At 40.7% G+C, this 118,048-nt stretch overlaps 1 protein-coding gene across 1 annotated transcript; it reads left to right on the forward strand.

Annotated features, from left to right (window-relative positions):
- Positions 1–44,826: 44,826 nt before the first annotated feature.
- Positions 44,827–100,938, forward strand: RP2 (RP2 activator of ARL3 GTPase). Its single transcript, XM_004612897.2, has 5 exons — positions 44,827–45,325; positions 71,969–72,634; positions 80,061–80,175; positions 95,651–95,736; positions 97,578–100,938. The coding sequence occupies exons 1-5, from the start codon at positions 45,224–45,226 to the stop codon at positions 97,659–97,661; spliced, it is 1,053 nt and encodes a 350-aa protein (XP_004612954.1). The 5' UTR covers positions 44,827–45,223; the 3' UTR covers positions 97,662–100,938.
- The last annotated feature ends 17,110 nt before the right edge of the window (positions 100,939–118,048 follow it).

Here is a 118,048-nt window from a genome sequence, read left to right on the forward strand (position 1 = left end):
AACTTAAGTAAATTAAATTAAATTAAATTAAGTTAAAGAAAAGAAAGAGTTGTGGTACTTGTATATAGCAGAATACTATTTAGCTGGGAGAAAAGATGAAATTTTACAGTTTACTGCAATTGGATGCGAGGGTGTCATACTAAATAAAAGTGAGTCAGAGAATGAAAGATGAAAAATATATGGTCTTGATGGTCTTGCTTACATCTGGAGTATAAATAAACAAAGAAAAGAGATTAGACAATCTCTGACGCAGAAAAACTCTGAGACATGATCAGTAGAACTAGGAACCGAGGAAGCAGGAAAAGTAGAGAAAAGGGGACCATGGGAATAGCTGGTGGAATCTTGACACACTGATGGAGGGATTTATACAGTAGTTCTATGCATATAAAATAATGACTTTACAGTAGTTCTATGCATATAAAATAATGACTTTAGGGGCTGGAGTGATAGCATAGCGGGTAGGGCGTTTGCCTTGCATGCGGCCGACCCGGGTTCAAATCCCAGCATCCCTTATGGTCCCCTGAGCACCGCCAGGAGTAATTCCTGAGTGCAGAGCCAGGAGTAACCCCTGTGCATCGCCAGGTGTGACCCAAAAGCCAAAAAAAAATAATGACTTTATTTATGTATAGGAAGGCCATGGATTTTTGGGTATTGGTTTTATAGCTTGTGACTTTACGATGGCCACACAATGCCTCTCTTGCAAACCACGACACCCAAAAGGAGAGAGAGAACAAAAGGGAATGAATGCCCTGCCACAGAGTTGGGGTGGGGGGATGGGTTGGGGGGTGGGAGGGATACTGGGATCATCGGTGGTGGAGAATGGGCACTGGTGGAGGGATGGGTACTCGAGCATTGTATGACTGAAACACAAGCACAAAAAGTCGTAAGTCTGTAAAACAAAATAAAATAATTTTAAAAATTTAAAAATTAAAAATAATGACTTTATTACATATTGTAAAGTATGGCACAGCAATGTAAATGAATAAAGTTAAATTAAGAGTTGCTAACTACATTTTACATACTATTAAATATTTCTCTCACTTTGCTCCCAGTTGCGTGCTTTGCCTTCTCAATTCACAATTCGTTTGTATCCAGCACGTGTAAAGGACAAGCAACCATCCTGGAATGACTGGTGTGGTCAGTAGCATGGGAAATAATATGTTTGTGGATGGTGTCAGAGTGGAGAGGAGACATGTGTGTCAAAGTTAATGGCAGAATTTGAGTAGTTTGGGGGAGATAAGCCTTGGGAAAGATAGTTGCTTTCTTGTGTTCATGGAGTAACTTAATTACAGTCTGATTGTAAGAGTACAGAAGGAAATCACCTGAATTCAGTTAGTGATGACTTGAATTATTTAATGAGAAATTTCTATAGTAATCATCTGTAATGAAGAAAGATCTCCTAGGGATCACCTTAGAGCTGCATCTATTTAGAAACTGAGAAAATATAAGAAGTCCGTGTTCTCTCTTTTTTTTTTTTTTTTTGCTTTTTGGGTCACACCTGGCAATGCACAGGGGTTACTCCTGGCTCTGCACTCAGAAATTACTCCTGGCGGTGCTCAGGGGACCATATGGGATGCTGGGAATCGAACCCGGATCGGCTGCGTGCAAGGCAAACGCCCTACCCGCTGTGCTATCACTCCAGCCCCCCGTGTTCTCTCTTGAGCATGTATCTCACTACCTCTTTCCTTCTCTCCCTTTATTTCCCCCCAAAATTGTTTAACTTCAGAAAAGCTGAGAATGTGACAAGCATCATTCAGAAACTGGTGAAGTTGTATCGGGATGTGGTGTAGGTTCAATTCCTCCATTGGTCACAGTATTCTACTCTGGGTAGATGTAGACGTGAAAAATTGGACTCATATCTAGGCAAGGGTCACAGCAAAACATCCCTGAGTGTGAAGAGACCTCTCTTAGCTAGGTTGAACTAAAACAAATAGACAAAAATATTCTTTAAAGAGATTCTCTCTCCTCCCTCTCTCTCTTCTCTCTTCTCTCGCTTTCTCTTTCTATCACACATAGAGCTGTCAAAGTGAGACTGCACTTTACATAAATCATTGTAAGAAAACTGAATCTCTCTCAACTGTTCCAAATGATAGCTTTGCAGCAATTACAGATAAAGAAAAATGCAATCAGAGAAAAGCTCAAAGTCACATACTCTTCTCTTCCTCTTGCCCTAGAACAATGCTAAGCCTACCTTGGCTTGGGGAGTTGTTTAACTTTGAGTTATTTTCAAATGTGTATGAGCTGTATAAAAACTTTATCCTCTGTCTGAGTCATTTAACTTTTAACAATATTCAGTTATCCCAACACAATGCACTAAAATTGCCATTCCAGTATTCAAGCAAAGGGGCAGATTGGAGTAGTCTACCAGTCATTTAAAGAGAAGAAATTATGAATAAAATAATTAATATTTCCACACTCCACACTCGAGTGTGGAAAGGTCGGACTGCAGCTCAATCTCACCAGTTCATGAAAAACTCACCAGTTCATGAAAAACCAACTAGTCACTGACGTTCCACTTGCTCTCAATGGAAAGAACATCTCTGAATGCAGCAGCTATGTGTACCTGGGTCGAGAACTCAACATGAGGAACGACTTGGTGTTCGAACTGAGCAGTAGGAAGAGAGCAGCATGAAACACCTTCAAGAGCGCCAAAGAAGTAGTTAAGAGGACGAAGAACCTCCGGTTCTGGGCACATCTTTTCGACACCACCGTTCTTCCTGCACTAACATTCGCCTCAGATACCTGGGTCCTACGAAAACAAGATGAGAACGCTATTCGGGCATCCCAAAGAGGAATCAAAAGAGCTATGCTTGGAGTATCACGTTTCATTCAAGTGAGAGAAGGAATCCGGAGTTCTGACCTCCATCAAGACTCAGGGACACCGTCTCGTTTGCCAAGGTGTCAAAAATCAGATGGGCTGGACATGTAATGCGATTCAGAGACAAACACTGGACTAGTGCTGTTACCGACTGGATTCCACGGGATGTCAGAAGACCATGTGGCCGCCCACCAACAAGATGGTCAGACTTATTCGTCAAAACCCTGAAGGAACAGTTTGAGGCTCTTCCTGTTCCTGGAGCGAGCAGGTATCATTGGGCTACACTAGCACGGGACAGGGATGAATAAAGGTGTTACTGGCGCCTGCTCGAGCAAATCGAAGATCAATGGGATGACAAGTGATACAAGTGAATAATTGATATTATTTCCCCCCACTAAAAATATTAAGCTGGGAGTGCTCCGAGCTCCACTGGGTATGGTCCCAAAAACAAAAAACAAAAAATTGGGTACACTTATTTAGTCTGTCTGATTATTGTTTGGAATTCTCTTTAACAATGAATCCCTTATTGTCTATACCTTTCCTACTGTCCCTTACCACTTGGTATCCAACAGATATTTTCTTTTCTATTGATTCGCTTTTATTATCTGTTAGTTTCCATTTCTGCTTTTTCTCTTCTATTGCATATTCCATCTATCCATATGCCCACTCCCTTCTTAAGATTTTTTAGATTTTAAAGCGTACTTTTTTCTCTTTACCTTTTGTTTTTGTTATGATGTCTGAAGTCAACACTTGGTTGCGTGCTATTTTAGGCTTGCACTCTTGATTATAGGATTTCCCACGTTCTAGACAAATTGTGCCATCTACCACAAGAGCTGATTCCACTATGATACACACAAGTGGTATCAAAAGTTTGGTGCCATGTTAAGGATAACTACGTAATGTTCCTGTCAATGTGGCAGGCAGAGATGGGGTTGGGGGTGGGGATGGAGTATGGGAACTCTGGCAAAGGGAAGTTGACGGTGGAATTGGTGCTGAAATATTATATTCCTAAAACTGAACTATCAATAACTTTGTAAATCGTGGTTCTTTAATTAAATAAAAAACATTTTTTAAAACATCTTACTCCTCCACCCGTCCACTCTTCTATGTCTGCATAGTATTTAGTCAAATAAATGTAGTACAAAGTGCCAGTGTCACTGTTCCTTTAGATTGCTGAAAGCTCTACTGTTATTACATACTGCCTGATTCCATTTGCATGAAGTTCCAAATACTGCAAACCAATCTATAGTGACAGAAAGCAGACCACTGGTTGCTTGGGGGCTAGAGCTGGAAATAAGGAGATATAACATCTGTCCAAATTAATTAAATCATGCACTTTAATGAATGCAGCTTACTATACTAAATTACACTCCATTTTTACAAATTGGTTGAAATTGCATTTAACAAATCTATTGCTACTATGAGCAATACTGTAATAAATAACCATTACATATTGCGTCTCTTTATCTCCACCTGCTACCTTATTTTTACAATTTCAAAGTGTTTAAGTTTGTCTACTCTTGAAAAGAGCAATTTTTGTACAAAATAAAAAACAGACAGTTGTTTATTTAGTTGTTCATTTGATTTATGTCTGTAGCCCCTTTCTCTTCCTGCCTCCAAAAGAGTAAAAGGGGGCTGGAGTACAGAGGCAAAAGGCAAAAGCGGGTAGAGCATTTGCCTTTTATGCGGATGGCCCAGGTTTGATCCTTGGCATCCCATATGGTTCCCTGAGCGATGCCAGAAGTGATTCCTCAATGCAGAGCCAGGAGTTACCTCTGAGCACTACTGTGTGGTCCCAAAACAAAACAAAACAAAAACAAACAAATATGTCTGTTAAGGAGTCAGGCTGTGGGGTGTGAGGGAACGACAGGAACATCAGGAACATCGGTAAAGGGAAGTTGATATTGGTAGTGTGATATGTTAGAATTTCATATAATTGAAAAATATCATGGCTACGTTTATAAATCACAGTGCATAAATTTAAACATTTTTAAGTTCACAATGTCAGATATCACATTTCTGATTCAGTGTTTCTGTGGTAGCCTCTGGAAATCTGTATATTTTTTATTTTTATTTTTTTAATTGAATCACCATGTGGAAAGTTGCAAAGCATTCAGGCTTAAGTCTCAGTTATACAATGATTGAACATCAGCAGTGCCCATATTCCACCACCAAGAACCCTGGTATACCTCCCCTCCCACCCCACCCCCGCCTGAGTAGCTGATAATTTTCACTTTACTTTCTCTTCACTTTGGTTACATTCAATATTTCCACAAAAAATCTCACTATTATTGTTTGGAGTTTCCCGCCCAAAATCAGACCTGCTGAAAAGGAAGCATTTGATGATTTGTTTTCCATTGCTGAGAATGAAGATATATAAGGTCGTTTTGGATTTCTATGTTTTAGTATTTTAGTAAGTAAGTCCAGGAAAATTTCTGACAGAAATTGCATCATTGCAATCTCGTACCTCTCTTTATTGGTCCTTATGAGATGGTGGTCGCCATGCCTTCCCCCCCAGAAAGAAAAAGCTGAGAGAGAAAAACCTTTCCCCTCCTGGGGCGACATGGGGCCATGGCTTAGTTCACAGTCTGGAGATATTTCTGCAAGAAGCTGCTGGTCCCAAAAGTAGTTTAGCTGGCCTCCTGGATCATGGTCATCCAGCAACGGAGAGGTCGCACATGTGCAGCCACTCGGGTCACATCTCGGCAGAGAGCCTGGGAATCTGTAATTTTTATAAACAGCCCCAGATAAATGTGGAGTCAGTCAGATTAAGAACAATTTTTTTTCACATTGGCAAGCCAACTTCTCACCCAGGCAACTGCAACAACTTTGTTCTTTTCTGTTTTCTACACTCATTCTGAAAATGTCTGTGGTATATTGACACAACAATCTCTTCATTGTGAATGCCTTTGCGATCAATATGACTTTTCTCTTTAAGAAGTGGAAGGGACATCTATGACAATGATAGTTAGAAATAATCACTCTGGATAAGAAGTACATGCAGAAAGTAGGTAAAAGAACAAACATGATAATCTCTCAGTACCTGCATTGCAAACCATAATGCCTAAAGGAAAGAGAGATAAAGAAGAAAGGGGCCTGCCATAGAGGCAGGCTGGTGGGGGCCATTGGTGGGAGGGAAACTGGGGACACTGGTAGAGGGATGGGTGTTGGAACATAGTATGACTGAAACCAAACCATGAACAGCTATGTAACTGTATATCTCATGGTGATTCTGTAGGATATCATTGGGTTGTCCTTTCTCCCTTGCCACAGAGTCTGGGCTTATCTGGTAATAATCTCTAAACAATGCTAGACTACATTGGTATGTACTGCTCCCCTTGCCACTAGGAGCTTAGTTATATCAGTCACACCCATTAAAGTGCTCCCTAGTTACTTCCATTCCTTTGTTTATCTGTAACCACTTCTACCAGTTTATTGAGCTCTTCCCCTAATCAAACTCTGTTAATTTGTAAGGTCAGACCTTGGTAGGACAGTGAACTTGTATTGTAAGTTAATATTGTCTTTGTCCTCTCTTATATCTTTTGAATAGTTTACTTTAAAACAATATCCTTTTTGCACCTTCTCCAGATGGAGCCCTGGCGACACTGAGCAGCAACTAACATGGCTCCGGGATTCGGGACTGGGACACATCCGAGCCGCGGGGGGGGCACTGGAGTGGGGCGGCGCCAGCCCAAAACTCCAAGTGGTCCCGGCCGCTGGAAGTCACGCCCTCGACCCACCCTCGGCGCCATCTTGCCACAATCAACAGAGAAGTGGCAGGCATTCTGGTGAGCAACGCGGCCCGGAAAATGCTCTGGACCTGAATTGGGGCCAACAACACCGGGGAGCCGGAAGGAGGAGGTGCAGCCAGCACACCTTCTCCAGATGGAGCCCTGGTGACACTGAGCAGTAACTAACATGGCTCTGGGATGCGGGACTGGGACACATCCGAGCCACGCAGCCGCTAATGCGGCCGCGCAACCTTTTCTAAAACCTGAAAACATACAATCTTTTAATGGAAAACTAATTATCAAATGCTTCCTTAATAGAGTTAAATTGTTTGGGGGTATAACTCCCACAACAATAGTGAGTTTTGTGTTGAAATATGGAACGTAATCAAGGTGAAGAGAAAATGAAGTGAAAATCATCAGTTATACAGTTGGGGTGGGGGGCGGGGAGTATACCGGGGATCTTGGTGGTGGAATATGGGCACTGGTGAAGGGATGGTGTTTGAATTCGGTATAACTGAGACATAAACCTGAGAACTCTGTAACTTTCCACATGGTGATAAAATAAAAATAAATAAATAAATAAATACGTAAATAAAAATTAAAAAAAAAACAATATCCTTTTTGTATGGACAAAGAAAGACATTTGTTAATATGCTTTGGTAACATGGGATTTAATTGGCTTCAAATATTATTCACTCCCTGGCGTCTGCTTTCTCGACTTAAGCCTCAGCTGCCCTTACTTCCTAGCACCCCCAAAAGCAGGGTCCCGACGAGGGATGGGACGGACCAGGGCAAGTGGTGAGTTGTGTGCTACCCTGGCATCGAGATGGGCCTGGCCAAAGCGCCTAATGCTTAACTATATGTTATGAGATTGGTCATGGACATGTCATGTCATGATCCAAAAGCAACGACCAGACTAGGACCCTGCTAGGGATAGGAAAGACTAATCTGGCCTGAGCACTGTAGTCTGAGATCGAGGTGACCCCAGGAGAGCAATTCTATAAGATTAATGCATTTCTTGCTATGTCCATACAAAATGATTAATAATATGAATATGTTAGTTGGTCAGGGAGAGGAGAAACACACCCATGGGATTCTGCTCTTGGGCGGGTGTCCTGCTGAAAGAGTATCTGTCCTAGAAGGAGCATCCCCTGAGGGATAGAACTTTACCCCTATTGATTGTGACCACACCTATGTGCAAGCCCCAACCCCTCATTCTTGAGGATTTAACTAGGCTGAAAGAGTGGGCTGGGGTTAAGTCCCAGAGCTAGTTCCAGGGCCAGTCCTGGGGCCTGTTCCTGGCCATTCCCAGTGCGAGTCCCAGAGCCAGATCTGGAGAAGCTAGATCCACATCCAGATCCAGAGGAGAAGGAGAATGAAGTAGGATGGGGGAGGAAGAAGCAGGAGGAGAATCAGAGAAGAATGGAGAGGGAATGGAATAAACTGCAACTGAGACGAACCAGCCTGGCTCCATTCCTTCCTTCACCTGCCTCGTCATAGCCATCAATCTCCCCGGTGTGGTTCCTGCTCTTTCTTTTTTGTGTTTTTACACAGATTCAATTCAAAATAATAAAAATTTCTTTTTCAATGTGAAACTATTCCCCAACAAATCCAGACTAAATCTCCCAGAAGATGCATGTCAAGCAGCTAAACCGAATGGAATTGCCACCCTACTGCTGAAAACTCCGGAGAACCCACAAAAGAGAGGCGGGCTGAATACTTGCCAAACCAAGGCTCCTCCAGCCGCACCCATTGCCACCACTACAGCTATGCCAAGGGCTCAACTCCACCACCTCATGAATATTCTCTGCAGAGACACTAATCTGTGAATAATTTCAGGTACCCACACTCGGTTGAGAACTCTGGTGGGCTTTTTTGAAGTCTGAGTGGGTAGCCTCTCTGTCACACCCATACTTCTGGAAGCCCCAGCAGCCCGCCCACCACCCATGTCAGCAGCCTAGTCAACTGTTTGGCCCAGACCGCAGATTTGGAAATGACTGGACCTTGTGGCCACTTACACATACATAGACCTGTGACACCTCCTGGAGCAACAAAAAGCTTAATAATTTTTAAATTTTTTTAAAATTTTATTGAATCACCATGAGATAGTTACAAGCTTTCATGTTTGGGTTGCAATCTCACAATGATCAAACATTCCCCACCTCCAATATCCCAGGTATACCCCCCCTTTCCCACCCTCCCCCTGCCTCTATGGCAGACAATATTCCCCATACTCTCTCTCTACTTTTGGGCAGCTTAATAAATTCTTAGACAAGGACTTAACAGCCCTGCAATCTGATACAACCATGTTCACATAAATTTATTTTATAGACCAATTGATGCTAATAATGCAACTGTATTATCTAGTCCATTTTAATCCTAGAATTGTATCAATAGTTGTCATTTTTTCCACATTAATTGTTTTTAAAAAATAAAGAAGTGGCCTCCATGTTCAAGGTCACTCTCCACACTCTTGGACGACCTCACCAAGAGGGGACGAGCCTCACTGAAGACAAGGATGAACCTCATTGGAGAGCGGACTGGCTGGAAAACCCAGGAACTTGAGAACCCAGGAACTTGAGAACCCGTGACTGAGATATCCACGCCCGCTTGGATAGAGACTGTGCCTTCTCCTCCCAGCTCCCCAGTTTTCCAATAGCTTGGCAGTCACACCCACAAACCGCCCCCAGCGCCATGTAATCTCCTCAACGGTCAAGACTAAAGCTCCCGGAAGAGAGTGCTGCAGAATTTCTGGAACCTCTTATGCTCTTATACTCTACCTCACTTACTTATCAAAAGTATCACACATTTGTTTGGTTTCTAACATACTTGCCTGTATTCTCTTATATTTGGGCTTAAGTGGCTCCAGAATGAAATACAACAACCCTCACACACCTCTTATTGTGGTGGGAAGGTGCTTGGTGGTGGATTGGTGTTTGAATATTATCTGTAATAAACTATTATGAACTACTTTTATGAAAATAAAATATATATATAAAAATAAAGCAGTGGAGCTATTTCTCTCCCTTGGAACTTTGCATGGTCTGTTTTGACCATTAGAACATGATGAAAATGATGCTGTGCCAGTTTAAGATTTAGTCCTCCAGCTGGAGAGAAAATGCAGTGGGTAGAGTGCTTGCCTTGCAGGCAGCCAACCCAAGCTCCATGTCTAGCACCACATATGGTCCCATCCTTAGCTCTACCAGGAGTTATCTCTGAGCACAGAGCAAGGAGTAATCCCTGAGCACTGTTGGATGTAGAACAAAAGCACAGAGAGAGAGTGTGTTTAAGCCTTAAGAAGCTCTGCCATCTCCAGTTTTGCTCTTTGGGAATTTATATGAAGGAGAAGCGAGGCATCCAAGCAAAAGCCTCCAAGTCACCAAGGTCCCAAAGAGACAGACTGAGGTCATTTAGGATCCTTAAGTTTCATGGAGCCACCTCAGCTGATATCACACAGACATGTCCAGTCAAATCCCCAGCCAATGACTTGGGAGAAAGTGAATGGTTCACTTTTAGCCCTTAAATTCTGGGGTATATTACAGTTACAGATAACTATAATCTTGCTTCTAGAGAACTGCAACAAATGTTATTAATATTGTTTCGAGGATAAAGTTCTAAATTCTTAAATAACTTGATAGATTTGTGATGATCTAACCTCTGGTTATCTCTCTAACCTCATCTCCTACGAATGTTCTCCAGTCCAGCAAACCCTAACTACGCCCTTAGGCTTCAGATGCCATTTCACTATGCTCCTGATTTTAGAGTAAGATGACCCTTGGGTTATTCAGATTTCATAATCTTGGTTCAGTTACCAAAACTTCCTCGGTTTTATGTTTCTCATATCTGAAATAGAAATGTTAACAGCATTTATGTCACAAGACCCAGGCTGTTGTGTGAATTCACTAAGATTGTTCATGATAAGTGTTTAGAATAGAACCTAGAATACAAACTATAATAAATAATAATAATAATAGTTACTGGAGCTACTACTTTCTTCTACTACTACTGCTGCTGCTGCTGCTACTACTACAATGTCCTTTAATAGTCTGGTTATAGGGGCTGGAGCGATAACACAGCAGATAAGGTGTTTGCCTTGCACGCGGCTGACCCGTGTTCAATTCCCAGCATCCCATATGGTCCCTAAGCACCGCCAGGAGTAATTCCTGAGTGCAAAACCAGGAGTAACCCCTGTGCATTGCTAGGTGTAACCCAAAAAGCAAAAAAAAAAAAAGAGTTCATACTTCCTCATACTTGTACCTCCTGTCAATAAATAATTGTTTAATTGAATACATGGCTAAATTAATGGACTATTCAGAGTAAACAAAAACACTCATGATATGGTATAAATAAACAGAACTGCTAAACATAGATTAATTTGATTTCTAGTTCCTCAAGAACATAGTTTTAGGTGTTATCTAACACTGTGGTAGTAATCATTTTTGCGATATCTATCAAATCAATGCTTTGTACACATTAAATTTTACACATTAGGTTGTATCAATTATATTTAAGCTGGGTGTGAGAAAAAGAACAGCGCCTTAGGCATTTGTTACATCCACTTATTAAAATGTGGTAATATTTACACCCCAAACGTGATATCTCAAAATCTTGATTAGATAAGATTACAGAGAATATTATACCCGATTACTTGATTATGGGTTCTTTGTCCTAACCTTTTTCTTTCAAGAGACGCTGTAATTGGGATCTCAGTTGGGCCCTAGAATCCCTTATTATTTGCAAGAATTTTGTTTTTAACGTGTAGAATTTATTTATTACAAAATGCATTATTGCAATAGAAAGGATTGTTTGATTTTTGTAGAGAAAAGGCAAATTTCAAGTTGCCATTTCAGCTTTAAGCTTCGACAATGCTTTTCATTTTGTTTTTGGTGACAAGCACGAACAACTGCCGGTAGTCAAGGAGACAGGATCATTACTGCAGTCTGAGAGCTGAAAACATTCAGGTGTGTCACATTATTAATTAATCCACTGCATTATTTTTCCATCTTCTCTTCATACGCAGTCCCTTGCTACCCTACTTATTAACAAGTAGAATAATTTATTCCTCAGAGGCCCTTCAAGTGACATAATTGTATTTTCAAATAACAACTACAAAACAAGACAGGAAAATATAATCTAACAGCAGAGACTACTTGTAAAGTTAAATAACGAAGCATTTAATAACAATGTAATAGCATCTTACAATTTATTGTGTAATATGAAAAAGACCCTATAAGATGGAAATTACTTTATTTTTAAACAAAAAGAACCTAACTTTTTTACAGTACACTCATTATTCACATGTCCCCCTCCTTCAAATCTCTCTTGAACACACTCAAGTCAGGCTTTTGTCCCTATTTCAATTCCCAAACCTCTCTTGTCTAAGACACCCACAAGCTTCATATAACCAAGCATCGTTGTCATTTCATTCTACATGAAAGCCTTTTTTCTATTGGCTTCTGGATTCTTCCACTACCTTGCAGGTTATTCCTTATTCTTCAAGATGCACCAGAAATGGCAAAAATACCACAGAGAAGTTCTGTGTGCACTTCATCCCGCTTTCCCCAAAGATAGCATCTGATATATACATAGTGTATAATCAAAAGCAGAACATAAATGTTGGTACGATGATGCTTCAGATTCTGTTAAAGAAAACAAGCCAAAGCTATTTTAGATACACTAAATACACAAATTTTAAGGGAAGAACAGTATTGTGTAGATTCGTGTAACCTCTTCCACAATTAGAACAAAGAATTATTCCATCACCACAAAGAAACTTCCCCTCCCCCTTTTAGAGTCATTCCCTACCCCTAAACCCTGGCAGCTACAAACCTGTTGTCATTAAATTTGCATAATTTCCAGAGCTCTATATAGGGGCTGAGAAGTAGCTCAAAGGGTTGGAATGCATGCCATTCATGTGAGAGGCCCTAAGTTTGATCCCCCACAACACATAGTCCTTTAAGCACTTCCAGGTGTGGCTCTGATGGCCACTTGCTCCTCGGGGCCTGAGCAGCACCACATCACTAGCTGGATGACAGAAACATCAGGCTAGACTATCCTTGGGAGTAACTCTCAGACCCACAAACACCTCTGGAGAGGCAAAAAACAGTTGTTATATAAATGGAATCTTTTGAGATTAGCCTTTTCCCCCACTCAACATGTAACATGGGGTGGATGGGGTTCAAGCTGTTGTGTGTTAAAGTAGCATTCCTTCTTATCCATTAACTGGATATATCACAGTTTAATCTCTTTGCCTATTAAAGGAAATTTAGCTTGTATAGGAAATCACAAATAAGCTACTGTAAACATTACCTATAGTGAACATATCATTTCTCTCCAGCTGCTTTCAGGATATTTTTATCTTTAGTTTGCAGAAATTTGATTATGATGTGTCAGATTACAGATTCCTTTGGGTTTATCCTATTAGGATTTCTCAGATTTGAATTTTTAAGGTTTATAACTTTTACCAAACTTTGTTATTATTGTATAGTCCTTGAAACTCTGTTCATGTTTTTCAATCTACCATCTCTTTCGTTCATATTGGATAATTTGGAGGTTTGGGCCAAACCCAGAGGTGTCAGGGTCTACTCCTGGCATTGTGCTCAGGAGATAACCCCAGAATGTTCAGTGGACCATGTGGTGCCAGCAGGCCTCAAACTTGGGTTAGCTACTTGCAAAGCAAGCACCTTAACCCCTGTACTATCACTCCAGCCCCATATTGGATCTTTCTTTACATTTTTCTCATATATTTTAACTTTTATCTTATGCACTGCAATTTACAATACTGATAATCATGGGGTTTCATGCATAAAACATTCCAACACTGCACCTTCCATCAGAGTTTCAGTTTCCCTCTATCATTATTGTCCTTGTATCCCGCCCATCCCCACATCAGTAATATGCTTTCTACTAAAAACTAGATCAATCCACGTATCAGAAAATTGCATGATTTCTTTTTTCTCAAATCCAAGTAGTATTCCATCATGTACATGTATCAACATATTGGAGAAATTTAATAAATCTTAAATTCACTAGTTCATTGTGCTATCATATCCATTATACTGCTGACCCAATCTACTGAGTTCTTATGAAACATTAAGGCACCATGATTGAGTATCAGACATACAGTTTTTTTATTCCACCATCAGTGTCAGCTTCCTTTCACCCATATCAGCAAATTTCCTTTACCCACAAGCATGCTTCCTTGACAGGCACATTTTTAATAATATTTTTCAAGTGAGTTTTTTAAATTCAGTTATTGTATCACACAATCCTAAGCTCTCCATTTGGTTCATTCTCATAGTTTTAATTTCTTTGCCAAGATTTTCTGTTTTTTTTAATCTCAAGAATGTTCATGATTACTTGATAGAACAATTTTATGATAACTGCTTTAAAATTGTCAGCTAATTCCAACAGCTGTATTATCTCAATGTTGGCAACTGTTGATGTGTTTTCTTATTCAGGCTGATATATTGTGTTTCTGGTATAATGAGTAATTTTTATTGTATCCCGGACATTTTGAGTACTATTTTATGAGTCTGGTTCCTATTCAAATATTCTATTATAACACAAAGTAAACTTGTTTACATTAAGAATATATTATTGGTCAGTTTTTATGGACTATGGTCCAAACATATATTTAGTTTCAAAACCTTTGCAATACTGTTTTAATCTCTTTTTATGGGTGCTACCCAAAGGTTATTCTGAAACCTAGGTGGTATTCCAGGACGGTGTTCTGAATATTTTGCTGTGCTGTTTTTGGTCAGCTTCATACATGGTCTGTTGAGATTTTATAACTTTAAAAATCATTTTTTCCTAGTACAGAGGAGGAAAGAAATAAAGGAGATAAGAAGGAAAATGGGAAATAATGGGTGAACAGGCACCAGGGCTTCTGTTATACTGGGAACATGGGTGAGGGGTATAACCATATATCCAAAACACAGACTCAAGAACACTGAAAACATGAGATCTAAGCTGCACCCATGAAATTTTGTAATGTGCCTGTCAAGTTTACAGACGGGGATAGGGAGTGGGTTTGGGTGGGGAGGGAATATGGGAACATGGTAGATGGAAGTTGACACTGGTATTGGGACTGGTATTGAAATATATGCCTAAAATGCAACTATCAGTAACTTTGTAAATCACAATTCTTTAATAAAAATATAAATAAATAAAATCATTTTCTCTTATGTATTAGTTGTTAGGGGAATGGATTTGTCCTTACTTGTGGTATTCACTTAGAATAAAAATTCTTTCATTCTGCCGAGTCACCCTTTTCCTGATTCTTTGACAAAAGAGGGATTCAGAAGGCTTTCTTTTGGTACTTTTTGTCTATAACCATTGGCATTGTGGATCTCTTCAGTGTGTAGTCCAAGATATGTGTGTTTCTGTATATGTGTGGAGAGCCTCCACGGGACCATGCTTTGTAGCGTTCTTTGTAATCAACACCTGTGTGCTTCGAAAACAACTCCTAATAAGGAAACAGGATGTCTTGCCACGCCCATAAGCTGTGACTAACCTATCAGCTGCAGACACTTGGGCGTAAGGAGGCAGCGAGGGGAAAAAAAAGGAGGGAAGCTGCCTAGCTAGGTGTGGGATTCCTCCTCGTTCGTCCCTCGTTCCTCTTCTTTCCCGTTTTGCATAAGAAGGTCTCTGAATAAATCGGTGCCAGAAGAATCTCTGGGTTGCGTGTTTTCTTACAGCTGGCGTGCCTGGGTGGGCCCGAACTATCAACTAAAGGTAAGAATAAGCGTTCGGTGCGCCCCACTCTAGAAGGTGAGCGGGAGATCAGGATTTTTTGTGCGTGTGTTGCGGATTAGAATCCGAACAGCAATCCCCCACTAAGATGGGGCAGATTCTGGGCCTTTTCAAAATCTTTAATATCTTCTCGAGCCAGAGTGAAGAGGGCAAGTCATTTATGAATTTGATTCAGTCTCTCTCCCGCAGAATAGGAGACCCGGAACTCTACATTTCCAGAGACCAACTCCGGTCCTGCCTTAAAGTAGTTTATGAGGTTAACCCATGGTTCCCAGATGAAGGAACTCTAGAAAGCAGGATTTGGAGACAAGTTAGGAAAAATGTCTATAAGGCATCTAAGAAAGGGACTAAGATCCCCCGGAAATTCTGGACTACATGGGAGATTGTTAATTCTATTCTTCTGTTTTTGAATAGTGCAATTGATGTGGAGAACATTAGGAATAATACGGCCTCAGGTCCTCCCACACCTAAGCCTCGAAAAGGTTGTCATAGTATAAATATTTCTCAGACTGAGGAATATAGCTCCACGTCCAGTGCATTAGATGGAAGTGATGCGGGTTATGAGTCTATCACTTACTCAGATTCTGAATCCGAGAGTGACTCAGCCAAGCAGCCTCCAGACCGCTCGGGACATGCTCCCAATCGCCCAGTCCAGGCAGAGAAGAAGCAGCAGCCATCTTATCGTAGGTTAAGGATGGATTCTCTCAGTCGTTTCAAACAGGCCTGTGTCTCGTATGGGCCTACATCTCCGTACTGTAGGGAGTATCTTGCATACTGGAGTAAAAAGTCCTACTGGGTACCTCATGATTTTCACATGGTTGCTAAGACATGCTTAAGCCGTTCTCAGTACTTGGAGTGGAGAATGTGGCTCTATAATGAGGCCAAGGCAAAGCTTCAAGGCCTAGACATGCTGGACAAAACTTTTCAGGGATTAAATTGACTTGTGAGATGTTAACTGGTAAAGGGAAATGGCGCGACCCAGAAAGGCAAGTCACCTTGCCTCGTGCTGTTCTTGCTCATGTCCATGACGCAGCCCTGCGTGCATGGGAGAAGGTTGAGGCAGAAGCAGAATTTAAGGGAAGTTTTACAAAGATTTTCCAGAGAGCCTCAGAACCTTATGCAGATTTCATAGGAAGGTTGATGAAAGCTATTGAAATGCAGGTTAAGGATAAGGCAACTCAGGAGCTGTTGACTAAACTATTGGCCTTTGAAAATGCTAATGAGGATTGCCAGGCCATTCTGGGCCCTATTAAGGAGAAGGAAGACATAGTTGGGTACTTGGAAGCATGCTGGAATGTTGGCTCTGCGAAACATAAGGTGCAGGTCTATGCCTTACAGAGACAAGCTCAGAAAAGATGTTTTAATTGTGGAAAACCAGGCCACTTTCGTAGAGATTGCTATGCGCCCCCAACCCGTGCTACGAGAGCACGTCCTGGGCCCTGTCCCCGGTGTAAGAGAGGAAATCATTGGGCCAGAGATTGTCGCTTTAATTTTGGTGCAGCGAGTGATCCCAACTCGGCACACCTGCAAGGCGACCAGCCCCAGGCCCCGCAAAATCAGGGGATGTTCTCAGTTTCAGCACCTTTCCCCAGTGTGGAGTTTCAGAGCTCCAATCAGTATAATCGCTGCAGCCAGGGACGGCAGGAAGCGCAGCCTTTTTCCTGCCCTGATACAGTTACTACAACCCCTTTTCAGTATAGAACACTGCGGCCTTAAGCCCACCACCTCTGCATTTTCAGTAGATATATGGAATGTTAAATCAAATACAAAAAGGAGGTATTTTCTCAACTGAATGTAGCAGGGAAACTCCTCATTCGAGGGAAAGGTTATGCTTTTGTTTCAACAGATGATAACCCCACTAAGAAACTTTGGATCCCTTTACGTCTCATCAGAAGCAGAATTCAACCACCTGATTTGGATCTCAGACCAACAGAGTCTCACAATCCTTCAAATTCCAGCTCTGATTCATCGCCAAACTGATTTCAGCTGGAAGTCACAAGGAAAGGAGAGGAGCCGGCGTCAGAGGACCTAGAGCAAAGGCCTCTAGCTCCTTACACATTTCATGAGGTCACATTAAGACCTTTCCTTATACTCTTATTTTTCGGGTCGTGGATCAGACAATGCCAGGCCTCCATATTTTGAATTAATAATACTTTACTTCTACCCTTTCCTTGAAATTCACAGGTTCCTGAAGAAGAAAGGAATGATTTGGCAGGAGCATCTTCTCGTTTATCTCTGGGATATCCTTTCGTCTTGGAGCTTCTCTCTGACTTTTTCTGTTCACAGACATGGAGATAAAAGCCCCGGCTGCGGAGGCTTCTAGTGACTTTAGAGTATTTTTTCAAGCGTGAGCTGTGTTGTACCTAGGACTGCCGAGGCAACCTTACTAAGATAGTTCAAGGACCCCGTGTTAACCTGGGCCAGGAGTTTTGTTTGTGTTTTTCCGCAGGACAGGGTAAAGCCAGTGTGAATTCCTGAACACCTGACACAAAAGACCGCGCCTCCAGTAGACCAAGATGTACAAACTGGTGCTCCTGCTCAGCCTGGTTCCTGTGTCAGTACGAGCTGAAGAAGCAGCTTTCTGGGCCATTGCTACAACATGGCCTGCTTTAATCCTGTCCTTACCCATCTTGATAAAACCAGAGTAGAAAGTCCCCTCCATTTATCAAAGAGTGGGTGGGGTGGGAGCAGTACTATCCTTATTGCTTCTCGCTGCTTTGGTTTTTGCCTGGTGTCTATTTAAAATGCAGCAAGTACAACTATTTACAAAGGCGTGATATTTGCAGGTATCCCGGCCCTGGAGGCACAGCAATCCCCCAAGCTTTGGCTTGCAATTTTGAAACAATAATCTCGCTTAGAACAATCAGGTCTAGCTGGATGTAGCAAAGGTATTATGCAGCTGAGAGCCCTTAACTGCAGGGGACCTCCTGTAGTTGAGGAGTTTGAAAGGGTGCATTATACCCCACCTGACCCTTGGACCAACCTAAGACAGGGACCTACAAGCGAGAGGGCTCCCAATGACGGGTAAGGCCAAGAGGGCCGAGGTCGCTACGCAGACTTGCTGTTCTAAAGCAAAATGGGGGAACTGTGGAGAGCCTCCACGGGACCATGCTTTGCAGCGTTCTTTGTAATCAACACCTGTGTGCTTCGAAAACAACTCCTAATAAGGAAACAGGATGTCTTGCCACGCCCATAAGCTGTGACTAACCTATCAGCTGCAGACACTTGGGCGTAAGGAGGCAGCGAGGGGAAAAGGAGGGAAGCTGCCTAGCTAGGTGTGGGATTCCTCCTCGTTCGTCCCTCGTTCCTCTTCTTTCCCGAGAAGGTCTCTTAATAAATCGCTACCAGAAGAATCTCCGGGTTGCGTGTTTTCTTACATATATGTGTGTGTGTGAACTTGATCCTTAGCACAACATAGTCCCCCAAGGACCACCAGGGTAACTCTGGCTGCCCCCATAATTTTTGGACCCAAGGAGCATCACATTGCTGTGCTGAACGTTTTTTTTCCTTTTTGAGTCACACCCACGGCAGAGCCTGGCAAGCTACCCGTGGCGTATTCGATATGCCAAGAACAGTAACAAGTGTCACAATGGAGACATTACTGTGTCCGCTCAAGCAAATGGATGAGCAACAGGATGACAGTGACAGTGAGTCACACCCAGTGATGCTCAGGGGTTACTCCTAGCTCTGCACTCAGGAATTATTCCTGGCGGTGCTCACGAGACCATATGGGATGCCGGGGATCGAACTCAGCTGCATCCAGGGCAAATGCCTTACCCGCTGTCCTGCTGCTCTGAACCCCAAGAGCATTGAACCAACATCAGACTTATACTGTAAGGCCCAGTATCATCTACAATGGCCTCTTGACCCTTAAACATAGCCCCTCACAATTTTTTAACATAGACAATTCACTACTAGTGTATTTGTTAAGTCCTGAAGTCCCCAATTAGTATACTTTGTTTCTCCACTTTTCAGTCTTCTAATTCTTTTTTTGCCCTTTTTTAAATAAATAGGTTAAATGGGGTGGATAATGCTTATCTGGAGCAGAAAGTATATTTTCAGTTATTGGTAAAGATCCATCCTCTTGCTCCCCAAGGTTTTCTCTTCACATCTCTTTCCTTCTATGGCAAGATTCATCCTTAAATGATCTCATTAAATATGGAGGCTGTAATTACCATCATGGGCTGGAGCGATAGCACAGCGGTAGGACATTTGCTTTGCATTCTGCCGACCCAGTTTCGATTCCTCCACCCCTCTCGGAGAGCCCGGCAAGCTATCGAGAGTTAGCTAGCAGAGCCGTGCAAGCTTCTGTGGTGTATTTGATATGCCAAAAACAACAGCAACAAGTTTCACAATGGAGACGTTACTGGTGCCCGCTTGAGCAAATCGATGAACAAAGGGCTGACAGTGATACAATGAATTACCATCATAACTAGTTCTCAAATAAATATCCTCAGTCATAAGTACTACCCAAAATCTCAGACTCACATATTCAACTACCTGACATGTCTAACGTAGATCTCAAACTAATCACTTCTGGAACAAAATGCCTGGTTTTTCTGTCCACACTAGCACTTTTTAATTTTCCTCATCTCAGTAAACAGCAACCTTGTTCTTCCAGTGCTCAGATCATCTTTGATTCTTTTCTTTTTCTCTACCCCAGTCCAATAAATCAGTGTATCTTGCTGCCTCAACTGTCTGCAAATGCCCATACATCAGTTCTTTGTTGGCTTTAAGCCACCAAGAGATGAAGTGACCCATTTAAGGCCCCTGAGCAGGGTAGTGTGGGCCTGGGAGGGGCTCACAACCCCTCCTGGCACCCCAACCCCTGACCTTGTCGGGTGCCTTATGAACTGTTCCAGAGAAGACCCCTCCTTGCGCAGTGACAGCCAGTGTCATGGCCTGGCAACACTGATGTGGCTTGGTTAATTCAGAGACTGACCCAAACGGATATCCCAGAAGGGACACACCCCTGAGGTGTCCAGGGGCCTCCAGTGCCCACTCACCAGGAACCCTGAGCTCTCGAGGTCTGCCCTAAGGTCGGGTTTTGGCGACAACCAGAAATGGGCTGACACTCAGGGGAGTGTGCACTCATGGGATTGTGCACTCACGGGACTGTTTGCTCACAGGAGTGTGCTTTCATGGGAGTGTGCACTCATGGGAGTGTTTGCTCATGGGACTATGCACTCACGGGACTGTTTGCTCACGGGAGTGTGCACTCACGGGATTGTGAACTCACGGAAGAGTGCACTCACGGGACTGTGCATTCACGGGAGTGAGCACTCACGGGAGTGTTTATTTACGGGAATATGCACTCATGGGAGTATTTGGTCACGGGAGTGTGCTCTCACGGGAGTGTCCACTCACGGGAGTGTGCACTCACGGGAGTGCCCACTCACGGGAGTGTGCACTCAGGGGAGTGCGCACTCACGGGAGTGTCCACTCACGGGAGTGTCCACTCAGGGGAGTGTGCTCTCACGGGAGTGTCCACTCACGGGAGTGTGCACTCACGGGAGTGCCCACTCAGGGGAGTGTGCACTCAGGGGAGTGCGCACTCACGGGAGTGTCCACTCACGGGAGTGCCCACTCACGGGAGTGTCCACTCACGGGAGTGTCCACTCAGGGAGTGCGCACTCACGGGAGTGTCCACTCACGAGAGTGTCCACTCAGGGGAGTGCGCACTCAGGGGAGTGCGCACTCAGGGGAGTGTCCACTCACGGGAGTGCCCACTCAGTGGAGTGTCCACTCACGGGAGTGCCCACTCAGTGGAGTGTGCACTCAGGGGAGTGCGCACTCACGGGAGTGTCCACTCACGGGAGTGCGCACTCAGGGGAGTGTCCACTCACGGGAGTGTCCACTCAGGGGAGTGCGCACTCACGGGAGTGCCCACTCACGGGAGTGCGCACTCACGGGAGTGTCCACTCATGGGAGTGTCCACTCAGGGGAGTGCGCACTCACGGGAGTGTCCACTCACAGGAGTGTGCACTCACGGGAGTGTGCACTCAGGGGAGTGCGCACTCACGGAAGTGCGCACTCACGGGAGTGTCCACTCACGGGAGTGCGTACTCACGGGACTGCGCACTCACGGGAGTGTGCACTCAGGGGAGTGTCCACTCACGGGAGTGCGCACTCACGGGAGTGTCCACTCAGGGGAGTGCGCACTCAAGGGAGTGTCCACTCACAGGAGTGTGCACTCACGGGAGTGTGCACTCAGGGGAGTGCGCACTCACGGGAGTGTCCACTCACGGGAGTGCGTACTCACGGGACTGCGCACTCACGGGAGTGTGCACTCAGGGGAGTGTCCACTCACGGGAGTGCGCACTCACGGGAGTGTCCACTCACGGGAGTGTCCACTCAGGGGAGTGCGCACTCACGGGAGTGTCCACTCACGGGAGTGCGCACTCAGGGGAGTGCGCACTCACGGGAGTGTCCACTCACGGAAGTGTCCACTCAGGGGAGTGTGCACTCACGGGAGTGTCCACTCACGGGAGTGCGCACTCACGGGAGTGTCCACTCAGGGGAGTGTCCACTCACGGGAGTGTCCACTCAGGGTAGTGCGCACTCAAGGGAGTGTCCACTCACGGGAGTGTCCACTCAGGGGAGTGCGCACTCACGGGAGTGTCCACTCAGGGGAGTGCGCACTCACGGGAGATTTTGTTCACGGAAGTGTGCACTCATGGGAGATTTTGTTCACGGAAGTGTGCACTCACGGGACTGTGCACTCACAGGAGTGTTTGCTCACGGGAGTGTGCTCTCATGGTAGTGTTTCCTCACGGGAATGTCCACTCACAGGAGTGTTCGCTCATGGGAGTGTGCACTCACAGGAGTGTGGACTCACTGCCGAGCTCCTGACTGGCTCCTGCTCCTCACCCCTAGCCTCTCTCCCACTATCTTCCATTTGCTTTTGACCTTCCGCTAAGAGGCTCAGGACTCAGCCCCACCCGATAACCACTTCTGAGGCCCGTCTGGGTCTTTTGCACACAGGGGTGACCTGCGAGACCCTCTTTCTGAGGGTCCCACTGAGAGCTGAGCAGTGACCACACACTGGGCCTGGGAAACAGCCCTTGAGAGATCACTTGCCTTGCCTGTGTGGGGCCCCCTGGGTTCAATTCCTGGTCTTCTCCATCCAGAGAGAGACTTAAAAGCAAGCTCTCAGAAGAGAGTGATGCAGAGTCTCTTGCCCGCACACCTGGCTCTCTTCCCTGTGGCCCCTCGGAGGGGATGGGCTCCAGCTTCCCTCCCCACCCCGAGTAGAGCTCCCAGCGGCCGAAGACTATCGGAACCTAGCTACAGCCATGCTGGAGGCCCCTCTCCACACGTTCGGACAGGCCTCATGCATGAAGGTACCGCAGAGGAACCCAGGTGTGTGTAATTCCATCAACGTCCAATATCCAGAGACTTAAAAGCAAGCTTCCAGAAGATATCTTTAGCCTACTTCTCCCTCTGGGAGAAACTGGCAATATTCTGGGAATTTCCTGCCCATATGGGACAGCCTTGCAAGCTTCCCATGGTGTATTCATATGCAAAATCCAGTAACAAGCTGGATCTCATTCCCCTGACCCTGAAAGAGCCTCCAGTGCGACATCATTGGGAGGGCCAAGTCGAGAGAGACTTCTAAGATCTCAGGGAAAGGATGAAGTGAGATTTTACTGAGCCCACCTGAGAAATCTGTGATTAACAGGATTTCGTGATTCGTGATCGTGATCTTGCTAGCTCTACTTTCAAAATAAAACCAAAATTCAAGTCATAGTTCCACAGTTATTTTCCTGGCTCAACTCAAATCATCTCCTACCTTAGTTATCAACATAGCCTCATAACTTGGTGCCGGAGTGACAGTACAGTGGGTAAGGCATTTGCCTTGCACACAGCCCAAGAGGTTCGATCCCCAGTATTCCATATGGTCCCCCGAGCACCATTAGGAGTAATTTCTGAATGCAGAGCCAAGAGTAACCCCTGAGCACTGCTGGGTGGGACCCACAGCAACTCCTCTCCCCCCTGCAAAAATAGTCTATCTAGTTGCTCTGCTTCCATTCTTATTATTTGAAGAGAACATTTCCCTTAATTATGTTCTCTGCTACAAAGTAACCTTAAATTTTAATTTTTCACTGACTTATCATAGATTTCCAACTTTATGAAATTTCAAAGAGTTAGGTTTACACTTCTGTGTGAGTGTAATTGTTACCACTCCCACCACCAAAGTTTCAGCAACTTGCTATTTCCTCTATCTGGAATGTACTTGGTCCAGATAGCAAATGGTCTGATCCCTCACTTCCCTCAGGTTTCTGTTCTAATGTCTCCTCAAAGATGTTCCTCACACTCTATAAAAAAGTAGCCCTGTTTTTCCATGTTCCTTCACCCTGATTTAGTTTTCATCTAAGCACTCGTCCTAGTTATCTATGTTGTGTTACAAATCACCCCAAAACCTAATGACTTAAATCAATCACTATTTTATGTATCCACTGTTTTATAAGGTAGTCATCCAGACATTCTGGAACTCTAACTGGGAGGGACTAAATAGTTGGTGCTGGCTTCATATGTCAGGGTCTTTGTGCTGTTATTTGGGATTCTCAGCATTCTTCCATGATGGAATCACCATGTGACTATTTCATAGTGAAGTTTTATCAGATAGTTGGATTTCTTACATGGTAGCTGGATTTTCCCTTAGATCAAGTGGAAACCTCCAGGCTTCTAAAAATCTAGGCTCAGAACTGATAAATCAACACTTCATAGCACACTTTTGGTCAATGAAAGAAACAAAGCCAATGTAGGAGAAGGGGAGAGAAATTAGACCACACCATCATAGTGGAAAAGAGCAACGTGTATGTTTTGGGAAGAAAGCAATAACCAGGGTTAACTTTGAAGATTATTTGCTACAGAGTATTTGTCACCAGTCACCACCTAATATTGGTCATATTTGTTCATAACACTGGATGTCAGACCCTTGAGACCAAGAGGTTTCCTGTTCAGTTCACTATTTTATCCCCAGTACCCAGTAGATACACCATAATTATTTTGTCAACAACTTCTGTTTAAGAACTAAAATTATGATTCCTTAGTAAAAAAACTAAATTTTGTCTCTATAATTGTTGAGCTCTGATGATACCTGGTCAAACATTTTATTGTATATTCATACATTTTAAATGTGATAAATATTTATTTTGTTTTCTAAATGTACCCTAGAAGAACAGACATAAAATTCCAAGTTTTATGGTCTGAAAAAGGGGCACATTGTTGCACAGGCCAAGCTAAAATTGTTACATGGCTGCTATGTGAACCTCTTCTTTTACAAAAATCATATCCAGAGCCACTGAGAACTCTTCCTGGTCTAGCAGTAAGCTAGTTACTGTCCCACTCATTCTTTATACACACAAAACACACACACTGATTTGATTTTATTTTAATCAAGTAGTTCACAGTAATTTCCCATATTCAGTATTTAACACCAACCCCACCACCATAACACCTTCTCACCACCTTTAGTTACCCTCCCTACCACCCAAACCTGTCATGTGAAACGGAGTATAAAAACTCGGTCACAAAAGTGACCGCACACTCCAAGGATTCTGAGATTTTGGATAGGGTGATACAACTTGTGGCTCTCTTGCGAGATTTATTTGTCAGTCTCTGGATCATGGCCATTAATGAATTTAAATGGCACCGGGGTGATTCGTGTCGCACTTATTCTTAATCTTTGTTTTGCAGGGGGTGGTTTGGGCCACACCTGGTGATTCTCAGGGGTTACTCCTGACTCTGCACTCAGCAATTACACCTGGAGATGCTCAAAAAACCATATGGGATGCTGGGAATCAAACTTTGGTCAGCCACATGCAAGTTAAGCACCCTGTCTGATATATTATCTCTCCAGTTCCTCATTCTTAGTTGTTTGAGAGATCCCACAACTTCTAACACAATTAATTAAATTCAATGAAAAACACGTATATGAGTTGGAGAGATATTATAAGGTTAATGGCGCTTGCTTTTCATGCAGACAAAACTGACTTCATCCATAGTACTGCGTATGGTCCTTGGCACTGCCATGAATAGCCCCCGAGCAAGCTAGGTGTGGCCTAAAACTCCCAAAATAAAAATGAAATTAAACTTATATATATGCATATATGTATGTATACTGAAAGCAAGTTTTTCATATATATCATATATATTGAAAGTGAGTTTCAGGGGCTGGAGCAATAGCACAGCGGGTAGGGCATTTGCGTTGCACGCAGCCGGCCCAGGTTAGATTCCCAGCATCCCATATGGTCCCCTGAGCACCGCCAGAGGTGATTCCTGAGTGTAGAGCCAGGAGTAACCTCTGTGCATCGCAGGATGTGACCCAAAGAGCAAAAAAAAAATAAAGTGAGTTTCATATATATCATATATACGATATCTTTGTACCAGTTGATAAATCAGTTGAGTGTTGGGAATCATGGGACTTTGTATTCACATGCCAAATATACTGTGGTCTGACCCAAGATTCCAGTCAAAGGGCAGCCCTTGAAATGCACCATTAAGACTTATGATATCCCATTAGGCACGTATGTTCAAACTGACAATTTAGTTACATATATTTAGACTCATCTTACCCAAAGGAACAATTCCATACATAGACCAGCAATCTAGAATATCTTCTGCCAAGAGAAGATTAGCTGGGTCATAATCCACTCTGTGGAATTTAACTAAGAAATAACAAAATAATAGAACAATTGGTAGTTATGATAGATCTGTGTGAGGATAAATTATGAAAACAGGGGCTGGAGAGATAGCACAGCGGGTGGGGTGTTTGCCTTGCACGTGGCCGACCCGGGTTCAAATCCCAGCATCCCATATGGTCCCCTGAGCACGGCCAGGGGTGATTCCTGAGTGCAGAGCCAGGAGTAACCCCTGTGCATCGCCGGGTGTGACCCAAAAAGCAAAAAAAAATTATGAAAACAGAATCTATGAATAAATGAAACCATATGGGGCTAGGAATATAGTACAGAGATAAGGTTCTTGCTTTGCATGCTGCAAATCCTGGTGCATTCTCTAGAGCCACGTAGTGTTCCCTGAGCACTGCCAGGAACAATATCTGAATGATGGTAGTGTGTATTCCCCACAAAAAAAAACTATGAGGTACTGAAAAGGTGTAGAGTGAAGAGGTAAACTGGTAGAAATAAGCAGACATAAAGAAAATATCTTAAGCTGACTGGTTGATGAAACTCTGGTACATCTATACAATGGAATACTATGCAGCTGTTAGAAAAAATGAGGTCATGACGTTTGCATATAAGTGGATCAACATGGAAAGTATCATGCTAAGTGAAATGAGTCAGAAAGAGAGAGACAGACATAGAAAGATTGCACTCATCTGGGGAATATAGAATAATAGACTATAAGACTAACGCCCAAGAATAGTAGAAATAAGTACCAGGAGATTGTTTCCATGGCTTGGAGGCTGGTCTCTCATTCTGGGTAACTCAGGGAAGGGACCACCAAGTAAAATGTGGTTGGAGGTCATGTGGGGGAAGGGTGATGCGGGCCGAATACAGACTAGAGACTGAACACAATGGCCACTCAACACCTTTATTGCAAACCACAACACCTAATCAGAGAGAGAGAACAAAAGGGAATTCCCTGCCATAGTGGCAGGGTGGGGTGGGGGGAGACGGGACTGGGGAGGGGGGGAGGGATGTTGGGTTTACTGGTGGTGGAGAATGGGCACTGGTGAAGGGATGGGTTATCGAACTTTGTATGGGGGAAACATGAGCACAAAGATGTATGGATCTGTAACTGTACCCTCACGATGACTCTCTAATTAAAAATAAACTAAAAAAAAAGAAAATATCTTAAGCATAAGAGCAGATCTTGAGGGTACAGGAAGGGCCACAAACTACTAGTCTCTTCTGCCATCTAACTCTCCTGCAGACCTCCATAGAAGTCTAAGACAAATATCTCAATTTTATATTTGGAAGACATTTTCCCTAAGTTCATTAAAATGGGAAACAACACATGTTGGCAGGGATGTGATGAAAAAGGATCCCATATTCAATGTCAGTGAGAATGACACCTAATGGCAAACAATATCGAGATTTCTCAAAAAAGTAAGAATTAAGCTCCCATTTGGCCCAGCCATTTCCCTTCTAGGTAATTACACCCCAAACAAAAAATGAGTGGAGAAAAGATGAGTGGATAAAAGAGTTGTAGTACATAAACACAGAGGAATATTATGAAATACTAGAAAATTCTAGAAAAAGTAAAGTCTGCAGTAACTTGGATGGGATTGTAGGGTATCATACTCAACGAAATAAGATAGAAGCAGAAGGATAAATACAAGACGATCTCACTTATCTGTGGTATATAGAGAAACAAATCAAGGATATGGAAAATATCAATTGATAATAAACCTCAGATACTAGAATACAGACCTAGAATACACACCTAAGAGTGCTTAGTCAGAGGTAAAGGGATGAAAACAAATAGGCTGCTTGGAAGATAAGTGGAAAGTCTCACATGGGTAGTGCTAAGGCAGGTAACAGTATGCACCAAACCCGTAATTGTCAATAATAATGGAGTCAGAGATGGGAGGGAAGGAATGATGGAACAGAAAGGACATAAAAATAGGGGTATTTCACCGTTCTCTGCCAAGATGTGACCCAGGTGGCTGCACGTGTGAGGCCTCTCCGTTGCTGGATGACCATAATCCAGGAGGCCAGCTAAACTACTTTTGGTACCAGCATCTTCTTGCAGAAATGTCTCTAGACTGTGAACTAAGCCACAGCGCCATGCCACCCTAGGAGGGGAAAGGTTTTTCTCCCTCAGCTTTTCCTTTCCAGGGGGAAAGCCATGGCGACCGCCATCTTATAAGGACCAATAAAGAGAGGTATGAGCTTGCAATGATGCAATTTCTGGCAGAAATTTCCTTGAACTTAGTTACTAAAATACTAAAACACAGAAATCCAAAACCGTGCAGCCATGATAGACCTCATATCTCTTCATTTTCAGCAATGGAAAACAAATGATCAAATTCTTCCTTTTCAACAGGACTGAGTTTGAGGGGTGGGTTTGGGGGGGGGGTGTCTCCAAACAATAATAGTGAGTTTTTTTGTAGAAATATTGAATGTAATCAAAGTGAAGAAAAAGTAAAGTGAAAATTATCAGCTACACAGGCGGGGAGTGGGGGTGGGAGGGAAAGTATACTGGGGTTCTTGGTGGTGGAATATGTGCACTGGTGAAGGGATGGGTGTTCGACCATTGTATAACTGAGACTTAAGCCTGAATGCTTTGTAACTGTCCACATGGTAATTAAATTAAAAAATAGGGGTATTTCAGTGACTGGGGTGATCAGTATCTTTGTACATAAGTGCCAGAAACCTGAACACTACTGTATAACACTTGGACACTTCGTCTATAATTTTTAAATATATCAATAACAATGCACAAATGTAAATTTTGTTATTATGGCTTCAATATTCAATCTAGCGATCTTTTCTGCTTATTTTACATCCCTGCTAAGAACAATGGACTGGAGTGATAGCACAGTGGGCAGGGCATTTGCCCTGCACGCGGCCGACCCGGGTTCAATACCTCCATCCCTCTCGAAGAGCCCGGAAAGCTACCGAGAGTATTCTGCCCGCATGGCAGAGTCTGGCAAGCTACCCATGGCGTATTCTATATGCCAAAAACAGTAACAAGAAGTCTCCCAATGGAGATGTAACTGGTGCCTGCTCCAGCAAATCGATGAACAATGGGACGACAGTGCTACAGTGCTACAGTGCTAAAAACAATAAAGGAGAGTAAAGTTTAGCATCTTGGCAGTTCCCAAGGGTAAGGAAAAGACATAGAACTCAGATGGGACCCTAAAATTTCAAATCAGCAAAGAAATATGGGGAGAAAAATTTGGATTATTGTAATGAAAAGTAACTATATTTAGCTTGTTCAGTTCTTTTTTATTGTTTCTTAAGGTGATGATACTACCCTTAGAACTACAGAGGGAGAAAATATTCTCCTTCCCTATATTTTGTGAAGTGAATTGACATAGCCATGCAAGAAATTCGCCTACTACACTATTGTAACTGTAACTCCCTGGAGACTAAACAAAGACCCTTTTTACATGTTAGGCAAGCAGGTAGATTGGGAAGGGCCTCCATGGCAATGGAATTCCTGGTAAATAATAAAACCCTAAATAATAGTCCTAAGGCTGTCAGGACCCACTTCATGGACTCAGGAACTGAGACCTGGTAAGACCTTGACTTGGCAGCACAGACCTTGAGGAGGCTGGACCCCTTACATAGAGGACCATCAACTTCTCCCAACTCTACCCCCTTGGAAACCAACCTAGCAATGAACTCTTATCTAGGTAGGAAGCCCCACCCCACATGGGACAGCTTGGGAGAGACCCTATAAAAGCCAACTTGAACAAAGGAAGTACACGCAAATGCTGCCTGAGCCCCTGTGTTGCCTGTGCCCATGTGTTGTGGCCAAGCACATGTCACACCTCTTGAGATGTGTCTTTTCATGCTTTCATATCTGATGTTGAGATGTATACTAGAGCTCTCTCCACCTTTGGAGAAGCCCAGGTTCTCTCTTAAGTGTGTTGCTCTCTCTTTTTCTCCTCTCTCCCCTTCCTCAAAAACCTCCAAATAAAACCCTTTTTTACATCAGAATCTTCTCTTGAAATTATTTTCTGTGAGAAAGGTGAAGGACCCAAAAGGCCTGGGTATGGCCTAGGATTAACTTTCCTTTCCTGCAAAGAACAAGTCAGCCTGAGTTCACGGCTTCTGGAGAAATTGATTGATGGAGATTAACTACTGTGCCATGCAGAACAAGTGGAGGTCAGGTGTGGTTTGATGGCTGCCTAGTGGGGGTGGTGAGACTTGAGGTCCATGCTGTGCAGGGGATCATCACAGACTTTATCAGTCCTAGACTTCCCAGCCAGTGCCAGGCTGGCAGAGGTTGATTGGGAGAAAGTGGAAGATCCCCTTTTCCAGGATTCCATCTCCCTCCTCTCTGCTTACAAAAGGCACCTTGGGACCCCACTGGTATACATGGAATACTGATGCACATAAGTGCTGATTCTGGACTGGGCTATGATAACTCAACTCCTCTGCCCTTGAATTTTCATCCTTCAGCAAGTACCTCAGAGGGGTGCCTGTGTGGCAGTGATGAATTCTGGTGTGTGTATGTGTGTGTGTGTGTGTGTGTGTGTGTGTGTGTGTGTTGGGGGAAGGAGGCTGGTTCACCCAAATCTTTGAGTCTTGTCACTCTGAATAACAACACACTCTGCCTTTTGTTGATGCCCAAAAATAAATCTATTAGTATTCTAAGGGCTAATATCATTTTCAAATTTCAACCTAGAAAACTGAGGAGAAATGCTGCAGAGAAGTGAAATAGAAGTGGTTGATCAATAGTGACCAGAACAGAAATTTTTGATCTTCTAGACTTAGGCAGAGGTAGAGTTAAGCTAGCTGGTAACATCAACAAGTTACTACCTTATACATAGCCAGACCCAGACACTCACAAAGTGTGAAAGCACTGTAGGAGAATTTGATGTAGCTGTCACAAAACCTTCCACTGCAATGACTGAGGATAGAGAAGAAGGAAGCTGGGGAACAGTAAGCTTCTGAGGCAACACAGGCATGTGCTTTGCAATGAACTCTCCTTGCTTCTACTCACTCTACCCCTCAGTAGAGCTTGTATTCTGGTTGTGGTATTGTCAGCCATTCTTTTCCTTTGGCATTAATTTGTTCCTACTGCCATAACAAAATACCATAAACTGGGTTACTTGAATAACAGAAACTTGTCCCTCATAGTCATAGGAACTGCAAGTCTGAGATCAAGGTGTTGAGTTCACTCTTATCTCCTTTCTCCTTGACTTACAGATATCAACCTTCTCTTGAGATCCTCATATGATCTTCCTTTTTGTATGCAAACATGTCTGTGTTTGAATTTCCTCTTTTCATAAACACACCAGTCATGGATTCAGGCACTATAATGTGATCTCATGTTACCCAAATTGCTCCTTTAAAGACTATCTATCTCTGAGTCACATTTGGGTTTGGTATGGACATAATTCAGCTAACACTTTACAAGAGTATATATTTTATATAATCATCTCAGCTGTCAGTTATCTTATATTTGACACCTCATTAACTCAAGGTCAACAGCCACCCAATGTTATGCTGACTGGAATAATCTTAGCAGCTATTTCAGCTGAGGGATCCTTTTGACAAAGAACCTTCCTAATACTCCTTGGTGTAAGAATCAAGTTCACACAAAGAACCCTCCTAACACTCCTTGGTGTAAGGATCAAGCTCAAGCTACAATTTATTTATTTATTTATTTGCTTTTTGGATCACAACCTGGGGCTGCTCATTGCTTACTCCTGGCTCTGTACTAAAGAAATACTCCTGGGGTTGCTTGCATGCCAGGGATCAAGCCCTGGGTCGGCCATATGCAAGGCAAGTGCTCTACCTGCTGTACTATGTTTCCAGGCCCCCTGAATAAAGAACTTTAGATCTCTAGATCAGTGCTGGAGGGAAAGGGTGTCAATGGTCCCTAGAAGGATCTTCCTGGGAAGACCCAAGAAATGGAATGAACCCTGAACCCAGCCTTATGGGTTTGTGAGGCTGAAGCTCCTTGTGAATATCATTTTAAGTTTGGGGTGAGCATTACATGAGACTACTGGGCCAACCAGTAGAATGAGGAGAGAGACTACAGAAAGTAAATGAAATCAGAAGGGGGGCATAGTCAGAAATAGATGAAAAGTACTGGTTAAGAGTAAGTTCAGAGACTCAGAAATAAATCTCTCCGAAGAGAGCAACATAAGAAACACAATGCAGAGATGCCTCCAGACTCCACACAAAGATGTCTTATATGCGGTGACCTGGATGGTAGTGAGTCTACCCACCCACCCCAATAGAGCCTCGACAGCCAAAAACCTCCAGAACTCAATCATTGCCATGCTCAAGGCTGACTTCCACAGGCTCATACAACCATCATCTGTGAGGGAATCTGCCGAAAAAGCCAGGTATGCGGGACTTGTGACTGAAATCTCAAGGCTGACACAGAGTCAGGAATTGGCAACCTCCCTCCATCTCCCTGTTCTTCTGGTAGCCTGACAGTCATGCCCACGAACTGCCTTTGGCACCATATAAGCTCATTAACGGCCATGATTTAGAAACTCTGAAATAAATCTCTTGGAAGAGAGCAACACAAGGCCACAGAGATACCCCCATTCCCAAAATCACATCCAGTTAAAAAAATGAAATTAGAGGCTGGGGCAATAGCACAGCAGGTAGGGCGTTTGCCTTGCACGCGGCCAACCTGGGTTCGATTCCCAGCATCCCATATGGTCCCCCAAGCACCGCCAGGAGTAATTCCTGAGTGCATCAGCCAGGAGTAACCCCTGTGCATCGCTGGGTGTGACCCAACCCCCCCCCCCAAAAATGAAATTAACCTCAGCTGTATTACCGTATTTAAAATTTTTGAATTCCTGGAGTAACATCTCATACTCTACACCACTGATGTACCAAGACAAGGGCTTACTATCTCCAGGGTGAAATACAAAGACCTTCACACTTTTCAGTCTAAGAAAACTTTTTGGATCATTTTTAGTGGATTATTCTTAACAAACAATACAAAATAAATTATTTAGCTTCTGCTTTGGGGGCATGCCTTGGGGGTGGGGTGGAAACATTCGAAATATGGTGGTGGGAAGGTGTAATTGTGGTGGAATTGGTGTTGGAATATTAAATGTAATAAATTATTGTCAATGACTTTATACAAATAAAATTAAAAAATTCAAAAGAGAGTAAGTTCAGAGCCATTATGCTTGATTCCACACCCAACTTCACCTCTTACCGGTAACCTTAGGCAAGTTTTCTCTAGATTTCAATTCTCTCAGCTACAAAATTGAGACTAATAAGAGTTTTTCATCAGAGTTCTGGGTCAGTACAGGGGTTAAGGCCCTTTTCTTGCATGTGGCTCACCCTGCTGCATTGCTGACAGCACATTTTATTCCCTGAACATCACCAGGAGTGATCCCTGGGCACAGAGCCAGGAGTAAGGAGTAAACCCTGAGCACAGCTGCATGTGTCCTCCCAAGGACTCCCTCATCAGACAGCCTTTAGGAAGATTCAATGATTTAAGAATTTAGAATTGTGTTCGGCACATATATTCAATAAATAATTCAGAGAGGGGGAGAGAGAGAGAGAGAGAGAGAGAGAGAGAGAGAGAGAGAAGAAAAGTGCCTGACATAGAAGGAGGAACAGGGTGGGAGAGAAACTGGGGACATTGGTGATAGGAAATGTACACTGGTAAAGGGACGGTTGTTGAAACCCCAATCATGAACAACCTTTTAACTGTGTGTCTCATTGTGATCATTAAATAAATCATTAAATAAATTTTAAAAGAAAAAAGATATAAAATTAAAAAATAATTAACCTTATTTCTGCACCAAGTTTCAAAATTGTTATTATTTCTACTCAGGTTTTTGAACAAAGGTCAATGCCTTTGACGAGTAAGCCCTAAGGTTCTTGAAAAGTTAGGAGCTGGAATAGGGAGAATCATTGGAGAAGATAAAGGAGTGTTTATAAAGACAGAAGAAAGTTCACAAGAATAATATGGAAAATGAAAGTTTACGACTACAATGCATGCCCATTTTTATTTGGAAAGTACAAATAATAAAATAATTTCACCACAGAGGCTGGAGCGACCCTACAGTGCATAGGAATTCTGCCTTGCTCACAGATGACCTGTATTCTATCCCACACACCCCATATGGTCCCTCAAGCTGACCAGGAGTGGTCCCTGAGTGCAGAGCCAGGAGTAATCCCTGAGCAGTGCTGGGTGTGGCCCCAATATATACACAACAACAAAATAATATCACCACATTCCTACCATTTACAAGCAAGCAATTAATATTTTAACATTGTTCTTTTATAGGCAGATAGGTATGAAGGTTCCAGTAACATGCTTTTGGGGAAAAAATAATAACAAAAACTTAACAGATTTTCTAGCTTTGAAGTAGCCCAAAGGCATGAAGACCATGCAAATCCTAAGAAGAAAACCTGAGGCACCACCCACATGAAGAAATCCAACGCCTTACTGGAGAAGGGTGAACCCTCAAAACGGGAGAAACTACAGAAAAACCTAAGATTACAAAGTGATCATCAGCAGTGCAACACCCAGATTAACTTTATGCATGCAAAACTCCAGGAAAAAACCATTTGGAAGAATTCTATAAAAGCTCCTCTCTAAAGACATTTCTGGGCTTGCATTTCAAACCAATGTTTTCCTTTGAACAGGTATCTTACTTGCTTGTCTCTAAGTTTCTTTGCTTATTTATTTCCACTGAGGAGAATACTGTGTTCTAACACACTTATTTCAATCCTTCTCCTACACCTTTATAAATAAGATCTTTTGTTCTTTTTCATTTTAAATGAGTTTCAACAAAAATATCTTGCTTCATCATTCAGCCTCATCCTGAAATTCTTTTCTGTGAGAGAAATGGAATGGAACCCACAACACCTGTGCTTAAGTTGGAACTGACCTGATCAGGACCAGCAATGCTCAGGGTTAATTCCTGGCTCTGCAGTCAGGTAGAGGGATAGAAGAGATGTTTTTTGAGCTTATAAACTTGCAGCGAGTAGTAAATTCTGGAGACTAATGCATAGCATAGAAAGTATAGACAACAAATATGGTATTATAATCATCAAATTAGGACTTAGTTGTTCTAACCACTAAAAGGAAAGGATAAACATGTAATATGATAAAGGTACCAATAAAAACTACAGTGACAATCATATAACAATATATGCATCATGCTAACATGCACATCTTTAAAATTTATACAATGTGATATGTTCAATACATTTCCATATAAAAAGAACTTGTAACAGTCTGCCAAGCTAAGGTCTCCCAGGAGAGACTGGGAGGTGAGTGGAAAAATGACTTCAAAACAGGTCTTCTGAGAGATAAAGAAGCAATTGCCTGACATAGAGTCTGGCTGAGAGGGTGGGGAATGGTGGGAGGGAAACTGGGGATATTGGTGCTGGAAAAGGTACACTGGTGTGGATGTTGGGACATTTTATGGCTAAAACCCAATCATGAACAGCTTTGTAACTGTGTGCCTCATGGTGATTCAATTAAAAAATATTTTTAAAAACATCTTTTTCCAAGTCTCTCATGTTATCATGCTCCTGAATTAAAGGCATCATCCTACAACTTACATTCAGAGGTGATCTTATCCTTGTTGATGTAACCTATGTGGACAAATTCATGGTTACCAGAGCACCATGGTAGATCCACACTTCTATAATATGAAGGTAAGGAATATTGAAATTCTATCTTGATCTTTTTCCAACTTCAAGAATACTGAAAGAGGCCATCATATTCATTACATACAAGAGCACTGAAAAATTGCACTAAGAGCAGTTATTCTGTTGCTGGAAATAATCTAAGTGTTGGAGATCTGCTGACATTGATTAATACTATGTTTTCTCAGTTATTTCTGTGGCTTTAAGCCACAACATAGTCTAGAGAACAAATGTGTGGAGTTAGACCAAGATTTCCATAGTATTTTTAAATTTATCTACCTTGAAATTACAAACTTATTCATGATTGGGTTTTAGGCAGACAGTGATTCATCATGGATACCAGTGCCTACTTCCTTTCAACAATGCTTTCCCACCCCCCCCCCCCATCTGCCTCTCACCTACCCTTATGCTTTCTATAGTATTCTTTGGCCTCACAAAACTTCTGACATTCTCAGTAATATTACAGTTTTAGTGTGCATTGGGAATGTTAGTGTTTATCTTAAGGGAGGTACACATATAGCTAGCATGGTTAATAAACTAACTGCTGCATTTTCTCTCTCTATGTTATGAAACAAGACGTCAGAAGCTGAAGTTACCAGGCATGTTTTTGCAGTACTTTTTCTTCAGAGCTAAAAGCCAGTGTTAAATATGCTACTTGTCCCTTGGGAAGCTCTCTAAACCCTGAAGGTTAGTCAAAAAAGTCTCTTGGCTCCTCTGTTGATGACTGTGTACTAAACTTCTCATTCAGGAAAATGTTGCATTATGATCAAATGTCTTAAAACCAAATAATTTCATATGAGAAAGGAAACTGACATTCATCCTGTATTAATTTGCTAAGGTTTCTGGAACAAAATATCATACACTGTGAAGCTGACACACTGAAATGTATTGTCTCACAGTTATGCCTGTAAATCTTAGACCAAGGATCTGCAGGATTGGTTCCTTCTAAGGTTTGTGAGGAAGGGTCTGTCTGAGGCTTTTCTCCTTGGCTTGGGGATGGCTATCTTTTCCCTGTATGTTTTTGCATGATTTTCTGTGTGTGTATGACTGTGCTCCAATTTCCCCCTCTTATAAAGGCATTAGACTACTAGATTAGCCTCCAACCCACCAATGACTTCACTTTAACTCTATTACCTCTATAAAAACCCTATTCCCAAATAAGGTCACACTTTGAGGTACTGGAAGCAAGGCTTCAATAATAAGTTCGAGGGAAGCAATTTAACCTATAACAGTAACATTTTTCTGATTCTGTCACCATTTGACTAATTTCATAGCATACTGAGACTATGAGCCACAGTGAACCACATCTACTCAAGGATCTCACCATTCTACAAGGAAGTGATCATTGACATAAAGAGAGGGGTTCAGCAGGGTGATACCATTTCACCGAAACTCTTCCATGCCACCCTGGAGAACATCATGCGATGACTGGAATGGGAAGGAATGGGAGTGAAGATAGACGGTCAGCAACTACACCACCTCCGTTTCACTGATGACATCGTTCTCATAACGCCAAACATTAGCCAAGTGGCACAAATGCTGGCCAACTTCGACTGCAAGTGTGGAAAGGTCGGACTTCAGATGAATCTCAATAAAACGATGTTTATGAAAAACGAACTAGTCGCTGACGTTCCATTTGCTCTCAATGGAATGAACACTTCCGAATGCAGCAGCTATGTGTACCTGGGTTGATAACTCAACATGAGGAACGACTTAGCACCAGCACTGTGCAGGAGGAAGAGAGCAGCATGGAATGCCTTCAAGAGTGTCAAAGAAGTGGTTAAGAGGACGAAGAACCTCCAGCTCCGGGCACATCATTTTGACTCCACCATTCTTCCTGCACTAACATACGCCTCAGAGACCTGAACCCTAAGAAAACAGGATGAGAACGCTATTTGGATATCCCAAAGAGGAATCGAAAGAGCCACTCTAGGATTATCACGTTTCACTCAAATGAGAGAAGGAATCCGGAGTTCTGACCTCCGTCGACGATCAAGAATCAGGGACGATCACTGTATGAGTAAAATGCAAATACAAAAGTTCATAAGTTTGTAACTGTACAAATCACTGTACAGTGATTCTCTAATAAAAATTAAAAAAAAAGAATCAGGGATGCTGTCTCATTTGCCAAGGCATTGAAAATCAGATGGGCGTAATGCGATTCAGAGATGACCGCTGGACTAGAGCTATTACTGACTGAATTCCATGGGACGTCAAAAGACCACGTGGCCGCACACCAATGAGATGGTCAGACTTCTTCATCAAAACCCTGAATGAACGGTTTGAGGCTCTTCCTGTTCCTGGAGCAAGCAGATGTCACTGGGCTACACCCACACGTGACAAGGACAAATGGAGACGTTACTGGCGCCCGCAAATCGAAGATCAACGGGATGACAAGTGAGTGATAGAAGTGATACAGAGACTATAGAGGTTAGAGGCAAATCATGAAGAAAAACATCTTTTTGGGGAGGGACCAATCTCCAAGGATAGAACCAACAAACTCTAGGCCAAAATTCTTGAGGATCACATTAATGTCAAACTTTGAATCTAGAGATTAATGACAAAGAGAAGCAATCAGAATGTTCTTCAGTAATGTTGCACAAATCAGACAAAATGTAGAAATGAGCAAGATGATTTCATGCCTTCTCCTTTTTCCCATACTATGGATCAAACCCAGATCTCATACATGAAAGCCATGCACTTTTCCAAAACCCCATTTAATGCTGTTCTGGAGCACTGCCTGTAAAACCTGACTGAAGTTCAGCTGACAGACGCTAAGGGAATGTAACTTGTTACTTTGACATACAAGTTGATTTGGATTCAGGTATACATTTTTGAATTTAAAAGTCGTTTAGTTGGGGGCTGGAGTGATAGCACAGCGGGTAGAGCGTTTGCCTTGCACACGGCCAACCCGGGTTCGATTCCCAGCATTCCATATGGTCCCCTGAGCACCACCAGAAGTAATTCCTGAGTGCAGAGCCAGGAGTAACCCCTGTGCATCACCGGGTGTGACCCGAAAATCAAAAAAATTAAAAAGTTGTTTAGTTGGGTTGGTCTTGGGTTGGTCATACCCGGCTATGCTCAGGGTTTACTCCTGGCTCTCTGTTGAAGGAGCACTCCTGGCAGTGCTTGGATGACCATATGAGGTGCTAGGATTGAATCAGAGTTGGCTGTATGCAAGGTAAGCACCTAAATCTCTCCAGGCCCAGGATTCAGATTTTTTATATAATTGTCAAATCACAAGTTACCCAATAGAAAATTGATAAAGCACAATTTTCCTTTGTGCTCAGTAGAAAAGATACCCAAAGCTTATGCTCTTTCACCCCAATGACATTAACTAGTTTTATACCCATGATAATGATTTCCCTTTTCTTTCTGACCACATAGAGCCCTACTCTCATATCCTCTTTGAGACAGCTACTGACCTTTGGGCTTCCTCATTATTTGCTACTGGTACACCACCACTTTGTATCAGAATTCTGTTTTAAATATTTTGAAAATTATCCTTTACCAATACTATTTTCTAGCAGAAGTTTATCACCTAAATACAAGGCAACAGGTCAACTAGAAAATATCAATCTCTCACTGTTAAAATAAAACACTGGGCAAGAAATGTAGGGATTGACTTTATTTCTGATAATAAGGAAGAACAATCTGACTAGCTTAATAAGCCTGTCTCGATGGGAAGTAAAGCCCCAGTTTCACAAACAGTTTGAGGAAAGAAAAATCTGTAATCATGTTTAGTTTAGGATTGAATTACTGGGCCCCGTATACAAATTTCAGTGTTCTAACATATCTTTCTCATCAAATTATTTCTAGGAATCTGACAAAATACCTCCCATCATCAGAGTATCTGCTTCTCTAGTTGCCTCTGGACCGTGAGCAGGGTATTCTGGCTTTCATGAGGAACCGTGTTCTTTACATCTCCGATTCCAGTAGCTGATTTCCTATTGGCTCTCTTCACCCTGCACCTGTTGGTCACTGAGGTTTTGCATAACTTGTGGCAGAGCTACAGCACCACTGTGTAAATATGATCTCAGTACTTTGTCTCTAAAATTTGCTGCCCTGTCTACATTCTGAAGCCAACAGTATATGACAAATATGTAGCATGTATGAAATTAGATGTTGATGTCCCAAGAAAAACAATCCCTAATGCCTTAGGTCAAGTAATGTATAGTCTAGTCAATACCATGGAAACTCAAGGATCTTTCATTTGCATGGGTGCTGCACACACCCTTTGAGATCCCCTCGCAATTTAGTATTTATAATTTTGTATTCTTTTTCCTAGAAGGGACTTAACCTGAATTTATAGACTTCAAGGCCTTTATCCTTGATATTCTCATGTCTTTTAAGGAATTATTTCTTATCAGATGCCATCCTTCACACCATGAGAATTAGTCAATGCATACAATAAATGCTAAAGAGATGTTATGCTCCTTGATTCATTTTCTTTTCCTGCAATTATGATGTGCTAGATAGATGGCTGGTTGTGGTGGACAGGTCAAGAGGTATGAATTATAGAAAATCTGGAAAGAGGCTTGGAGAGGAGATTTCCATCTAGAATAAACCCTGGTTTGTATCAATATTACAAACTACAATGCTCAAAAGGGGAGAGAGAGAAACAGAGAGAGAGAGAGAGAGAGAGAGAGAGAGAGAGAGAGAGAGAGAGCGAAGAAAAGTGCCTGCCATAGATGCAGGCAGGGAGTGGGGGGCATGATGGGAGGGAACATGGGGACAATAGTGCTGAGAAATGTGCACTGGTGGAGGGATCGGGTTGGAAAACTGCATGACTGAAATCTAATCATGAACAGCTTTGTAGGGTTCTAGCTCACAGTGATTCAATAAAAAAGTAAAAAAAGAATAATCCCTGACTTTTGTTCACTTTGATCAGGAACTAAAGGAGGGGAACAAAGGTGAATAAAAAAGTATTATTCTATAAGTTCCCAGGGACTATCAGATTGGCCTAGGTGTCGATGATCATCAATATGAAAATAAGTATTTTCTTGTGTATGATTTATGAAGTCATTAAAATCTCTTATTAAAATGCTTGCCCTGTGACCTCCATTTTCTTGCCCAAATCTTTCTTTTACACTGTTTAAAATTATCTGTATACTACACCAATGGGGCTGGAGCAATAGCACAGTGGGTAGGGCGTTTGCCTTGCACGCAGCCAACCGGAGTTCAATTGCTCTGTCCCTCTCAGAGAGCCCGGCAAGCTACAGAGAATATCCTTGCCCCCATCGCATGGCAGAGCCTGACAAGCTATATGTGGAGTATTCGATGTGCCAAAAACAGTAACAACAAGTCTCACAATGGAGACGTTACTGGTGCCCGCTCGAGCAAATCGATGAACAATGGGATGACAGTGCTATAGTGCTACTATACCAATGCCGATGACTAGTAATTATGTGGGTTGTGCTCTAGATGTCAAACTGAGAGCTTATTTTGGTCTACATGGTCAGAAGGAATCAAGAAATATAATCTCTCAGTAACCTCAGTAAAATGCTTTTGCTACTAAAGTCCGGTAGCACTGTAGCACTGTTGTCCTGTTGTTCACCGATTTGCTCGAGCGGGCACCAGTAACATCTCCATTGTGAGGCTTGTTTATACAGCTTTTGGCATATTGAATACGCCATAGGTAGCTTGCCAGGCTCTGCCATGTGGCGAGGTAGATTGTCGGGCTCTCCAAGAGGGACGGAGGAATGGAACTCAGGTCAGCCACGTGCAAGGCAAATGCTAAAATCCTAAGTATAAAATCCTAAGTATAAAAAATAATTTATCTAAATTCTACTAAAATCCTATCTATAAAAAATAATTTATCTGGGTTGGGGGGTGGCTTGAAAGGATAAGAGGGAAACTTGAGATGCTGGTGCTGGAAAATTACACTGGTGGAGTGATGGGTGTTGGAATATTACAGGAATGAAATGCAATCATGAACAAGTTTCTAATGCTCTATCTCACAGTGATTCAATAAAAAAGGAAAGAAACTTCAGAGGCCAACCCTGAAAATTAAAATCCCAACTTATCCCAAATATGCTAATTAACTGTGTTGGTGTTAGTTTTATCAGAGTTTGTCCCTTTTCTAAATAGTACTGAATATTTAGAAAATTGAAATTCCACAAGAAATCTTTTAGTCCCAGGAGCAACACTAGGAGTGATACCTGAGCACAGAGCCAGCAGTAAGCCCTGAGCACCGCCAAATGTGGCCCCAAACCACAAAATTCAAAACCAAAAGCAAAAAAAACCCAAAATATAAAAGAAGTCAGAAGCATATAAGTAGCAGGAAAGGTACAAATCGAAAAAGCAACCCATTTTGGCTTAAACTCTGAGAAGTTTGGAATGTCACATGTTCCTTTTTCCAGACTTGTCACATCTGTTTGTAATAGGGAACAAACACATCTTTGAAGCTACTGACGGTGCCCCCTTGACCAAAGGTCACCATTTAATTATTGAGAAGCCAGAAATTATTTGGGGGGAGGGTTAGCTCCTTGGAAAATCTGAACTAAGTTAAAGAAAATTTTAGCATCAGGGAGGAAACTAAGGTAATTCTCAAGCCACAAGTTCTATGCTGGTGAATAAAGAAGAATAAAGATACAAAATCTGACAAGAATCTATTGGTGGAGGAGGAACAAAAGGGAAGTGAAAGAGAAAGAAAGAGCTTGAGAGTGCTGTAGCTTTAGCTCTGCTAAGTGCTAGATTTGTTTTTGTTTTCAGTTTGCTTTTCTTTGCAAAAAGTTCTCAGAAAAGATCAGATATGGATTTCGTGTTAAGTTGGGGTTCCTCATTATTAAATCCTTTTAAATTATGAAAAGTTCAAGGATTATTTCTTTAAAATTAGTTCTGCTGTTTACTTATTAAACAGTTGGAGCGATAGCACAGCGGGTAGGGCGTTTGCCTTGCATGCGGCCGACATGAGTTCAATTCCTCCATCCCTCTCGGAGAACCCGGCAAGCTACAGAGAGTATCCTGCCTGCACAGCAGAGCCTGGCAAGCTACCCGTGGCATATTCGATATGCCAGAAATAATAACAAGTCTCACAATGGAGATGTTACTGGTGCCCGCTTGAGCAAATCGATGAACAACGGGATGACAGTTCTACAGTGCTACAGTTTACTTATTAAGAGACTGTCTCTGTGGGACAAAACTCCCTTAAGCCTCAAGAAGCCTAAGCCCTTCTATGACTGAGACTTAATCCTGAAAGCTTTGTAACTGTTCTCATGGTGATTCAATAAAAAAAAAAGAAGCCTAAGTCTTTACTTCTCTATTTTTTTTTTTTTGCTTTTTGGGTCTCACCCAGCGATGCTCAGGGGTTACTCCTGGCTCTGCACTCAGGAATTACTCCTGGCAGTGCTTGGGGGACCATATGGGATGCCGGGGATCGAACCTGGGTCGGCCGCGTGCAAGGCAAATGCCCTACCCGCTGTGCTATCGCTCCGGCCCCCCTACTTCTCTATTTTTGATGAATCAGAGAGGGATACATTTTGGGTAGACAGGAGCACTGGCAAGCCCAGTCTCTGCATTTTTATAGTTCCTGCTCAACCGCCCTCATTGTGACCACAAATTAGTCATTTCACCTCTGTGGGCCTGTGCTTCTTCTACTGTGCTCTATGTGGTCACAATTTAACATTCTTCAACTATAAAATATTTCTCAGGGTCTTGTTCAACCTCTCCTCACAGAAACCTTTACTCCCACTCTGAACAAGGAATTTGTGCACTGGGTAAAGATTATTACCTACGATCTGGAGCTTATTAAGTTCACGGTCATTTCTATAGTTAAGCACATACATTTTTCTGCCTGATTGTGTGGTAAAGGACAGAAAATGAAAGGGGGACATTTTGAATGCTCAATTATATCAAAGATGCATGCAGTAGATGTGAATAAATGTGGGGAATTATAAAGATAGTCAAATTTGAACCTGAACCAAACAGGCATTTTCATGTCCTCCCCAAATGTCAAAATAGTGGAATCAAAGAATGGCAGTACCTTATCTTTTCTATTGCATATGCAAGAGAGCTGTAGTAAAGTCTGACTCAGGTATAACAAGTGTGAATAATGTTTTTGTTTTTTTTTCTTTGAATAGTTGTTTTTAATATCATCAAACCCTGTGCATTTGCTTAGAGCAGAGCTGGTGCTTGCATGAGAATGCTTATGTCCCCAAGTAATCTCCATGGAACACCCTTATCATAATCTGTCCTTCCTCACTCCACCTGCATACCTTTGCTGGGTTATTTTGTTTAGGAAGAACTGTGGAGAAAGTCATCAGTGTGTTCTTCTGCACTTTGCAAGCATTTACTCAAGCATTCACTGGGCTAATGTTTTATGGAGTACATATTATGAGGTTATGCCAGGCCCAGGGATGCAAACATGCATGCCTCTTAAGATAGGTCTTTGGGTCTGGAGAGTATCATGCTGAGCGAAATGAGTCAGAGGGAGAGGGACAGACAGACATAGAATTACTGGACTCATTTGTGGGGTGGGGAGGAGGAGAAGGTGGAGGAGGAGGAGGAGGTGGAGGAGGAGGAAGAGGAGGAGGAGAAGGAAGAAGAAGAAAGAAGAAGAAGAAGAAGAAGAAGAAGAAGAAGAAGAAGAAGAAGAAGAAGAAGAAGAAGAAGAAGAAGAAGAAGAAAAGGAGGAGGAGGAGGAGGAGGAGGAGGAGGGGGAGGAGGGGGAGAGGAGGGGAAGGAGACACGGGAGGGAAACTAGGGGCATTGGTGATGGGAAATGTACAAGGGTGAAGGGACAGGTGATGGAACATCATATGACTGATACCCCATCATGAACAATTTTGTACTGTATATCTCACCGCGATTCAAAATAATAATAGTAATAAAACATGGGTCTTTGGGCCTCAAAAACGTACAGTTCCAATGAAAAGGCAGCACATGAGTAACTACTCTGCCACATAATTGTGCATTTTTAGAATGCTGTGTGTGGACGTTCTAAATATTAAGGACAGAGAGGACAAGGAGGGAGGAGGAAATTTTCCGCCACTTAGAGGCCAGAGGATGTGGGGCCCGAAGTTGGGTGGTGGATGGGGAGGAGTGACACATCCGAATTTCAAGGCTCTTCCTGTGTCAGCAGGAATTATAGTTGCCATAACGCTTACATCATAAAACTGAAGCCTGCGATCCGATTGCAGAGCCTCCGTTCCGGCTCTAGAACTTAGTCGCTGAGCGCCAAGAGCCAAAGTACTCGGCCGCTTTGCGCTCCCGCCCCTCGCAGCAGCTGGGAAACTCCACCAAGTCCCGGCTAGGGCGCGGCTGGCCGGAGCGGCCGGGGGCGGGGCGGCGGGGCGGGCACCAGAGCCGGCCGGTGACGGACGCGGGAGCAGGCGCCGATTGGTTCCGTCAGTAAATCAACCCCTTTTCATAGGCCGCGCGGGGTTGCTCCCGGGGCTTTGATTGGCTCCGCGGGCGCCGAAGCGCTCATTGGCTGCCATGCGTAGTCAGGGTGACTGAGAGGAAAAGGAGAAGGGTGCCTGGGCCTGGCGGGCTGGCGAACCGGGGCTGAGGGCTTTTGGCGGTTCCGGAGAGCTGGTGGGGGCTGCGGCGGCCGGTTGCACTCGCCGAGCGGGGACTGCGCAGGCGCGCGGGCCAGAAGCGGTGGCCGGCGAGCCCCGCGGGCCGGGACCATGGGCTGCTTCTTTTCCAAGAGGCAGAAGAATGAGAGGGTCCCGCCGCCCGAAAGAGAGAACGAGCGGCCAAAGCAGTACAGCTGGGATCAGCGCGAGAAGGTAACCACGGCGCCTGGCCACGGAGCTCAGCCTGCCCGCGCCCCCCGCCCAGTCCCCGGCGGCCCCGGAGCACACGCAGCGGGAGGGGGCGACCCCCAGCCCGCCTTCCTCCCCCTCCTCCCTCCCCCACTTCTTGTCTGTCTCTCGCTAGAAAAGTTCAAGTCAGGAAGAAAGACTTTGGGGGAGCCGTGAAATCGGCACTAGAGGGGGCTCCACGGACGGCTACTGCCCAGGAGCCCTGTGGAGCGGCCTTAGACTCATTGTCCACGGAGATGGATCCCGGGCCGGCTCCCTAAGTCCTCCCCCTGACTTGAAGTGACCTCTAATCTCAGGATGAACTTAGGAGAGAGAAGGAAGAGCCCAGAACGGTCCGAAATCTTCCAAATCTGCTTATTTCAGCAACAGCTTGAGTTTTGGTCCGGTCGTTGAGTTACAGATGGGACAGATCGTGATCTAATTTTGTGGCTTAGGTCCTTTCTGTGACGTTTTTCTTTTCACTCTCCTAGTCGGTAACATCTCTCCGGTGACCCCTGATAAGTTCTGCTGCTAAGTTCCTCGTAGACTCTTTAACGTACACTTTTGCTTTTCCTCCTTTTTCCAGGTGCCCTAAAGGAATAATGAAAATCAAACCAATCTCAGACTGTGTGTTAAGAGAGTAAGGTTGAAAATAACCAGTATAAACCAGACAAAGTTTACTGTTGCTTTACACTGAATGAAAATACCCTTATCTTCACTTTTACATATAGCTCCAAACTAAAAAGTTCTGAAAATGTCCTCCAGTCTTGCACAAAACACACTTAGTCATACATTTCACAATGCTTCCTCTTTCCGCACAGTTCTCCGTTTGTGTTTAGGACAATACATTCACAGACTTATTTTTCTCTTCCAAACAGTGAGATTTTGCTTTTTAATGTGTAGTGCTAACAGTTAAATGCCTTCATGTAGTTTAGGTACCCCAGTTGTACAGGTGTAAGAGATACTACTGGATTTGTAGAGTAAGCCTTTACTTTTGGGTATATGTATACAGTAAAACTTAAAATCTTGGGCTGGAGCGATAGTACAGCGGGTAGGGTGTTTGCCTTGCATGCGGACAACCCGGGTTCGATCCCCGGTATCCCATATGATCCCTCAAGCTCTGCCAGGAGTAATTCCTGAGTGCAAAGCCAGGAGTAACCCCTGAACATCCCTGGGTGTGACCCAAAATGAAAAAAAAAATCTTGACCAACTCAACTAATCAAAAATTTCCTAACTTAATGAGCATTGGAGTTGGAAAGCAACTGTCACTGTCACTGTCATCCCGTTGCTCACCGATTTGTTTGAGCAGGCACCAGTAACGTCTCTCATTGAGAGACTTACTGTTACTGTTTTTGGCATAATCAATACGCCACGGGTAGCTTGCCAGGCTCTGCCGTGCGGGCGCGATACTCTCGGTAGCTTGCCTGGCTCTCCGAGAGGGGCGGAGGAATCGAACACGGGTCGACTATGCTATCACTCCAGCCCTGGAAAGCAACACATTTTAAAAATCTTTTTTACTATTGGAGGCTGGTGAGATAATACAGCGTTTAAGTTGCTGGCCCGGATTTGGTCCCTGGCATCCAGTGTGGTCCCCTGTGCCAGCCAGGAGTGATCCCTGAGCACAGAACCAGGAATAAGCCCCAAACACTGTCAGGTGTGCCTCAAAAACACCCTTCTGTACTATTATCTGCTTTGGGTGGAGAAATAGTTACAGGGCTAAGGTATGCTGCAGATCCCATTTAGATCCTGGACAATGCCAGGTATGAACCCTGAGCACAGAGCCGTGAGTAAACCCTGAGCACCATTTGGTGTGCCCCGCCCAAAGAATACTTGCTTACTTTTTCTTTCTTTGGTCTCACCCTCCCATGCCACTAGAGCAGGGTCCTTTATGGTCCTGATTTCACACCACTGTTTTTCAGTTTTGGAATTTCCGTTTTTCTTTTAGAATTACCAGGAATTTGCTCTAGGGGGTGCCTCATTTATGATAACCTGATAAATTGGAGATTATTTTTTTCTACTTCCTTGACTATCAAGACAGGTTTGGGTAAATGTACAAATAATCTGTTAGTCTAATGTCACTCTTACTCAACATTGAATTTAGCATGTTCTTTCTTATGTCCATAATAATTTAATTATACCTTGAAATGAATCGAATGCAAATCAGTCCAGGGAACATAAAAGATATATGTTGCATATACATTAACACAATTAAAAGTTTAGGCTTCTATGATGTGGTCATGGAGTATATCATATAGAGCTTTAAAGCTTTAAATTAGATGGTTATGAATCCATGCATAAGAAGACCTCTACTATAAAACAAAATGCTTGAAAACTTTTCTTGCAACTTGGAAAAATGCCGTATATTTTTTTTCCTTAGAGTGGATAGTCAGAATATATTGAGAGACATCCTCAGGGTTTTGGATATTGAGTTTTATAATTGGGTCAGTCTTAAGGGACTAAGCAGCTCAGAGAAACTGTCTCAATTAGAAAGAATGTTTGGCTACTGAGTGTTGCCATGGCAACTGATGTGCTGTAATCAACAGTGTAAGAACCTCTCATTTTCTATTGCTGCTGACTTTGAAAAAGAAAAAAAGCTTGTTGTATAACTACTGCATTAACACGATGAGAAAGATTTTTCAGATTATAATATATGTATTTAAATAATTTGGAAAGAAATCCTTTTATCCTTGTTATCTGTATGTTGCCTCCAATAGCTAACAAAAGTAGTCAATATGTATGTACTCAAATGCCAAGGAAGACTCAAAATTATGAATAGTACCCCTGTCCTCAAAGAGCTGACTGGTTTACTGGATTAAAACAGAAGATAATTAAAGTATGGGACCAGTGCAATAGTATAGCAGGTAGGGTGTTTGCCTAGCACACGCCTGACTCAGATTCAATTCCAAGCATCCTGTATGATCCATTGAGCACTGCCAAAAGTGATCCATGAGTGCAGAGCCAGGAGTAAGCCTGAGCACCGAGGGGTGTGACCCAAAAACCAAAGTTTTTTTCCAATGAAAAGAAAAAAATTAAGTACAGACAAGGGGAAGATAATTGGTACAGAAAAGTAATTTTCATTTTTTCTTTCCAACTCCTAGATGACAGAACAAGATTCACTTTCTAAACTGGAGCTTTCCAAGTTTGTTTGGCCTCCCACCTCCTTTTCAAAAATGAGTCAGAAAGAGAGGGACAGACATAGAATGACTGCACTCATTTGTGGAATATAAAATAACATAGTACGAGACTAACACTCAACGACAGTAAAGACAAGAGCCAGGAGCATTGGATCATGGTTGGAAGCCTGCCTCAAGTGCTGGAGGAGAAGGCAGCTGGGATAGAGAAGGGACCACTAAATCAATGATGGTTGGAGGGATCGCTCAGGATGGGAGATGTGTGCTGAAAGTAGACAAAAGACCAAACATGATGGCCTCTCAGTATCTGTATTGTAAACCATAATGCCCCAAAGTAGAAAGAGAGTGAGAAGGAAACTGCCTGCCAGAGAGGCAGGGAATCTGGTCAAGTGGTGATGGTAGGAGGGATACTAGAGACATTGGTGGTGGGAAAGTTACACTGGTGGAGGGATGAGTGTTTAATCATTGTATGACTGAAACTCAATCATGAAAGCTTTGTAACTATCTTATGGTGATTCAATTAAAAAAAGAAAAGAAGAAAATAAAATAAATAAAAATTTTAGATAAAAAATAAATGGTGGGAGCTGGAGCAATAGCACAGCGGGTAGGGCGTTTGCCTTGCACGCGGCCGGCCCGGGTTCTATTCCCAGCATCCCATATGGTCCCTCGAGCACTGCCAGGAGTAATTTCTGAGTGCTTGAGCCATCAATAACCCCTGTGCATCGCCGGGTGTGACCCAAAAAGAAAAAAAAAGGGAAGTCATCAAGAATCAAAAAAAGGTATCACTTGTCATCCCGTTGATCATCGATTTGCTCGAGTGGTGCCAGTAATGTCACCATTGGGCTGCACTAGCACCCTGTCAAGTGCTAGTGCAGCCCAATGATATTTGCTTGCTCGAGGAACAGGAAGAGCCTCAAATCGTTCATTCAGGGATCTGACGAAGAAATCTGACCATCTAGTTGGTGGGCGGCCATGCTGCTCCACCCTGAAAGTCCCCTCCCACACGACAGCCGGGGTCTTGCCCCACCAAGTTGTCCCAAGCCCTCGGTTTGTCCCCTCACCTGGGGAGAAGGCAAGATGGGCTTGCTCACTCCCAGGTGTGCCTTTGGGTTGGATGTCCCCCCCGGCGCCACGAACCATCCCTGAGCCCCCTTTGCAGGCAAAAAAAGGTAAAAAAGAAAAATCACTCACCAGCTCCTTTAAGCAAATGTACATGGGACCCTGGGTTATTATGCCCCTGTGGGTAATCCCAGTGTCCCCCAGGGGGCAGTATTGTCCACTTTGAGAACTGCTGCTCTAAAACAATGATGGCATAAATGTTAAGATTGTGATTTTCGAGTATAAGCAACACATCCTATATCCAGTACATTTGTCTCATTTTAGATGAATGTTAAAATTCAAGTAGCAGCATTTTATCCAGTGTCTGTTGTATAACTATGGATAAAACAATTTGTGCATTTCTGGTTCGTTGCTTATGAAAGTCATAGTGCTAAAAATTTCTCTGTTCTTTACTGTGGTCTGTCATGAGGAAAAATAATTACAGAGTAATGGCCATTTCTGAGAACAGAACATGTACCAGAGGTTGGGCAAGACAAACTGGGTCTTAACATAAGGTAAGTACAATTCCAGGATTGTTCATAAGTAGGAATGTCTTTATGAGAAGTTTATCTCCATATTAGTCAAAACGTTCAGGCAGAGGTTGGATGGAAGCCTACTTGAAAAAAAAAAAGTCTCTGCATTGAGTAGGGAGATAGATGCTGTTTTTAGCCTGTTAAGTATGTATGGTTATCCATTGCTACATACCAAACCATCCCAAAATGTAATGACTTAGAATAATAACAAGCACTTATTTTGTTCAAAACTCTGCAATTTGTGTAAGGCTTTAGCAAGGGTGAATCTCTGTTCTTTGTGGCATCAGCTGTGGCAGCCTAACAGGGAGCTTGAAGAGCTGCTTTCAATATGACTTAATCACAGAGGCTGGCAAGTTGATGCTGGCTTTCAGCAGGGAGATCAGCTGTGGCTTAGGGCCAGACACGTCTCTTTGTAGCCCAAGCCATACAGCATGATGACTGAGTTCTAAGAGCCACTGTCCTAAGAGAGACTGCTGGAATTTGCTTGGCTTTTTCTAACTAGCTTCTCAAGTGATGTTAGATATACTACTTTTGGTTGGTTTAGTCATCACAAATGTCAACTCAGGTCCAAGGGAGAGAGGACCTCTTGATGGCAGAAGTGTCAAAAGTGTGTTGACATGTTCTAAACCTTTTACATAAAGTTGTAAATTAAAGGGAAGTAACTTTTTTACCCACATTTTATTCAGTGGGTAGGGAGTTGTTCTTGCATGAAGCTGATCTGGGTCTGATCCCCGGCATCCCTTATGGTCTCTCAAGCCCACCAGTAGTGATCCCTGAGCGCAGAGCCAGGAGTTAGCCCTCAGGAAAGCTAGTTGCAGACCAACCGCTCAAATAAAATGAAAAAAAAAATCATCTTATTGAAACATAATTCATAGCCTATGCTAGTGACCCATATAAAGTACATACGTTTAATAAGTTTATAGGATTATGTTATCATCACTCTGATCTAATTTTTGACTTTGGAGCTATCCCCAACAATCTTCATTGCTTACTCCTAGCTCTGTGCTCAAGAATTACTCCTGGTGGAGTTTGGGAGTCCATATGCAGTGCCAGGGATTTTACTGGTGTAAGCCACATGCAAGGCAAGCTCTTCTACCCCTGTACTATCTCTCTAGTACTTAGGATCTAAATTTTAAACATTTTAATTTTCACAGAAGAAACTTATTGCTTTGCTAGTTATTCTTCAGTGTCCCCTTCTGATCCCTGGAAACCACAATTCTATTTTTTTATCTCTATGGACTTGTCCATTCTGGGCATTTTCTGTTGATGGAATAATACAATATGTGATCTTTCATTAATGGCTTCTTTCACTCCACATCAATTTGAGATTCATTCATTTTGAAATATATCTCAGTACTTTATTCCTTTTTACTACTAAGCAATATAATTATAATAGGTATTTTATTTCATGTATTTATACTTTATTTACTTTAATGTGGGAGTACTACTATTTATTCAGCCACTGGTTAAATTGGCTGAAGCAGGCATGAACTACACATTGATTTAAAAAAAAATTATTGAATATTCATGAGATAGACCATTACAGACTGTTCATGATTGGGTTTCAATGATCCAACACCCATCCCATCCCTCCATCACTGCACATTTCCTACCACCAGTGTCCCCCATTTCCCTCCCACCGTTACCAATACCTCACTCCTCTACCTCCACATCTCTCTATTTTTGTGCATTATGGTTTGCAATACAGGTACTAAGAGGTCATCATGTTTGTTCAGGGCATTCAATATTTTAAGTGGGACGGTAAGGCTGGAGTAGCTTTTTAACTGGGTGGCAGCTTTGGGGTGTGGACGTGACTGCCGAGGCTTCTGAAGTACAGGGAGGTGGGGGGAGGTAGTCCATCCTAATTCTGAGAAAGCCTGGAGATTTCAGTCACAAACCCCGCATATCCAAATTTTCAGCAGATTATATCTCGGATAGGTCCATCCTGAGCTGGTGGAGTCAGGCCGGGGGCATGGCGGCAATTTTGGATTGTGGAAGTAAGTGGCTGCTGGGGACTCTGCTTGGGTGGGCACCAGGCTGACTCACACCCCTCTGATTTACCCCAGTCTGTTCAGCCTTGCATTGGTCTGAGATTACCTGTAACTTTTTTTTTTATCTCTTTTGAGATTTATTTATGGGTCTCTGAAGCAAGGTGGAAAAATAATGTTGTATAGCTCAGCCAGATGTGGTTTTTGGGCGTGACACCCCCAATACCTAACTTTTGGCCATTTAATTTCTCAGGAAATGTAGTCCCAAGTTGTTGGGGTCTAGCCAGAGGCACAGTGTCAATTTGGGGTGTCAGGGAGCCTGAAGGCACCAACAGACTGCTGATGCACTCGCCCCACAGGTGCAGGTTGTCCTGCTGGTGGCACCATACCCCCTATATTTATACTTTTAATTTATACATTGTATTTATTGAGTCATCAGTCAATGACTATTTCAGTTATTTCTACTTTTTGACTATCATGAATAGTCTGCTCTGCATAATCATGTACAAATTTTTGTATGATTATATTTTCTTTATCTTTGGTATATACCTTGGATTATAATTCCTAGGTTCTATAGTAACTGTGTTTAGCTTTTTGAGAATCTGCCAAACTTTTAAAACGTTTCTACCATTTTACATTTCCACCACTGCTCTCATATAAGGTGTTTTTTTAAAAAGCAAAACAACAAAACAAAACTATTTTATTTAGTATTTAAATATCAGACATATGTTTTTCCTGTGAACTGATGCCTTTTATGTGACATTTCTTTTCCCTTTTATTTAAACACCATGGCTTACAAAGTTGTTCATGATGCATTTTTTATAAGCATTTAATATTCCAACACCAATCCCAACACCACTGTGACCTTCCCTCCACAATAGTCCCCATTTTCCAAATCACTGCCCCCAAGCCTGCCCCCTTAGCCAGCACAAAATAATTTATTTTATATTGCTTGTTACAACTTAGTGTCTAATGGAATTATTAAAAAATACTTTGGTAAAAGAAAATTTGTGACAATGCGTTATAACTCGGAATGGAGCGATAGCACAGAAGGTAGGGTGTCTGCCTTGCATGCAGCCGACCCAAGTTTGATTTCTCCGTCCCTCTTGGAGAGCCCAGCAAACTACTGAGAGTATCCCACCCGCACGGCAGAGCCTGGCAAGCTACCCATGGCGTATTCGATATGCCAAGAACAGTAACACGTCTCACAATGGAGACATTACTGGTGCCCGCTTGAGCAAATCGATGAACAACAGGATGACAGTGCTACAGTGCATTATAACTCATCATGGGGACATTAAGCCCTTACCTGAGGGTTTACTAAGCTGTTGTTGCAGGTTGGGCCTTCTGTGTTAATGTTTTTGTTTATTGAACTTAGTTGGCTCCTACTTTACTTTCCCATCTAATTTGGTGTGCTCCTCCTAATGGGATGTCAATATTGCAGAGTTTGCAGGTTCCCTGGTTGTGTGCATTCCAGAGACTCCAGAATATTTAACTAGCTCTGCCAGTTAAATGGATGTAGGTGTGGCTGCTGAGGCTTCTGGAAATATAGGAAGTAGGGGAAGGCTGCTAAACCTTCTTCGAGAAGACCCTGGAATCCTCACCCAAAAAACCTGTGTACCTGAAATTTTGGGCAGTTTGGCATCTCTGCAGAGCTCAGTTGTGAGGCGGTGGAATTGGGTCATTGGCACGGTAGCAGCTGTCAGTGTGTCAGTGCGACTGCCGGGGCTTAGGCATAGCAGGGACTTGGTCTGCCACACTCCCAAGGACACCCCAGAGTTTTTGGCCAGGAGACAGTGTATCCATGAATTTTTATGGCTAGTTGATATCTTCAAAGATTAAATTATGAGTTTGTAAATCATAAAAGGTTTGATAAAGTAAAAATAGAGAGAATAGAAAATGTGCAGAACTTGGGTCTTAATTTATAATAATATAAAATATTGGTGTATAACACCAAACTATGTATCAATGGTAAAGTAATTAAACTTTACTTCTCAGTTTCTTAATAATTCTCCCAGTTCCTTAATTCTTTGAGCATCTCACAAGTGCAGGTAAGAAAATAAAAGACACTTGATAGGACGTAAAAATTAGATCAATATTGAACTAGATTATGAAAAATCCTTTCAAACATTGAAATTTCATAATTCTATTTTAGTTTTATGGGGGCTATACCCAGTGGTACTTGGGGGAACAGAGATTGAACTAGGGCTCCTGCATGCAAAGCATTTGCTCCAGCCTTTTGAGCCATCTCCCTGAACCCTTATAATTTCATTTTATGGTTATACAGCAACATGGTAAACTAATATAAATATATAAATTTATACATACTTTGGGCTGGAGCGATAGCACAGAGGGTAGGGAGTTTGCCTTGCATGCAGCCGCCCCAGGTTCGATTCCTCCATCCCTCTCAGAGAGCCCGGCAAGCCACCAAGAGTATCTCGCCCACACCGCAGAGCCTGGCAAGCTACCTGTGGAGTATTTGATATGCCGAAAACAGTAACAAAAGTCTCACAATGGAGACGTTACTTGTGCCCGCTCGAGCAAATCGATGGATATATACTCTACCTTCTCTCCTTTGTCTATACAAAATCAAAGTGATTATATATATATATATATATATAAATTTTTTTTTGGTGAGTGACACCCAGTGTTTGGACCACACCCAGTGGTGCTCTAGGCTTACCCCTGGCTCTGTGCTAAGGTATCACTCTTGGAAGGTCTTAAGAAAACCATTTGGGGTCCTAGGGATCAAACCTGGGTCTGACACACATACAGCAAATAACTTACCCGCTGTACTATATCTCCAGCCCTACTATTTCTTTAATTACATAGAACTGCCATTATCATTCATGATAATAGCTGATAGCCTTTCAGCTACAGTAGCTATGTAGCTACTGAAACTTGAAGTTGTACTTTAAGTCATTTATATATAGTAAAATGAATCCCTTTTAAGTATAGAGCTATGTGTTTTTTTCAATTTTTCTTAGAGCTATGTGTTTTGATCAGAAAATACAATCTAAAATCAAGTAAGAGAACATATGCAGCTGTTAGAAAAGATGAAGTCATGAAATTTGCATATAAGTGGATCAACATGGAAAGTATCATGTTGAGTGAAATGAGTCAGAAAGAAAGAGACAGACATAGAAAGATTGCACTCATGTGGAATATAAAGTAGAGAGGTACGAGCTTGCAATGATGCAAATTCTAGCAGAAATTTCTCTGGACTTAGTTACTAAAATACTAAAATACAGAAATCCAAAATCTCGCGGCCACTATTGTGGCCACACGACCTCATATCTCTTCATTCTCAGCAATGGAAGACAAATTATCAAATGCTTCTTTTCCAGCAGGTCCGACTTTGTAGGGGGAAACTCCAAACAATAATAGTGAGGTTTTTGTTGAAAAATTGAATGCAATCAAAGTAAAGAGAAAGTAAAGTGAAATTTATCAGCTACACAGGTAGGGTGGGGGGCTAGAGGGGGTGGGGGGCATGGGGGAGGTTTACTGTGGTTCTTGGTGGTGGAACATGTGCACTGGTGAAGGGATGGGTATTCGAGCATTGTATAACTGAGACTTAAGCCTGCAAGCTTTGTAACTTTCCACATGTTGATTCAATAAAATAAAAATAAATAAATAAATAAATAATAAAATCAAGTTAGAGAACACTTCCCAAATTTCCTCATTTTTCTTTGTAATAAACACTGTCCCTAGCATCTGATCAATTTTTATCCATATAATTTTGTCTTCTTGAGAATATGATATAAAATAGAATCCTCTAGTATATAATCTTATATGTATGGTTTCTTACTCAGCATTATACATCTAAGATTCATCCATGTGATTGCATATATAAGGAGCACCTTTTTTGGTTTTTGGGTCACACCCAGCAATACTCAGGAATTACTCTTGGCAGGGCTCAGACCTTATGTGATACCAGGGATTGAACCTGTGTTAGCTGTGTGCAAGGAGAGCACTCTGCCTGCTGTACTATCTCTCTAGCTTCTGTTTATTGCTGTGTACTGTTCTATTATGTGGGTGTATTGCAGTCATTTTCCCATCTATGAATTGACAGACATTTGGATTATTTCCAATTTTGATCATTATGAATAAAGCCACTCAAAACAATTATAGATTCTTTTAATTGAGCATAACTTTTCATTTCAGGTGGGTAAATACCTGGTTTTGGGACTGTTAAGTACTATGGAAATCATATGTTAAACTTTGTAAAATACTGTGAATATGCTATTTTACATTCCCACCAGTTATATTTGAGAGATCCAGTTACTCTGTATCTTTACCAGCACTTGCCATATTCAGATTTTTTAATTAGCTATTCTGTAATAACTAATTTTGGTTATTTTTCTGTTTACTTGTTTTCCACCCATATATTTTCTCGGTGGGGGGCTGGAGTGATAGCACAGTGGTTGGGCTTCCGCCTTTCACACGGCCGACCCGAGTTCGATTCCTCCACCCCTCCTGGAGAGCCCGGCAAGCTACCGAGAGTATTGAGCCCACGCGGCAGAGCCTGGCAAGCTACCTGTGCGTATTGGATATGCCAAAAACAGTAATAATAAGTCTCTCAATGAGAGACGTTACTGGTGCCCGCTGGAACAAATCGATGAGCAGCGGGATGACAGTGACAGTGATATTTTCTCGAGTCAGTATTAAAATATTTGGTTCATTTGGGGAAGATTTCCAAAGCATTGCCCAGGTCTGGGTTAGAGACAACTCCCAGGGATTCTCAGCCAATTCTGAGTGAGCAATTCAGTGTAAGGTCCTGGGGATGGGACGTGGTGCTGCTTGGGTCTTGATGTACTAGGGATTACCCAGGCCAATCTGGTAGTCTTTGAAAGCCTCTAGGGCTGCATCGAGTGATTCTCAGTGGACCGTGTGGTCCTGGAAATGAACCAGTGTTGGCCACATTCAAGTCAAGTGCCTCAACTGGTTTGCTAATTTTCTAGCTCCCTATTTTATTTTTACCAGGTTATTTTCTTATGCATTATTATTGAGTTCTTTATATATCCCAGCCAAAAGTCCCTTGTCATATGTGAGCTTTCCCAATATTTTCCCCAATTTATGACTTGTATTCTCTTTTTGTTGTTGTTATTGTTATGAACACTATCCTTTATTGAATTCCCTTTGTATCTTTATTCAGAAGAGTCTGGCTTTATATGAAAGTGCATCTCTGGAGTCTGTTTTATTCCATTGGTAGCAGTCTGTTATTTTGCTAACACCTCACTGTCATAGTTACTGCAATTTTACAATATGATTTTTCTTCTTTTAACTGTGTATTTTGGAAAGCAAACATTTTCAATTTTGATAGAGTTCAATTTTCAATTTTCATGGATTGTGATTTTCGTTTCACATCTATGAAACCTTTGCCTAATCAAGACTACAAAGATGTTATCTTATTTTGTTCTTGAAGTTTAAAGGTTTTATGTTTCATGTTTAGATTTTATGATTTATCCTGAGTAATAGGGCAAGGTATGAGTGATTCTTTTCTATTTTTTTAACATGGAAATGTCAGTTGTTCCAAAACTACTGGTTGAAAAGACCTTTCTCTATTGAGTCTCTTTGTACCTTTGTTAATATTATATAAGTCTATTTTTGAGCTGTGTTCTGTTTATTTATGTGGTTAAAAAACATTTGTTGTTGTTTGAATAGGGATGAATATGAAGAAGCAGCCAACCAAATGTATGTAGGAACCAGACTGCCTGGTTTGGACTCGGCTGAAGCATTTAGAACAATGTGACCTGAGCAAGTCACTTAGCTTCTAGTTGCCTTGATTTTTCTCGTTGGTTAAACAGGGGAAATTATAGTGCCCATACCTCCTAGGGTTTTTTATGATAATTGAGTCAATGATTATAAGGTGTTTCCTGGTGCCAGAGTTTTTTTGACTTCTGCTCAGAATGGATTTCTCTCAAAATTAATAAATCCCATATTTCATCTCAAATTATTATAATGGACATTTAATTTGAGACCATTTTTGTTTGTTTTTAGGCCATACCTAGTGGTACTCAGGACTTACACCTTAGTGCACTCAAAGAACAATCCTGGGGCTGAAGGGATCGAATCCAGGTCACCATGCAAGGCTAACACCCTACCTGCTGTACTATATTTCCAGCCTGAGGCAATTTTTAATGAAAAAAATTGCATCACTGATCAGTAAAAGAATAAGATTTCACTTTGTTTCTCATTAGGAAAATAATGCTTAAATTAGTAGCAGTGGCAGGCGAATTTAACTCTAGATTTTTTTTTGTTTTGAAAGAGAATTTACTATCTTTTAAGGGTTGTAGTAAGAAATCTAAACAAGCCTATTTCATAAGGACTTCTTGGAAGAAATTAGTTTAAAACATTACCTTTAATGATTTTTATTTAGGCCTTATTTTGGTTTTGGGGCCACACTCAGTGATGCTCATGAGTTACTTTTGGCTCTGTACTCAAAAATCACTCCTGGTAGTGCTTAGGGCACTATATGGGATTCCAGGGATCAAACTTAGGTTGGCCTTTTACAAGGCGCGCACCTTACCTACTGTAAGCCCTTCTTAAGCCCCTATTCAGGCCACTTTTAAAAAATTATTAAAGCACCGCGATTTCTCATTTGTGGAATATAAAATAACATGAGACTAACACCCAGGGACAGTAGACACAATGGCCAGGAATATTGCTCCATGGTTGGAAACCTGCCTCGTGAGCTGTGGGAGAAGGCAGCTGGGATAGAGAAGGGATCACTAAATCAATAATGGTTAGAGGAAACCCTCGGGATGGGAGATATGTGCTGAAAGTAGATAAAGAACTGTGGATGATAGCCTCATTATGGTTTGTATTGCAAACCACAATGCCCAAAAGTGGAGAGAGAATAAAAGGGAAATTGTCTGCCATAGAAGTGAGGGGTGGGGAGGGATACTGGGAACATTTGTGGTGGAAAATATATACTGGTGGAGGGATGGGTGTTTGATCATTGTATGACTGAAACTCAAACATGAAAGCTTTGTAACTGTTTCTCACGGTGATTTTTTTTTAAAAAAGCACCATGACTTACAAAATTAGTCATAGTTGGGTTTTAGACATACGATATTGCAGCACTGATTCTACCACCAGTGTTCCCAGGTTCTCTCCTATATCCCCCATTCCAGCCTGCCCTTTTGACAGGCACTGAGTTCTGTTATTTAAGTTTGGGTCTTGTAATTTCAGTGTTGTTTACTCTGTGGTTTAGATATTTGGCTCTAACATTCATTCCTTAACACCATCTTTGTACCTTAATCCTCGGACCTGGCCCCATTGCTTCTCATCTCTCTTTTCTCTCCCTCCCCTCTTTTTTTGTTTTTGGGCCATACCTGGTGATGCTCAGGGGTTACTCCGGCTCTGCTCAGGAGTCACTCCTGGCGATGTACTTGAGACCATATGGGATGCCAAGGATCAAACCTGGGTGAGCCACATGAAAGTCACTGACTCTACTATTGCTCCAGCCCCTCTTTACTCTTTTTTTCCTTCTCCTCTCTATACTCTGGGCTAAGGTTGATCTGGGTATCCCCCACTTTAAAACATTGCATTCCTGCATCCAGTTATTCTAAATAACAAATATGAGTGATATCATCCTGTGTTTATCCTTCTTCTTCTGGCTTAATTTAATGTGATGTCAGTTTCATTCATGTTGCCATGAATTACATGATTTCATCATTTCTAACAGCTGTGTAGTATTCCACTGTGTATATATACCACATCTTCATGATCTCCACATCTTCATGATCTACTTACTTGTTTTTGGACATCTAAGTTAATTCCAAATCTTAGCTATTGTACTGAGTACTGCAATGAATAATGGTGGGCATATGTACTTTCAAATGAATTTTTTTCTGTCCTGAGTACTTTCTTTGAGAACTAGCAAATTTGCAAAAACTATCATTGTATTAATCTTCTGGTTGTTAACACTTTTTGTATCAAAGAACTTGAAAGAATTGTTGAGAAAGTATTACAACATAAATCCAAAATCCCTTCTAAGTATACCACATTGACATTCAAAAGAATTTAATATTATAGAACTATTCTCTTCCATGAGCCAGGAGAACTGAGATATCCATAGAAGATACTTAGAAAAATGGTGAATTACATCTAACTTCTCAATATTGCCTACTATTATTGACCACCCCCCCAAATTAAAAAATTGAAGTTCTAACTCTCAGAGAAGAGATACTTAGGGATTAGGTCTTTAAGGAAGTACAAATTTTCCTTAGTACCCCAAAACAAAACGTTCCTATTTTGGTATGATTTGGTAGGTTATTTCTTGGATCTGGAAATGTTCTAACAATGATTTGTATGGAAAAAATTTTCATATTCTCAGATTTTAAAAAATAACCCTTCAGATCATACTTAATAGGGATGTGCTACTTTGAGATTAAAAAGATAAACCTGTAATTAAAATTTAATGAAGTCATGAGAGTAGGGCCCTGGTCTCACAGGATTAGTGCCTTTATATGAACAGACATCAGATATCTTATTCTGCACTATGCAGGAAATGTCATCAAGAAAGTAGCATGAGGGCAGCTATCAGGAACTAGGAAAAGAAATCAACCAGAAACCAATCCACAATGGCACCATGATCTTTCCAGTCTCCAAAACTGCAAGAAATAAATTTCTGTTGTTTAAGTCACACGTTCTATGGTATTATAGCAGCTTGAGCAGACTAAGATGGTTGCCGTAACAGAACAGCACAGACTGGGAAATCCAAGATCAAGGTACCAGCATATCAAGTATATGATGCCAAAGATAAATATAGCCAGACTTTAAGCAGCAAGAAGATTTGTAAAGTAACTATTGACCATAGGAGAAAGAGCTGAATTTTATTCCAACCTCTGCAAAGTAAGTTTGGTCACTTAAAGGGAGAATGAAGGGGACTTAGTATTGTCATAGAAGTTTAAAAATCTCAAGGCAGAGGACTGGAGCAATAGTACAATGGGTAGGGTACTTGCCTTGCACACACCAATCTGGGTTTGATCCCTGGCATCCCCTATGGTTCTCCAAGTACTGTAGCACTGTAGCACTGCCATCCTGTTGTTCATCGATTTGCTTGAGCAGGCACCAGTAACGTCTCCATTGTGAGACTTGCTGTTACTGTTCTTGGCATATCAAATACGCCACAGGTACCTTGCCGGGCTCTGCCGTGCGGGAGGGATACTCTCAGTAGCTTGCCAGTCTCTCCGAGAGGGGCGGAGGAATTTAACCCAGGTTGGCTGCATGCAAGGCAAACACCCTTACCCGCTGTGCTATCTCTCCAGTCCCTCTCCAAGTACTACCAAGAATAATTCCTAAGTTCAGAGCCAGGAGTAACCCCTGAGCATTCTGGATATGGCCCAAAAACTAAAAAAATCTCAAGGCCAGAGAGATAGTATAGGGAATAAGGTGCATTCCTTGCACAGGCTAACCCTGATTTGGGTAGGTGCATGACCCTACATATGTTCCCCAGAACATTGCCAGGAGTGATCCCTGAGCACTAAGCCAGAGTAAGCCCTGAATCTTGCCAGATGTGGCCATAAAAAACCCCAAAAATGACAAAATTGCAAAGTTGACGTGTGTACATGCTGTTAGACTAGTTGTGTTTGTTAGTTGGCTGTTACCACTGATAGGATTCTAGTCCCCCACAGAGATTGTGAGACAGATGTCCTATCCTTCCTGATGATTACATTTCAAAGGATTGGGTCATGTCCTTGAGAAAGATAATTCTGAGTTTTAAGAGATATATATTTGCAGTCTTACGTCCTTTTAAGTAAATGGTCTAAGAAAGGGAGGTCAGAGCCTTATCAACAGGCATTTACTAAAACAAATATTAAACTTTCCTCATGGAGTTGGCTTTCTCAGGCAAGCATTTTAATTGTAGGAGGCTGAGGTGTATTTTCCTAGGGATATGGCCTTGTACTCCTAGAAGTCATTCTAGAGTTTAGTCATCTGTTAGTGCAGAGATTTGGAAATACCTGCAATATCCTAGAACGAAGTTCTAGGGCACGGATGATTGCACCCTTACTATGGGAAGATTTTACTTCCTGGCTTGTTGTCAGCAGACATCTTGCTTTGTACTCACATAGTGTTTCCTTGATGTGCATATAGAGGAGGGGAGAAGGAGAAGAAGGAAAGGAATCATTGATGAAACCAACAAGAGAGATTCATTTTTATGGAAACTGGTCCTGGCAGAGGGCTCCACTGTCATGATTTCATTTAAATGTAATTACTGCCAAAAGATCCCACTCCAAATACCATCAAATTGGGGGTTAAGGCTTCAATATATGAATATGGGGAGTACAAAAATGTTCAGTTCATAACACAGCTCAAACAAACTAAGGTAGCAACTTAGTAATTTTAAAGTTAAGACTAGATTTTCTTTCTGCATATGTAACAAGTCTTAACTATATTATATATCAATAACTATGCATGTAGTTGAAAATCTGTTAATGTTATATGTTGTATATATTATTATTCCCAGGGAAAAATTAGTCAAGTACCTTTAAGTAACAAATACTAGCACTGCTGCTTTTCAGTCTTTATACAAATTTATCTATTTAATTCTCAGATTTAAAAAAAGCTTACTAATGTTTGAACTTGTTATTTATCTCTTTGGCAAAGATAACTTGGCAGAATCTTGTACCCCCAGGAAAATAGGCGCAATTCTGTGTGTGAAGCAAGACAGTAGTTGTTATTGAAACTTATTTACAAAGATGTGAGGGCAGAGAATGAAAGAAGTAGGTGTTCCAAAGAGAACACAGGCTTCTTCAGAATGGAAATAGGCAAGCAAACAAACATAAAGACAAGCAAGTGAGATATATGTTCAAGGGAGAACACTGGCTTGATGAGCACGCTATGCACAAAATTTTACATAAATGTTTTAAGGGGTTTCTTTCAGTAAGTGAGATCAACCATAATCCGAAGGTTGAAGATACCTCTTGTCCACCGAGTTTGATGGCTTGGTAGAGACAGACCAAGTCTTGAACTCCTTTTCTCTACATCGACTCACACCCCGTTGTGAGAGGTGGATTGCTGCCAAGAAGACAAGCTGAGGAAACATGTTTTTATTCTCCTTGAGACCTAAAGCAGAATTGACTTAAATCATGTTCCTGCTCCTCACTTTAAGGCAGGCCTAAGCTAGATCAAGTTCCTATGGCCATATTACCATCCCCTTCTTTCACATGGAAAGCGACTTAAGCTTCCTTTTATAGCAAGTATGGGAGAAAAGAGAACATAGAAAGGAGAGAACCAGGATTAGCATTAAGAGAAATGCCTCTGCCTGACTTTATGTTTAAAGTATTTTATCTTCCTCCTCAGAAACTGGCCAGCTTGAACAGGATCAAACTGAATGTCTTTAAAAATACTATTTTGGTCCTGATCAATGTCAAGAGTCTCTCTGTTGGAGATGGGTAGAGTGGGTTTGGACAAGTAAATGATTGTCAGACTCAGTTACCTCTGACATTTGGTCAAGGTTTGTTTTACTGTAGGCGCAGTGAAGTAGATCAAGATCAGGTAGCTAAAATGGACTGCAAAGTTTTTATGGAGCCCTTTTGCACTGCCAGGCACTATTCTAGATGCTCGGGGTAATGGGGCTGAGCAAAACAGACAGTTCCTCTCTTAGGGAACTTACTGTTCTAATGGAGCGCCCTTGGAAGAAAGAAGATAAATGTAATTCTTACATACAATGTTTAAAGGAAGCTGTTACCAAAGAATAAAAATAAAGGACAAAGACGTAGTGTGTGTGTTGGGGGGGAGTTCATTTTAAAAAGATAGGTTACAGGAGGATTCCATTCCAACACTTATAATACAGTAGGGAATTAAGTGTAATACAGATACTCAAAAAATGGAGAGCAAGATTCTGGTCAAAGGAATCTGGACAGCTTTAGAGAAACAGTTTTAATAGGCAAAGAAGTAAAACTAAGAGAAAAACTTCTGGGAAAAGGAGAATCAGAGCATCAGAGGACAATTGGGGTCAGGAGTAGCATATCAGTTGATGTTAAAATAGTGGTAATTTACACTGAGAGTTTTTCTAATACTGTCAGACTTATATAATCTGGGAAAAGTCCAATCAAGTTAGATTGTCTTTTTCATTTTCTACAAGATCCCACTTATTAGAGCTGGGGTGTCATAGGAGAAGGACTGGGGCTCCTCCCTGTGATGCTTGTGCCCCATGTGCTGTACTCCGTGGCTACCAGGGCTACATTTGGCAGTCTTGGTGGGGTGGAGGGCAAGTCATATTGTGACAGAGATTAAACTCAGGGCCTCTACCTACCACTTGGACTAACTCTCTGACCCCTGTTCTTTCTTTCCCTTTTCTTTTAATATGCAGAAATACATGCAGAGGCAAAATTTACAAAACTGTTCATGATAGAGTATTATGCATAGTGTTCTAATATCACATCCAGCATCTACCCTCCAAATGACTTATGGACCCCTTCCATCTACCTTCAACTCCCCTCTCGGTAAACTCAGTTCTGAACTGTTTCGAAGAATCACCACACTTTCCCAGAGAGAATAAACCAGATAAGATTCCCACCAACAGGAATGAGGTTTCCTTTTTTTACCATATCCCCACCAACTTGATTATTCTCACGAGAGTGAGATAACTAATATTTGTTTTGATTTGTATTGCCATAATAATACATCTCAATGAATACTTTGTCATATATGCATTGACCATCCATATGTCCTCTTCATGGTACTGTCTTCTTTTTCTCTCCCCATTTTTAATGTGGTTATTAGTATTTTTATTGTTGAGCTTTGTAAGCATTGTATCACTGTATCACTGTCATCCTGTTGCTCATCGATTTGCTTGAGCAGGCACCAGTAACATCTCCATTGTGAGACTTGTTGTTATTGTTTTTGGCATATCGAATATGCCACGAGTAGCTTGCCAGGTTCTGTGTGCGGGCGAGATACTCTGGGTAGCTTGCCGGGCTCTCCGAGAGGGATGGAGGAATCGAACCCGGCAAGCTACTGAGAGGAATCGAACCTGGGTCGGCTGCATGCAAGGCAAACGCCCTACCCACTGTGCTATCACTCCAGCCCAAGCATTATATATATGCATATATATATAGGATATTAGTAAGGCTTAATGTTTTCTTTGTGGAAACATTTTGGTCCGTGCTTCATTTTTAATAGTAATTACTTTTACATTTAAATTTTATGAATTATAATAAGTTATCTTTTAACAAATTTATTCATTTCATAGACAAAACTCTATCATTGTTGGTATATTGTAGATTACATTCTTTTTAACCTTTATTTATAGTTATAGTCCATTTTCATTCATATTGTTTGTTTTTGTTTGCATTTTTTGTTGTTTTTTGGGTCGCACCAGCGATGCACGGGGTCACTCCTGGCTCATGCACCCAGGAATCACCCCTGGCGGTGCTCAAGGGACCATATGGGATGCCGGGAATCGAACCCAGGTCGGCCACGTGCAAGTCAAATGCCCTAGCCACTGTGCTATTGCTCCAGCCCCTGTTTTTGTTTTCTTGATCATTTTGCCAGAAATTTGTCTTTTAGTTGTTTAATTTAATTTAATTTTTAGTTTTTCACAATAATTCATTTATTAGTTATTTTTTAAAATCTATATTTGCCTTTATTTTCTTTTAGTGTTGTGTTTGTTTTTGAGCTACTCTTAGCAGTGCTCAGCAGTTACTCCTGGTTTGTACTCAGGAATCACTTCTGGCAGGTTTGAGGACACATATGTGATTCTGGGGACTAAACCCAGGTTGACCGCATGCAAGGCAAGCACTCTACCAGCTGCAGTATCTCCCTGGCCCTTATGCTGATATATTTTTTTTGTAAATTTGATTTCTTAAATCATTTAGATCATTTGGTGGGGTTTGGGCCACACTCAGTGGTGCTCTGGGTTTACACCTGGCTCTGTGATCAGGGATCATTCCTGGCAATATTTGGTGGACTATATATGGTGCCAAGGATTGAACCCAGGTTTGCTGCATGCATGGCATATACCTTGGCCACTCTAAAATATCTCCAATCCCTCTAAATCACTTATGTCTGCTATTGTTAAATATTTTTTGACTGTCTGTAGGGTTATTCTGTTGCTTGTCTAATTTCTTAAGCTGGGCATTTAACTCATTGCTTTTTTCATGTTTTTATTGTAAAAATTTAAGGCTATAAATTTTCCTTAAATCCCCATTTTTTTTTGCTGCATTCCACATGTGATACTTTAACATTTAAATCCAAGTGTTTTTAATTTTTTATTATGATTTCTTCTTTTTTTCTTGGTCACAATTGGTGGTGCTCAGGGCTTACTCCTGAGTTTGCACTCAGGAATTATTCCTGGCATTTCTCAGGGGACCATATACAGTGTTGGGGATCAAACCTGGGTAAACTCTGTGCAAGGCAAATGCTTTGTCTGCTACACTATTGTTTCAACCCCTGGCTTCTTTAACTCATGAGTTACTTAGCAGTACCTTATTTTTAAGTTTTTAATAGGGTAGAATTTCTCAAATATATTTTGTTATGATCTTCTAACTTAATTGCCTGTTGGTCTCATATCAAGGTTTGTGATGTTATTTAAAATTTGTTGAGAATTTATGGTCTAGTACATTATAAAAGGTTTTTCTCAACCTTTTTCTGACCATGACCCCTTTCTGACCTTGTATTCTTTCTATGGTCCACCTACTTACCAGTTAGCCCACTAGTCTGGTGTTGTGGCCCCTCATTCATGTGATTTTCACCTGTGCCTCCCTTGCAATATCCTGAGGCCCACAAGGGCCATATGGTCCTAGATTGAGAAATTCTGGGCTAGTTTATATATATTTAAAAATGTATTTAATGTATGCTTAAGAAAAATGTGATCATGGGGCTGGAGCGATAGCACAGCGGGTAGGGCGTTTGCCTTGCACGCGGCTGACCCAGGTTCGATTCCCAGCATCCCATATGGTCCCCTGAGCATTGCCAGGAGTAATTCCTGAGTGCAGAGCCAGGAGTAACCCCTGTGCATCGCCAGGTGTGACCCAAAAAGAAAAAAAAAAGAAAAATGTGATCATACTCAATGCATGTGGAACTCAAGCTTATTGTGTGTTTCAGAGCTTCTAGATACTCACTGATTTTAGTTTTCAGTCTACTTAATCAAGCAATAGTTGAGATAAGCAGCAGTTGCAGACCATTCCTTAGGTTTTCTTTCTCTTTCTTTCTCTCTTTCTTTCTTTCTCTCTTTCTTTCTTTCTTTCTTTCTTTCTTTCTTTCTTTCTTTCTTTCTTTCTTTCTTTCTTTCTTTCTTTCTTTCTTTCTTTCTCTCTTTCTTTCTTTCTTTCTTTCTTTTCTTTTTTGTTTTTTTGGGTCACACCTGGCGATACACAGGGGTCACTCCTGGCTTTGCACTCAGGAATTACCCCTGGCGGTGCTCAGGGGACCGTATGGGATGCTGGGAATCGAACCCGGGTCAGCCGCGTGCAAGGCAAACGCCCTACCCGCTGTGCTATCGATCTAGCCCCAGGTTTTCTTTTCTTTTTTTTTTTAGTGAAGGAATTTTTGGCTCTGATCAGCCCTTGAGAATGTGCTCTAGCAGGCACAGAAGTTGAGGACCTTAGATTTTAGTTCATCTGTTCTGAGGGTTTGGAGAGATCATGAGAACTGGCATAGTTACTTCCCCTTGCTTTCCCAGTTTTTCATCAGCACAGTGTTTTGGCCCTGTCCTACGTTTACTTCACCCACCAAGTCCAGACTTGAGGATTGCGTCTCAACAGGTGTAAGGGAAGCACTATTGTCTCAAGATCTGAGAGGGGCAAGAAATAAGAGCAAAAATCACAGAGATTTCCCTTCTCTTACTGTGCTATCTTTCTAGACATTCATTTTCTATTGCATGCTCCCAAACTCTACCCAGGGACTCGTCTATTTTCCCTTTTCTTGGGATTTTCCTCATTTGGTTCCTTGGGTGGGTGGGAGCATTGATCTTGGGCACTGGGAGATAGTAACTATGCTAGCTCAGCATCTTGATAGAAACCAAACTGGAACACTGTGCCTTTTGATATGTGAATCACCTGTAAAATGCTAAAACTGAAATTGCTTTAATATCTCTTCTTATACCCGCATTTCCTTTTTGTGTATGTGGCACTACCAGTCCCAAAGACGTAAGTTAGATCACTATTTCTTTCAAACCCATGCATGGGGATAAAAGAAAACTATAGGGGGTATAACACAAATAAAAGTATTCTTTTCTAAAACTCGCATTGACATGTATACTTGTAAAAATATTCATGTGTAATGTGCTGGGCTGAATAATATACTAATATAAGCGTAGAGCACTAGTACAGTCAGTTGGGCATTTGTCTTGCATGTGGCTGACCTGGATTCAATATCCGGAACCCCACGTAGAACCCTGAGCCCCACAAGGAGTGATGCATGAGCTCAGAGACAGGAGTAAGCCCTGAGTACTGCCAGGCATGGGCCCGAAAACATAGCAAAAATAACATGCCAGTGTGGCTGATGGACCCCACAAAGTTGGGAAAACTGGAGTAGAGAATTAGGAATCATTTTGACCCTAACTTCTTATCTTCATTGAATAACCAAATTGGCCAAGTCTTTTCCTCAATATTTCTCAAATTCAACCCTCTTCCTCTTATCCTCCAACAATTGCTTTAGATAGGCCCTTTCTGGACAATTTTGATAGCATCTGAGGTCCATGTTCCATGCTTCCTTTTTTCCTTATTCTTACCAGAGTTATCTTTCTAAAATAAATTTTGCTTATTTAAATCCTCTGTGACACCGTAATGCCTCTGGATAATTTCAAAGCTTAATAATATCGTCCCTAACTCCCTCTGTAGCTTCATCTGTTTCCATTTCAGGACTAGTAATAACAATCCACTTTTACTTCCCCTAAAACCCCTGAAGGTTTTACTTTAGGGACCTGAAATATGGCTCAAGCACTTAAGGCAAAAACAATGCCATGAGTACAAACCCTGGTGATCACCATACACCATGTGCTGTGATCAAGACATACCTGTTGAGAAAGGACCAGAAGAGGGCTGAGTAATTTAAAAGACTTGCTCAACAAGCATGAGTCTGTGAGTTCAGACTCTAGTGTCGCCCACACGCACTGAAGTGATCCCGCCAGCCCTGCTATCAGAGTTCCCTGGTGAGAAAGGGCTCAGGGTAGAATGTGTTCCTAACATGCCCAGGGTAGAATGAGTTCCTAACCTTAATCTTCTGTGCCAAGTACGCTGAGGTCATCCTGACTGCCCCCAGCCCACGGGAAAAATATTTTTCTGGAGCTGGGAAGATAGCACAGAGGTCAGGGGCTCATACTTTGCATGCACAGGATCCAGTTTAATCACTGGTGCCAGAAGGCCCCTCCGAACATTGCCAGTGTGGCCCTGGTGATCCCCAGCACTGCAGGACTCAAGCAGCATTGCATCCTCAGGCTCCAGTATTAAATAGTTTGACCCAGTTGGCTGAATATCACAGTGGTGGCCACCAGGCCCGATGAGCACTGCTTGGGAGGCCCCATTAAAAAAATAGATTTAATGTAGTCTGTAACTTTTGCTGGGTGTGGGAAGCAGGGTCATTTCTTCTCATCTCCTTTATCAGGTAAACTCCAGCTTATTTTTTCTCACATTGTACAAGAAGTATTACTCCCCTTCCTCCTTTATCCCATGTATCTTTTTCTTATTTTCCAGACCATTCTGAATATTTCTTATTACAAAAACAGGCTTTTGTTAAACTGTCTGTTTTGTTTAGTGCTTACTTCTTTTGTGTAGAGAGTAAGACATCCTCATTTTAAGCCTGAAATGGTGTCTGGCTCATATTGGGGGTTGAAATGTTCGTTAAATGTCTGAAAATATAGAAAGTTAAAGTCCCCTTTTTCAAGATCTTATTGCTCACAAGTGAAATAATTGAGACTAAAATAAGATTTGGCCTAAGATGTGTATCACTGTATCACTGTCATCCCGTTGCTCACTGATTTGCTCGAGCGGGCACCAGTAATAATAATAATAATAATAATAATAATAATAATAATAATAATAGTAACGTCAGGCCAAGAGGCTTAGAGCACATGCCTTATAAAAGTGATGTCATGACTTCAAATCCACAGTATCCCATCTATATATGTTGAGTGCAACCCTAGCAGCTCTGCTGTTTGAACCTGAAAACTGTTGTCTGTAACCCCTAGGACTGCAAGCAGTTTCTGGCCAGACCACAGGCAGGTCTGTGTAAGAACTACAAAAAGGAGTGCAATTCCCCATGAGCACTACAGCTAAAAAATATGCCAGTATCCTGGCCAGAAAGTGCAATCCTGATGTATTTGAGTATGTACCACAACACAACCTCCATATCTCAACTAATACTGCTCACCCCATTGAGCACACGTGCAAGCACCACAACCGAAGGAGTACAACTCTTGCTGAGCACCTGGGCTGAGTGTGCAAGCACCACAACTGGTGTGTAACCCCTGGAAGGCATCACAGATAAAATGTGTGAGCACCCTGGTCAGGCATGCTTGTAACCTCCGGTCATCATGATAACAACAATGAAGGGAAGGAGGGCAGGAGATTTAAAAAAACTATGTCAGATTCCAGGAATACTGTTGAAAAGGTTATGTTAGCCTTAGTTTAGAATGGGATGGGAGTGATGAAGTTTGAAAAGTTACATTGTAAGAATGACTCAGTAAATGTTTTATTAGAATTTATAGGTGCAGGTTCTGACATACTGTGAATCTTGTACATATTCAAAATATCAAAGTTAGAAACAAAAGCTCATGTTCAATTTATGAAAGGATAGAGAAACCTTTCCATATGGGTATGTTTGTGAAACAGGCATAATTTCAGAAGTTTGTGCAGCAAGTAGTTTGCTTATGGGGCTTGGGATCCAAACTCAGTGGTGCCAGCGGAGCCTATTCATGGTTCTGAACTTGGGGGTTGTTCCATGAGGTGCCTGGAATCAAATCAGGGTTAACAGCACCTTAACTCCTGTGCACTATCTTACCAGCCCAAAAGTGAAACATCAACACAAGAAAAAGGGTCAGATGGCCCAAGAGATATGGTTAAGTGCCTGCCCTGCATGCAGCTGACCCAAGTTCGATCCCTGGCACCACATGCTGCCAGAATTGATCCCTGAGCACAGAGCCAGGAGGAAGCCCAGAACATAGCTGTGTGTGGCCCACCACCCACTAAAAATGAAGTAAAAATAAGATTAAAACCAAAATATTGGGGGCTGGAGCGATAGCACAGCGGGTAGGGCGTTTGCCTTGCACGCGGCCGACCCAGGTTCAAATCCCAGCATCCCATATGGTCCCCTGAGCACGGCCAGGGGTAATTCCTGAGTGCAGAGCCAGGAGTAGTAACCCCTGTGCATCGCCAGGTGTGACCCAAAAAGCAAAACAAAACAAAACAAAAAAAACCCAAAATATTCCTTAATATCATTCCAGCTGATATAACTTAATATCAGTTCTGTGTCTGTGACTTTCTCTAATTGTTTCCAATAATGTTTTCATACTTGATAGATTGAAACCGGACCCAAACAATGTTCATATTGTACTTCGTTGATGTCTTTTTAAATCTATAACCATCTATGTTTTGTTCCCTCATTTATTTGTTGGGGGATGAGAAATATTGTTTATTTTCTTATTGTATTGCAGTCAGTGGGCATAGGGATGTATATTTTGCACTAAGAATTATGGCTGCCAGGGCAAATAAATGGTACAGCAGGTAGGGCACTTTTCTTGCATGCTGCTTACCCAGGTTTGATCCCTGACACTCCATATAGTCCCTTGAGCCCACCAGGAATGATCCCTGAGCGCAGAGCCAGGAGTTAGCCCTGAGCAGCCCCAAGTGTAGCCCAAAACCAAAAACAAAAAGAAAGAATTGTAACTGCCATCTAATAGCTTAATGTCTGTGTGTTTTGTCTCTACAGGTCGATCCAAAAGACTTCATGTTCAGTGGACTGAAGGATGAAACAGTGGGTCGCTTACCTGGGAAAGTGGCAGGACAGCAATTCCTTATCCAAGACTGTGAGAACTGTAACATCTATATTTTTGATCACTCTGCTACAATTACTATTGATGACTGTACTAGCTGCATTATTTTTCTGGGGCCTGTGAAAGGCAGTGTGTTTTTCCGGAATTGCCGAGATTGTAAGTGTGTATTAGCCTGCCAACAGTTTCGTTTGCGGGATTGTAGAAAACTGGAAGTCTTTTTGTGTTGCGCCACTCAACCCATTATTGAGTCTTCCACAAATATCAAGTTTGGATGTTTTCAATGGTACTACCCCGAATTAGCTTTTCAGTTCAAAGATGCAGGGTTAAGTATCTTCAACAACAACTGGAGTAACATTCATGACTTTACACCTGTATCAGGAGAACTCAACTTCAGCCTTCTTCCAGAAGATGCTGTTGTTCAAGACCATGTCCCTCTACCAACTACGGAAGAACTCCAAACTGTCCGTGTTTCCACCGAAGCCAACAGGAGTATTGTTCCAGTATCCCGGGGTCAGAGGCCAAAGAGTAGCGATGAATCATGTTTGGTGGTGTTGTTTGCTGGTGATTATACCATTGCAAATGCTAGAAAACTAATTGATGAGGTAAGGAGAAAGAACAGAGGAACAGACTTACACCTGGATAGAAACCTGCCATTTGGCTGAGAAATTTATTCTTTTAAAATTGGGTATTAGGGGCTGGAGCGTTTGTTTGCCTTGCACACGGCCGACCCGGGTTCGGTTCCCAGCATCCCATATGGTCCCCTGAGCACCTCCAGGAGTAATTCCTGAGTGCAGAGCCAGGGGTAACCCCAGAGCATCGCTGGGTGTAACCCAAAAAGCAAAAATAAATAAATAAATAGAAATAAAAATAAAATTGGGTATTAAAGATATATATGCAAGAGACCAGAGAGATAGTGCAAAGGTTATGCACTTGCCTTGCCTTCAACCAACCTCAATTCAATCCCCGGCATCATAAATGGTTCCCCAGGCATTGCCAGGGGTGATCCTGAGGTAAGTCCTGAGCATCACCAGGTGTGGCCTCCAAATAAAACCCAAACAAAATACAAACAATACTTAAGTGAGTATCCTATTTCCCATACAGATTTACCTGTAAACTAGTTGCTTAGGCCCTAAAATACTTTCTCAAAGAAACTGTTTAAAATGTCAGTGGTAGAGGGTCTTGGGCATTTTGATGTTGGTGAAAGGTGTAGTAATGTTTTACAACAAAAATCTAAAAGATATCAGTAACATAACCATGTTACCTAAAAGTACAATAAAAAATAAAGTGTTTAAAATATAGTTCAAGGGCCAGAGAGATAAAGCACTTGCTTTGCATGCAATTACCCTGTTTCAATACCCATCACACCATGTGGTCTCCCAAGCACAGAGCCAGGTTTAACCACTGAAAACCATCAGATATGACTTCAAAGTATGTATGAACATACTTTGAACATGCACACACAAATATATATATATATATGTATATATGTATACACACATATATGTGTATATTTCAGTGAACAGTTACTAAGCATTTTTCTTTGTTTGAGGGCTATTCCTAGCAGTCCTCAGGGCTTTCTCCTGGCTCTGTACTCAGGGATCAGTCCTCATGGACTTAGGAGACTGTGTGGGGTACCAGGTATTGAACCCACGTCAGCGATGTGCAAGGTCAATGCTTCTACCTGCTGTACCCTCACTCAGGCCCTAAGCATTTATTATAGGAGATATGTCACTGTTACTGTCACTGAAATTATCTGTTCTCAGAGAATTTCTATTCTATTTAATAAATTCAGTGGAAGCTCACATAGTAAAGTTGTATATTTTATGGTTATTTAGTGGATAAGCATATTGGAGTTTTAATTGGTTAGAGGGTAGGAACGACATTGGAATACAGTGTTCGATCCCTTGTGACAGTGAGAGCAAACTCCACATTATTCTCCCTACTTCCCTAAAGGGGAGGTAGTGTAGAAAAGCTAGGTGAAAACTGGAATGGCAAAGGCTGTGCGTTTATGAGTGGATACTCTTGCTAAGGTTCCTTAGTAAAAAGAATTCTTTTGGGGGACTCTGAAAGGGACACACTTGGCAGTGCACAGAGTCTTCTCTTGGCGCTGTGCTCCCAGATCACTCCTTGCACTGCTTGGGGGACCTTTTGTGGTGCTGGGGATCGAACCCCAGATGGCTGTGTGCAAGGCAAGCACCCTATCCTCTGTACTATCACTCTGGCCCAGTAAAGAGGATTCTTTGAGAATTAGCTTCCACTTGAAAAATAACCTGGGATATAGAGATGAGGGGCTCCAGAAGCAGCAGTGCCTATGTTGACGGTGCCCGTAAAGGAAGCAACAGTAGGATATATTGATTATCCATTAGTTAGATACTCTTTTATTTTGGTTTGTTTTTATTTTGTTTTCAGGCCACACCAAATTGCTCAGGGGTTACTCCTGACTCTGCTCTGTAATTACTCCTGATGGTGTTGGGGAGACCATATGGGATGTTGTGGGTTGAAACCGGGTTGGCCGTGTGCAAGGAAAGCTCCCTACCTGCTATACTATTGCTCTGACCCCACTAATCAAATATTCCTCAGGAAGAATATGTTTCAATTTAAAAATCAAACTTCCAGGAACATACATGTATCAAGGCTCTTTTCCAAAGTATTTCTTGAAATTGAAACAGTCCTATCAAAAGTTACGACTTTAGGGGCTGAAAGATAAGTCAACGGTCTAGAGTACTTGCTTTGCAGGCAGGCAGACTGGGTTCAATCCCTAGCACCTCATATAGTCAGTCCCCTGAACACCTCTGGGTATGGACACCAAAACAAACAAAAAACAGAAGTAATGCTTTTAAACCACAAAATAAAAGTAATGATTTTTATGAGGGAAATAACCTCTCTGTAACTGTACATTCTACAATGTAAGAACCCATGCCTGAAATCAGCAAAGTATATCTGAGGCATAGTTTTCAAAGCAACAGAAGCCCAAGTATAGTTGTATGATTTTCACAACTTATTTTTTTAAATGGACTGGAGCTATAGCACGGACTGGAGTGATAGCACAGCGGGTAGGGCCTTTGCCTTGCACATGGCCAACCCGGGTTCGATTTCTCCATCCCTCTCGGAGAGCCCGGCAAGCTACCGAGCAGGGTATCCTGCCCGCACAGCAGAGCCTGGCAAGCTACCCGTGGCATATTCAATATGCCAAAAACAGTAACAACTAGTCTCACAATGGAGATGTTACTGGTGTCTGCTCGAACAAATCGATGAACAATGGGATGACAGTGCTACAGTGCTATCTTTTTAAATTTTGCCGATCTGATATTTTAAAATATATATGATAACAATCTGATAAAATATAGAGAAAGTACTTCTGGGCTTTGTGCTCAAAAACCATGTTAATATTATGTCTGAGAGATAAATTTTTCATTATAGTGTACGTTACTTTAAAAAATCTAGGTACAGTTTTCAAAAGATGTGTTATTCAGGTCAAACTACTTGTTTAAGTAATGAGAAGTGGGCATAAAAAGTATGGTATGCTTTTCATTGCAAGTCTTATTAGAGAAAATTACTAAGAACACAAATTACAGTACAAATTAGAATAGCCATTTCTTAGAGTCACGATTGCCCTAGTGTGTATAAAATTTTACTATTGAGTAAGTTCCTTGCCTTGCACATAGCTCACACAGTAGATGCATTTTTAAATATATAATATCATTAAATGTCTAATAAACATTTACCCTTTTGAAATATAAAAAATATAGCATGTTTTTAAAAAGAACCAAAAGGAAAACTCCTTTCTGTAATTTTTTTTATTTAGCTATGGTTATTTGCAAAACTGTTAATGATACATTTCAAGATATGCCTGCAACAAACACTTTCTTTTTTTTCTTTTTGGGTCACACTCAGCAATGCACAGGGGTTAACTCCTGGCTCTGCACTCGGGAATAACTCCTGGCGGTGTTCAGGGCACCATGTGGGATGCTGGGAATCGAACCCGGGTCGGCCACGTGCAAGGCACATGCCCTACCTGCTGTGCTATCACTCCAGCCCCAACAAACACTTTCTTTCCTCATAAGAATCAGATGTTCTTAGCCTTTCAGAACACTGGTTTCTGATTTGTGAAAATTTACTGTTCTGTGTCCTTGAAAATATTTGTGAAGCAAGAGTGATGTTTCTTAGATGTTCTTCTGGCCTACAACAAGTTATAAAAAGCAGAAAGTCAATGATATCAAACAGCAATAATAATTGTTGACAATTACATGGTATTTCCTATATGCCAGGGCTTTTTAAACTTTTTCCACTTATGGTCCCTTTTTGCTTGAGAATTTTTTACAAGACTCTTTGTAGATACACATATAAAAATATATAGTCATTTAAACATTTAAACTGATAAATCATAATTGCATTTATTTTTAAATGATTCCCACATTCAGTTATGCAACCCCATATGGGGTCATGACCCACAGTTTAAGAAGCTAGGCTATATAACAGGCACTGTTGTAAGAGATTTAATTGAATTTATTCCCTTAATTCTGAATAGCCTTTGAAACATATGCCCTCGTTCCCCTTTTTATCAATAAGGAAAATTAGCCACAGAGAGGGTAAGTGCCTTTCAAAATGTGACTCAGCTAGTAAACAGCAGAGCCTTGATTTTAATCCAGGCAGTCGGGTTGTGTAAGTCACCATCTGATTTTGTAAACCAGTCTTAATCCTTAAGCATGACACTACTGTGCTGCTTCAGTGATAAGAGAAAGTTGACGAATGCCTGGTGGAGCAGGAATGTGACCAAAAGCACAGTGAATCAAGACAGAGAGTACCTTTTAGCCTGAAAATAAACCCTGATTTTTTGTATCCTTTTTAATTCTGAAGCATGGAATTAAGGAGTGAAAATAAATGCAGAGAGAATACCAATATGTGCTAAAAGGCCTGATATATATATATGTATATATTAAGATAAAAATTATATAATATATATGTATATAAATGAGCTCAGAATCCAAGAAAATATATGTAAAAGCTACATAATTATGAGATTTATAGTGTTGGAGAGATAGTACAGTGGGTAGGACCTTGCATTGCACACACCTGTCCCAGGTTCAATCCCTGACATCTTACATGGTCCCCCTAGCCTGCTAGGATTGATCCTAATTAAAGAGCCAAGAGTAGGCCCTGAGTACCACCAGGTGTGGCCCCAAAACCAAAAATATATATTATTATATTTTTTAAAAAGCATGAATCTTGTGTTATAACAAAAATATATTTGGACAACTTAGAGATTAATTGACTCCCTAACTCTAGTTTTATTAACTTCTAAGAGTATCACAGAATCTTTTTTTGCACTGTTTTTACAAATGAAACACATCATAATGGACTTTTAGATAGGAAGCATATTCTGGAAAAAGGAATTAAGAGAAGACACTGGGCCTTATTTTTTCTCACCAAAAAATTAGATCTCTTGCTTCCTTTTATCTACATCACAGATAGGCCCAGGATAAATTAGATAAAGGTAATTTGAAGTGTTTGGAAGTAAAGTATTGATTGCATAATTTAAGTTGCATATTTTTACAATTTTCAAGCCTTTAAAAGTAGAAGGATTTTCACAAAAAAATGTCTTCAAAGATCTGCCGCAGTGAAATGCCAAAATAGATATTGCTTCATAGTTCACTACTTTTAGGTAAGAGTATTTTGAATTAATCATCTACTTTTGTCAGTTTATGTGTCTGACTGTAAAAGAAGAGGTGCTGAGCAGTCTAGAAAATTAGAAACAGATAGAGGATTGTTTCTGATATTTCAAATAACCTTGCAGTCATCATCTGGCAATGATGGCCATGTAATTTTCTGCTACTTTATGTTTCTTTTTTCTGAGGCAGCATTGAGGGTTCTGAAATAGGATTTGAGTTTGAATCCAATTTGACCGGATAGTATGGAATAAGAGAGCTGTAAAAGGAAATGCCATCAGCCCTTAAAACTGGCTACAAGGCTCAGAAAATGGCTCAAAGGGCTGAGGTACATACTTTGTGTGCAGGAGCCTCAGATTCAGTCCCTAGCACCACCTTTGTCCCCCAAGCACTTTGCAGGATAGTAGCTCTGGAGCACCACCAAGTCCGAAAGCAATAAAAAATTAAAGAATGAAGTACCATAATCCATTAGAAGTTATAGTAGAGGGCCAGAGAGATAGTAGAGGGGGTTAGTACGTACTTTGCATGCAGCATGCTCCATTTTGATACCCAGTACGGCCTATGGTCCCTCAAACACCCCAGGAGTAATCCCTGAGCACAGCTGGATGTGGCCCACTCCATCCAAAACAGAGAAACTTGATAACTGGAATGATAGGATAACTGGGAAATGTTTATTATCAAGTAAGTGAAAAATTGTAAAACAGGATGTATAAGTATCTACAATGTTTTCTAAGTAAGGCTAGAAAATTTTATATAGCAAAACATTAACAGTTGTAGTTTTTCTTAGGAAAGTAGGTTGAGCAGTCTTCTTTTATGTGACTTTTCCAATGATCATGTATTTCTCATTGGGTTAAAAAGAAACCCTGGATGATGAAAGGAGGCATATATTTATGACAGTGGCATGTTTAAGTGGACTCCTTAGTTGATATTTACTTCCATTTTTAAATTTTTCCTGTGTTCTCTATTGACCATATTATGTTTTATCATTAAAAACCAAATAAGCTTTGCTTTAAGCGACTGGATGATTTATTTTTCCAAACAACTTTCATAATTATTTCAAAAACTAACATGTACTCATTACAAATAATGGTAGAAATACAGAAGCGTAGAAATACATTTGGGGGAATTTTTATTTTGTTGTTTGGGTCACTTCTGGCTTGGTGCTCAGGACTACATGGTGCCAAGGATTGACCCCCCCAGCCTCCCATATGCAAAGCTAGCACTCCAGCCTGTTGAGCTATCTCTCCAGTTCTAAAAAAAATATTTTTAAGTAACTTATAATGTACTCCACTTTGAATTGCCATTTTAATTTATTTAATTTTTAATCTGGTTAGTTGTGTTCAAATCCGAGCTCTGTTATATAATAGTTGTATGCCCTTTAACAAATTTCTTAACCACTCTGTGTCTTAGTTTTCTCATCTGTAAAGTGAGGGCAGTAATAGTACCTACCTCATAAAAGGATTTTGTGTGTTATACATGTAAAGTACATTTAACTGCTGAGCTTATTAGTGTTCCCATGACTATAGTTACTATTATTGTATAATACATATATGTACATATATCTACATAATGATTTTAAAGTAAATATTATTGGGGCTGAAGAGAGAGCTCAAAAAGACTAAGCACATGCATTGCATGCACGAGCCCCAGATTTAATCCCTGGCATCTAACGGTCCCGCAAACATCTCTGGGAGAAACTCATGAGCACAGAGCACCCTCCCACAAATGAAAAATATTAAGTAACATTATTACATAAGCATTTCCCTTTTTGTTATAATATTTCATATATAATATCATATACTATGGTATATTTAGTGAACTATATAGTATTTAATTATGTGAATGTACCATAATTTTCTTTGTATTTCCCTCTCAATGGATCTTTCAATACCACCAATCTTAAGTATTCATCTGGGGGTCAGAGGGATAGTACAGTGGGTAGGGCATTTGCCTTGCATACGGGCGACCTGGGTTCAATCCCCAGTATTCCCCTGAAGCACTGCCAGGAGTAATTCCTGAATATGGCTGGGTATAGCTCAAACACCCACCCCACTCCCAGAAAAAATAGTGTTCCTCTGCTAGTTTCAATTCAAAAGTTTTTTGTTTTAAATTTTGAGGATTTTTCACTTTTACTTGATGCTTAATGTTAACTTGAAATACTCATTCTTAACCAGAACCACCCATCTGGAAGAATCTCATGAATGTGAGATCCTGTTACAGCAAATGTCCCGAATTAGAGTCAAAACTAAAACAACTCAGGGTGCTGCATCACATTTTATAGAGAGAAATATTCAAATAGGAAAATATCATTTTAATCTCTGAAGCTCATCTTAAAATCCGAATGAAATTTTATTTTCCACAGATGATTGGTAAAGGCTTTTCTCTGGTACAGACAAAGGAAGTGACAATGAAAGCTGAGGATGCTCAAAGGGTTTTTCAGGAAAAAGCTGCTAATTTCCTTCCTCTTCTGAACAAAGGTAACTTCTAGATGATCAGTATACTTTGTGGTTATCCAATTAATATGCAAACTTGATTTACACTTACTGTTAACATTTCTCTTATTTTGCCTCGATTATTTTGTTTTTTTCCCTAACAGTTCAGAAATGTCAAAAGTTCATGCCATTCAAAAAGCCCTACATAACTAAAAAAAAAGTTGGCAGTGAGAGTTTTTTCCGCATTTTATCTTCTTAGCATTTGAAATTTATGTTGTGTTTTATGTATTTTATTATTGTTGTATTATTGTACTATAGTGAGTCTATTTGATTTTCCCTGCCCAGATACAAAGCACTTGGTAAGGGTAAGAGAGATAGTGGTAAGAGAGATAGTGCAGTAGGTAGGATGCTTGCCTTATGTGCAGTCAACTGGGTTCAATCCCTGGCACCCCAAGTGGTCACCAGAGCCCCACCAGGAATAAGCCCTGAGCACTGCTGGGTGTGGTTCATAAACCACAGAAAAACACTTGATAAGGATTCCTTCTGCCTTCAGTGTACTTTGATCATACTAGAAAAACAATAAGAAAAATAAATTAAAATAATATATATTTGCACACTTGTACAATTGATTAAATATACATGCATAATTAAAAGTTTTCCCTTGTTAGCTAATTCCATTAATAAATTTCAGATACTGAAATATGTCTGGAAATGAAGAATTGGAGTCCACATGCTCTCCTGAAGGGGGGTTGTCTGCCTTATAAGTATTTGAATGTGTGCTGGTTCTATTGCAGAGGCCTATTTAGCTGTCAGAGTTGGGACACTGTTTGCTTACGACTCAATCAGGATTTTCACTTGACTGGTCTGAGCACATATGTGTAGACACTGCAGTGCTGATTTGGTATGCCCTGGAAAGAAGGCCTATCAGCATTTACTTATTTATGTATAAGTTATAAAAAACTACAGAAACCTTTATTAAAATGTTAAAGAATCTTTAGGAGAATTGTAATAACTAATGCTGGTGAGGACTTAGTCCCACCCCATGCATGACTATCCCTCATATTATATATAGGAAATTGTGATTTGGCTCCTTTTATACAACCACTTTGACATGAGAAGATGTCAACAGAACCTTGAAAACAAACTCTTAGCAGACTTCAGTAATTAAGTCAATGAATAAGTGCTACAGGTACCTTTGAAAGAGTGAGAATTAGAGTTGAAGTGAACATAGAATAGGCTTACACTAACAATTTACCCATTCATGTAATGTTAGAGAAATGGTTTCATAGACTTTTTACACCCCAAATATATTATCTCTAAGTAACAACATTCCATGTTGGAGAAGGAAAAATTTCTGTTACTGAAAAAAAAGTCAAGCTCAAACCAAGAGGTTACAGGGATTTAGCAGTAAGTGTCATATAAATATTTTAACATATATTTAATTTAAATTAAAATATTTTATTTTTGTTACATTTTATTTAGACACCATGATTTACAGAGTTGTTTACAGTAGGATTTCAGGCATACAGTGCTCTTATCTCCAAGTCTTTGACGGTGTGCTGGTTCTATTGGAGTGTCCCCCTCACCACCCATGTCCCCCTCCCTCCTCTATTGACCCCAGATTCCCTCCTACCCTCTGACCTGATTCCTTCATAGACCTGTTTTTTTGGATTTGGGGTATACCCAGTGGTGCTATGGCTTGCTCCTGCTCTGTGTTTGGGTTCTGTGGTCTGGGATCACTCCTGGCAGTACTTGGGGAACTGTATGTGATGTCAGGTATAGAATGCAGATTGGTCATGCACAAGGCAAGCACTCTACTCACTGTACTAATCTCTCCAGCCCTACATTTTAAGGTTAGTTCTTATAGTTTGGGCCTCCTGCTTACAGTAAAGAGTAGTATTGGGTGTAAGGGTTTGGCTATTACGAAGTTGTTTACGATAGGCTATCAGGTATATGTTCCAACCTCTAATCCCACTCCCATGAGACCCTATGCCACCACCAGTGACCCTTGGTTCCCTCCCATTTCCCCCATCCTGAGCCCTTGACACATACAACTTTAAGATATAATGTATTTTTTAACTATAATTTTTTTGGGGGCTGGAGTGGTAGCACAGTGGATAGGGCATTTGCCTTGCACATGGCTGGCCAGGGTTAGATTCCTCCATCCCTCTTGGAGAGCCTGGCAAGCTACCGAGAGTATCCCACCCACATGGCAGAGCCTGGCAAGCTATCCATGGCGTATTCGATATGCCCAAAACAGCAACAACAAGTCTCACAATGGAGATGTTTCTGATGCCCACTTGGGTGAAAATCGGTACTTGGGGGTAGGGGCATTGGGGCCACACCCAGCAGTGCTCAGGGTTTACTTCTGGATCTGAGGTGAGAGATCACTGCTGGTGGGTTAGGAACCATATGGGGTGTAGGAATAGAACCCAAGTCAGCTGCATGCAAGGCCAAACCTTATCCACTGTACTACTGCTCCGGCCTGATAGAAATTTAAAATGAGAAATGGTCACAGGATGTACTGAGGTACTAATGAAGTCGTGTCAAAAGGTCATAGGAGCCAGCTTGAAGGATTTTCACTGCCAAATTTGGAATAATTTAAGCATTAAAAAGAATAATAAAGGAAACTGATGTAACATAATAGAAATCCAGGCATCCTTAGTGATAAGAAGGGTGCAGAAGGAATAAAGGAAAGCTCTTCTGCTCTTTACAGAATACAGAGAGCTAATGAATAAAGAGGAATGATAGACTTTGGAAGTCACTATTTTACAATGCCCAGTGTAATTCAAAGATTGTGGATGCTGGGGCTGGAGCGATAGCACAGCGGGTAGGGCGTTTGCCTTGCATGCGACCGACCCGGGTTCGATTCCCAGCATCCCATATGGTCCCCTGAGCACTGCCAGGGATAATTCCTGAGTGCAGAGCCAGGAGTGACTTCTGTGCATCGCTGGGTGTGACCCAAAAAGCAAAAAAAAAAAAAGATTGTGGATGCTAAAACTATTGCTACAAAAAAAATAGGATATTGGGCCTAGAGAAATAATGCAGTGGCTTAAGAGTGCCTGCCTTGCAAGCATGTGGTCACTAGTTCAAAACCCCAGTGTGCCACATGTGCAGATTGAGCTCTAGAAGCCCTAATATTTAAGATGGGCAGCTCTGGATGTCTGTGATCTCTGGCACTGCAAGCAATTTCTGGCCACATTGCAGTCAGGTATGTGTAAACACTACAAAAAGGAGTACCACTCCCAGCAAGCACTGCAGCTAAAAAGATGTGGGAGCATGCTGGCCATATGTTCAACCTCTGTGCCTTAACTGAGAGTGTAATACCCAGCAAGCACATTGCCCAGCAAGTATTTGCACAAGCACTGCAGCTAAAGAAATGGAAACCTTGGTGAACAACTTGGTTGAGTGTGCAAGCACAGCACCTGGTGTGCAATGCCCAGCAAGCACCTCAGCTACACATGTGTAAGCACCACATCCAGGCACTTGTGTGCAACCTCCAGTCATCAAAACAACAATAAGGGAAGGGATCTTGAGAGGGGAAGGAATGAAAAATATAGACTTATAATCATTCAGATTCAAAGGTTTTGTGATTACCAGAGCAATCCAGTGATCAAATTTAGCAATACTGACAGTTGTACAATCTGATATTGTATTTGTCTAGATGTGGCTCAGTGAGAAATATATTGCAGGGTCAGAGAGATAGTACAGTGGATAGGATGCTTGCCTGGACTGTGGTCAATCCTGGTTTGATCTAAATCACCACCTGTGGGTCCCTGAGCACTGCCAGGAGTGGCCCCTAAGCAGAGAGCAGGGAGTAAGCCCTAAGCACTGCTGTGTGTGGCTCTCTCCAAAGAAACAAACATCAGCTATGAAATACCTGTGCTCAGCTTATTTAATCAGAATCTAATCAAGCGAAGATTTCACTGGTAGATTAGAAGAAAGACTGGAACATGGGATACCATAAGAATATAATGAGACAAATCAAAAAAAGAAGGCATTCTATAAGAAAACTAGCAGAGATTCTTCAGACAATGTCCTGAAAAACAAATAAAACAATGGGGGACTGTTCTGGATTAAAAGAAACATAGCAACTAAACGCATTGAATGAACCTTAATTAGATCCTGGGTTGGGGCACAGTGAGCTATAAAATGTAGAACACATTTGGTGACAAGTGGTATTTGAAGATGATGTTATGAAATTATTGTTAGTATCCTTTAAGTATTGTGGTTATGTAGGAAATGCATGCATAGTCATGTTAATTTTAATGGATTCAGCAGAACACAAAAGTATGTATACACAAAAGATAGGTAAGTGAGATAAAGCAAATGTGGCCACATCTGAATATTTTATGGATAAAGGGGAAAGGCAAATGACTGCTATTTTTTCAATAACTACATATATATACATATACATAAATGTATATGTATATATATATATATGGATTTGGGGTCACACCCGGCAATGCTCAGAGCTTTCACCAGGCTCTATGCTCAGGGATCACTCCTGGCATTGCTCAGGGGACCATATAGGGTGCTGGGATTGAACCTGGGTACGCCACATGCAAAGCAAACACCCTACCCACTGTACTATCATTCTGGTCCCAATAATAACAATATATTTTCATCAACAACGATATAACATATTCTTGTGTTTGATTTTTTTTAAAAAATATACAGTTGAAAGAAAATTTTTCCAAAGAAAACTATGGGAGAAAAATTTTAAATGTTCATTGCTGTGGAATACTGAAAAGACCTTCAGTGGAGGTATTCCAGATAGGCATTAGAAAGATTGTGCCCTTGTGTCCTTATCTAAAAGTAACCATCAGCGAATTTAAGGGGGATTTCTCATGCTTGGTAAGATTGATATTTTAGGACAGATAATTCTTTTTTGTGAGAGACTCTCCACAAAGGATGTTTAGCAGCATTCTTGACCTTTACCCACTAGAGCATACCCCAACCCCACCATTGTGGCAGCCAAAAAATGTTTCCAGACTTTGCCAGTTGTCCCCTGGGGAACAAATTGCTCCCAGTTGCAAATATGATTCTGAGTTTAAGGTGGATTTATTCCTTGGAAAATTCACTTTAAAAAAATGGTTTTTACTTCAGAATCTAAATTTACCTCTTCAGTTAAAGTCTCAAGTATTTGCTTTGAATTAATAAAGCTGCTTGGTTTCCTAGAGAATTCTTGGTGTTTATTATCTTAAAACTCTTTCAAACTTTTCTAATCATCAAAACTCTCAAGGGGGGGCTGTACTGATAGTACAGCGGGTAGGGCATTTGCCTTGTACGCAGCCAACCTGGGTTTGATCCCCAACATCACATGTGGTTCCATGAGCACCGCCAGGAGTAATTCCTGAGTGCAGAGCTAGAAGTAGGCCCTGAGCATTGCTAGGTGTGACCCCCCCCAAAAAAGAAAATGTGTTAAAAAAAAAAGAACTCTCTAGGATGCTTTATAAACTATAAATTTCCAACTTCCATTTCAGAAATACTGATTCAACAGTCTCTGAGTTTGGGCCACAGAGATAGTAAAGGCATTTACCCATTTGCCTTGCATGCTGCCAACTCCAGTTAGATCTCCCCTACACTCTAGGTGGTCTCTTGAGTATAAAACGAGGCATGAGCCCTATGCACTGCCAGCTGTGTCTCAGGTCATCCCTTCTTCACCTGCTTCCAAATCTAAAATAAAACAAAACCTTCTGAACTGTATCCTTGGTATCTTTGTTTTATTTTATTTTGGTCCGTACCTGGTGGTGCTCAGGGTTTGCTAGTGTCTCTGCATTCAGGGATCGCTCCTGGGCAGGTGGGGCGTGGGGAGCAGGGAATCATATGGGGTTCCAGTAACCAAACCTGGGTCAGCCGCATACAATTCAAGAACCCTACCCTCAGTTCTCTCTCTCTCTCCATCCCTGGAATCTATATATTTAAAAGTTCCCCAGAGGATTCTGATAATTCATCAAAGTTACTGCCCTGTGTTTTATTAGAGGGTCACCTATTCTTTTATTCAAAGTTGCATGAGAGGTCTGAGAAGTAATGGGAAAGTCAGAAAATACAGAACCTTGTAGACCACTAAAACACTTGTCTGCTAGCCTGAATGAGCTGAGAACTACCAGAAATTTATGGGTTTTTTTTTCTGAACAGACTTTGAATATTGAGTTCATTTTAGATCTACAGAAAAATTGCAAAGGTAGGGCTGGAGCCATAGTACAGTTGGCAGGGCACTTACTTGCCTTGTACATGGCTGACCTGGGTTCGATCCCCAGTACCCCATATGATTCCTCCAAACACCACCAGGAGTGATCCCTGAGTACAGAGCCAGGAGTAAGCCCTGAGCACCACAAAACGAAAAAAATTGCAAAGGTATTACAGAGTGTTTCTGTATACCCTCCCTTTACTCAAATTCATGGACAAAAAACAACATGCGTCTGTCAGAACTAAGAAATGTATATTGGTAAAATACAGTTAACTTAGACTGTCAACTTCTTTCAAATGTTACCAGTTTTTCCCTTATGTACTTCTGTGTTCCAGAATTCAGCCCATGGATCCTCAATCTCCTCTTTTCTGCAATGGTCCCTTAGTCTTTCCTTGTTTTGCGTAACCTTAAAACATCTTGTTTTTTTTAAAAAAAATTCTCTTTTTTAATTTGTGTAACCTTGAAACATTTTAATAATACTAGTCATTTATTCTGGAGAATGAGTCTTGATATGGATTTTTATGCTGTCTGGTTAGAATGGAGTTCTAAGTTTGAAAGAAGTGTAGCACATTAGATCACATCATTTCAGGAGACACATAGTTATATGACTTATTACTGGTGATATTGACTTTAGTGATCGTTCATGTTCTATCTCCCTGGTTTCCCAAACTTTGGAAAGTTCTTGTTTTTCCCTTCCCATACTCTTGTTTGCTGAAAATGTCACCAAGACCTACCCACCCTTACTTAGAGAGGAATTAAGCCTCATCTCCTAGAGAAGAGAATATCAACATACATTATTTGAAATTCCTCCATATCTTTTCTCCACTTATTTATTTCTATTCATCTTCATGTATTTTGTTCTTGAGTTATATAATCAAATACTGTCAAATTGTTCATTTTAGCCACTGGATGATCTTTTATCAGTTATTTCCTCTGTCCTAGAAATGACATTTTGGGCCACATCCTGTGATATTGGGGTAAAACTGGAGGGGGTGGGTGCTCCTCCTGGCAGAGTTCTTGGGAACTGGGTATTACACCAAGCCCCTGTCACGCAAAGCATGCACTTCAGTCCTTCAGTCCATCTACCTGGTCTTTGACATGCTTTTTATTATTTCTTTTTCTTATATTATTATGCTGTTACTACTTACACTATGATATATACAATAGTGAAAAGAGGACATCTTTGGGTCCATAACTATAATACAGCATGTAGGGCACTTGCTTTGCCTGGGTTCAATCCCATATGGTCCCCTGAGCATCAACAGGAATGATTCCTAAGTGCAGAGACAAGAGTAACTCCTGAGCATCACTGGGTGTAGCCCCACAAACAAAAAACAAAACAAAAAACCCAGAACATCTTTGCCTTATTTATTACTGATCTCAGGATTAAAGTTATCTTTGTCATAATTAAGTATGATATTATGGGGCTACGGCAAAAGCTTGAAGTGCTGGAGTGCATATTTAGCATGTGGCAAACTTGATTTCAACCACTGGTACCATATGGTCCCCCAAGCACCACCAGGAATAGTCCCTGAGTAGTACTGGCTGTGGCCCCAAAAAGAAACAAACAAAACAAATGACATTGCCTAAATGCCTTTCATAATACCTTCTGTTATAATAGCTACTGGAATTTCATCAAATATGGATGTTGAATTTTGTTGACTGTTATTTCTGTTTTTATTGGGATGATATTTACTTAAATTAGTCAATTAGGGGCTGGAGCGATGGCGTTTGCCTTGCATGTGGCCTATCCGGGTTCGATTCCCAGCATCCCATATGGTCCCCTGAGTACCACCAGGAGTAATTCCTGAGTACAAAGCCAGGAGTAACTCCCTGTGCATTGCCAGGTGTGACCCAAAATACCAAAAAAAATAGTCATTTAATCTGGAAAATTAATTTTCTTGACATTGAATGTTAAACCACCCTTGTATTCCTCTTTGATCATGCAGTATTATTCCATTACTTACCATATTTGGTTTGGTAATATTAAATTAGGAATTATTTCCTCTGGGGCCAAAGAGATAGTATGAGGCATAAGGAGCTTGCCTTCCATGCAGCCAATCCTGGTTTTATTCTCCAAATCACATATGGTCGCCCAAATACCATCAGGAGTTACCCCTGAGCACAGAGCCAGTAATAGCCCCTGAGCACCACTTGGAGTAGCCTGAACCCACACCAAAATAAGGAATGTTTTCATCATTATTCACAAGGAATATTGGCATATAGATTTCTTCTTATGTCTTTGGTCTTGGTATTAGGTAATGTTGCCCTCATAAAGTAAATTGAGAAGTGTTCTTCCTCTCCTATGACTTGAAGACATGGTAGGGAATTGGTATCATTCCTTTTTATTTGTTTTGTTTGGGCAGTGGGCAGTGGGGGCACCGAGTTTGGGCCACACCAGTGATGTTTAGGCAAAACTCCTCCTGGCTCTGCACTCAGGGATTACTCCTGGCATGCTTAGGAGACCCATATGGGGTACTAGGAATTGAGCCCAGGCCGGCCACATGCAAGGAAAGCACCCTACCCACTGTGCTACCTCAATGGCTCTGCAAATTGGTATCATTTCTTCTTAAATGCGTGATGGAACTCAGCAGTAGAATTCACTCTGTATAGACCTGGAGATTTGGCAGATAATATTTGTAGCTGTAAAATTAATGAAATATATGTAGATTTTAGAATTGTTCTATACATTTTTCTTTCATGAGTGCATTTTGTCTCAGGAAATTGTTTCATTTTGTCTTAGTTACCAAAGTTATAGGCATAGAATTATTTGTAATATTTCCTTATTCTTATTAATGCCTTGATATAATTAATATCCCTCCTCCATTCCTGCTATTATTAATTTGAGTTCTTCTATCAACATAGAAAAAGGTTTATCATCTAATAGATCATTTCAAATTAACAGCTTTTGTTTCATTGATTTTTCCTTTTTCTCTTTTAATTTAATTGGTTTCTGCTCCAATATTATTTCCTTCCTCTTGCTTGTTATACATTTGATGTGCTTCTCTTTCTCTGATAATGTTTTTGTTTCCTTGTTTTTTGTTTTGGGTGAGTTGCTCAGAGGCAACTCCCTCCTTGGTGCCTAGGGATCAAGTGGTGCTGACCTTTTCATGCATAGCATGTACTCCAGTCCATGGCACTATACCTCTAGTTTCTGCAAGCGGTGTTAGGGGGTGGAAGCAGAGGCTTGGGGCCACATCGATGGTACTTATGCCTCACTCCTGGTTCTGCACTCAGGAATTCCTCCTGGAGGGCTTGGGGGACCATATGGGACACCAGGGACTGAACCCAGATCAGCCATGTGCAAAGCAAACACCCTATTGGCTCCAGGCCCTTCATCCCCTATTTTCTTAAAATTTTAGCTTCAGCTATTAATTTTAGGTATTTCTTTTCCTCTAGTAGAGTTGCTTGTCATTATGCTAGTTATATTCTATTGTATCACTGTGAGCACTGAATTAGTGAGTCCTGCACTGCTACTCTGAGGAGAAAAACAGTTGGGTTCCTGCCAGTCTTGTTCACAATGGTTCTGTCAGCCAATCAATATATATTCCTGTTTAATTGATTTTCTACTAAAAGTCACCCTATCTGGTACAAATATCTCCTACTTCAGATGTTCAACTTATTTTTTCACTTTACAATAATGTAAATAATGTGAAGGCAATTGTGTATTGGATTACGTGAATTCTATTAGAAGAGAAGAAATACCTAAAATTAGTTAGAAATTCTTAATATTCAGTAGAAATGTGACATTGCGTTTGGAACTTTGATCTTTACCTGAGCACATTTAGGGCATACAGTACTCCCTTGTGATACCAGACAGTAGTGGGAAAGCTGTAGCTGACAGGCAGCCATGTGATTACAGTGGCAAACAACTAATACTCTACAGGGTAGTGTATTGTTCACTGTGGGTGTTCATGGTGAGAACACATACAAACATTCTGTTTTTCAGTTTCAATGCAGTAGTCAATAAATTGTGAGATATCCAACATTTTTTACAGTTTAAAAATCCCATTTTGTATTAGATGATTTTGCCTAGTGTATGTTCTGAGATTTTTTCTTCTTTTTGGGCCACACCCGGCAGTGCTAAGGGGTAGCTCCTGGCTCTGCACTCAGGAATTTCTGGGGATTGAACCAGGGTCGGCTGCATGCAAGGCAAATTCCCCACCCACTGTACTATTATCACTCAGCCCCAACATTCTGACATGTTATGTAGGATAAGCTAAACTATGACGTTTGCAGGGTTAGATGTATCAAATGCATTTTCACTTATGATATTTTCAACTTACAAAGGGTTTATTAGAACGTGATACCCATAATAGATGGAAGAAAATCAGATATTTGTTTACGTTAAACTCACAGCCAACAGCATTATTAACTCATGCCAAAATGAGGTATTTTCTCTGTAAGGCACTTCACAGTCGTCCGAAGTTTCAGAATATCATACAGCACTTCCACACTGCATATGGGAACTTAAACAGCAAAATCACCTATAAAATACACAAATTGTGGAAAACTTGGCACAAAATACAGTGAAAAGAGCATTTGTCTACACAATCAATGATGAGACAAGAAGTAAGAGCATCACTTTGTTTAATTTTACCTGGGAAAGTGCACACTATACAAATGTTTTGCCATCTTCTGTGTGTCTGTAAATAACCATGAAGACTGCAGGTATTGATGTGGGAGTTACAGATAAATTTTTACCTAGTAGGCAAGTTCACAAATAAGAAATCTCAACTGATATGGATTTTTATATGCAGTTTACATGCATTTCCTTTTAAAAAAGAAATTCTTCAAGTATGACTTTAGATGCATCATGCAAATTTTTAGAGGTATTTTCATTTAATCCAGAATTTGGCAAAATATCACCCACTGTATCTTTTATAAACAAAGTTTTATTGGAGTTCAGCTGCACTTATTCTTTTATCTATTTTGTTGTGCTGTTTTTCACTATAACAGTAGAGTTTAGTAGTTGCACTAAATGCTATAATACAATTAATGCTACAATGCTACAATACAATTTCCCTGTACAATGTTGACTACTGATGTAGTTCAGAATATTTTTGGATTCTCATTAGGCTTTTCACTTGATATATGGGTTATTTTAGAAATAAATTTTTTAATTTCCAAACATTTGGAAATTGTCCAAATGTTTCTGCTCTTGATTTCTAGATTAATGCTTCTAAAATCACACATTGTATGATTTCTGTTTTTCTTTATTTAAGACTTGTTTAATGCATAAAATATAGTATACCTAAGTGAATATGTGCATATAATAAGGATGTATAAATTATTTTTGTTTAGCATAATGTTTCATAAATGTCCGCTAGTTCATTTTGGTTGATAGTGCTATTCAGATTATCTATATTCTTTCTGATTTTCTACCTACTTGTTCTGTGAATTAATGAATGAGGAGTATTGAAGTTTCTCATTATAATTATGGATTTGTCTGATTCCCTTTTCAGAGTCTTTCTGATTAAATTTTGAAGCTTTTTTTTGGTATATACATTTAGGATTGTTACATCTTTTTTCTCTCCCCCCCCCACCCACATCCCCAGTTCTTTGGATTGTTGCATCTTGAAGAATTCCTTTTTTGTTATATGAAGTGTTTCTTTGTCTGATAATTTTTCTTCTTCTGAAACCTATGTTTTCTGAAAGAAATATAGCTACTACAACTTTCATGTAATAGGTTTCATCTTCTTACAGATTATAAGTCTATATAGCTGAAGTAAGATTTTTGTAAGTGGTATATAGTTGGTACTTGCTTTCCTATCCAATCTGACAAGTTTTCTTTTAACCTCTGTTTAAATCAGTGTTTCTAAACCAGGGCCTATATAACCCCTGCCATGAGCCACCACAACATTTTAAGGGGGCTACAGATGAAAATCATGTAAATGGTAGGCCAAGGGATGAGAATATTGGGCTAACCATTAGGACAGGAGGGCACAGGAAGGAAACAAGGCCTGAAGGGTGCTACAGTCAGAAAAGTTCAAAAAGCATTGGTTTAGACTGTTCACATTGAAAAGGACTGGTAATTAAACCAACCTCCACTATCTAAGTAGCTGCTTTCTCTTCCATTTATTCTGTTTCTTGTTGCCTCTTTTTCTATTTACTGTGACTTTTTGATTTTGTAACACACTCAGCAGTACTCAGGACTTATTCCTGGTTCTACACTCAGGGAACACTCCTCGTGAGCTCAGGGGACCATATGGGGTGCCAGGGATCAAAGGTAGGTCAGCCACTTACAAGGCAAGTGCCCTCCCCACTGTACTATCACTCTGGCCCCTGTTTACTAGAACCTTTAAATTATTTTATCTTCTTTGTTGACTTATTTATTTTTCTTTCCAAAACTTAATGGCCACGTTATGTTTATAGTATACCTGTTTAAATCATTTTAGTTCACCTAATAATTTTATACCATTTCACCCGAAATATATAGCCTAATAAATAACCTCGCAACACTATAATCTTAAATTTTTACTCCCATACCTGTTATGTAGGTATATACTTATTATTACATATACTGTAAACACTCAATAAGTTGTTAATGCTATTACATTAAACTGTCACTTATTTTTAGAATAATTAAAAGAAAAATACCCCTGAAGTTGGGGTCCTTGGGAGATGGAGGTGGATACACTGGTGAGGCATGTGGTACTGAATTATCTGCATGAGAAGCCATTATTAACAATATTGTAAATTACAGAACCTTAATCAGTTTTTTTAAGGAAAGAAAAGGATAAAACTTGATATTGGTTCAAAACAAAAAATATCTCTGAGTACCATTGTGATGACTCTGGTGGTCTCTGGTACTATAGGACTAATCAACTCTGAATACTCAGGCCCACCAAACTGTCGCAGGTCTGGTTGTAGTGTCCCCTGGGCCTCCTGATCACAGTTTGGGAGCCTCCCAATAAAGATGATATTTCACTGGCGGTTTTAGAGGAGAGGCATGCAATTGTATTTAAAATTAAAATATTTTTAAACTACAATAAAATATAACTCTTGTCATTCCATCCATGTTGCTGCAAATTGCATGATTTTATTCTTTCTTATATAGTATTACATTGGGGCTGGAGCGATAGCATAGTGGTTGGGCGCTTGCCTTTCATGCGGTCGACCTGAGTTCGATTCCTCCACCCCTCTCAGAGAGCCCGGCAAGCTACCGAGTATCGAGCCCGCACGGCAGAGCCTGGCAAGCTACCCATGGCGTATTGGATATGCCAAAAACAGTAACAGTAAGTCTCTCAATGAGAGATGTTACTGGTGCCCGCTCGAACAAATCGATGAGCAACGGGATGACAGTGACAATAATAGTATTACATTGTGTATGTATACCACAACTTCTTGATCAGTCATCTGTAGTTGGGCATTTGGATTGTTTCTTTGTCTTGGCTATTTTATTAAGTGCAGCAATGCACATAAATGGCTGTATATCCTTTTGAATTAATGTTTATATGTTTGGGGGATAAATGCCAATATCTATTATTTGATCATATCACACGGAGAGAAGTCAATCAGAATCAAAGGGACAGATACAGAATGATCTCTCTCATCTGTGGGATTTAAAGGTAGCAACAAAGATCCAAAAGCACCATAATGGGGGAACTGACCCACACAACTGAAATGCAAGAGATGGCAGGACTAGGTTCCTTGGGGGAAGGAGATAGGTACACTGGTGATGAGTATGGTATTGGAATTATGGAAAAAAAATTATTGATAGTATTGTAAACCAAACAAATTTAATAATATTAATTTTTAATGTCAGCAATCACAGACACAGTGTCAGGTAATTGGAAATCTAATAAGTTTGCAACTTTTCTGTATATCTGAACTGTTGAAAATTTAACAGTATTTCATTTTAAAATAAATAAAATAGTATATAAATCTTGGGGTGAGGTGGAGACCTAGTATGGCAGGTACTTGTCTTCCACATGGCCGACCCCATATTGAATCATATTTGAACATATGGCACCCCATATGTTTCCCCAAGCCCCACCAGGGGTGATCTCTGAGCACGGAGGCAGGAGTAGCCCTGAGCAACACTGGGTGTGATCCAAACCAAACAAAATAAGTAAATAAAATTTAACTTTTCTGTTTTGTTTTTGGGTTACATCTGGGGTTACTCCTGGCTCTGCATTCAGGAATTACTGTTGGTGGTGCTTGTGGGTCCATATGGGATGCCAGGGATCGAACCCGGGTTGACCACGTGTACAACAAATACCTTACTCACTATACTGTCTCTGGCCCTAAAATGTAACTCTTCAATTCATGGGCTGGAGCTTACACTTTGCATGAGGGAACCCTGGATTAGATCCCCCGGTAACACCCTGAGCAATGCTGGGAATAACCCCTGAATACTGAGTCGAGTAGCCATCCCCCCATGATTCAGAGACACACAAATGAATCTTGGAAGAGAGCAGTATGCTGCAGAGATGCCCCTGGACCCCAAATATTTTTTTAAAAAAAATTAGAATTCCAGGAGCGCTCCGCCACTTTTGCAGACACACAACATCTCATACTATTCATAACAAGCAATACAAAATAAATTTTTAGCAGCTGCCTATGGGGAAGGCTTGGGTGGTGGTGGTGGTGGGAAAATTCGAAATAATGGTGGTAAGAAGATATACTGGTGATGGGATTGGTGTTGAAATGCTGAATGTAAACAAATATTATAAACAACTTTATGAAAATAAAATTAAGATATTTTTTAAAAAGTAATGTGGAGTTCATCCCTGCTTCAGTCAGCTTAATCAGTGGATGAATAAATAGCAGTACTTCTACATTTAAAAAAAAAGAGTAGCCATTCCCATCAGGACCACTTATGTGGCCCAGAAACAAATAAAAAAAATTGAAAAAGTACCTTACTACTTTAGGTGCTCCAGGGCATCGCTTAGCTTAGCCTCTTGACTAAGGGCATGGCTGGCAGGTAGGAGGAGGCAGTCAGCAAGACTGGCAGAAAAACCTTAAATTCTTTTTATCTTGTTCTTTTATCAAGTATTTTTGTGCTGCTCAATGGGTATAGACTTTTGTGGTTTTCATACACAAGTGAAACCAAAAAAAGCCAGACTATTTACAACACTTAAAAATTTCACACTAGTCCTATAATTGCACTGAAGTTATTCCTCATGTAATGAGACTCAATGTTGTTTTATGATTTAGAGTAGGAAGTAGCTAAAATGATGTATTCCATCTGTCTGTTTCCTTCTTCCCTTTCCCTCACCCTAAAAGAATACGCTAGAGATTCTTCAGGGAAGAGTAAAAAAGATTAATTTTAGAATAGATTTATATTCATGTTCAGACGCCACTTCTTGGGTTTGCTTCTAGGTTCTGTTATTGCATTGGAATTTAATGGAGATAATGCTGTAGAAGGATGTCAACATATTGTCAACGAGATATTCAATGGGACCAAGGTATGAAATTTATTCACAATACTTAAATTATTTCATTTCATTTGTCTTAAAATCAGATAGTATATTTCTGCCTCTTGTTACTTGTAATTAAAAAAACCTTTTCAACAGGTTATGATTTTCACAGCCCTTGGTAAATAATTGGTAATCTAAGCTTTGTGTTTGCCTTGACAACCGAATTTTAATTGCTCATAGTGTCACAAAAATAAAAATATATTTAAAAACTTCAATAGGGTCCATAGAGGTAATACAGCAGTTAGCTTGCCTCACATGTGGCTGACCCAGGTTCAGCCGCAGTATCCCATATGGTTCCCCCCAAAGCCCACCAAGAGTGATACCTGAGGGCAAAGCCAGGAGGAGGCCCTGATTACCATCCGAGTGTGGCCCCAAAACCAAAATAGTAAAGATAAAAAATAAAACCTTCAATAATATGTGTTTCCATTTGATTTTTTTCATCGAATATCTCTCCAAATGTATCCTGTTTTTGAAAAATGATAAGTTGTAAAATGGTATATTCCTAAGTTTAAATACTTTAGACAGATGTTTGATGTTTCACCAAAAATTGTCCAGTGTTTGATGCTTCACCAAAAATTGAACTTCAGCAATATCTAGAAGTGATATATATATATAGGAATCTTCTAAGTATGTTTATGAGCTTACAATAGATAAGAATTTTGGACTTAAATATATAAAAATATATGAGGGGCCAAAGCAATAGTATAGGTGTAGGGCACTTGCCTTGCATGTGGCTGACCTGGGTTTGCTCTCTGGCACCCCATATGGTTCCCAGTCCCCACCAGGAGTGATCCCTGCGTGCAGAGCCAGGAATAAGCCCCGAGCAACACTGGGTGTGACCCAAACACCAAAAAAATTAAATGAGTAAATATTTAATCATTTTAAAATAAATATATGAGAGACCACCCCCAATTCTATCCCTGGCACAACATATGGTCTCCCAAGCCCTGCCAGAAGCGATTCCTGAATACAAAGCCCCTGAGTAAGACATGAGCACATCTGGGTGTGGCCCAAAGACAGAGAGAGAGAAAAGAGGGAGTGAGAGAGAGAAAAGGAAATGTTAGTATTTGTACTCTGACTTAGCTTATGGATCCTTGAATTGACTTAATTTTAAAGTACATTGTCTTTTGTCTAATTTTTTCACAGTAACACTACTAAGGGAGAGGACAAATATAATCAGATTGTAAACAGGGAAAATAGTTATATGGTTAAATATTAGATTTGAAAGATTTTAAGATTACCTAACCCAAATTCTTTGTTTTTTAAGTGTGGAAATTGAACCCTAAGTGGTTTATAAATTATCAGTATCATACATTTAGTGATGTAGCTAGATTAGAACCCAGATCTTCTAAACTTCCTTGCTGATATATGAAAAGGCCATTTTGAAGATTCTGTTGAGTTCTGTTTTATTGATGTTTAGAAAATAATTCACTTAAAATCAGATATATTTTAGCAGCGTTTAAGAACATAATCTCAAATTTTGCTTTTCGCCCTATAAGATAAAGGAAGACACTGAGTTAAATAAACCTTTATTCAATGGCTTTCATAATACTGATGTTATGTTAAAAAACAGTAAAATCTCAAGTGCAATATAATAAATCAAAGTATTGTGAAAACAAATACATTAATTATATAAATGCTTTTAAAAGAGCTCAATTTATTATTTTAGCTTTGTAACTATATTGCCTGGACTCTACAGAGTATCTACAGATTAAATATTATAAAAGTTGTATTTGAATTTCTTTTAACTGGGAAGCTTGTGACTTTACTCTATGCATATTGGAATTTGGGGATTGCTAGTATTTTTTCTTTTTTTTTCTTTAAAATAGATGTTCGTATCCGAAAGCAAGGAAACAGCACAGAGAGACGTAGACAGCTTCTATAACTTTGCTGATATACAGATGGCAATATGAAGCACAGTGCGGAACCCAGGACCTGACATTAAGTCTTTTCCACCTTGTGTATTCACAGTGGGTTTTACTAATGCTAAGATGACTAGAGCTTACTTTATAATAAATGAGCTAAATGCTGCAACCTTTTATTTGGATTTCAAAATCAGTTCATTTTGAACTAAGTAGTTTTAATCAATTTAAAAACCAAGGGCTTCAATTAGCTTGTACTTTGTTTCTCTGCATATAATAGAAATGGCTAGCAGTAATATTTAAGCCTAATCAAATGTTCTTTCAAGTCTAATAATTTCAGCTTTCCTCAGTGCACATGGTATTTGTATGAGAATACATTCCACTGCTTATTTCTTTTTTCACTTTAGAGGGATTTTTATATACATAAATGCAGTAAAATAATGGCTTTCTAGTTGTATAATCTAGCAAATGAGATTTTGTATACAAAGTTGACATAACACTTTGTAAATTGAGCTTTTTAATTAATAATATTTGGTAATCAGTTTTTCAAGTAACTCTACTAACTGATGTTGGTATAGCTATTTAAAGACTATTTTGTAAGTAGTATGATTATTTGAACAAATTCCACACTAGTTTTTAGAAATTGTATTGAAAGATATAACAGTTACCACAAATTCTTTTATTGATCTATTTTTGATAATTCCATTTGCCACTTTATTAGTAACAAGCAATATGAAGTAAATTCACTTTTGCCTGCTTAGGGGCTGACTTGTGGTTGTGGGTGGGGAATTGGAGATACTTGGTGAAGGGAAGGTCACACTGGCAGTGGATTAGTGTTGGAACATTGAATACCTGAAACAACTATATTATAAACAGCTTTGGTAAGTCATGGTGTTTAAATTTTTTTAAAAAGACGTCTAGATTATTTTGCTGCTTTATGGTAAGAAAAGGTATGTGCAGCACTAAAATTATGGAACCCAATCACTGGCTGTTTCCCAAAAAGGTTGAAATTGTTTTCCACTCTTGCGGGCCCTAGGAGAGTTAAAATAAACCCTTGTGACATTTAGGTAAGAAACACTCAGACATGATGATAAGCTACACAAATTATTTAAAAGCTAGATAAATTTGATTTTCACTAGATATGCTATTCTAATCAAGTAATGTTCTAGCCTCCTAATAAAATTATTTTGGTTGCTTTAAAGCATTATTTTTTAAGTCAACCTGACTATAATAATTTACCATGAGTCAGAGGACTATTTCACTCAATTTAAGTAATGTTCAAATATGGTAAAATTATTTTGTTTGCTTTAAAGCACTATTTTCCAAATCCACCTGACCATAATTAAGAAGCAGGGAAGAGCTATTTGTTTAAAAATCCACCAAAGCCACTGAGATAGCTCAAGAGCCAGAACTTCAGTTTGGATCCACAATACTGCTGGTGCTCAAGCACTGCTGGCATGGCCCTGTTAACCCTCAAGATATCGCCAGGGTGTGGCTTTTGTGATGCCCCTCTCCACTGGGCCCCAAGCATCGCAACATGTAGCTCAGAAGGCCGAGTACCATGGGGAGTAGCTCCAGACTTAAACAAAATTAAAACCTACATTTTTGGACCCAATGATCAGATCCAGTCTACAGGGAATTCTGTTTGGAGAAGGGCATCCCAAGCAACGCTTTGGGACCCAGGCTGCTGCAGGGGGTCTCCTGTAATGCATGGAATTTTTTCCACACATTTGTACTATTTCCCTGACCCTCCAGGGGATGATCTACTTTGAGGGGTTTGTTACAAATCCAAAATAACCCTACAGAAGAGGTTGATAGGCTGATCTTGTAAGAATGGCCTGAACCTGCATCTACATAAGATTTTGGAGCTAGGAGGAAACCAGCATTCATATGTCTATTTTTCAAAAGAACCGTAAATTTAATTATATTTTGATAAACCAAGTCTGAAAATAGCCACTTGTATCAATTCCTCTTATGATTGTTACTGGAATATATTTTCATGTTTGAACTGTTTTGGGGATATTTTCTTGCCCATTCATAACTACTACATTGAATTATGTGTTGATGTTCTGCAATAATAATTAAAAGACTTTTCACTTTGAATTAGTAATACTGGCTACCTACCCTGTGCCTGGCCTTATGCTAACATGAGCATTGCACCACTTCATTCCTTTGATAATAGCATCCTATACTACATAATCAAACTCTCCTTTAAACCATAATGATTTTATAAGATGCATAGGCTGGGTCAGTAGCACAGCGAGCAAGGCACTTGCCTTGCACATGGCTGACCTGGGTTTGATCTCTGGCATCATATATGGTCCCCCGAACACCATCCGGAGTGATTCTTGAGCAGAGAGCTAGAGTAACCTCTGAGCATCTCCAGATGTGGCCACAAAATAAAACAAAAATATGCAAATAAAAATTGTCAACAGGTTTTTTGGGCCACATCTTGTGGTGCTCAGGGCTTACGCCCAGCTGAGGTCAGGGCTCACTCCTGGTGGGATCAAGGTACCATATTCCATGGATTGAACCTGGGTCAGCCGCATGCAAAGCAAGTGTCTGCTGTACTATTGTTCTGCCCACCAACAGGTTTGATATAATTTTGATTATAATTTTCAAATAAATTTCAAGTGGTGATCAGAAGTCATTTTTCCCATTATGCTAAACATTCCTTCTAATGTAATTATATTGTTAAACTGTTAAAATACATTATCCAGGTTTAAAATAATGATAGTACTGTGCTTTTCAAAAATGCAAAGCTGTACATTGAGTTCTTTATCATATCTATAGCACTTAGCTATAACTCAGGAACACATAAAGGAGACAATAATTATTAAATTTCTACTAGGTTTAGTGTCTGTTAATCAAAGCCTAAAATTTTATATGCTTTGGTTAGATGAGAGCTTTTGGTTGAGTTTCAGTGGTAGAGTACATATGTGCCTCACATGTATGAGATCCTTGTTCAAGGTCCAGAATAAAAATCAAATTAAGTGAAAAACAGAGCTTCTTTCCAAGTTTGTCTTTAAAGACATTTATTTGACTTCTGAATGTTTGAAAGATTTTTAAGAATAATTCGTGCTATGGTTGTTGTTTCTATAATCCTAAACTTCGATAGTAATTATAGTCCTTTTCACTTTAGTACATTTTATTTCTAAATAGCTTTTGAATTTATAGAAACCATGACCAATAAAATATTAGTATTTTTATTGTTAATCATATTTAAACATTATATTATCTTATTTCTCTTTCTCTTGTGTTAATACTCCTTCTCCTTTGCTTCTCTATATTTATGTCTAGATTTTGTATGTAATGTACCCAGCGTTTATAAAATACTATTTGTAATAAATGTTGTTAAAATGAAAATGGCTTAATACTTTTTGTTCAGTTTTGTTGAAATTTAATTGACATTAAGTATTATATTAGTTTCATGAGTACAGCAGGATTTACACATATGTTATGTTATGGCAACAAATATAGTTAACATCCATCATCTCATTTAAATTCTCCGCCCCTCTTGGAGAGCCCTGCAAGCTACCAAGAGTATCTCACCTGCATGGCAGAGCCTAGCAAGCTACCCGTGGCATATTCAATATGCCAAAAACAGTAACAATTCTCACAATAGAGATATTACTGGTGCCCACTCGAGCAAATCCATGAGCAATGGGATAACAGTGATAGTGACAATGATCTCATTTAAATACAAAAATAAAAATACTTTTTCTTCCTTAAAATAAGAGATCATAAAATTTACTCTTTTTTAAAAACTTTTTGGCGACACTTGATAGTGCTCAGCTCTTACTCCTGGCTTTGCACTCAGGAATCACTCCTGGTGAACTTGAAGGACCATATGGGATGCGAGAGATCGAACTCAGGTCTGCTTTTGCAAGGCAAGCGCCCTACCCACTGTACTATCTCTCTATCCCACGATTTACTCTCTTAATAGCTTTTAAATGACATATAACAGGTGTTAACTATAGTCATCATGTTGTACATTACACCTCTAGTAGGTATTTGTCTCTTAAGAATAAGTGTGTGCCTTTTGACTACTTCCATACGCTTTTCTTTGCTCCCACTTCAACTCTAGTAACCATAAATTCAGTCAAGCCTATGAATTTTTTATATTTGTTCTGTAGAGCCTACATATTTGTGAGATCATACAGTATTTGTCTTTGAGTTATTTTACTTACTATAATGCCCTCAAGGTCCATCCAAGTTGTTTTTTATTTGTTTATGTTTTGGGCCAACACTCAATGGTGCACAAGGCTTACTCTTATCTTTTTTTTATTTGGTTTTTGAGTCACACCCGGCGATGCACAGGGGTTACTCCTGGCTCATGCACTCAGGAATTACTCTTGGTGGTGCTTGGGGGACCATATGGGATGCTGGGAATTGAACCTGGGTCGGTCGTGTGCAAGGCAAACGCCCTACCCGCTGTGCTACTGCTCCGGCCCCTGGGAAATTCTTATCAATGATTAACTATTATTTCTTACCTCACACTTGCTTTCTGCTCTTCAGGAACTCTGATGATTCTCATATTATTCTCTTGAATTCATCCCATAGTTCACTGGTGTGCTGTTCATTTCTTTTCAGATCATTTTCCACCATCTGCTGTTTCTTAGGAATTTTCTCCTTCTCATGTTGGAGTTCCTGATCTTTTGCTCAGCTGCTATTATTCTGCTATTCAGAGCTTTGACTGGCTACTTAGTGTAGCCTATCATGCTCTTTATTTCTCTCATTTCTAATTGTAGTAGCCTTTTTTTTCATTTCAACTGTTATACTTGTGCTTTGCTGACTACCTGTCCTACCATTTCTTTGAGCTCACTGATCATCCTCATCATGGTGTCACTGAAGACATTGTCTCAGGATTTACTGAGCTGGTTGGTATTGTTTATATCTTCAGTGACACCGAACTTGGTGGGCTTCTACATTTTCCCCCATTTGTTTTCCACAGTATTCTTGCTGTGTTGGGGATGAGTCTTTGTAGTTAGCCTCCCTGGAAGATGCTGAAGGCATAGGATAAAGGTTGTTCTCTTTCTTCTCAGCCATCATCACAGAATAAGCCACGTGCCTCAAGAGCTGTGATGTGGGCCTTTAATGTGGTATAGGCTGGGTGTGGAGGCTGCTAGAACTCACCCGGTAGGGAAAGGCTCTGCCTTCCGTTCTGGAAGAGACCTAGTAATGTCAGCTGGAGAAGGTAAGCGTCACTTGGAGTGACAGAGCAGCAAGCAAAAGATAAAATTTTAATTCTAAAAGTAAAATAAAGTGACCTAATCCCTGTAATATCAATGAGAAATTAGCTGTATAAAGTATGTGTTTGTGTGCCTTTTCACAAAACACTCTGCAAAGGAAATAGAAAACATTTTGATCTAAGAAAAGGGCCCACTGGCTTGTAGTTATTGGATATTTGTACTTCGGTGGTGCAGTGAGGTAATCTTGTATCCCTAAAGCATAAAAACATTTACATACTCATAAAACAATGTTATCTCAATAAAAATTTTTAAACAAATTTTAATCTTTTCTGTTATTCCTCTCTTCATGTACCATTGTTTTTTGCTATTTGCAGGGGATTAGCCAAAACCATCCATGGATAGAAAACTCTATGGATATTCATACAAAATGGTATCATATTTATATATAACCCATGTATATTCCCCCATGCATTTTTAATCATCTCTAGAGTACTCATAATATCAAATGCAATGGTAATGTTATACAAATAGTTATGTTTTATATCTATAATACATTAAGGGAGTTTTAAAAGTCTGTACATGTTCAACATAGATGCAGTCATCATAGGCCTATGTACAAGAATGTGAAGGGTCAACTAAATTCTTAATTGGCTTTGGAGTTAAAAATTCACCTGTTTTGTATTGAATAATAATCATGGTTCATTTCTGCTAAGACCCTGGTGAGTTTTAAGATCAGTATTCACTGGAAACAGGTAAGAGCACTGCAGTTTCAAATTTAAATTTTCTTTCTGATGTGTTTTTCATAGTTAAGCTTCTTTCATTCAATTGGTAACATTCTGCATAAATCCAGAGTCATAAGTTGCTGATGCTGAGACTGACTTAAAAGTGCAAAAATGTTAGCTACTTACTTTGGGCTTGTGAGGAAATTTAGTCACAAAATCCACAGGTATGTTCCCCACTCTTATTAAATTTTATTTTGAGGCTATACCTGGCAGTGCTCAGGGGACCATATATGGTGTATGTGGTGTAATTTGAACCAGGATTGCAGCACCACTGCCGCATGCAAGCTAAGTACCTCCTATGCTATCTCTCCAGCTTCTGCCACCATCCTTATTTATATCTTGATGTGTTCCCACTTCTAGAGGTCAGTGATGAGCTTGGTCATCAGCAATAAAAAATGCAGGATTGTCTAAGAAAGTTTTCACTGTTTTTACTCTGAAGTTTGAAAGTTTCCACTCCAACTTTGGGGAGTGGGTGTGGGGGTGGAACATGATGGTGATAATGACTTTCCTTTCCTAAAACAAAAACTTAATTGTAGGGCCAGAGAGATAGTAGAGAGTGCTTGCCTTGCAAATGGACAATCCTGATTCAATTCCTGTGGTCCCCCAAGGACAGTCAGGAGTGTTCCTTGAGAACACAGTCATGTGAAAGCCCTAAGTAGCACAATGCTGGGTACGGTTCTAACACAGAACAAAACAAAGCAAAACAAAAAAGAACCATAATTGAAAAAGCTGTAAATCTAAAATCGGAAAGAGAAGTAAAACCCTAAATCCATACTTGGCTCTTCATATGTATATTTGCTAATGTAAATAATGCCTTCCTATGAAGGGAGATGATACTGTCATTTCTGTTTGTTTTTTGGGCCACATCTGGTGGTGCTCGGGGCTTATTCCTGCACTCCAGAATCATTCCTCGTGTGTCTCAGAGGACTGAATGGAGAGCTAGGAATTGAACCTGGGTTAGTCGTGTGCAAGGCAAGTGCTCTGCCCACCGTACTAGTGCTCGGGCCCAAATACTATGCTGTCATTTCTTGTTTAGAAGGTAGTTCTCTGCATTTAGGCAGTATTACCAGTAGACCAGGACTCAGGTGGCATGTAGCTCCCTTCCTATTACTCTTTTTTTAAAATTTTTTATTGAATCACCATGTGAAAAGTTACAAAGATTTCAGGCTTAAGTCTCAGTGATACCCCAAGGAAAGTAGATACAAGGGCCAGGGGGATTGCCCCATAGCTGGAAGACTGCTTCATGAGCGGAGGGGAGAAGGCAGATGGAATAGAGGAGGGATCACTAAGAAAATGATGGCTGGAGGAACCAGTTGGGATGGGAGATGCATGCCAAAAGTAGGTAATGGACCAAATATGATGACCTCTCAGTGTCTGTGTTGCAAGCTATAATGCCCAAAAGTAGAGAGAGAATATTGTATAGAGGCAGGGGGAGGGTGGGGAAGGGGGGTATACCCGGGATGTTGCTGGTGGGGAAAGTGCACTGGTGGAGGGATGGGTGTTTATCATTGTGAGATTGTAACCCAAACATGAAAGCTTGTAACTATCTCACGGTGATTCAATAAAATTTAAAAAATTAAAGAAAAAAATTCTCAGTGATACAATGCTCAAACTCCCATCCCTTCACCAGTGCCCATGTTCCACCACCAAGAACCCCAGTATACCTCCCACCCCACCTTCTCCCCCCACCTGTGTAGCTGATAATTTTCACTTTAATTTCTCTTTACTTTGATTACATTCAATATTTCAGCATAAAACTCACTATCATTATTTGGAATTTCCCCCAAAAATCGAACCTGCTGAAAAGGCAGCATTTGATAATTTGTTTTCCCTTGCTGAGAATGAAGAGATATGAGGTCGCACGGCTGCTATTGTAGCCACACAGTTTTGGATTTCTGTATTTTAGTAGCTAAGTCTAGGGAAATTTCTGCCAAAAATTGCATCATTGCAAGCTCGTACCTCTATTTAGTGGGCCTTATAAGATTGCAGTCACCATACCACCCCCTCAGAAAGGAAAAGCGAAAGAGAAAAACCTTTCACCTCCTGGGCAGCATGGGGCCGTGGCTTAGTTCACAGTGTGGAGGCATTTCTGCAAGAAGCTGCTGGTGCTGAGAGTAGTTAGATGGCCTCTGGAATCATCTCCTATTACTCTTCTTTTTAAATTTTTTTTATTTTATTGAATCACAGTGAAATACAGTTACAAGCTTTCATGTTTGAGTTACAATCATAAAATGATCAAACACCCATCCCTCACCATTGCACACCACCAATCTCCCCAGTATACTCCCCCTTTCCTATCCTCCCCCTGCCACCATGGCAGACAATTATGGTTTGCAATATAAATACCAAGATGTTATCATGTTTGGCCCTTTATCTACTTTCAACATACATCTCCCATGCCGACCGATCCCTCCAACCATCATTTTCTTAGTGATCCCTTCTCTATTCCAGCTGCCTTCTCCCCCAGCTCATGAAGCAGGCTTCCAACTATGGAGCAATATTCATGGCCAAAAGGCACATGGCCAAAAGGCATTGGGTGTCAGTCTCATGTTATTTTATACTCCGCAAATGAATGCAGTCCTTCTATGTCTGTCCCTCTATTTTTTTTCCTTTTTGGGTCACACCCAGCGATGCACCAGGGTTACTCCTGGCTATTCACTTAGGAATTACCCCTGGCAGTGCTCAGGGGGACCATATGGGATGCTGGGAAACGAATCCGGGTTGGCTGCGTGCAAGGCAAACGTCCTACCCACTGTGCTATTGCTGCAGCCCCTGCCCCTCTCTTTCTGACTCATTTCACTTAGCATGATACTCTCCATGTCTATCCACTTACAAGAAAATTTCATGACTTCATCTTTCCTAACAGCTGTATAGTATTCCATTATGTAGATATACCAAAGTTTCTTTAACCAGTCGTCTGTTCTTGGGCACTTGGGTTGTTTCCAGATTTTGGCTATTGTGAACAGTGCTGCAATGAACATATAGGTATAGATGTCATTTCTACTGTGCTTTTTTTGCACCGTCAGGATATATTCCCAGAAGTAGTATTGTGGGGTCATATGGAAGCTCAATTTCTAGTTTTTGAAGGAATGTCCATATTGTTTTCCAGAAAGGCAGGACCAGTCGGCATTCCCACCAACAGTTAAAAAGTGTCCCTTTTCCCCCACATCCACGCCAACACTGGTTGCTTTTGTTCTTCTTAATGTGTGCCAGTCTCTGTGGTGTGAGATGATATCTCATTGTTGTTTTGATTTGCATCTCCCTGATGATTAGTGATGTGGAACATTTTTTCATGTGCCTTTTGACCATTTGTATTTCTTTTTTGAGAAAGCTTCTGTTCATTTCTTCTCTCCATTTTTTGATGGGGTTGGAGGTTTTTTCTTGTACAATTCTACTAGTGTCTTGTATATCCTAGATATTAATCCCTTATCTGATGCGTATTGGGTAAATATTCTTTCCCATTCTGTGGGCTCTCTCTGTATTTTAGTCACTGTTTCTTTTGAAGTGCAGAAGCTTCTTAGTTTGATGTAGTCCCATTTGTTTGTTTCCTCTTGCCTATTACTCTTCTTAAAGGTAACAGAATAAAATAAAACACATGTCAAATGTGGTGCAGAGGTCTGAAGAATTAGTCATTTCTTATTTGAAACAGGTCTCACCTTCTTGAAATGAATAAGAAAATTCTAGTCTCCTTTATACATCTTTGCTCAAGTATATAGTATTAGGAATCATCTGGTATTAACATATTTGTACAAGAAGGTAATTGTTATATAAATATATGTACAATAATTATACTCTAATTACAATAACATACATAAAGTAATTATCCAATACTATAGAAATAGAGATTATATGGTATGAAGGCTTATATAGTATTCTTCATACTGAATCTGACTAATGCATATAGATGATATCCTGATTTTTTTAATTCTCATTTTTACCATTTAATTAAATGTTTTATTTTTCCTCACGGGAATTCCAGACCATAATGCCATTGGAATTGCCTTAGTCAAAAACTTCACACTCGCTCTGGGTGCTTTCTGAGCCACTAAATAATCTTCTGTGCCCTTTCTTGTTATTGATTACTTTTATATCAGCATTTTGTTTAAATAAAAATGTAACCCCAGGACACATAGTATGTTACAATATACTATGTACTCAGAATGTTTACAATGCACCTCCTTTACCCTTATAAAACTCATTTAAAATTTTATTTATTTATTTATTTATTTATTTATATTGAATCACCTTGAGATACAGAGTTACAAAGCTCTTCATGGTTGGGTTTCAGTCAGTGTTCCAACACCCATCCTTCCACCAGTGTACATTTCCCACTACCAATGTCCCCACTTTCATTCCTGACTCTCTATCAGTCTACCTCTCTCTCCTTCTCACTCCCTCTCCCCTTTTGGGCATTATGGTTTGCAATACAGATACTGAGAATTTATCATGCTTGCTTCCTCACCCATTTTCAGCATGCAGTTATTATCCAGAGTATCAGGTTGATTGAAATGAGTTAAAAGGAGAGGGATAAACAGAATTATTGGACTCATTTATGAAATAGAAAAAAGCAAATTATGAGCCTAATACCCAAAGACAATAGAAACAAGGGCCAGAAGGATTAGTCATGGTTGGAAGTCTGCCTCAGGTGCGGGGGAAGAAAGCAGTGAACCTAAATTGCTCTATGTCTCTCTCCTTTTGGGCGTTATGGTTTGCAATACAGATACTGAGAGGTTGTCATGCTTGCTCCCTCACCCATTTTCATCACACAGTTCTCATCCAGAGTATGAGTGAAAAAATTCAGAAGGAGGGGGCTGGAGCAATAGCACAGTGGGTAGGGCATGCCTTGCATGCCTTGCATGCAGCCAACCTGGGTTCGATTCCCAGCATCCCATATGGTCCCCTGAGCACCGCCAGGAGTAATTCCTGAGTGCAAAGCCAGGAGGTAACCCCTGTGCATTGCCGGGTGTGACCCAAAAAGAAAAAATAACCAAAAGATTCAGAAGGAGAGGGATAGATATATCATTTGTGGGATAGAAAAAACATAATATGAGACTAATCCCCAAGGATAATAGAAACAAGGGCAAGGAGGATTCGTCCGTGGTTGGAAAGCTGCCTCAGGTGCTGGGGAAAGGCAGTTTGGATAGATAAGGGATGACTATGATAAAACTTTTTTGAGAGAATTTAATTTAATTCATTTTATTTATTTTTTGTTTTGTTCTGGTCACATCCAGACTTATTTCTGGCTCTGTGCTCAGGGATCACTCCTGACAGGGTTTGGGGACCATATAGAATGCCAGCGATCACTCCATCCCTTGAGTGAATTTAAAAATTATTTTAGTGAACAAATAACACAAGATTACCCTCTAAGTCTTAAGTGGGTGAGGCTCTGTATTATACATAAAATCTCTCTTGAGGGGCTAAAGCAACAGTAAAGTGGGTAGTGCACTTCCCTTGCATGTGGCATGACCTGGGATCAATCCCCAGCATCCACGGTTTAATCCCCAGGGTCCCGTATCATTCTCCGAGTCCTGCTAGGGATAACCCTTAAACAGACAGTCAGAAGTAAGTCCTCAGGACCAGGGGGTATGACCGAAAAGCAAACAAACAATCCCATCTAACCATCTCAGCAGTCCCAAGGGAAAATATTACAACTATCCCTATTTTTATGAATGAGGAAATGGAACAAAATTCAGAAGTAAACCAACTTGTCTGTGCCAAACAGGTGATAAGTGCAGAATCTTGACTCAAAGCCATAAACATCCATTGTACTCCAAAAATCCATCATCATCCACCATACCATATTACTCAGCAATAATAATAATAATAATAATCACTGTATCACTGTCATCCTGTTGCTCATCGATTTGCTCGAACGGGCACCAGTAATGTCTCCATTGTGAGACTAGTTGTTACTATTTTTGGCATATCAAATACGCCATGGGTAGCTTGCCAGGCTCTGCCATGCCGGCGAGATACTCTCAGTAACTTGCCAGGCTCTCCGAGAGGGGTGGAGGAATCGAACTCGGGTCAGCTGCATGCAAGGCGAACACCCTACCCGCTGTGCTATCCCTCCAGCCCAATAATAATAAATAATAATAATAATATTAAAAAGGAAAAATAGGTAACCATTTATTTAGCACCTGCTAAAATAGTCAGGTATGAGGTCAAGAACGTTGAAAACTGGGGCTGGAGCAATAGCATAGCGGGTACGGCGTTTGTCTTGCACGTGGCTGACCTGGGTTCGATTCCCAGCATCCCATATGGTCCCCTGAGCCTGAGCACTGCCAAGAGTAATTCCTGAGTGCATGAGCCAGGAGTAACCCCTGTGCAACGCCGGGTGTGACCCAAAAAGGAAAAAAAAAAGAACGTTGAAAACTTTAAGCCCTATAACTTTCCCATCAAATACATGAAGACCATATTTTCTCATTTTGGCAGTTGAAAAAATTGAAAGTTAGATCTACTACCTCATTTGTTTTGGATTACATGCTTGAGATTGTGGGAATCTATTAAAGAATGAGATCAGTAAGTTCAGGATTTATCAGTAAGCTTCAGTATTTTTTCAGTATTGAGCAAAACCTAACTCCCACCTTGATGATCTGGTTCCAGGAGGTCTCTGAGGGAAAGATCTGCCCCAAGTATAAAAAAACTGAGGATAAAATAACTGAACCTCAAAGTGAGGCTTTGGCACTTTGTTCTTAACTCCAGTGTATAAGACAGAGAATAAGCTTGTCTTATTTATTTAGGATATTACTTATTTAGTATATCTGATGTACTGGGGGTGGATAGATGGAAAGAAAACAATTGTCTTAATGCCTGGAAGCCTCTCCTTCTACACATGGTTACTGAAAAGGGAGGATGAGCGAAAATAGACTTCCAGACTAGATGGAACAACATATAGGAACCTGTTGACTCCTCTGAAATTGCCACCTTCTGAAATTTTCCCAGTCCAGATCAGCACTCATTTTGTGGGTGTAGGTGAGGGTGGGAAAAGGAATAACCTTGAACTTTCTTTCCCCTATAGACCAGCATTACCTTAACAAGTGAGTGGTAGAGCGGATGCTTAAATGTTTCTCTTAATCACTTCCAGAGGGACTGGCATATCAGATACACTTGTGGCATATCAGGTACACTTTGCGAAGTACATATGACCTCTATTGGCAGCTGGAAACACTAAGCATTGTGACTGTATATTAAAGGTTGGAGATAAAGAGACCAAAGATAGGCTGAGAAAACATTTAAGTAACATGAAATTAAAACATCATCAACAAAATATTTACTGGCAGAATAAGTATTGCTTTTCAGGTTATAACCCAAGAGCTCGAAATACTCTGTTGCCTTATGTACAAAAAAAGGGAAAGTAAGTTTACGTATATAACTATGTCTAAGTTTGCACAAAGGACCACTGACACTGAAAGAAAAATCAATAAGAGTCACATTAGGATGCAAGAGGAAATGAGTGGATAGGGGTTTGGGATCGAAAATGGGAATGAGACTTCTAAATGGATGCCTTTTTACAATTTGGATTTTTTTACTTTGTAAGTATATTGGGCTGGAGCAATAGCTCAGCAGGTAGGGCGTTTGCCTTGCATGAGGCCTACCCGGGTTCGATTCCTCCATCCCTCTCAGAGAACGCGGCAAGCTACCGAGAGTATCTTGCCTGCATGGCAGAGCCTGGCAAGCTACCCATGGTGTATTCGATATGCCAAAAATAGTAACAACAAGTCTCACAATGAATACGTTACTGGTGCCTGCTCGAGCAAATCAATGAGCAACGGGATGACAGTGACAGTGACAGTAAGTGTATTATGTTTTTAAAAGAAAAGTTGGTAAAGAAGCAGAAAGACAGCAGTAGAGCAGAAGAAAGTAATACAGAAAAAGAATGAGGAAAAGGAAAATATCCTGGGAATACTTTTCCAAAGAGTAGTTGGGATTCATTTTTCCTTGGTCTGGAATTCAGGAAAAACAAAAATGTTAGACCCAGAGATGGCTGGAAATAGATGAGCTTGAGCTTGATACCATAGTCTACCTGGAGTCCAAATAGAAAGATGTTTCTTGCACATGGTGAGCAAGAGTTCTAATGTGATTAATGGATAAGAGTTGAGTATCAAACTTTAACTTTCTGGACACATACATTCCACTTCTACCTCATTTGAAAATTATTAGTATCAGTGCCTCTAAATCTTCTGGTAAAGATCCAGAGGTTGTCTCCTTTCTCCGTTTAATCATTGTTCCCTGTAACAATTTTCAAGATATTTCCCACCCTGGTCCTTGTGATAATGAACTTATTTATTAATCATCCATGTATTCACTGAGCACTGTTTCTTTAGCTCACACTCTGTACTAGTCTCAATTTTTTTAAATTTCTTCAAGGCCTTTTATTGTTAGCTCCTTAATTTTCTTCTCTGCCCTTTCTTTTCCCTCCTCCACTTCAAATGTCACCATGGTAAATTGTTCAGTCTTGAGTTCACTGCTTGTAACACTATGTTCTTTCCTTTACTTACCTGGACATACCTTCACCATTAAGTACAATCATTCATCTGGCTGCTATTCCTTAATCTGCATCTCTACCAAAAAGGCTCACTTGAATAATTATGTAATAGAAAAATTACATAATAAGAACAGAAACTGAACTAATCACTTTTCTTCCAAGATGGACTCCTTCTCTTGATAGCCTCATTTCCATTGAGGACATGTGATAATTTAGTTACACAATGTACATGTTAGGGTCATCTTAGACTTTTTTATCAAGCCCACGTGGCATCTGTTAAATAACTTGATTGTTGGAGTTTCTCTTCTCTATCCTCTCCTTTCCTTTGTTCTCAAGTTTTTTCAATTTTTTATTGGTTGAAATTCTGTAGTTTACAATACTGTTAATAATGGTTTCTTATACAGATAATTCCAACAACACACCCATCCACTCCTTTTCATACCAAAACTCATCAACATAATATGTGTCATATGTCCCACAGTTACTGTATTAGCATTCCCATCGGGACCCTTACTTAAGTCTAGGTTTTTTGGAGGGTTGGGGCATACCCAGTTATGCTCAGGATATACATTTGGGTATCTGCTTAGGGAACACTCCCGGTAGGAGTCAAGGGACTACACTCACTGCCAGGGATTGAACTTAGGTCAGTCACGTGCAAAGCAGGCACTGTAAATAATTTCTCTTCTTCAGCCTGATCCCTTATGTAACTAAGTTCTTGCTTCCTCCCAAGCACTTCATACTCTGCAGAGCAAAAGAACAAAGTGGTTAAGAGCAGAATCTTAAAGGGTGGGTTTTTTACCAATGGTGTTTATCCTATTTTGGAAATCTTAAATAATTTTATTCTCCCCATAGCTAAATTTTATGTCCTTTGAAATAATCCAATGAGGAACACCTTTATTTTCAGGTAAAGGACCATTTTGTTAAAGAGCAAAAACTGAACAGAAATAGAAATTAACCTTGGTCTATCACACAGAGGCTATCATAGGATGTTGAGCTAAGTAACAGATACCTCTCTGTTTGAATAACTGGGTCATCTACTTTTAGCATTTGCTCTCCTCACTGTCAAAGAAGACATGATCTAGAACACATGCCTTGCATGTGAAAGGCCCCAGGTTCAATTCTTACTATCCACTCCACCTCCCCCCTCCCACCTGCCACACACACACCCAACAGGGCATGGTCAAAGAAAACTGGTATTTGCTTATGTTCCTTTCTGTTCCTGGAATTCTTAATCACTCACCCACCTTCCCCAATACAAAGTTTCAAATTCTGTCCTTATCTATATTCTTTAGAAAACCACTAATTCGTTATCATTTTGGACTAGTCATGCCAGTGCAGTAAAAAACAAAGTGTGGCTTTCAGAACCATCAGGCTTGGTTTGACGTTCTGCTATATCCTACTTCTGTAATCTCCACAAGCTATACTATATCTTTAATTTCCTCACTGCAAAATGAGTATTATACCTGCTTTAACTATTGCTTATAACTATTTCAAGTAGTCAGTGAAATAAGTAAAATTGCTAGTCTCAGTGTTATTCTTCTTAATCATACAAAAACCTTCAGAGGGGCCCAGGAATAGATCAGTGGTAAAACACCTGCCTTGCAAATATAAGGCCATGAGTTCAGTACCTGGTACCATTTAAGTTGTGCCAAATGTGATCTCTAGCAGCACTCTCAACTTGATCCAAGATCCACAACAAGTGTGTGAGCCCTGGCACGCTGCAACCAAGAGTGTGCCAACACTAAAACGAAAGTGAAAATATGTTGTGGCCAGCTGGGACCAGAATATAGTTCACAGGGTGATTACCTTGTATACAGCCCATCCTGTTTCAATCCCAAACATCCTATATGGTCCTCATAAGCACCATTATTCATGAGTGCAGAGCCAGGAGTAACCCCTGAGCATCACTCGGCCTGAGTGAAAAACAAAAAAGAATGCCGTGGCCAGGTGAGCAGCCCTCATGGAGCATGCATGTAAACACTGCAACCACATATATGACCTGATGAGCACTGCAGCCCAAAATATACAGGAGTACCACAACTGCTATGTGTGAACAGGGGTGAGTAACACAACCAAATATGTTAGTATCACAATCAAATGTGTGTGACCCCAGTTCTAGCAATAACAGCAAAAGGCAGGGGGAGGCACTTACAAAACTTAAAAAACAGGGAGCAAGGAGATAGCTCAAGGGGCTAGAACACATGTCTTTCACTGCAAAACCCTAAGTTGGATCCCTGACAACAGATGGTTGCTAAAGAATGCCATTAGACATGGGCATGGTTGCCCCCATGCACTGCTAGGGTGGCCCTGGTGCCCCTGGCACTGGTGAGCCTGAACAGCACTGCAGTCCCAGACCCAATACTGAACCATAAGGAACAGCAAGGCTAAGGAACATCAGAAATTACACACCCTCATAACAGTATTTAGAAGGGTGCTCAGCAAAATAAAGATAGGCCATAACACTTCTAGAAATCTCGTCAACAGACTTCAATTTATATGTTGACCGCTAGAGCTAGCTCCCTTGGCTTCTGGGGACTCTGAGATAGAGATTATTATTATCCAGCACATTGTCTCCTTAAAAATTCAAGTTCTGTCAACATCCATTAAAAAATTCTCAACCAAGTAGGAAAAGAAGGAATGTATCTCAACATAATAAAGGTTACATATGACAAGCTGACAGGTGACATTAAACTCAACAGTGAGAAGCTAAAATCTTTATGTATATAATCAGGAATAAGACAAGGATGCCCACTTTACCTTCTTTTATTCAGCACAGTAGTAGAAGTCCTAATCAGACCAATTAGGCATTAAAAAAAAATTCACATTGGACAGAAGTAAAACTTTCACTACTCACAGATGACATATTCTAAAAAGAAAACATTTTTAAATGTCACCAAAAATATTAGCACTAATAAGCAACTTCAGTTAAAGCTGCAGAGATCAAAGTAGTATATAAAATCTGGTTTTGGCTGCAGAAAGAGCACAGGACCGCCTTGCATATGACTGACCCTGGTCCAAATCCCCAGCACCACATATGGTTCACCAAGCAATGCCAGGGGTCACTACTAAGCACAGAGCCAGGAACAGCCCCTGATTGCTGCTGGGTACAGTCCAAAACCTCTCCTCTATAAAAATATATGTTCTATTTTTGTTTGCTGTATTGTTTGTTTGGGGGGCACACCTGTAGATAGTTAGGGATTATTCCTGGCTCTGCACTTAGGAATTACTCCTGTTGGTGTTCAGAGGACCATATGGGATGCCGGTGATGGAACCCAGGTCATTGTCAGTGCAAGGTAAATGCCCTACCAGCTGTACAATTGTTCTTGTCTCCCAAAATATATTCTATACTCTATGAAAAACTAACATAAAGATAAATTTAGAAAAGAATTTCGCTTCCAACTACATAAAAATAATAAACCACCTAGGAATAATGTGACTAAGGAGGTGAAATTTAACCAAGTTGGTATATACTGAAAAGTATGACATCAATGAATGAAGCTGAAGAAGATACAAACAAATGAAAAGATATTTTGTGCTCATAGATTATATAAATATATACATATTTGGTATATGTATGAGCATATACCAAAACTATAGCACAATATATAGTGTATTCCAATACAGTATATTGCACACAATGTACATGCAATATGTATACAATGAAATCCCTACCAATATTTCATGGCACTTTTCACAGCAAAGAGCAAACTCCTAAATTTTTTATGGAATCATAATATTCTACAGAGCTAAGGAATCATGTTTCTTAATTTCAAACTGTATTTCAAGATTACAGTAATCTAATAGCATGGTACTGGTAATAAAAATATAGGGCCAGAGAAATAGTAGAGAAGGTAAGATATTTACTTTGTACACAGCCAACCTGGGTTTGATCCCTGGCACAACATAAGGCATAAGGTTCCCCAAACCCTGGTAAGCATGGTCCCTAAGCACAGAGTCCAAGAGTAAGCACTGAGCACAGCCAGGTATAGCCCAAAAACCCAAAAATTAATAAATATAAACAGAGCAGGCTAGATAGCCCAGAAACAAACCATATATATATATATATATATATATATATATATATATGTGTGTGTGTGTGTGTGTGTATATACATATAAAGTGAAGTAATTTATGACAATTTTATTAGAACAACCAAGAATGTACGAAGAAAAGTTAGTCTCTTCAATAATTAATGCTGGAATACAGGATGACTGTGGGGCTGGAGTGATAGCACAGCGGGTAGGGCGTTTGCCTTGTACACGGCTGACCCGGGTTTGATTCCCAGCATCCCATATGGTCCCCTGAGCACCACCAGGGGTAATTTCTGAGTGCATAACCAGGAGTGACCCCTGTGCATCACCGGGTGTGACCCAAAAAAGAAAAAAAAGAAAACAATAGGATGGCTGCTTGCAAAAGAACGAAACTGGACTAATATCCAATATCTTAAACCACACACATTCATAGCTATTAGATCAGGCCCAAAGGGTCCCTGAGCACTGCAACAGTGGCCCTAGAAGTTCCCAGACTAACATGCCCATGTGGCTCTACATCCTTGGGTCCTACTACTGATCTGCTAATCACCCAGGTGTGCCGTAAGCATTGCTTGAGAGGTCAATAAAAATAGATACAGAACATTTCCACAAGGGGGGAAAGAATGGTTGTTATTATTTGTTTGTTTGGGGGCCACATTCAGCTATGCTCTAGGCACTGCACTCAGAAATCACTCCTGGCAGTGCTCGGGGGACCATATGGGATGCTGAGGATCAAACCTGGGTCAGCTGTATGCAATGCAAGTGCCCTACCCACTGTACTATCTCTGATGCAGTTATTATTTTTAAAATTTTTGTGGGTTTTTTTTGGTCACACCCGGCGATGCTCAGGGGTTATTCCTGGTTCCACACTCAGAAATTACACCTGGCAGTGCTCAGAGGACCATATGGGATGACAGGGATCCAACCCGGGTCAGCCACATGGAAGGCAGATGCCCTACCCACTATACTATCACTCCAGTCCCTATTTTTTGTTTGTTTGTTTGTTTGTTTTTTGCTTTTTGGGTCACACCCGGCAATGCACAGGGGTCATTCCTGGCTCATGCACTCAGGAATTACCCCTGGCGGTGCTCAGGGGACCATATAGGATGCTGGGATTCGAACCCGGGTCGGCCGCGTGCAAGGCAAACACCCTCCCCGCTGTGCTATGGCTCCAGCCTCTCCAGTCCCTATTTTTTAAAGACAAGAAATAACAAGTGTTGACAAGCATGTGGAGGAAAAGGAACCCTTTGGACATTATTGGTGTGAATGTAAATCAGGGCAGATATCATGGAAGGCAGTACGGTGATACTTCAAATATTAAAAAGAGAGTGACCACATTATCCAACAATAGCACTTCTGGGTATTTCTCCGAATAAAATGAAAAGAGGAACTCAAAAGATATATTTACCCCTGTGTCTAGTGCAACATTTCTTAATGGTAGCCAAGATGCAGAGGCAAACTGAGTGTACAATGAATGATACAATAAATGGATAAAGAAAATGTAATATATATGTGTATGTATGTGTTGGTGCACACACATGCACACATATACATACAAACATATATATATGTAATATTATACAGTCAGAGAGAGAAACTTTGCCATTTGTCAAAACATTATGCTTCTCATAAAGGCTATGTTCATGGTAGGAAACAAATGAATGTTTGTGGAGCATCTACTGTACTAAAAGTATTTAATTTCTATTTCTCATCTAATCTCCTTGTGCCTTCAAGATAGCCTTCACAAGAGAAGTCTTGTGAAGTAAAAGTTCTCTCCTACTGTTTGCAGATTGCTCTGACTGCTGGCATTGTTATCAATATACAACAAAGAACCAAGTGAGCTTACCAGTGCTCAAGATTTTCTCACATTGACTCCATCTTCTACTGGAGTTTCCTTTGTATCAAATTATGTGCATATGAAGGCCATTTGGGGGTGTCACACCCA

Source organism: Sorex araneus, chromosome X (assembly GCF_027595985.1).
Source record: "Sorex araneus isolate mSorAra2 chromosome X, mSorAra2.pri, whole genome shotgun sequence".
NCBI lineage: Eukaryota > Metazoa > Chordata > Mammalia > Eulipotyphla > Soricidae > Sorex > Sorex araneus.

What these genes read in the sequence shown, in the direction of transcription:
- RP2 (XM_004612897.2), top strand. Translation starts at nt 45,224, where the DNA reads ATGGGCTGCTTCTTTTCCAAGAGGCAGAAGAATGAGAGGGTCCCGCCG. An exon ending in GCTGGGATCAGCGCGAGAAG is followed by an intron (nt 45,326 to 71,968) that starts GTAACCACGGCG and finishes TTGTCTCTACAG; the next exon opens with GTCGATCCAAAAGACTTCAT. An exon ending in CTAGAAAACTAATTGATGAG is followed by an intron (nt 72,635 to 80,060) that starts GTAAGGAGAAAG and finishes TATTTTCCACAG; the next exon opens with ATGATTGGTAAAGGCTTTTC.